Genomic DNA, 144,179 nt, shown 5'->3' with positions numbered 1-144,179 from the left:
TAATTCACTAAAACTCCTTGTCGGTAACTGTAACTAGCTTAATTAACACTTGCGTAGAATTAGAAGCAAGTAAAAGTTGGTTTTTGCCATGAGCAGTCTTCACAACAAAGGAAATGTAACCCATGCATGTTTAGCACAAGTTAAAGTGCTCATGCATAAGCAAAGCCTTTTATTTTCCATTGTTGTATGAAAACACTTAACAGAGTAGTCTCGCATCTCCAATTAAGAGGGAGAATGGTGTCGATAATCACTTGAGAGGTAGCAGATGACTTTCCCAAATTGTTACAAGAACACTTAGATCAAAGAAAGGTTGTGTGTACGTTATTGTGATTCCTGATCCACCCACGTTAAGGCAGCATTCTGTATGAATAAAAGGAAACGCAAGTCTTTAAGTTAAAAATCTCCATCAAAGAGTGGTCATGTATACCTAATTTTGTTTCTCTAATGAAACCTGACTCTTGTAACATCCAGAACAAATACTTTGTAGTTGCAATAGTTGCTGAAAGTCATGAGAATAATAAGCATTACCCAAGCCAGCAGATACTTTCTAATGTGAATACAGCCCTATTAAGACATAACCACTGATGTTTTGAAGTTGTTGAAGTTGTTACAAATCCAGTGTCCTCTGATACAATGGTGACAAGGTTATCCAAGGCTGGAAGAGTGGCAATACAGCTTTGGTGTAACTAATGGAATCATGAAGGAGGTGTTCATAAAGCTGGGGAAGGGAGCTGGGTGCTTGTTAAGCAAAGTGATAAACAACCTGTCAAGCTGAGACTGATGAAGCTGAAAGAGAGAAGCAGTATAGAAGCAAATACATATTCTAGTTGTAGCTGTAAGACAGACAGAAGATACAAGAGACTGCCCTTTCTTGTGACATAGAAGAGAGGTGTGCCTTGCCTACCAGTGGAGGTTGAAGGGTCTTGTCTAAATTGCCCAATGCATTCTTAAAGTATCAAATTGCAGCACAGCTAATGGAACTGTGGTTGTCTATATTGTCAGAGAACATTATATTGAATTTGGTTGAACCAGTAGTAAACTGTGAATCAAAGGAGCCTGCTTTTAACGTTCCATTAGCAGGAGGGAGTTGTCAAGAAGAAAGCAACCCCCGCAGAAGAAGCATCCTGGCAAGTCATATCAAAGATGCTGCAGAAGTTACAAAAAGGACAGTTGTTGAAGCAGAAGTGGTACTTTTGTTTTGAACTTTGTCAATTCTATCCTGGAAAGAGGTTATCCAGGATTACCATTAGTGATGTTTTCTTTGTGGAGATTGGAAAGGGAATTTTTACACAAACAGAGAAAAAGCTGTTACCAGTGAATTTTTGTTGCAGTGAACATTTGATTCTTTTCAAACTTTTCAATAACTGATTCAAGGCTTTACTTTTCTTTGGGGTAGATTGACTTTGGACATTCCTAGCAACGAGATCTACCCAGGACAAGTGGGAGTTATTCAAGTCACTGGTTATTTGGTAACCATTTATTTATGTTGTTCATGATTTACTTTGAATGTTGTGTTGTTTAGTGTGAGGGCCAGTTTTGTGCATGCCAGGAGATTTTCTCTTAGATCCTAGACTAGCTAGGGAACTCCCTGGTAGAGTAGGTTTAGTTAGGTTTTCTTTGCATTTTCATTTAATAGTAAAATGTCAAATACTGAGAAAACTACAAGCAGTTGTCCGCCTCACATTACTGACACCTCACAGCACCCTGAATCTATTAGCCACTTGCATTGGCAAGGAGATTTAATGAAGGGTCGGTACTATTTGCATTGCTATTTACTCAACCATGTGGGCAAGTATGGGCATGTTCGAAGCATTTATTTGACATTTACTGCAAACAAACTTTATTTGCAGTAAATGTGAAGGAAATCTATAAGCACCTAGTGTCCTATGTACCTCTTTAGAAGAACTACATCAAAGGATGTACAAGGAGTAATCTAGGAGCATCCAAGACCCAGGGTACCTCTTTGGAAGAGCTTCTGCAAAGGGTATCTGAGGAGGGAATCTAGGAAGACCCAAGGCCCATGGTAATTCTTTAGAAGAGCTTCAGCAAAGTGTACAAGAGGAGACAATCTATGAGCACCTAACGTTGCGATGGCCCAAAGGGACCTGGCTAGATTCGGTGCTCATAGAATGATGTGGGGCCACGTGATGCACAGGGCCCAGGGTACCCCTTCAGAAGAGCTTCTGCAAAGTTTTTAAGAAGAGGCAATATAGCAGCACCAAGGCACCCCTTCAGAAGTGTTTCTGCAAAGGGTATATGAGTAGTCAATCTATGAGCACCCAGGGTCTAGGGTATCTCTTTAGTAGAGCTTCTGCAAAGACTATAAAAAGAGTCAAAGAGCTTCGGAAAATGGTATCTGAGGAGACAATCTAGGGGCACCCAGGACGCCTCTTTAGTAGCCCTTCTTGAAAGGGTGCATAAAGAGGCAATCTAGGGGCACCCACAGGGGCCTTAGTACCTCTTTAGAAGAGCTTCTGCAAATGGTGTATGAGGTGGCAATTTAGGAGTACACAAAGCCTAGAGTACCTCTTTAGAAAATCACGTGTAAAGGGTGTAGTAGAATGAAATCTAGGGGTAACCAGGGCCCTTGGTATGTATTTAGAAGAGCTTCTACAATTTACATATGAGTGGTCAATCTAAGAGCACTCAAAGCAAAGGGTAACTTTTTAGAAGAGCCTCTGCAAAGGGACTTGAGGAGGCAGTATAGGAGAAAGCCAGGCCCAGGTTGCATCCATGGAGGTGCTCTGTGAAAGACATCTGGACCGGTGAATGATGGCTGCACTGCCTGTTCTCACGCTATAGCTAAGACTGTAATGAAGGCCTGTTCACAGAAATATCTCAGCATGCTCTCTCCTGTATGTGCTGCAAATCATTTTAAACTTCATTATTTGCAGGTCAGCTGAGATGTGGTTTGACTGCCTGTGAACCATAAACACAAGGAAAAGGGTCCCGATGCTGAGACTCGGGGGTCCTACGGGGCTGCCTACAATATGTAAACAATGTACTTCTGTCGGCTTACAGTAACATTCTTTTCAATTTGTAATTGCACAATTCAAAATAGCCAGGTGCATATCCTGACTATATTTCCTTGAATTACCCTTGAACTTGCTCAAACACAATGTAGATAATCAGATATATACATAAAATATATAAATGACTATAATCAAATCTCACCTCTAAAACTACAATCTCTTAATCACATCAACCATTGTATGGCACCTCCATTTATCACATCAGTATAATAAATCAAATAGAAACAAAATCGGCAATAGTCTTCCATTAAGAAGCATTTTGCATTTTTTCATTAGAATAAGTTTGTAACCCTGACATGTTTCAGTACTGCAGATTAGTCATTCTTTGGGGGATTCTCTTAAGGGAGTGGCAAGTGAAAACATGCGACATTCAGGTATACTGGACAAACCTGTATACCTTCTCCTGTAATGTCAAATAGGAAAAACATGTTGTTGCGACTAGACTGGGGAGCACCATTTTTCCTTTTTTTTTTTAAGGTTGCACTGTATACATATTCCACCTGAAGAAGGTCATCAGGGACGTCATTTAGGGGTTGCCAGGGGTCGCAACTACGTCCCCTGTGGTCTCCCTTGCTACCACTAAAATAAATGGAAAAAAAGTGTCTTTTTTTTCTTTTCTTTTTTTTTTTTGTAATGCAAGCTCCTGGGCTGTGGCCAGCGCCATGTGGCTTCTGGAGTGACTGGCTTTCTTTTTCAGGCCTCTTAAAATAAAATAAAAAAAAGAACAGGGGTTGCACAAGTCTAACGCATTCAGCACTTACCCTAAATAAGAAAGAATATGAATACCAAATAATGCGTCTTTCTGGAATTCTATGCAATAATTGCTACACTCATTAAAGGTTTATTTCCGCCACACTTGAGGGGGTGAGTCACTGATTTAGCCTGTTCTTAAACACCTCAACTCAGCCTTTCATCCTTCTGAAGTCGATAAATGAGTACCAACACAGGTATCTGTCTTCTATATGAAGCGCTTAAGCCTAAGTGCTATATAATAATGCACCATTATTATTTGGCCATAGACGTCTGGTTACATTCACAGTAATTTGCTAATATGGGCCTATATACACTGATTTCAACGATACATATGGCGATCCATTCTTGTATGAAATGTACATCACATTATAGTGATATCGTAACCATATTTTTCTTAGAGTTCTTAGAAACAATGCTATCAGCTGCCACTCCTGTTTTATCAAAGATCGTGTTCCATTGCTTCCCGCGATATCACTTTGGGTTGGGGTCAAATGATATTGCTTCCTGTGATGTCATCAGAGGCCAAGCGTCATGTGATGTCACTTCCGCTACCACTGGCATTTTGGTGAAATGACATCCCTGAAGTTTACACCTACTGGATGGAAACCTGTTGAGGTTATGCCATTCTAATTAGTAAAAGAACAATAGGGGTTATTGGTGGGAGAACTTTTGGCAGATCACCCTTCTGTGACCTGTATTACCATCATGTTATCACTAGAGGTACCACACACCAACGATGCGAATGAGACTTATTACTTGTGTTTATATGTTTTAAATGTATTTCTGTGACTACACTCTATTTGAGCAGGTAAAATATAGTGCAAGAAAGTGGTAGTCAGTTTATGCATCTGACTATTTTGAAGTTTGCAAATAAAATTTCAAAATGAACACTATTCATCTGGATAAAGTAAGTGAATACAAATAAGGTGACGGGGATAGATTGTGGACTCTGCCCTTATCTGCCCACCTCAGTTTTACTTTTGAGTTCCAGAATCTCCTTGGATTGTCAGACTATTTATTTATGTATTTATTTATCTATTTATCTACCTATTCATTTATTTATCACTTTGTTTGTTGGCTAGTTTGATTGTTTGTTTGTTTAATATGCCACACCAACAGGTGACCTTACAGCACGGGTGCACAACATACGGCTTGTGGATCAAGTGTGGTCCGCCAGTGTCAAAGACTTTCCTAATGGAAGGCAGCCCATAAGCAGCAACGGCAACCGTCCATTAGGAAATTCTTTGTTTGCCTTGCTGCGTCAGGAGAAATAGTGACCCTTCATTGTTTCTGTACATGCACTATGTGGCCCTTATGAGTCAGTAGTGCGTTTGCTGCACCAATGGAGGGCCAGCACTGTGACTGGCGTGGATAAAGACTTGTTTCCAGAAAGCATTTCAGCCTTGCCACGCCAGTCGCAGTACAAGTTCAGAAGAGGCCTGCCTGCACGCCACCTCCCCAGCCGGCCTGTCCTCCAGTTCACTTGTCAGCCTGCCAACCTGCTCCCCAGGTAAGTGCATTCTAGTTGGGGGGGATGGAGGTTCATGGGGATGATATTTTGTTAGTGGTGGATAGGGATGGATTTTTGTTGAGGGTGGGGTTGTGGGGCATAGTGTTTGGTTGGGGGTGGAGGTCATTTGGCATAGTGGCTGGAGAGTGGGTTTCATGGGGCATAGTGTTTGGTTGTAGGTTGGGTCATCGGGCATAGTGTTTGCTTGGGGGGTGAGGGCCATGAGGCATAGTGTTTGGGTTGGGGTGGGGGTCATGAAGCATAGTGTTTGGTTGCAGGGTGGGGCTCATTGGGCATAGCATTTGTTTGGGGGTTGGGGTCATAGGGCATCGTGTGTGGTTGAAGTTGGGTTCATGGGACATACTGTTTGTTTGGGGTGTGGGGGCCATTGGGCATAGTGTTTGGGTTGGGGGTGTGGTTCATGGGGCAGAGTGCTTGGGGTCTGGGAGAAGGGGGCATAGAGTTTGGCTGGGGGTGGGGGCCATGGGGGATAGTGTTTGGATGGGGTTGGGGTCATGAGGCATAGTGTGTGTTTGCAGTGTGGGTGTCATGGGGCACACTGTTTGGTTGGGGGCGTGGGGGTCATGGGGCATAGTGTTTGAGTTGGGGGCGTGGTAATGGGACATGGTGTTTGGTTGGGGTGGGGGCATAGTGTTCTGTTAGGGGTGGGGGTCATGAAGCATAGTGTTTGGTTGGGGGTGGAGGTTATGGGGCAAAGTGTTTGGTTGGGGCTGGGGGTCAAGGGGCATAGTGTTTGGTTGGGGGGTCATGGGGCATAGTGTTTGGTTGGGGCGTGGGTCTCATGGGGCATAGTGTTTGGGGTGGGAGTCATGGAGCATAGTGTTTGGTTGGGGGTGGGAGTAATGTAGCATAGTGTTTGGTTGGGGTTGGGGGTCATGGGCAAGGTGTTTTGTTGGGGTAGGGAGTCATGGGGCATATTGTTTGGTTGATGTGGGCATGATAGGACAGTGTTTGGGTGGGGGTGGGGGTCATGGGGCATAGTGGTTGGGTGGGAGTCATGAGGCATAGTGTTTGGTTGGGGGTGGGGGTCATGTGGCATAGTGTTTGGTTGCGGGTGCAGGTCATGGGGTATAGTGTTTGGGGAAAAGTGTTTGGTTGGGGTGGGGATCATTGGGCATAGTGTTTCTCTGGGGGTGGAGTCATGGGGCATAATGTTTGATTGGGGATGGGTCATGGGGCATAGTTATTCTCTGGGGGTGTGGAGTCATGGGGCATAATGTTTGGTTGGGGATGGGTCATGGGGCATAGTGTGTGGATGGGATTGGGGTCATGGGGTATATTGTTTGGTTGGGCGTGGGGATCATGGTGCATAGTGTTTTGTTTGGGGTTGGTGGTCATGGGGATAGTGTTTGAGTTGGGGCTAGGGGTCATGAGGCATAGTGTTTGGTTGGGGGGTTCATGGGCATAGTGTTTGGTTGGGGGTGGGGGTCATGGGGCATAGTGTTTGTTTGTTGTGGTCATGATGGGACAGTATCTAGTTGGGCGTGGGGGTCATGGGGCATAGTAGTTGGGGTGGGAGCCATGGGGCAAATAAATAGTGTTTGGCTGGGAGTGGGGGTCATGGGGCACAGTGTTTGGTTGGGGTTGGGGGTCATGAGGAATAGTGTTTGGTTGGGGGCGGGGTCATGATGCATTGTGTTTGGTTGGAGGTGAAGGTCATGGGGCATAGTGTTTGTTTGGGGGAGTGTTTGGTGGGGTGGGGTCATGGGGTATAGTGTTTGATTGGGCTCGGTGTCAGGGTACATAGTGTTTGGTTGGGTTGGGTTTCATGGGGCATAGTGTTTCTCTGGGAAGTGTGGAGTCATGGGACATAATGTATGGTTGGGGATGGGGTCATGGGGCATAGTGTTTGGATGGGATTGGGGTCATGGGGCATAGTGTTTGGTTGGGGTGGAGGTCATGGGCATAGTGTTTGGTTGGGATGGGTGTCATTGGGCATAGTGTTTCTCTGGGGGGGTGGAGTCATGGGGCATAATGTTTGATTGGGGAATGGGTCATGGGGCATAGTGTTTGGATGCGATTGGGGTCATGGGGCATAGTGTTTGGTTTGGGGTTGGTGGTCATGGGGGATAGTGTTTGAGTTGGGGCTAGGGGTCATGAGGCATAGTGTTTGGTTGGGGGGTTCATGGGGCATAGTGTTTGGTTGGGGGTGGGGGTCATGGGACATAGTGTTTGTTTGTTGTGGTCATGATGGGACAGTATCTAGTTGGGCGTGGGGGTCATGGGGCATAGTGGTTGGGGTGGGAGCCATGGGGCAAATAAATAGTGTTTGGTTGGGAGTGGGGGTCATAGGGCATAGTGTTTGGTTGGGGTTGGGGGTCATGAGGAATAGTGTTTGGTTGGGGGTGGGGACATGATGCATTGTGTTTGGTTGGAGGTGAAGGTCATGGGGCATAGTGTTTCTTTGGGGGAGTGTTTGGTGGGGTGGGGTCATGGGGTATAGTGTTTGATTGGGCTAGGTGTCAGGGTGCATAGTGTTTGGTTGGGGTGGGTGTCATGGGGCATAGTGTTTCTCTGGGAAGTGTGGAGTCATGGGGCATAATGTTTGGTTGGGGATGGGGTCATGGGGTATAGTGTTTGGATGGGGTTGGGGTCATGGGGCATAGTGTTTGGTTGGGGGTGGAGGTCATGGGGCATAGTGTTTGGTTGGGATGGGTGTCATTGGGCATAGTGTTTCTCTGGGGGGGTGGAGTCATGGGGCATAATGTTTGGTTGGGGAATGGGTCATGGGGCATAGTCTTTGGATGGGATTGGGGTCATGGGGCATAGTGTTTGGTTGGTGGGTGGGGATCATGGTGCATAGTGTTTGGTTTGGAGTTGGTGGTCATGGGGCATAGTGTTTGAGTTGGGGCTGGGGGTCATGAGGCATAGGGTTTTGTTGGGAGGTTCATGGGGCATAGTGTTTGGTTGGGGATTGGGGTCAGAGGGCATAGTCTTTGTTTGGTGTGGTCATGATGGGACAGTATCTAGTTTGGGTTGGGTGTCATGGGGCATAGTGGTTGGTGTGGGAGCCATGGGGCATAGTGTTTGGTTGGGGGTGGGGGTCATGGGGTATAGTGTTTGGTTGGAGTTGGGGGTCATGAGGAATAGTGTTTGGTTTGGGGTGGGATCATGGGGCATTGTGTTTGGTTGGAGGTGAAGGTCATGGGGCATAGTGTTTGTTTGGGGGAGAGTGTTTGGTGGGCGTGGGGTCATGGGGTATAGTGTTTGATTGGGCTGGGTGTCATGGTACATAGAGTTTGGCTGAGGGTCATGGGCATCATGTTTGGTTGGGAGGTGGGGGTCATGTGGCATAGTATTTTGGTTGGGGGTGGGGATCATGGGGCATAGTGTTTCTGGTGGGGGTCATGGGGTATAGTGTTTGGTTGGAGTTGGGGGTCATGAGGAATAGTGTTTGGTTGGGGGTGGGGTCATGGGGCATTGTGTTTGGTTGGAGGTGAAGGTCATGGGGCATAGTGTTTGTTTGGGGGGGTGTTTGGAGGGCATGGGGTCATGGGGTATAGTGTTTGATTGGGCTGTGTGTCATGGTGCATAGAGTTTGGCTGAGGGTTATGGGCATAATGTTTGGTTGGGAGGTGGGGGTCATGTGGCATAGTATTTTGGTTGGGGGTGGGGATCATGGGGCATAGTGTTTCTGGTGGGGGTCATGGGGTATAGTGTTTGGTTGGAGTTGGGGGTCATGGGCCATTGTGTTTGGTTGGAGGTGAAGGTCATGGGGCATAGTGTTTGGGGGGGAGTGTTTGGTGGGCGTGGGGTCATGGGGTATAGTGTTTGATTGGGCTGGGTGTCATGGTGCATAGAGTTTGGCTGAGGGTCATGGGCATAGTGGTTCTGGTGGGGGTCATGGGGTATAGTGTTTGGTTGGAGTTGGGGGTCATGAGGAATAGTGTTTGGTTGGGGCTGGGGTCTTGGGGTATAGTGTTTGATTGGGCTGGGTGTCATGGTGCATAGAGTTTGGCTGAGGGTCATGGGCATAATGTTTGGTTGGGAGGTGGGGGTCATGTGGCATAGTATTTTGGTTGGGGGTGGGGATCATCGGGCATAGTGTTTCTGGTGGAGTTCATGGGGTATAGTGTTTGGTTGGAGTTGGGGGTCATGAGGAATAGTGTTTGGTTGGGGGTGGGGTCATGGGGCATTGTGTTTGGTTGGAGGTGAAGGTCATGGGGCATAGTGTTTGTTTGGGGGGAGTGTTTGGTGGGCGTGGGGTCATGGGGTATAGTGTTTGATTGGGCTGGGTGTCATGGTGCATAGAGTTTGGCTGAGGATCCTGGGCATAATGTTTAGTTGGGAGGTGGGGATCATGTGGCATATTATTTCAGGTGGGTGTCATGGGGCATAGTCTTTGGTTGGGGTGGGGATCATGGGCCTTAGTTTTTGGTTGGGGTGGCGATCTTTGGGGGGTGGTCCAGGGCCATGTCATTTGTGGTGTGTGGGGGGGAATATAGGGGACCAGGAACATGCAGTTTGCTGGGTGTGCATGGATGGGGAACTCTGTGAAAGATATACATACAGTAGGGGAGGCAATGGAAAAGTGTTTCCATTTTCAATCAGTAGATGAGGAGACTATCCACTCACTATTGCTCCAATTGAAACCTACAAATCATTTGTCTTGTGCGATGCCAGTCTGCACAGCTAAACGCTTGGCTGCTAACTTTATTAACACCATTTATGACACTTTTTGTAAATAAATCTTTACAGAAGGGTCAGGTCCCTAAAGCCCTGAAAAACGTGCCAGTAAGACCATTGTTAAAAAAGTCCAATTTGGACCCAAAAACGCTTAAAAATTATCAGTCAGTTGCTAATTTAATCTGGCCAACTAAGATATTGGGAAAAGTAGTCTGCACAAAGCCCCCACCTGGACTACTGCAATAGTCTGTTGGCAGGAGTTCCAGCCAAGCAGCTAGCCAGACTACAGAGAGCCCAAATTGCAGCAGTTGGGTTAGTCAGACAGCTGATTAGAAAGGGATCATGCATCTGCTTTCCAGAGATCCCTACACTGGCTTAAGGTAGAGGAAGAATGAAATTTAAAATGGCATTGCCAATATATAAATGTTTGAATGGACTTGCCCCGGGACACCTTGCCAATAAGATCATTTGCTACTGTTCCATTAGAGATCTCCGGTTTAGAGATCAGCTCTTGATGTCGGGGCCAAAGTCTAACCTGATCTCAGGAGGAGACAGAAGATTCAGTGTTTGGTCCGAAATTGTGGAACCAACTACCATTAGAGATTAGATCTTCTGAATCCCTAATACTTTTTTAGGAAGAGCCTGAAAACGTTTATTTTCAGATAGGCTGCTTTCATTATACAAAGTGCATATTGAACTGATACTCTGAAAGTCCACCCAATAGTTTACATCAGCGCCCGTATATAGTTGATTCTGTTTCGTGCGCATTAGAAATCCTCAAAGAAAAAAGAAAAGAAAAGGGGAATAGGGTGGGGACCAGAGCCATGCCATTGGTTGGGGGTTGGTGTCTTGGGGGGGCCATGGCCATGCTATTGTGGGGGGAAGTAGGGTGGGGACGAGAGCCATGTCATGGGCAGGGGTGGGTATCTTGGGGGGTCCAGCCCCATGTCATTGGTGGGGGGAATAAGGTGGGGACCAGGCCAATGCCATTTGGGGGGTATTGGGTGGGTTCCAGGGCCATGTCATTGGCATGGGAAATAGGGTGAGGCCCAGGGCTATGCCATTGTTGGGAGTGGGAGGGAAATGGGGGTCCATGACCATGCAGTTTGGTGAGGGGACACTGAGATTCTGTTTAGTGGTGGGTGGGGGGTACATGCAGTTTAGTGGGGTGGGCTTAAGGGTCATGGGATATATCATTTGGTGGGGGGGTTAGAGAAAGACCATGGCCATGCAGTTTGGTGGGGGAAATAGGGGAAATAAGGGCCATGCCATTGATGGGGAATGGGAGGCGGCCAGGGCCATGCGTTGAATATAAATTGGGGTTGAAAAAGTCTCATGTGCTATAACTATCGCCCCAACCCAAACGCATTTAATTTTTCAGCCCACTCTAGGCAGCATGTAGGACATATTCGGCCCTCTGCCGAAATAATGTGTGCACCCATGCCTTACAGCAATGGAGTTTCCCATGATAAGACAGGCTAGTCAGTAGCCTCCAGCTGGAGACATGCACAAAGCTTATTTCTGCATTGGGTAGCTGCCCCCACATTGTGGTTTTTATTTTTATTTATTTATTTAATATTTATATAGCGCACAAAACCCAGGGGTATCTATGCGCGTTTACTTAAGAAATTGCTTGCAGTGCTTCAGGTTACAGAAAGGAAGCACGAATGGTAGTTACATCATAGAAGGTCACGAGAAGTAATACAACACATGCAGCAGAGTGAGAAAGAGAGCTCAGGGTAAGTACATTCAAGTACACGCAAATTCAAGAGTCAATTCAGTGGGCCTAAACATGGAGCTTACCCCATGTTGCAGGGCGGCAGCACACACAAATGTCAGATTCAATTCAGTGGGCAAAAATATGTTGTAGCTCATTGTTGAAAATTAGGTGTGGGTTGAGCAACTGTTGATTGATCCTTGTAGCTTTGCCTGTTGTTTTTGCTAGTGAACGCCTCTCTGAATCAGGACACTTGCAACATAGATTGCCTCGCCTCGGCATGATCAGAGCTGGTGACTGCAATCTGGTGCTTTGTTGAAGTGGGAGGACCTGGCTGGAATTTGGTGTTCTTCATGATGCCTTGTGTCTGTTTTGGGAAGGGGCGTTGTGGTTTAAGCCGAGGTAGTTCAGCTTCGAGGTTGTTCATCGAGGTTGTTCAGCTTCGGTGTGAGCACAGGGTTCTTTCACGTGTCCTTTTCTCATAATGTTAGTGAGCTCTCGGCTTGGGCTCTGATGACCATGATCTCAGTGGAGAAGCCCTTGAAGTGCAGGTAGTTTGTCATCTTTCATCCATAAATACATGTGCTGCTACTAGGATGCTTGAGTCAGATCATGTTAGTATGTCACTATGACTCGCTGCATCATGTGCAGGGCAGGCATTGCTATTTACAGAGCAACTGCACCTGAAATAAACGGATGCCACTTGCTGAAAATGGTCGGGCTGTAAGGAATGAATATTATGTCAAGGCTGGAGGCAATCATTATTCTTCAACTTCTTTATTAACTATTCAACAGTAGTTTCAACAAAGGAAGAACTATTAAAAAAAGGCCCCTTACTACTCCCTTTTCTCGTTTTCCTTTATTAAACTACAACTCCCACTGTCTCTGTAGTTAGTCCCTGTTAGCATCCACCCAGTCCCCGTATCACTCACTACCTTTCTGTGGACTTCTCCTCTTCTTTTCCTGCTCTGCAGTAGATAAGTACCCTTTTTCCTCAATGCTGGAAAATTGTGTTATATTGAACTTAACTGTCAGCAGATCGTGGGAGAGAGAATTCACTCTAGGAAATGTGTGCGAGTAGCATGGGAGCGCTGACTGGCAACACCTGTCAACCCACGAAGGCCTGGAGGCACCCTGGCACCCCTGGCAATGTGCAGAAAGAACGGCATGCATTAAGGGACACAATTCGGTGGCGGCGGGAGATCAAAACTGCAGGCAGCAGGTTGTGAAACTTGAGGTCGCAGGCCGTCTCAAACACATATGAATAACAGAAAACGACGTCCGCGGCGATCCTTTCTGTGAGCAGTGGCTGGTTAGACAATGAAAGTCCCTGCTAAAGGCAATGAACACCGCATTCGTGTCGTAGAATTTAACATTCTGAAACAGCGAAGCATTACCGGAGCATCAGAAGTCTAGGCTGGCATGATAGTTGCCTGCGCCTCTTTGTGGCCAACATTTCCTGACTCACTCCCAAAGTGTTCACTCAGAGAGATAAGACGCACTGAGGATGTGGGAGGGTGGGCAGGTGATTAATGCTCACCAGAGAGAAGGGTGCAGGTTTCAACACTTCATTTCTCCATGCCAGGTCTTGAAAACAGCGCGGGTGGCTACCCCTATGGTTTCATGATTTTGGCCAGTACACGAGACGCTCGGGTGGAGGACGAGTGACTAACTCCACCGCAGACACAGATGCTTGGCTCACTATGTGGCTCACCTTGCAGATAGGGTCTAGGTATAAGGACGATACACTGCACTTTACCCCTCCTCAACTTTACCCCTCCTCCCCTTGCACTTTACCCTTCCTCAACTTTACCCCCCTCAACTTTACCCCTTCTCAGCTGGTTTTCGAGTGTTGGCACGTGCAACCACAATCAGAGGAAGAGTTGAGGGTCACATCCTCAGTGCGGGACCCCACAGCGTTCAGGCTGCCACAGTGGACGCTCCGGTGAGAGATCAGTGCGAGAGGCGCACGTCTCAAGGTGATATTGATTAAATGATTATCACTGCATTTATACACATTATGATTTTCATTAAAGGCCCTCCAAGGCCCTCATACCAGCGCGCATCATTTCCTCAGCTCGCCCAAGCGCAGAAACGAAGCTATGTTTGCAGATTGTGCTGCACTCATGCACTCACTCCTCTCTGAACAGAGCACATGGGAAGTGAACATGGTCTTTACGAGATATGAGCACCAGTCGAGGGTTTGAGCATCACTTGCTAAGGGGGTGCTGAGGGGGCTTTTGGTTGTAGCCCCGGGGTTACAACCAAAAAGGTTAGCTTGCCCCCAGTCCCGACAGTCCCACAATTAGCGTAGCCCCAGAACTAGCAACACCCCTGTGAGCGTGTAATACATGCTTTGAACTTTAAGCAAAGAAAGAGCTGACCAGGGTCCCCTCATTGTCACTTCTGCCCTTAACTCCTTGCCACGCTGGAAGGGATGGAGAGCAGGTGGCAGAATGTGGCACAAACATAACTGCTGAACCCATATGCATGCAAATTGTATGGGCCGAACCCTTACCCTCACCCGTAATAAGCAAGAGAACACATTTGTCAAGTGTTGGCAATAAAAGGGCGTAGGATTTTATTGTGCAGATATGGTTATGGAATAACAATAATCACATATCATAATAACATCGTACTTTTGGGCACCGGGTCCAGAGGTTACCCCCTCTGGCCCGTGCCACCTTATTGTCCCACGACTTGTAGTGGTCACCGTACAGTGTCCTTCTTCGTTTTTTCTTTGTTCTTCTCCCATCTTTTGTAGGGTGGGTGGGTTTTGTGGTAAAGAAACAAAGATTGGAGGACGCTGAGTGCACAGCGAACCTACTGTTTGTTTGGGTGCCCGTTCAGGGTCCACAAACAAGTAGTGTTTTCTTAGAGCATGCTGCTCTTATTTATAAGACCCAAGGGAGCCCTGGTTCTTTGATGTGCATAGGGGGGGAGCTGTAGTCCAGCCCACAGGCCGGTGTAGCCGACTGTCTATGTCCCCAGGAGGGGGGCAGGTCCTTGACCCTGCGCACTGTCTGATAGCTGCCTTCCTGGTGCTTAGCACCTAGTTGCTTGGTGGAAGGGTGAGGTGATTGTTCACACCTCACCCTTCCCTTGGTTTTGTATGCTGGAGACTCTGTGTCTCCATGTCCGTGGGGGGGAGAGGACAAGGATTGAGGGTGGGGGTTGCCCCTCTCCCAGGCCTGCCACATGGTAACATCAGTTGCCCCATAACTGCTGAACCCATATGCATGCAAATTGTATGGGCCAAACCCTTACCCTCACCAGTAATAAGCAAGAGCACACATTTGTCAAGTGTTGGCAATAAAAGGCCGTAGGATTTTATTGTGCAGATATGGTTATGGAATAGCAATAATCACATATCATAATAACATCATACTTTTGGGCAACGGGTCCAGAGGTTACCCCCTCTGGCCCGTGCCGCCACACATGGGCAGTTTGCCGGCTGACCATGTTCCCCCAAAAGTATCTCTACTGGCAACGCCTGGAGGCTAGGGTAGCTGTGATTTCTCGAAAGAATTGTTCCATGCCCTGGTTTGATATTTAGGTGCCGTCTTTAAGAAACAGATCTGGGTCACCTAACGTGGTGGCCGGGTGTTTTATGACACCCAGGCCTCGTGCTATACACAATTTTTCCAGCCCCCTGTTCAGTTTTCATCTAGAAATCTCTATTGATTTGTAACAATTGGCCCCCCGCCATTTCTTTCTGGGCAGGATGGCCGAGAAGTAGAGAAGTAGATTTCTGTGTCCCTCCAGTTATGTGAAATGCCAGCTAAGGAAGAGCAAATTTCTTCCAGTAGTTTTCTACTTCCTGCAGACACTAGGTCGTTGCCCCCTAGATGTACTATTAGGAATTCTGGTGGGTCTCTGTATGCGACCAGCTCTGCTAGTGTGTCGTGAATGTCAGCCCAGAGAAGACCTCTGTATCCCCACCAGGAAGCTATGGTGTTCCTAAAGGGTGGACCCTCTTTAGTTTCTTCTGCCCATCTGCCTGTTCTGAAGACGAATGAGTTGCCAACTATCCATGCTGATCAGAGTGGTGTCCTCTCCCCGGCAGTTGTTTCTGGAGGGGTGGAGAGAAAGAGAAAGGGGGGGGTAAGGGCTATATTAGCTGTGGTCTGATGTATCTTTTGTAGCAATCTGACTTCCATCCCCCTATGTTTTTTAGTTGTTCTGGTGCCAGGACTCCTTGCCATGCTGAGGTGGCGGCCCTGATTCTAAAGGAATGGGTGCCAAAATCTTTAAGGTCCCATCCTGCTTTGCTGCTTGCTTTCATCAGCACCCCTTTAAATTGGTACGGCTTAGTGCCGAGGCATCCCTGTGGATTAAGAACCCCCCCCCCACTCTTGGCCTTTGATCGTAGTAAAGGTTGGTGATACACACCAGGCAGTTTTCTGCATTGTTGATGCAGCAGATATTGATGGTTCTTTTGGCCCCTGTTTTGGACTGTTGGATGTCTATGCTGACGCTTTCTTGTCTGACCCTGGCCTCCATGATGCCTAACCCATTGTTGGCTTTTGTGCTGGAGGCGATGAGTTCCCCTACCCGGAAAGCCCAAAAGTATGCTAGAAAAAAAATGCTGTTTTAAATAGCATGGTCTCATAGGGGTGCCAGTTTATGGCCTCCAGTTGCTCCGCTATTTTTACTAGTTTGTTGAAATCTAAGGGGCGGCGGGTGTCTACCTAGGGTCCCTCTGTTCTGCCCCAGCCTTTCATGGCGTAGGAGATCAGAGCGTTCTGAGTGGGGTCTGAGTCTCCCCGTATTTTGGAAAAATATGAAATTGCTACCAGGAGTCTATTTGCCCAGTCCCTCTTGAAACCCTGGTTGTGAGCCCATTTTAAAAATATTTCTATGTCTTTAATTGTTATTAATTCTACATGGTTTAAACCTGTAGCTTTGAATAGTAGTCACTTACTGTAATGAGCTGCGGTAGTGCCTGCCAGTGCCTTCTCAGCCATCTCTGTTAGGAACCCCGTGTCAGTGTTCGTGTTCTTTGTGGATAGCATGATGTTGGCACCCGTTTTTGAGGTGCCTAGTTCTTGTGGGGCATCCCGGCCTGGGCTCTCTGGCGCTGGCGTATATGCCGTTTTTCTTAGTTTCCCATTATTGACCAGCATTCCGCTGGTATTGCCGTCATCTGTTTTCGGCGTGTTGTGCTAGTTCCCGGAACCTTGGCCACTGAAAGCGAGATAAAGCATCTGCAATATTGTTGTCTGCTCCAGCGATGTGTTTTGCTTTGACCATGATGTTTTCCTGCAGTGTGACTGCTGTAATGGCTCGTAGGACTTTCAGCACTAAATGGCATTTGGAAGATCTTATGTTTATGGAGCCTACTACTGCCATGTTATCACACCAGACCAAGAGTTCTGTGTTAGCTAGCTGTCTGCCCCAAATGTGTATGGTTGGCCAAATGGGAAATATTTCTAGGAGGGTGATGTTTTTTGTCCACCCTGCCGTTTGCCATGAATTGGTCCAGTGTCCTGCCACCCATTCTGCATCAAGTATGGCTCCAAACCCCCTGCTCCCGGCTGCATCAGTAAAAAGGACCCTTTTTGTCCATGTATTCAAAGGCGTGCGCCAAAGTGAGGTCCCGTTGAAGTTTCTGAGGAAATTCCCCCAAACTTCCAGATCTTGTTTTACTTCTTTGCCTAGCCGGATGTGTAAATGGGGTTTGGTGTATGATTCGATTTTTAGTTCCAGACTTCTGGAGAATATCTTCCCCTGGGGGAATATTCTGGCTGCAAACTTGAGGCATCCTGCTAGTGACTGGATTTCTTTTACTGTGGTCTTGTCTTTTGTTGTCAGGCCTTGTATTTTTTCCAGTAGTTCTGCTATCTTAGTTTTTGGAATTCTGCATAGGCCCCGTGCAGAATCTATTTCAATACCCAGAAATATTATGTTGGTGGCTGGTTTGGTTGTCTTTTCTGTTGCCAGGGGGATGCACCATTGTGCAGCCATTTCCTCTAACTTGGCCAGGGCTCTAATGCATTCTTCAGAATTTGCTCGTCCCATTACCATGAAGTCATGAAGGTAGTGAACTATTTTGGCTCCTGGTCTTGGTTTTTGTAATGCCCATTGGAAGAAAGATCTGAACTGTTCAAATAGGGCGCAGGATACTGTGCATCCCATGGGGAGGCATCTGTCTATGTAGAATTTGTTTTTGAAAGTGAACCCTGACAATTGCTGAGAGTCTGGGTGGACTGGGAGTAATTTGAAAGCAGATTCTATGTCCAATTTGGCCATAAAGGCATTCGTACCACACTCCTGTATGAGTCTCACTGCTTCTTGGAAGTGTGTGTAGGATACCGCAGATTCTGTGTGCAGGATGCCATCATTCAGTGATTGGCCTTTTGGGTAGGACAGGTGGTGGATTAGCCTAATTTTTCAGGGTTCTTTTTTGGGGACCAAGCCTAGTGGGGAGACTATGAACTCAGCGAAGAGCATGTAGTCCCAGGGGTCTGCAATCCTGCCTAGTAGTAGTTCCTTCAAAATGTTGGTCTCTACCATTTCTGGGTTGTCAATGGCTGATTTCAGGTTTTTGGGGATTTTTTGTGCCCCTGTCCCTTTGAAAGGGATGATGAAAACATTGGTGAAGCCTTGCAGGATAGCCCTGCTGGTTTCTTTGTCTGGGTAGTTCCTCAGCACATCTCTAAAGGTTTTAGGATTGATGGGGGATCTCCCTGGTTCTAAAAATGGGATTGGTGGGGGGGTGTTGCTGCTAGGCTTTTGCATTTTTGGCTGGGAGTTTGGTGCAATCGCTTGCTGCATGGTCACCGTTGCAGTTGGTGCATTTGTGTTTGTACCAGCATTCCTTCCCCCAGTTGCACTGATTTTTCCCAAAGTTCCTGCATGGGATATTGGCTTGGCTGGGTGGTTTTTGTTCTGTTTGTGGGCATTAGACTTAGCCGCCCATGGCTGGTTCTTCCGAAAGGGCTGCTCTCCCTTCTTGTATTTTTCATTTTCAGAATTTCTGGGGCCCTGTAAATTTCTGTTGTTTTTGGGTATGGCTTGCTTGGCCTCTTCCTCTGTTGGAGGCTCGGCGTTTAGCATGTATAGATCATTCTATACCCCATTCTATGGCCGGCCTCTCTGACATACTCCGCCTGAATCTCATATCATATACTGGTCAGGTTTTTCCCCTTTATGCAATTTTTACTTCTCTGATCTTGTCCATGTATGCCCATAGTTTTCTACCATCCCTGGGGAATTTTTCCTCATAGATGGTTGCTAGGATGGCGAAATATTGTAACCAGTTGTCCCAGTTCTGTTCTACCTGGGCTTTCCTAGCTATGGCTTTTTTCCTCTATCTTTTTGGGATCCCTGAAAGCATCTCTTCCTTTGCGTTGGGCTTCTATAAGTGAAAAGATTTCGATGAACTCTTCTGCCCATATGGCTTCTTTGATTGTAATGTCAATGTTCCATGCCAGGAATCTTTTGTATCTGGTCAGGATTTCTGTTTTGGAAGGATTTCAGCTTTAGGTCTAGTTGGGCACTACTGATCATTAACATGTCTGCTGGGTTGTTGCTGTTTCCCCCTGTCTGCCCGGGTGGGTTTGCACTGGGGTTTGCTCATGCTTTCAGTGCACCTGTCGGATCTGGTGATGCCACTGTTGGCGCAAGTAGACCTGTAGCGGCTGCTGTTGGTGTTGTCGTTGTGAGCGGCCGGGGCGCTGATAAAGGTGGTGACATAGGTGTTGTTAATATTGTTGTGGGCGGTGGGGGGTCTATAATGATGTTGGGTTCAAGTAGAGTGGCGGCGCTTGGGGAAACGGTCCCGCCTTGGGGAGGTGGCTGTTGACCCCTGATTTCAAGCAATAATTGTTGCATTTCACTCATGCTTACACATAATTGAAAAAGTTTTTTGTATTTGTTACCTTTTCCCATGCCTTCTGTCGGCTTTCTTTTCTTTGTTGGGGTTGGGTCGTTCTCCAGGCCTGGTGGCAAGCTTACCCCTTCTTTAGGTAGGCCGTATACGTTTTCTCTGACCCAGGCCCAGCCATAATGCTCGGCTGCTTCTATTGCCGCCAACAAGTGGGGTGATTTGGGTTTCTGTGGTGGTGTTGTGGGTTCTTGTGGTTTTCGCTTGGGAGCCATTATTCTTTTCCTGTTTAAGTAAAATAATTGCAAATACTTTATTCCCTTTTGAACTTTGTGCGGTTACCTAACTGTCTTTGGGAACACGTGACTAATCATTCACCATTCAATTTGTTTGTTTGTGTCACAAAATTCTGTATGCACGAAAATTGTCTATGCTGCTGCATGCTTTGGGTAGCTGGCTGTTGTTAGGCCTGTATCCTCCAACTTTGTGCACTTTATCTGCTATCCAGTTTCAGTATTATGGAAAACCCCCTTCAAGAAATATCAAAATGGCTTCTGTAACGTTCATTGGATTGTGAATAATATTGCCCAGGGGGTGTGGTGCTTATTTGTTGAGCTTGGAGGGATAAAATGGCTGAGTTAGACACTGGCAAGATTCGAACCTGCATCAACAGGCTCTGCACGGCTGTCGACGCTAGCGCTCTACTCACTGCGCCACTTGACCGGGTGTGGACAACTTGGGTCTGCAGATGGTTTTTGCAACTTTGCAGCTTTACCCACACACCCCTTTAGAGTATAAGCATTCACGTCCCCCTTTACACAAACAAATGTTGGCCTGCTGTTTCTATTTCGGCCGCCCCCCGTGCTCCTGTTAAATTTTCTGATTTGTTCTAATTTTGGACCAAAAAAGAGCAATATTGAGTGTCGTCCATAAAATCATATTTTGCTACCGACAGCGAGGCTCGAAAACCCTGTGGTCACGTTTGTAGGCGGGACGCTTCACCTCTGTACTATATAACCTGGTGGCTACAAATGTTATTTTCTGGCATTTACTAATCAGTCAACGTTATCGCGGACCATGTTGCTATGTGCTGCCTTGCTTCCAACTGGAAGCGAAATTAATGGAGCTCCTTATTGTGGCGTATGCGCCCCCTCTGTCTGGATAGGCAGCCGCATACTAGCAGGCCTGTTTGTTTTGTTGCCTTGCCTCCAAACGGAGGCTTAGTCTATTTCATTAAGCTGCTCGTCATGAGCGGCGGGCACCACTGCCTCTGCCCAGCGCCATGGCCGACTTACTTGAAATAATGTTGCGAAGTCGCTGCGGTTCCTTCCTTCGCGCTTCTTCAGACAGCTCCTGCTGCAGCTTCACGACTCCCTGGATCACTCAGCTGGGCCTCTCACGTTTGTTTTGTTTATCCACGCTAACGGCGAAGCGGGGGAGCTGCAAAGGATTTACTGAAACAATACAATGTTTCAAGAGAGAAAGTGACGCTGTGTGTACGGCGAACACCAGAAGTCAAGAAATACACGATGCTAGGTGCACGGCAAACGTGTTAAAGTAAAGAAACAAAGATTGGAGGATGCTGAGTGCACAGCGAACCTCCTGTTTGTTTGGGTCCCCGTTCAGGGTCCACAAACAAGTAGTGTTTTCTTAGAGCCCTGGGTCTTTGATATGCATAGTGGGAGAGCTGTAAACCAGCCCCCAGGCTGGTTTAGCTGACTGTCTATGCCCCCAGGAGGTGGGGGGGTCCTTGAACCTGCGCCCTGCCTGATAGCTACCTTCCTGGTGCTTAGCACCTAGTTGCTTGGTAGAAGGGTGAGGTGATTGTTCACACCTCACCCTTCCCTTGCTTTTGTATGCTGGAGACTGCGTGTCTCCATGTCCATTGGCGGGAGAGGAGCAGGCTTGGAGGTGGGGGCTGCCCCTCTCCCAACCCTGCCACATGGTAACATCAGTTACCCAGCCTCGCCTTGGGCGGCCCTGCGGCATTGCCCAGACTTCTTCTAGCATAGCAAATGGTAAAGTGTTTTATTTTCTTTGATTTTTGGCCCTAATTCAAAAACACGTGTTTCAGTGGGAATCGCCCATTGACAAACGCTTTGTGAATCTGGCCGATCTGCAAAAGTAATGTCCACATGTGGTCGACCCAATCCTTTGAATTATATCAGTCACAATTTCATCAACAGTAAAAATTAATCAGTATTAAGTAATATCTCTTTTACAATCTTATAAAATGCAATTGACAATTTTTCAGAGAAATCTGAAGACTACCAAGAAGCCAAGAAAAAATGTATGTGAGTGCAACTTGCCAGTATCATAAATAAAGCTACCAACATGCAATAAACTTTGCTCGTCAATTGCAGCACACTCAATAAAAAGCTAGTTTGAACTCTCAATCAGTTGGCCATCTTTAGACCATACCAACGTGAAGAATGTTGGGAAGGCCCCTGCTGCATGCACAAAATATCATTGGTGTCTAAATTATTAAAGCCTAATTCCATGAATAGGCAGCACACATGCCTGCTAGGAAACCGTTTTTTATAAACAGTTGATTAGTGCAATATCTAGGAAAATTTCCTATATGCAGCCATACGAGATGATTTTGCAAAATGGTTTTTGTTGTTCAAAAAATATTCCATAGGCACCCCTCTGCGAGAATGAACACGGCCCATTGACCTGTTCTTTGGGAAGGTACCCAATCAAGAGTTTGCAGCCACACTTTAGCTCACTGTACCCTTCACAGATGGGAAATACCGATTTGCATATCAGTCTTTGTACCGCACACGTGGGCAGTCCTGCACCGAAATGCTATGGCAATTCCCTTCTGAACAAGAGTACCAACAGCAACTCCATACACGTGTTTCAGCCTTTTTGGGCCTCATCAGTGCATTGACGTCTTTATGGGAGGGCACACAAAGCTGCTGTAGCTAAAGAAGTAACTTACATAGTTCACCAGTCGTAAAAGGCACCTTTATGGCATGCTGCTGAGACTCTAAGCGTATTTTGTATTTGTTGTGTACAGGTACATTCTGCTCTGCTTTCTGCCTTCACTGTGGCATTCATAGTTTGTGCAGTCACTGCAGCACAACTCCTGTAGCATTCCTCCTGTAGTGGAAGAAGTTCTCTATAGAAGGCACTGGACCAGACATCACAGGCCTCTGGCAAGCATAGTTTTCTTATTTGACACACAAAAACGGGTTGTCCTTTTGTACAATTCAAAGATTTTTATGCACGTCTATAAACAGTTTCACAAGCCTGTGTTTCAGGTGTATTTAAAGCTTTTAAATGCAAAATAGAAACCCGGATAACATCTATTAGGATCGCATCAATTAAAATAAATGAAGCTACAATAATTCCCATTTTGCATAATATGCTTCCGTAACTTTTTATTTTTAGAAATTGTCATGTTGGATTATGTGAATTGTGTACTTTGCAGGCCAGTTCTATCAAATGGGATTATTTTAGTTCATGGTACGAACTGGAAAAGAAAATGGTAAAGTGCAGACATTGCAGAGTGCGTACAAATCCCAGCCTCACCTCTTAACCAATGTGTGATCCTGGTCATGCCATTTAATCTTGTATTGCCTAACCTGTCCACATGACCTGTCCCTAAAACTTTGGAAATTGTCTCTCTTGAGAGGGATTTTGTTCTCAGTGTGTCATCTTCAAAAAAGCCTCACTCATGGTTTCATTGACTCTAGTGTTGCTTTTGCTTTAATAATAGAGCTTTGATGTATTGTACACCAGAGCTAGTTTACTCTATAATGGCAACAATTATTAATATCCATGTCCCTCTTCTATCTCACTATGCCAGAATGTGGACTTGTTCCTGTTAGCTTCTAATCTTCATCCACTAGCTATGCTATGGTATCTGTATCTTTGACCTTGCTTTCAATTGGTTTCCTGTATCCATGCATGAACACTTTTGCATTCTGTGGGGTAGTTAATCAGAGTCATTTGTCTATTCTGGATTGTGTGCACCTTTTTCATGCGATCTGTGTTCTGCGTTTAGAATATGACCGCTTTATCTTCCTCTTGCCTGGTAATGATAAAAAGTGTGCTCTACCTATGCTAAAACACAAGTACCCTTGTTGTTGACTTCTAGTGTTGGCCTGAAATGCTACTTGTTTATCATTCAGATTATAGCAATAATTAACAGGGTAGTGGGACAGAAACGGATTACCCATGATTATTTTGGCACATCAAGCTATGAGTTATGAGTATGATGAGGGTGGCACGACCAGACATTTGGCATATTTTAATTCCTTTGGTTCAGTGGAGGGGGGGGGGCAAAGTTGTCCATGCCCCAGGCACCAAAGGTTTTTAAGATGGCCCTGCATCAGTGAGGTGGAGTTGTGCCTCTCTGAGCACAGTGAGCGGGTCTACGTCTGGATGACCCTAGGAAACTTAGGGTGACTAAACCTAAGTCCCTTAAACAATCCAAAAATAATCCACAGGCGCCCCTCTGCAAGAACGAACACGGCCCACTCACCTGTTCTTTGGGAAGGTACCCACTCGAGAGTTCACAGCCACACTGTATCTCACTGTACCTTTCACAGATGGGAAATAACTATTTGCATATCAGTCTTTGTCCCGCCCTCATGGGCAGTCAAGCACCGAAATGCTATGGCAATTCCCTTCTGAACAAGAGTACCAACAGCAACCCCATACACGTGTTTCAGCCTTGTTAGGCCTCATCAGTGAGGTGGAGGTGGGCCTCTCTGAGAACAGTGAGCAAAGTGTCCACGTCTTGATGACCGAGGAACCTTAGGCTGACTAAACCTAAGTCCTTTAAAAAATCAAAAAATAGTCCCTGCAAGTACTTATGTACTCCCCTAGTAAACTGCTACATCATAATATTCAGGAGGTACTGTAAACTGCCATGTTTAAACCTCTGTTTCTTGCTTGTGCGTGGTGAGGATTTAGGCTTTATTGTGCATATATTTTCAATGAAGGCTCTTCATCTAGTGTGAAGCTCTGTTCGCTTCCACGTCTCTCGCTTCTGACGTGGATCCCTTTTGGCATATGTAAGTGTGTCTCAGGTTCCCACTTTCTATGAAAAAGTGGCTTTATTAGACGTAAGTCATCATACTGTAAGCGTGCTGCCTGCCTCAGACCGTGTGTGAATCTTTAAGGAGTATATTCAGCTTCACTAAATATTTCACTCTATGCTTTTCTTCCTGGTAGCACTGTCTTAAATGTAAGGATGCAGCTTGTTTCAAAGACTTGGATAGGGGGCTTTGTTTCCTGTTTGTTACATTGCTTCAGTATGATTCCTTGGTCTGTCCGGACCGCCCCTTCCATTGAAATATATGTGTTCCTTTGGGTACAAGAGAAGAGTGTTTGGTTTGAGAGAGGTTCCCACTTGCGTCAAAGTCTCATACTTTGGTTGGTTCGTTTGATTTGTTTTGCTTGCTTTTTTACTAATAACATGTTCACCAATCCACCAGAATAGTCTGTGGTCATTTTATTCCACGACAGCATGCTGGGGTCAGCTAATTAAAGTGATCTCCTGAGATGGGCCATGTCAAATTCAGCTCCAATCATATTGGTTGAATACGCAGATACTTGAGCAAGCCCAAAACAGATATTCAGATTCAACGTTCTAATCTGTTCAGCGATAAAGACACTAATATTCGGTCAATGTCAATGCCACACAGTATTATGGGGGACATGTTCTGATTGTATGCTCAGAAAAGGACCTTGAAAGAAAATCTGCCATATTTATTATCTAATTGTCTGATCTTAACCACAAAATGAAGAATTTTCATCATTGTTTCCTTGTTAATACCTGTGTCACGTTACATTAAACCCCAAAAATGTAAAGTTTTATGCAGCTAATCCTCCAACAGAAGCAGAACTATATTTTTTGCCCAAAATATTATTTTAGTGTTTGCAATATATATTGAGATGGAGTTTACTCCTAAATAGCTCCACACTGTATTGAGGGGGTGTTGCAGGCCAATCTGTGTGACTTCAAAGAATATGATACCTTCCGCATAAGCCAGTTTAGCACTGTGTCTGCCAGTTTAGCACTGTGTCTGCCACTTTAGGCAGGAAGTGAAAAACGTTACTCAATGCCTCATTTATGTCTGAGAAGTATGGGTTGAACAAACCGGGGGCAGAATGCACCCTGTTTCAGGCATCTGTGAGTATCTGTATCTTTGGTGAAACTGCCCTTTTGATTTAATCTAATGTCTAAGAACTCTGAAACTATTAGGTTGTGATTTTACACAATATAAAAGCATATTACCGTAACATATGTGCACAGACCCATTGATATGCTCCAAAATGGCAAGTTGTAAAATATGTTTAAGTGCCAACTATTGCAGCCAAAATATATTAAAAATATAGGTGATTAGGCTTGCTCTAATGTCTAGTACTTTAAGAGGTTAAATATGATCCCATTGCTTGCTGTTCCCAGGCCGCCCTGAAAGCCATTTGGAAAGAGTAGCAATGTAAACTGTTCATTGACCTGATCTGTTGTTTTATTTAAAAGAAAAGAAAGAAATATTACACTCGAGTCGTCCAGTATGGCTATCGGTCTGTAGGAACCAGGATATTCCCTAGTCCCTTTTTCATATATAGGAAGAGTTAATGTGTCATGCCTGCGCCATGGGCGCATCCATTTGCGCTCAATATGGACTATTTGTTTATCATTTATTTACAACAGACTCTTGGATCAATCTATATTTACTTTGGGGACTTTATTTCCCATTTGCGAGACTTTGGTGCTTTATTATTTTTCCAACAAACTACGCATACCACAATGGACTTGGCTATAAGCATCGATTCCTGGCTGTTCCTATTGGTCATCAAATGAACTACACCCCCCAGAAGCCCTAGGGATTGGCTCTGCTTCCACCAACTCAGGAACAGAGAGGGAGGTGGCCGATTGTCTGCAGGTGTGCTTAGCCAGGTGCAACCAATTAGCCTGCCTCTGTGCTGGGCTAGGCAGTATAAAAGGCTGCTGCCTGCAGTGGCTCAGCCTCTTGCATTGAGAGACCTTCCTCCACCTTTCGTGTCTTTCTACGGATCTTTGTATGCTGTTTACCATCACTCCTGCTTGGACCCTGCCTTGCAGCTTGCTACACCCTGCTGCCTACAGCCCTAGCCTTCTGGGCTCCCTGCCTCAGTCCAGCTCCTCTGGGCTTCCTGCCTTGCAGCCTGTTACTCTTCGCTGCCTACAGCCATAGCCTTCCAGGCTCTCTTCCTCACAGCCCTGCTCCTCCGGGCTCTCCACATTGCAGCCGTTCACGCTCTGCTGCCTTCCAGCCTCCGCCCTTGCCCTACCAGGCTTTCTACATTGCAGCTGATCACGCTCTGCTGCCTTTCAGCCTCCGCCCTTGCCCTACCGGGCTTTCTACATTGCAGCTGATCAAGCTCTGCTGCTGTCCAGTCTCAGCCCTTGTCCTCTGGGCTCCCTGCTCTGCAGCCTGCCTCACTCCGGCTGCCTACAGCCCTTGTCCTCTGGGCTTCCTACTTTGCAGCTGATCACGCTCCGCTGCTTACTACCTACCTTTTTCCGCTGGGTTCTCGGCCTAGCAGCCCTCTACAGTCCTCTGCAACCTTCTACGGTCAGCGGCCCTGCCCCTCAGGGCTCACTCCTTGCTGCCCGGCCCTTCTGGGTTCCTTGCCGTGCAGCTTGCTTTACTCTGCTGCCCTAAGCCCTTTCCCTCTGGGCTTTCTACCTTACAGCCCTACTCCTGTGGGCTTGCTCATTGCTTTCCTGCTCCTCTGAGCTCTCAACCTTGTTCCTTACTGTCCTCTGCTATCCTATCCTGTTACATGACTTTCCCTTCATTTCCTTCTGCTAGTTTGCTATCAACCTCCTTTTCCTGGATTTGTCTGTAAGTATCTTCTCTTGTCCTGTTTGTAGACCCTTTTGTACAGAGCTTGTCTGTTGGTTCCCATCAGTCAACCTCTGCCCCTTCCCTTGTCTCGTTTCTACATTACAGACACCCATAGCTGCTGTTCCAAGTCATGAGCAAACAGTGTGGGCCTCTGTTGTAGCAAACTGTGCAGAAGGCTTGAGTATTTCCTAAGGTTCGTGGAATACTCTTTTCCTATATCTGCATACACCCCAAGAGGGAATTCATTCTGTACCTTTCCTTGCTACTCTTGCCTACTCTTTGTTCTCTTTCCTTTCAGCTGTGTGTGTGCTTCTCTGTCCACTTTATTTAGGCACAACCACCCAAATCCTTTTTGGGTGTCCTGTGCCACTCTTAATAGAGTGCCATCCCTGACAGAATGCAAGAGCCAAAAATTTCTTGTTCCATAGGCCGGAAAAGGCACACACAGACCAAAGATGCTTTCCTTTCGGGTTAAGAAACCTTTGCATAAACCTATGGTTTCCCTAAAGACAGCAAACAAGGACCTTAGTCTAAAGGACAGTCTCGCCTTAGTAAACAAAGATTTACAAGCACGGTACTATACTCACTGGCTAGCTGACCCTTCTTCCATGTACAATTATTATGACATTTGCGACTATGACCCGCAGTCCTTATCTGTTGCAGAGCTACAGCAAGATAATGAATTCTTACAGATCTTGTTAAACCAAACAGTGAAAAACACTCCTGCGTCTTCTGACAAGCCTTCTAACACCGCAACAGCCAAGGATATAGCACTCATTGTGGGAGACTCTAAACCAGAATACGCTGTTGCCAGAGTGATATGCACAAGGTCAGCTTGGCAAGCTCCCCAGAATGCTGGAAACCCTTATTTGACAGGACAAGGCAGTCATTATCCTGAGGTTTGTGCATCTGGTCCTGGGTACAAAAGACCTATACTAACCATCGGTTTTCTTAATGCTTCCACAGTATCTACTAACCACAATAACCCTAAGGTCAGTCTTCCCATTGCTACAACCAAATTTTCTGCCACACCAGCTTCAGAAGCTTTAGATCAAACTAATGATACTTACCTGCTACACGAACAACTCCTACGCCTTAAAAGAAAGACCGAAGACCTCTATGATGACTTTGTTTATTTGCATTACAAGAATCTTATGAAGGGACACAAGTCACCAGACCATCTGACACTATGTCCAACACCTGACATCTTATCTTTAGAGATCGACATGATAAGGCCTGGAATTGCCACGCAGAAAAGTATACAGACTTATACCAAGCAGATGGAAGACCTAAATATAGCATATGTATCCCTTCTAAAGACTGACACAGCTCTTTCACCTTCCAGCCACAGAAACTCAGGTTGTTGTACTGACAGAAAAGAATTAACTCCTCCGGTGGGTCAAATCACTCACACAGCCATTACACCACAAAACAAGGGTGGTCTTCTGATTGGAAATCCCTCTGAGTCAAAGGATGGTTCTGCCCTCACCCTTGCCTTTTGTCCAGTACTCACACTTACAACCTCTTCTGGAATGACAACGTCAGCTGAGGAGACTGGCGCAGTTCACACCGAGTATGCTGAGTTGGCAAGCGGGGCTTGCCAAAGTGTGGCTGTGCTATTAGACAACACTCCTGAGCAATCAACATCTCCAGTTTCTTCGATACCCCCTGAATCGCCAGTGGTTGTGGTACCCGATCTACCAGTGGTTGCAACACCTGAACTGTCTGTAGCTGCTACAGCACCTGTACTTCCAACTGCAATTCATGATCTTCCTGATGTTGTGGCTCCTAAACTCCCTGCCACATTTGAGTCTCATGAGATGCCTGCTGCAAATCTTGAGGTTGCTTTAGCTACTGTGATTCCTGAAGCTACTGCTAATTCTGATGCTCCCGATGCCCAGATTTCTACTTCCTTCGCAGCTGTGCTAGCTGCAGCAGAATCCTCTGCTACACAACCTGATCCCGCAGCACCTTCTCTTCCTGATCCTACATCCACCATGCTAACTGTTGCAAAGTCAGCGAAGGGTTTCCCTGTTATGACTACTGCTCCAGTTGTTCCTGCTGGTGTATCTATAGCACTAAGACTGCCAGACTCTACTCTACCAGTCTCAGGTGCGTTCCAGCCCGCTGGTTCTCTCATGGCACTCACACACCCAGTTGCTACAGCCTCGATACTCTCTACAGCCATTCAAGATCTCACTGCTGCTGTAACCTCTGAACTGTCTACTAATCATGGGGAAACCGCCGCTGTGACTCCTGAACTCTCTGCGGCTAACCCTAACGTTGTCATGGCTGCTCCGGATGTCTTGGAAAACCTTCCTAAAGCTACCAACTCTGCTGTACCTATGTCTCCACCTTCCAGCATCATACTGTTGCCCGTCAAAGCACAATCTATCATGGAGCCTGCAGCAGTTTTTCGCAGTTCCTCTCTTCATGCACACACAGTTGGGGTTGTGTTCCAAAGACTTCGTCTTTTCTGATTTCTACATCTAAAGTTCAGAACATTTGTACTGTCTCCGTCATTCAAGACTCTCACCTTGCAACCTTAAACCGTTTCTGGTGCTTCATGATGTGCCTTTTTGGATTAAGACTCTTGTACGGTGTGACAGACATTCTTCTTGTAGGTCGGTCTTCAGGGAGCCTGGAGAGGGGCCTGGAGAGGGGCATACTGTCATGCCTGCGCCATGGGCGCATCCATTTGCGCTCAATATGGACTATTTGTTTATCATTTATTTACAACAGACTCTTGGATCAATCTAAATTTACTTTGGGGACTTTATTTCCCATTTGCGAGACTTTGGTGCTTTATTATTTTTTCCAACAAACTACGCATACCACAATGCACTTGGCTTTAAGCATCGATTCCTGGCTGTTCCTATTGGTCATCAAAGGAACTACACCCCCCAGAAGCCCTAGGGATTGGCTTTGCTTCTACCAACTCAGGAACAGAGAAGGAGGTGGCCGATTGTCTGCAGGTGTGCTTAGCCAGGTGCAACCAATTAGCCTGACTCTGTGCTGGGCTAGGCAGTATAAAAGGCTGCTGCCTGCAGTGGCTCAGCCTCTTGCATTGAGAGACCTTCCTCCACCTTTCGTGTCTTTCTACGGATCTTTGTATGCTGTTTACCATCACTCCTGCTTGGACCCTGCCTTGCAGCTTGCTACACCCTGCTGCCTACAGCCCTAGCCTTCTGGGCTCCCTGCCTCAGTCCAGCTCCTCTGGGCTCCCTGCCTTGCAGCCTGTTACTCTTCGCTGCCTACAGCCATAGCCTTCCAGGCTCTCTTCCTCACAGCCCTGCTCCTCCGGGCTCTCCACATTGCAGCCGTTCACACTCTGCTGCCTTCCAGCCTCCGCCCTTACCCTACCGGGCTTTCTACATTGCAGCTGATCACGCTCTGCTGCCTTCCAGCCTCCGCCCTTGGCCTGCCGGGCTCTCCACATTGCAGCCGATCACGCTCTGCTGCCTTCCAGCCTCCGCCCTTGCCCTGCCGGGCTCTCCACATTGCAGCCGATCACGCTCTGCTGCCTTCCAGCCTCCGCCCTTGCCCTACCGGGCTTTCTACATTGCAGCTGATCACGCTCTGCTGCTTTCCAGTCTCAGCCCTTGTCCTCTGGGCTCCCTGCTCTGCAGCCTGCCTCACTCCGGCTGCCTACTGCCCTTGTCCTCTGGGCTTCCTACTTTGCAGCTGATCACGCTCCGCTGCTTACTACCTACCTTTTTCCGCTGGGTTCTCAGCCTAGCAGCCCTCTACAGTCCTCTGCAACCTTCTACGGTCAGCGGCCCTGCCCCTCAGGGCTCACTCCTTGCTGCCCGGCCCTTCTGGGTTCCTTGCCATGCAGCTTGCTTTACTCTGCTGCCCTAAGCCCTTTCCCTCTGGGCTTTCTACCTTACAGCCCTACTCCTGTGGGCTTGCTCATTGCTTTCCTGCTCCTCTGAGCTCTCAACCTTGTTCCTTACTGTCCTCTGCTATCCTATCCTGTTACACGACTTTCCCTTCATTTCCTTCTGCTAGTTTGCTATCAACCTCCTTTTCCTGGATTTGTCTGTAAGTATCTTCTCTTGTCCTGTTTGTAGACCCTTTTGTACAGAGCTTGTCTGTTGGTTCCCATCAGTCAACCTCTGCCCCTTCCCTTGTCTCGTTTCTACATTACAGACACCCATAGCTGCTGTTCCAAGTCATGAGCAAACAGCGTGGGCCTCTGTTATAGCAAACTGTGCAGAAGGCTTGAGTATTTCCTAAGGTTTGTGGAATACTCTTTTCCTATATCTGCATACACCCCAAGAGGGAATTCATTCTGTACCTTTCCTTGCTACTCTTGCCTACTCTTCGTTCTCTTTCCTTTCAGCTGTGTGTGTGCTTCTCTGTCCACTTTATTTAGGCACAACCACCCAAACCCTTTTTGGGTGTCCTGTGTCACTCTTAATTGAGTGCCATCCCTGACATAATGCTTGATTCCAGGAGGAGGGAAAAGTAAATATGTTCATGATTTTGTCAAATAGTACCGTCAAACAATCTACGCACACAATTGGGTTCGCTTTTAGCCCTCCTGGCCAGAGGCACTGGAGTTTTTGAAATTTTGAAACAACTTCAATGATGTCAAACTCAGAGAAAGAGCCCGACCAATTTGGAAGGTTCGAAGCCTGTATAGATCTCCAGGCTTACTAGTGGGCACAAATCATTTCCCAAAGAAGATTTTCCAGACAGTGCCCGAAATTGGATGTAATAGTGAATTTGTGTGCCTATCGATAGTTTAACATAACGGTGTCTTCTTTTAATGCAAAATGCCCAACAACTGCGGCCATTTGCCATGGATTTGATTGTAAGTTCTTTTTAGATCCCAAACCGCGCATACGTTTATGGCGACTCTTAAGGGCATAAAGCATTTCTCTTTTTCTTTCCCAGTTCAAAGTTTCAAAATTGTTGGCAGGTTGCCCTTTATATCTAACACCTATCTTAACCTGCTTTGCCCCAGAGTGCTCAGTGTACTTTCTAATCACCCCACAGAAAATGGTCAGCTCAGTCCAGAAATTTCCCTCATAATTTTTAAAAGTATAATCTCTCCTTCTTTAAGAAATTAACCCATTTATTTTACCACATTTGCATCGGACAATTACATCCACACAGCATTTACATCCACAATACCAACGCACAGCAAAACAGTGCCTTTACCACTCACATCGTCAAGTATTAAGATACAAATGTGTGATCGCTTGCTTCACTTGTTGTAATTTTCGGCTTCAATGCTACATTAAATATCCTTCAGGTGGCAAAGATATCGTCTGTGTTCGGGAAAGTTTTCCAATTTCACCACGACCATGGGATATTCCCCCATTGTTCTGCCATTTAGCATAGCAAGACCCCAATCATGGAATCATTCTGCCCATAATGTGCTCAATTTATTAAATCATTTTTGTTTAGTTATTTCCCTGGGAATTATGTCAGATTGGCCCATTTGCATGTGTTCATCAATGTTATGGTTGCGGGAGCATCTTGAATTAAAATCACCAACAATGAGAATTATGCCTGAGGCATGTTTAACAGTCAAAACAACCTAAACTACCTATTGCTAGGCAGTAAGCCCAAATGCACTCCTACCGAATCTTCGTTCGGGAGTTAAATGTTGACTCTTAGTTGATCAATTGATACTCTCATGTGGAAAGAGTGTTAATTGAGTCTTGACTTTAACAAATTACAAAATAGAAAATACATAACATCAATAAAGGGTAAATCGGGCATGTAAGATCACTTATGTAACCAATTATACAGATCTGGTGCTGACCAATACTTTTTGATACTTTTTAATAGACCTCTCAAGGTCTGTTTTTTCAAACAAATGAACAATGTACAAAAGAATTATTCAGACAATGGTGAAGCATCCAGGAATTCTCATTCCAATTAACAAACAGAGTATATCCTGGTTTGTAAAGGTACATAAATGCAACAAAAGCAGAAAGCAAGTAGCTCAAAGCCTAGCATTATTATTCACATCCTGTAAATGTTCAAAGGGACATGTATACATTTCATTAACCAATTGTAAACCAGCGATATAAATTTAACAAACAGCAATAAGTTCACTCTTGGGGTTTTGTATTGTGAAGTAACACCATTCAGGGAAGCCCCTTTTAATAGGTGACATAGGTAACCAACGCGTTTCGGATCGAATGATCCATCTTCAGGGTGGGGACTTCACTGTTCCTGTATGTAGTAGGGTAGTGATTGTTAAATGCGTTCTAAAAGCCTTTCCTGCGGGGAATTCAAAAGAATAAACATTACCATTTAAGCTAATCAGTGAGGTTAACTGATATAATTTTGAACCGAAATAAGTAGAGAGGTAATGGGTACTAACCTCAATCTGAGGCTGATAAAGTTCCAATTCAGACCCAGTCAACAGCTGTAATGCGCCGGAGGCCGGGAAGTGACAGAATGCGGCCGGGACACCCTATAAGGAATAGTAACAGAGTAATGATCAGACCAAACAGTCGTGAGTCATCTAGATGGTCATAACAAAGTTTTCTCAACGAGCTATGTCTAAGCTATCCACCGAGGGGATAGAAACAGATATTAAATGTATATAGGAGCGCCAGCCTGGTATCTCGCTACGAGATACATGAAGTTCAATGCATCACGCCAAGTGTAAAAAGGCGGGTGCAAAAAAGTGCAGACGCAGGTGCGCCGTCCAAACGGAGTCTAAAGACCTACCTAGGTTGCAGATAAACACCGAGTGAGCCGACCGCTGTAAGCGTAGCGGCTCCACTACGGTAGGCATTAGTTGTTGTCCCGGTAACCCCACGCATGCGCGTTGGGCCAGCCGGGAAATCCGCCATATTGGTGTGGGCCACTCATCGCAGAGAGAGGAGCTCCATAGAGTAATAGGTAAGAGCACCTTGGAATCAATGTAACCCATGTAGCGGGGTCTCTATATTAAATATGTAGAGGAAAGCACTCAAACAGAAATTGATTACTCTGGGATGCGAGTGGGGGCACCACCGCGAAACCAAAAGGATTCGCGGGGTGCCCCCATCTCGCATCAATATAAATGACAATTCCATGGGGGGGTATCTCAGGTGGCCGCATCTCTGTACTAAAAAGAGGTATTGAACTGGCGAGTCAAGCCAATATAGCTATGTGCATTCCTAATCTACTAATCACCAAGTGACAAAGTCATAGAGTAAATGTATCGACAAGTCCATGGTGACGAATCGAGTGGACAAAGAGGGGAATATGTGATATCACACAATCTAGTTGTTAAGGACACAGGCTCTAGGCATGTTTAACAGTCACCCACTCAAGTTTTAACATTAGATGATTAGTTATATTATAATCAGGTACTTTCCCCGCAGGAGGATGAATAATAATCAATAGTCCAATTCAATATTATAGCCATCTAATAATTACACTTGCATTCTCACACAATTATTTCAGCTTGCGGAGGTTGTATTCTGCTATTGGCAAACCACCCTTAGTGCAGCCTCCCAGTCCTTTAATTGCTAGCTTAAGAATACAGGTGTAACCGCCTAAATAGGGTGTTTCTCTCACCAGACCCCCTGCAGCATCTTAATATTGTGATCGATCACAATGTCCTCGGCTATTCCGTTAGCTAAAAAACTGTTATAGCCTCTAGTGTTCCAGGAAAGCAAGCAAAAATATGCCTGACTATGGTGTATGGATGGCACAATTGTAGATGTATGAGGAAGCCGTGCCCAAACTTCTAGGTTCTCCTTATTTGTGGATACCCTAAATCGTTCATGTTCCACCTCCTGCTAATTCAAAAGGTCATTGCCCAATGTAATCTGTAGGTTTATGGTTGGATGAAGAGATCTAACCCATCTCTTTGTGCAGACAAATTGTGATTTGTATTAATATTCCCATTAAGAAGGGAAGACAAGGGCCTTGCCTATTGAAGAGGCAGTCATAAAGCCATCAAACGGAAAGAGTTCAGATATGACAAAATACATTGCATAACTAAAGGCGATTTTAGCTGTAAGCTTGCCCTGCAACACCATGTTTTGATTTGGAAATGTTCGCCAATTCAATGTTCATAGACGCCAGAATTCCCATACTGGGTAGTTTGTGGAAGAGTTGTTAATCACGGCTGTGGTTTAAAGTTCGAAAGTTGGAATCCTTACATCTCACCTCTATACCCAAAACAATAAAGTCGCCAGCCTTGCACACCAGAAGAGAGCAGCGTTCCAGCAAAGGAGGTGATCTTGGTTCGACCTTATGGATGTTACACTGTCCCTTCGAATTCCCACGAATTACTGCAATGGCAGATGCTTCGGTTATTCCCAGATAAAATAATAACACTAAACCAGAAGCACCTGTGTCTAACCCATGAAAATCCAGTGATTTGTGTGACACATATAATCTGCATGCATGTTCTCAAATGTGCTTGTATACGTTGTTTCTATACCTAATATTCTTTGGAGCCTCTTGAATTAAATTGTGGCACAAGAGCAGGCGATCCCATAGAGGCTATTCTTACTCGTCAGCTGTTGATTGGATGGCATATAAGAAAAGCTCTTTCAAGTGTCCTGTTGCAGAGATGACCATGTGTTGGATGTTGTTCTAGCACGAGGTGCTGTGTATTGGAGTTACATGCATAAATAAGCAACACCTATGCTTCTCGCCTATTACAGAGTGCTTAATGGGATTGCCACATTAGGTGAGTCCCTTAACTGGCAAAAGTCCCTTTGCTGGAATATCTAGTTGAGGAATGCTAACCAGATTATGCTCCGGTGTGATTGATTGATTGAATTATTTATAATGTGCATACTAAGCAGAAAGAACTGCATCTAGGCACAGATGGAGGCTAACACATGGGCATGAAAAATGTTACAAGTGAACACGTACTGCCTACTATCACCCCTCTTGAATTGGTTGCTTAGAGAGAAAGATTTTCAAAACTTTGCAAAATTGAAAAAGGGTGTCCTTCCTCTTGAGATCTCCAGGCGACTGTTCCAGAGTTTGGGACCATGAACCGCAAACAGTCTATCTCCCTGAGAAACACATTTGGATGGTGAAGCCATCAACAATAGTTTGTCTGCTAAGCGCAGCATTCGGGCTGGTTGGTACGGCAGTAGTTTGTCAGTAAGGTATTTTGGAGCCAGATTATTCAAACATTTGTAAATTAAGCACAAGAGCTTGAAATCGGTTCTATCACCTACCACCAAACAGTACAAATAGCAACGCTTCATAGAGATTGGCGAAGATTTTGGAAGTTTGTAAATCAACCTGACAGCAGCGTTTGTGTGCCCTCTGTATTTCTGTGGAATGCCTGCTAACATACCATTCCCATAGTCCATTTGAGAATTGACCAGTGTTACTACTACGACAGCATGGTCTGCAGCTGGAATATGTGGGAGGGCAAGCTGTAACAAATGCAAGGAATAGAAAACCGATTGGATGTTTGCTCCAACCTGATTATCAGAGGGGTGGGGGATGAGTTCCCCCATTACATTTTGTCAATTTCCAGGATTTTCAGAATCTAGCATATCAACCAAACTAGAGCTCGGGAAATAGAATATAAATAACCAAACAGGGGATATCTTGGATTTCCAGAATCAATAAGACCATGGAGTGCCGAATCTAGTTGGCCAATCAGGCTAGATCCATGGGTCCCTGTGACCAAACAAGACACAGCAAGTGTCCGTGATATTGATTCTTAGTGTTGAACAAGGGCAAACCCAACATAGAGCTCAATCAGTGGAAGCCGGCAGTCCAGAACCTCAGTCACCAATAGAGGTAGGCCCAGGAAGTCCAAACCTCACCCAGGAGTCCGGGATCTCAGTGACAGAGTAGAGGGAGAAAGTGGAGGACTTTCTGTGGCTGGGACAGAAGAAAAGAGAAGAGATGGGGAGCAGACACGGCATCTGTGATGCATCAGAAAGTGTTCACTGTGATGCTCAAAAGTGCTAATTTACAGACCGGACACGGATCCCATTCCAGCAGATTCTGTGGGTTTACCTCCATTCTCCCTTTACTGGGATTTATGTGTCAAGAATGCACTTCTGCTGGGGCACAATGTCGAATAAGCAAACGTATAATGATACTGATATCCCAGGCAATCAGTTTTGCGAAATGGCCTCACCTCAGCTCACTTCTTTGCCCATGCCCTAGCCCCATCTCCTCACATCGGCCATGATCTGCTTCTGCTCAGACCTGAAGGACCAAGGGCCTGAAACCCTGCCCAGACGGCAGGTAAGCATGCACCAACATGTGTTTACTCACTCTTGTTGCAACAGGCCATCCCCACCTCTAGTCCCTTGTGATGTTCCGTCGTGCGTCCCCCTCTTCTCACATACAGGAGTTGCCGATTTTGCTTGATACTTCTACCCTGCTCCCCCCACCCCCCACACCCCCGTCCAATACTCTGCAGGAGTCTATGCTGATACATTCTGGTTTCACCATTGCCTTTTGCTAATGCTTGGATTTGACTTATATGGACTTCATTGACCCCCAGTGCATCACCCTCTCTCAACTCTCATGCTGGACTTCCCCTGCATCTTGTACTCATGGTGGCCCTGAATCATGCTGTTCCCATTTTCATCTTGAATCCTGGCTTGTATTTGCTGTTCTCTTGCAACATTATGTGTTACTACTGACTTCTGCAATTGTATTCGCTCTCCCCTCTTCTCCACTTTTTCACTGCTCACTCTGTTCTCGCCTCCTCTCCCTTTCTCCCTTTTCCTATCTCCTCCCCTTACTTTCTTCTATGCACTTACTCTATCAGAATTGTCCTTCACCTAGTATGATAGCAACCTTGTTTTCTCTTCCCCCCAGCACTATCTGAAATGTTGTCAGGCCTAGTACGTTAGTCGCTTGTTTTGTTCCTCTCCTCACTTTCTGCACCCTCACCTTTTGTTAATCTCCGGCTCTACCAGAAATGTTGTCAGGCTAGTACAGTAGTCGCCTGTCTGTTTCCATTTCCTTCCCACTGCCCCCCTCTCTTCCTTATCTATGTCTTAGCTCTTGCACTATCTGAAATGTCGCCAGGCCGAGTACGATAGCTAATTTCACATTCTTATTGTTCATGGCCTGTAAGAATGTCATTGTATTTTCCCTTGTTCCCACCCTTGCCTTGAAGTGCTTTGAAACACACTGTGTATGGGCGTTATATAAATAAAATATCATATCATATCAAATTATCTGGCAGGTGTGGTGCCAGCGACTTTCAGGTTTGTCCCACATGCCACAGGTATGCTTTTCTTCCCACTGCTGCCCATTCTCCCTGTGGCACTACTATCAAAATGGCTACATGGCTCTCCTGAGAGGGATTTCCTGGCCTTCTCCATTTTCTGAGGTTTTCCTGGCAGCCCAACAGATGCTGAAAACATAAGTCCCCCCTAGCCCCAGCAGGGGGCAATGTCAGAGATTAGCTAACCTGCCGCTTCGCTAACCACACTCGCTTCACTCAGGCTTTAAATAACCTGGGCACTTGTCAATACATATACCAACATTATTGCTCTTTTTCCATTTGCTACCCTTACTTTCCCCTTTTTGGAAAAAGGGCTGATGGAGACATTTGTTCTTTTGTTGGCATAAACGGCAGCAGGTTTATTATCACAACATTACTAAACACTGCATGTTTGTCATCACTGCAAAACCAAACTTTGTGCAATTGTTCTCCATGTGCTGCAACCAGCCGACTGCTCCATCTCCAAAACATTGCTTCCACCATTTTCCAACCAAGTTCACTCTAGGCCAAAGTTCCCCCAACGATTATTGACTGCACCCTGTCTGCCCTTGCAGGTGATCCTGGGCTGGAGAAGTGCCGTTCTTGCCGGGGGAAGCCGAACCCTCTTCTATGCCTCCAGCGCCCTTGCCGCTAGGCCTCAGAGGAGCGCTGATTGCGAGAGGCGCAAAAACACCTCCCGCTTTCCCACGTCTCGTTTGTAGTACCTACATTGTCACTGGTCGCTAAAACACTGCATCGCCGATCTGCGACTGCAACGGTGAAGACTTGCTGTTCCCTTGCTGTAATAATTCTCATGTAGTGTGGGTTGGAAGAAAAACAGATCCCGTACTCGTTCCTCCAGCGACGGTGGGGCAAAGATGCTGCTGGCTGAGCCTCTCTTATGCCCCTGGGCTTGCCCCTTTCCTTTGTTGCCCTTTTGTGTGCTCCCTTTCTTGTTTGGCAAACTTCCCACCCACTTTCCTTCTTCCCGGGCTGCAGCCTCGCTTTTGCCCAACCCCTCCCCCTTATCCAGGGGGGAGGAAGAAGGACATTGCCCGGTTATGTGGATGCTTCCTCTTGGGTTTCCCCAGTCGTCACCCACATTACCTGGGTATTTGTCCATAGATATACCACCAATATTGCTCTTTCCATTCACTACCTTTAACTCCCCCTTTTTGGAAAAAGGGCAGATCGAGACATTTGTTCTTTTGTTGGTATAAAAGGCTGCAGGTTTATTATCACAACACTACTAAACACTACATGTTTGTCATCACTGCAAAACCAAACTTTGTGAAATTGTTCTCCAGTTCCTGCAACCAGCCAACTGCTCCATCTCCAAAACATTGCTGCCCCCATTTTCCAACCAAATCCACTCTAGGCCACAGCTCCCCCAACCATTATTGTCTGCACCCCATCTGCCCTTGCAGGTGATCCTGGGCTGGAGGAGTGCTGTTCTTGCCGGAGGAAGCTGAGCCATCTTTGATACCTCCAGCGCCCTTGCCGCTAGGCCTCAGAGGAGCGTTGATCGCGAGAGGAGCGAAAACACCTCCCGCTTTCCCATGGCTCGTTTGTATTACCTACAGTGTCACTTGTTGCTAAAACACTGTCACGCCACGTATAGGTCCACGCCCATCCGTGGCTCCCCCATCGTTGCTCATAACTTCGGCAACTTTGGGCACAAGCTCCAAAAAAACAAATCCATGCCTGCCGTACACAAGTGCACTCCGTCCTTCACATAATTCTCCGCCGACTTTAGGTTGATCAAACCGTTCCTGACCGGAGTGAATCCTCTGCCCCTGCAGAACTTCGCCATTGCACCATTTAACTTTCTCCTTTATTTGGCCATGGCCGAATGATATTCGGCTCCTCTCCACTTTTGCCTTGGTTTAATCTCGGACCAGATGATTTCAGTATCTCCAAACCGGGAGGTCAATGTTTGCAGGGTGTCCACAATTTCACTTTTAGTACCCCTCTGTCCAGGTTTGTAAGGTTGTTTCCACCCAGATTAATCATTAGTACGTCAGGCCTAGGATGTCCACTCAACAGCCTTTGCACGTGCCCTTCCAGCTGCTCCCATCTCATCCCGGGCACCCCATGCCACCCGATCTGGAACTCGCTAGCCATAATCCTCTCCCTCTCTTGTGTTCATTTCTCCTTGGCACTTGTCATGAAGAAATGACCCACCACCCAAATGGACCGCGTCCTCCTTTGAGCTGCTGTTTTTTGAGAGGAGATGGGAATGTGGCATATTACCATCAAATTTTGTCCAGCCTTATATGCCTCTTGAAACAGCTAGACTTCCATCCCCCTATTTTCATAATTGATTCTGGCCTCACGCCCAGCCCTGCTGCTGATGTGGCTGCCCCAACTCTGAATGAATGGGTCCCCAAAAAAACTTCTGTCCCTCCCAGGTACTTTAACACCATACCCATCATGCTCTTGAACTGATACCTTCTCAGGGCCATCCCGTCCCTGTGCAAAAATAAAGGTCAGCTACCGGACAGACTGGGCTTTCCTTAATACCGTAGAGTGTGATTGTTCTCCCATTCCCCTTTTGATCCGTCTTAGACTTTTTCATGTGTATCTGAGCCCAATCCCCTGCCATCATAACATCCTCCAGCCTCAAAAACCTGTACCCCGGCCCTCCTTATTCTCTGGAACCAACTTGCATACTCTGAAAGCCCCAAAGAATGCCAAGGTGAATGCTGCCGCAAACTACTGTACCACCTCCAATCGCTCTGGCATGCCTTTGGCAGTATTCCTATCAACCTGTGAAGTTTAAAAATATGTATGGGGTGGCTGGGATCAGCTTTCTTCTCCATGCATTTAGCCCAACTCTCCATAGCCATCGTGACGTAATGCTCCTTATTGGGATCAGGCATCCCTCCCAGTTTGTGGTAGTGAGCTATTGCTGCTAGGTGGTAAACTACTCAGGTTCTCGCTTGCTGAGTCTGCCAGCCCCACCCGATACTGGCGCACACTGGAGATCCCCCTTGATGCTCTGCCAGGAATTCCTCTTTGAAAGTCAGAAATCGCTCCCAATACGCTTTGTATTGCATTCCTGTGCCTGGCGCCTATGCTGTATTGATCAGTGTGCTCCAATTTTCCCAATCATGCTCCACCACTGCCCCTTGAATGGGGTCATCCTCTTGTTTGCCTTTGGTCTGCTCTCCCGAAACCTTCCACACTATAAACAAGAGAGAGAGAGTCAGCTGTTGAGTTACTTAACCCCGGGATATGTCTCGGTTTTCTTCAGAGTTTAACGTGAGTACCCTCGTTGCCAGCTCCCTGAGCAACCTCAGGACTCTTAAATTGCTAGATGTCTCCTCCCATCGCCTGAATGCCACTACGATGGGAAACAACTCCAGCAGTGTGATATCTCGGGTTACACCCTCTTCATGCCATGCTGCCAGCCAAGCATGCCCACACCATTCATTCTCCATTATTGCACCAAACCAATGGGCACCTGATGCGTCTGTAAAAAGCCTCATATTTTCACTACTTGCCCACTGCTCCCTCCATAGTAGGGCCCCATTGAACTTATACAGGAAACCATCCCACATCTTCAGGTCCTCCTTTACTTCCGCACCGAGGTGCACATGTTGGGATGCATGTTGAAGCCCCAATGTCTTTAGCTCAATGCTCCTGGCGAACACCCTGACTGCTGGGATCACCCTATCAGCAAAATTCAATTTCCCTGTGAAAGACTGTAGCTCCCTCAATGTGGGTTTGTTTCTGCCCCTCAATTCCTTGTCTTTTAGGTTCTCCACTTTGTCTCTTGGTAGCCTTGTTATTCCTTCCTCAGAATCAATCTCAATTCCCAAGAATTTTAGCCTTGCGAGTGGGCCAATTGTCTTTCCGTTTACTGGGGGAACCCCCATATCATGTGTCAATGCCTTAAACCCGTCCATTAACGCACCAAATTCGTCTTTTCCTTTCCTGCCGATGAACAGGAAGTTATCCAAATAATGCATCTCTTACACGTACGCATCGCTCTGCTTCAGAGCGTATTCCAAAAATGTGCTACATTTTTTTCGAAGTATGCACAGCAAATAGAGAACCCCATGGGCAAGCATTTGTCATAATAATACAGCCCATTGACGTTGAAGCCCAGCAAGTTATAACTCACTTTGTTGATTGGTAATAACCTGAAGGCTGATTCAATGTCTGCTTTCCCCATTAGTGCCACTCTCCCCATTGCCTTCACCAACTCCACTGCATCTTCAAAGGAGGTGTAATTCACCCTACAGTTTTCCTCTGCTATGCCATCGTTCACTAATTGTCCCTCTGGGAAGGATAGGCGTACACTGCCCTACCTCTTTCTTGGGCACCAAACTCAAGGGTGATACCCTAAAGTCTTGAAAGGAGGGGTAGTGAAAGGACCGGCCATACTTCCTAGACTAACTTCCTTTGCATTTCTGTTTCACTACTTCTGTCATTTTTAGCGCTGACTTCAAGTTGTCAGCCTCCATGCTCGCTACTGGGGCAGTGTAAGGGATTACAACCCCGCCCTAAATCCCTCCCAAATTACTTTTGAATATGCACTGTTATGGTAAGAGTTTAGGTATGGCATCATTTTAGCAAGGAGTATGGATGTAGGCAGTGAGGTGTCAATTTTGTTTTGAATTCTCCTTTGGCTTTGTGCTTGCGCTCTTTTTTCCCCCATCACATGATGTCATTCTATGATTCCATGAACATTTGGTGCATGCATGCTTGAATTTACAAATGTTTCCGAAGGTGCAATAGCCTTGCTCAAATTTCCAGCATGTCGCTTGCTCTACCAGCTGATAGCTGGGTCTACTATTCCAGGAGGAGTGCCTGCGAAGGCATTCCCTCCTCCTGTCCCCATATGACCATTTCTCTTTCTTAAACAGTGGCCTCTTCACCTGGATCCTTTCCCCCACTTTCTTTGCTGCTACCAATTTTTCAATGTAACCTGTCACATCCACTTCATCCATTGACAAAGCTGGCCAAATCTGCATTTTTAAACGGAAACCCCTATCATATTTTAACCACACCTCCCCACCATAAGTTAAGTAAGCGGTATGGATTTATTGCTCATCGGGAAATAGCATCCCTGCATCCTCTGAGAATGTTTCTAACATAATGGTTTTCAGCATTCTGAAACCTGCTAACCAATTGTGAATGGTCTCCTCCTTCTTAACCTTCTCCTCCCTTTCCTTTTCTGAAATTTGGTGCATGCAAAGACCTGTTTGTTCCATATCGAGCAAGGTGAAAATATCAATAATACATTTTGTCATATCCTTTCTTTGAATGCTGTTGGGATATACTACACTAACGCATTCCCCTTTGCCCGCACTGGTGCAAACTCTGGCATCCCTCTCCTGTAATTGATACCATTCCCTGACACCTCCCCTTGCACCTGGCTGTTGGACGCCATTGTGGTCACCTGCAGTAGCTGCGTGGCTACCCCTTGCAGTAATACCCCGGCTACGTTACCCACTGGTCTCGTTGTGCCAGCCCCGTACCATTGACCATACCTCTCTGAGCATCCCTATGCTGGTGAACACATTCTGCATTTCCCCCTACTTGATTAAAGGCATTAACATTCACACACAGCTTTTGCCCATTGCTCCCATTTCTCCATGCTTACAAACACTGCATCACTATGCCTTTCACTTTTTCCAAGAATGCAGGTCGGTCCCTCTGGTGCCTCCGCCACTGTGATAGCTGCATGTGTGCTGGGTCCGCGGCTGCTATCCCTTGGAGCTTCAATGGAAGGGGTTGCCGGGTTGGCAAGAGGCCCCTGCCTCTTCCCTCTTTTTCTATATGCCATCACTGTTTTTTCAGCTTCTTTTCTTGGCAGCTTCCATTTGCTGCCTAATCACCTTTGCTTTTGCTGTCAATGTCCTCCTCCTCTTGGCCCCTGGACCCTCCTTACCAATCGCGATCAGCTCCTGCATAGCCTGCTCATCAGTAGAAGCAGGAAATAACAGTCGGGACTGCGATCTGTCCCTCAAAGGTCTTGCTACTCTGCCTTCCAAATTCAGTAGCCACTTGTTTTAACCAGTTGGCCCTGTGTCTGGCTGCTGCCATTCTTGCCATTTGCAGTCATTGTTACAGGTCTTTTTCTGCACTGCTCCCTCCTGGTGTGCCAGCCCCTTGTCTTGACATCTTTTGCTTGTGATGAGGGCATCAAATCAATAATGACAACTCAATGGTTTGGCAAAGGCATTCCGTTTAATGACAAGTACAAAAAACGTGGAGTTCAAGAATATCAGCAATCACTCAATCTTTTTTCTCGCTTCAACTCGAATTCATTTCAGAAAAAGCATAGTATTTATAACAAAAACTCATCAGACGTGTAACTCTTAAAATTTTAGCATGCAACTCTATTGGTTCTAGGAAGTTAACTTTAATATAGGCACTATATCTGTATATGGTAACGGGTAGTTGGAAATGGATAAACACTTTCAGGTGGGGCATATGAGCACTTCCTTCAAAATGGCTACTGTAAACGTCAATAAAAGTATGACGTCTCATTGTTTCTACTAAATATAGGACCCTAGATTACTTGGTCCACTATGATTGGGTTGCCATCAACCCCATTCATACTTTTTCACTTGCTTAGCAGCGTGAAGAATAGCCGGCCAGTTGCAGGGAGTTTGTCTGCACCCCCAGCTTCCCTCCAATTATTGTTACAATCAATCATCACTTCAGTGGCCATCTGTCAATTATTTCTATGTGGTTGCCTGGAGACTACTTCTTGGTCTGGAAAAGTTAAGGTGTCTGTGCATGGCACGGATCCATGCGTAGGTGTGAAAGTTTCATCCTTGCCTGCTTGTCTGGTCATGTTATTTCAACACCGTGAAATCGTCTTATTCTTCATGCAATTTCGTGTATTTGGTTTAATTCTGCCAGCCATCTGCCATATGTGTCTTATCTTGAACTTTCTGAACAGGATACTCTGTTCTTCTCTTCATTAATTGTATGAGCTGTTGGTCTATTTCAGCCGATACGACCTTGGCTTCTTGGCATGATTTACTTTTGTCTGAGTTTCTCTATGTCTTTAATTCTCGATTTGTTTGCGGCAGAGCTCTCCTCTTGAGACCTTTAGTAACCTTTGGTTGATTCTGCTCTTGTGCATAGTGGAAGTATACTTATATAAAGTGCTCCTTTTGAGGTAGATATGTATAGGTGGCGCTTGCCCGAATCTATCTTACGACTAAGAATAAGCAAGCCTCCTGATTTCTGTGCTTCTTGTGGTTCCTTGCATATGTACACGTTTAAACTAACTGAATATCTTCATTGTGCATGTGACATAATATCTGATATTGTGACATCACTTTAGGCTCAGGATGTCATTTGTCCACTGTGTTTCGTCTTTTTTCATCATTCACAGGTCATCATATCTTCTATATGTGAGTCAGTCTGGGTTCTTGTGATGTCACCATTCCTCTTCCTTCAGTATCTTTTTAGCTTCTTTGGGGATTGCATTCTGACAATTGTCATTCTGTCTCACTTGTCGATATGGTTTTCTTAATGGGTACCTCACTGTCCAGGTTTTCTTAGATGTCGGTACTTCAACAGGTGCTGTTATTCTTATAGGTACTGGACAGAGCCCCACTGCGGCTCTCTGCTGGTTTATTTGTTCAGCATAAGTGACATATTTCGGCGTGAACATTCCTGGAACTTCAAAATGGCCGGTTGGAGTGTGAATTGAGCTTGACACCTCTTCTACACTCCCCTATGTGCGATCCATCAACCACTTTCAATTCTTCCTTTGCATCCACTTTTACTTCATCCTCTGGATCCACACATAGAGGTTTGAGGAAATATGTCTTTGGGGTCCATATCTTTATGACTCCCTTCAAGCTTCATGCTGTTCTCACATGCTCATCTTTGTTCCAAGTCATTAGTTGACATTATCCACTTGGACTACAATATATCCATTTTCCCACATAATTTCTATGTTTCCTTGGATATCGAAACTTTGTTCCTTCTGGTGCATAAATGCTGGCTTTCACAAAGTGTCTTATTTCTTCATCAGTCAGTTTCTTTGGGCTTCCAGTCTGACTCGACATCAATAATGATCTTCATCCCTATGGCTTTTTTGCAGTTTTCTGGCACTGAGAGATTATTATCTTGATAACACAGAATCCAAGCAATATCATCACTAGCAAGGCTCATAGGAATTTTAATGCATCTGCCATCCATTGTGGAACCCATGAAAATAGTGATATAAACCAACTGTTGTCGTCCACTTCATCAGTTTCATCAATCATTTGATTCTGTAGTTTCGTCAGCATAACTATGGCCTCTGTTAAGTTCCATTTTCATCATCGTGAAATGGTATAAATGTGCAACATGATTCTCTGATTTGTGCACAAACACCTCCATCCACAGCTGTGATCATGTCAAGGACATACCTGTTCTTGAGAGTCATTAGTCGAATCACCCTTAACTCTTCTTTGATTGCATTGAATCCTTTTATGGTTGTGTTGATGGTCTGCAGTAACTCCCATCTGGTTATCTGCAACCATTTAGTATTTGAGCCAACCTGAACTCTCGGCATCAGATTTGTCGTGAACACTCATGAGGTGAGGCTGATCAGCTTGTGTTTATACGGGATCGCATGAAAAGTTTCTTCCGATTTGGCAGAAAAGTAATTCTCTCTGTTCATTTGGTTCATCAGTCCCACAGATCTCTTCTTTCTCAGGTGAGCATCTTCTTTCGGGAAACTGTCAATATTCAGATAACCTTTTGGGATCACCAATGCTGGAACGTGGACATTCACAAGTGTGAATATGCCTCCCCAATTCTTCAGCAGTCTGATATATGCTTTGGATCCACATTCCCAATAATGATCCATGATCACTGCAGTGCCATGTACCATTCCTGGAGCATCAAAAACTCATCCACAGTTCTGATTCTCTGCTGTTTTTCTTGTGCCATTATTCCTGAAGCAGAATTTTGGACTCTCGAAATGTTACTATCTGCAAGGGGCCTCCTCTGTCTTTGACCCATGTCAATAGTTTAGCAGGTTTTGGCCATAATGGCTTGCATCCATTCTGTACTATGGCAATGGTATCCTGATAATGACCTGTGACCATCCATGCTCTGCAGATCACTACTCCTTTTTCCCATCCATATGGTGAAAGCACTGTTCCCCAGATTTGCATTTGGCCTCTGTCCTGCAAACTTCGAGTCTCTTCTGGAGTTGTTCCTTGAATGTTCAGTTTTTGGTTTGTCTCTCTTCTGATCTCCGCTCCTTTAACTCCAGGCTTCTCGTATCTAATCACAATGTTCTTTGTTTTTCCATTGTTTCTTGTCTTTATGTCCTGGACATAATCATCTTCATTTGGATCCATTGCTTCAGTTGCTCACTTCAGTGAAGCATCATTTCTCATGAACTGGCCTAAAGTCTTGCACATTGCTATGTGTGATAGACAGTGTGCCATCTGCACATCAATATCTACAGCTACGAAGATCTTTGACTTCCCCATGCTGTAAGGTAGGAGTGCACAAACAAAGCATTCTTCCTTGGAATATCGTCTTCCAACTTCTTTCATATGTTGGTACCAGATGATATTTCCCAAGTGTGCTGTGCTGTCCAGGTAGTCGTTTAGTTTGTTGTTTTCTTCGTGTGTGCTCCTTCTGATTCTCAGGGTCTTCATGTAGTTTGCTATCACTACATCCTTAAATGCATCCATATAGCTTCTTCTTGCTGGAGGATTCTCGGGTATCTCCATCCATGGTCCAGGCATTTTCATCTGTACCATTTTAGTAGGAGAAAGTGTGGTAATTCTTTCCTTGTCCTCTTGTCTTTTCCTTGCTCTGGATATGGATAGCCATATTGATTATGCTATCATCTCTGCACGTGATAGTTTTGCTGGACTTGTACTTGCCCCTATCATCGCTGGATCAGGGGTTCTTATCAATGCTGTCTCTGTTGGTTTTTTCTCCAACTCCTCTTGTCTCTTTGGTAGTTAATCTGTCTCCATGTGTTTTTTCACTTCACTTGGCATGGAACTTCTAATCGTAGTTTGTCCAAACTTCTCCCATTCTTCGGATTTTGGTTCTGCAGTTATTGACTCTAGACCTGGTGTAGGTTCACTCATCGTTTGCCTGTGCAGGTTTTTCATTAACCTTTTCTCATGCTTGCTCTGCCGACCCTGTCTTCAGCTTTTCAATTTGTTTGTTACCACAAGTGTGTGTTTATTATTGCTAATCACATCCATTTCAATTTCACTCATTCCACTATCAGACCTTCCAGGGACTGGAATGACTATGTAAGGTCTGGGTGCCTTTGTGGGTCTCGGGCGTTCATCATTAGGTGGGTGCACTGGAATTGGAACACTTTGTGCACCAATAAAAAGTGAAGTTCGAATCGTCAGTGACAGTAAAACAATGATGAATAGGTACATGCGTCCTCTATTGGTTAACATAAAACAATTAGTTCCGGGACAATGAGAGTGCCTCTCCTCCTGAGGGATGACAACATTACTACTTTGGTTGCCCATCTCTAAGGAAAGAAAACTAACTCTTTAATGCATTCTAGGTAATGTTATATCTGGAATCTGCTTGTCTCTGCTTGCAGGTCACAGAAACTGGAACTATTGTCCTTCTTTGCCTGAATAATAGATTGGCCCTCATTACGACCCTGGCGGAAATCGAAAAACGATGGCGGAAATGCAATACCGCCATCGAATAGCGCTCGGTGCGACTATGACCCGTCACCGCAAAGTACGATGCCATTAGCGACACCGTAGTGAACGCCAACGCTAACTGCACCAAGTACGCGCGCGCGCGCCATGCCAAACCGTAAATACCACCATGGCGCAAGGGTACGCGAATTCCGACCCTAGCGGACATGTACCTAACGCCATCAAGCACGGCGGAAAGTACCATTCCGCCATGGTGAGAAGTACGGCATCGCGAATCAACCGTAAATGGCCCCACTGAGTGCCTGTACACCGCTCCCTGCCCACAAAGTACAACTCCCCGTAGGTGCAATGAAGTCACAATGCAACCAGTGAAATGTACAAGTCACCCATGCATGCCAACGAACAAAAGAATCACAAGAGGGGCCAATGGGAGCTGCAGGGCACAGATGGCATGAATACAGAAGCCATTCCAATGGACATGACCACAGTCCCCCACCAAGAAACGCACGCAAACACAGGCACCTGTGACCAGCAATATTCCGAAAATCACATCATTCCACCAGTCCACCTGGCTGACCGGCATCTGTTACACAAAACCTAATCCCCCGCCCCTGAGCATGACATCATTCAAACAGTCATATTGGCAGCCCCCATCCCTGACCTCACTGGGCTTCGTAGGCAAACGCGCCCAGCACAGTACCACGCAACTAAACTCCGAAGCTGGAACCCAATGCAGATCTCCTCACAATACATCGCTCCCCAAATAGGAATATGCCACATCACTTGCAAAGAAGAACGCTACACGGCCCATATCAGAATAGAAATTTAATGCACAACAAAATCACCAAGCCCATACAGCCATTAGGCCATGAACTCCAAAACACATTTCACCATTGTGGGCTGCATCCGCAAGAAATGACCAGCTACTACTTGTGTGACGCCCTGTTCCATCATGGTACACAGAGCCACATTCACGTACGAAAAGGCAACATGGAAGCGCACAGAACCGCAGGTCCGTCCCAATGGGGAGGCACTAGTCCAGCTGAAAGGCCGAAATGTTGCTCCGAGCCACTAGTACTGCGTAAGGGCATGTGGCCCATTGGCGATCGTCCCATAAGATCGTAATGCTGCTCCACTGATTAACACGAAGCAGCAGGTGTCGGGAGTAAAAGCCATCTGCAGGAGTGGCATACAGATGGCAGTGGCAAAAGGGGAGGAGATACCTGTCAACCAAAAGAAAAGAAAAAGAACAGAATGGCCATCAGAACTACATTCGAACAACTCACTTCAATGATCACACTAAATCCACAGCCATATGCATGCTAGCCCACTCCAAAGGATCATCACCACCCCAAAACCACTTGCGACTCATAACTATCTATATCGAGGTGTAAACACCATCACAAACGAGTGTACCTGTGCATGCGTCTGTGAAAACAGAATCCATCTGATGGGAATGTTAACGTGCATGGACACAAGTGTCTGAAGGCGCGTCGAGACAGGGAGGGCTCAACAAGGCCAGATAGACGATGGTCCCACTATGGCAGCCCTGCATCACATAGCGCAGGGGAGGCGGACAGATTCCAAGAAGCCCTGTACATGGCAAACTCTGTATCAAATCATCTGCCCATGCATCCATTCATCATTCCCTCATCCCGGTATAAAAACGCCTGAATATTTACTCACATAACATTAGAAATATCCATTGAGTCTGTGCGTTATGCAGCCTGCAAAATCCACAGTGCCCCAGCCCGTAATTCCAGTGTTGTGAAGTAACATGTATTTGGGAACGTCCGGCCTCATCGCCCACGTCGCTATTGCGCATCCCAAACTATTCATATCAATCATTGCATCCTCGCCATGGCCCCTGTCTCAAGGACATTGAACAATAGAACGTTATATTTGCAGTCAGACCTGTGGGCATCTCCTCGCCGCTAGCTGATAACCGAAAGCGCCGCCCTTCGAATTCCTCATTTGCAACATCACGTCGAAAAGGCATCTGTGGCCGCTTGAAATCACAAATTAATCCATCTAGTGCGGCTGTGTGTGAAAATGGCAACTGCCTTCACCCACAAATGGGACGCCCCGCCCGTCGGTGCAACTCGGTACAGTGATGCATGAGGGCCCACCGTTACTCGAGTACTACGTTCCACTGACCCTTCACAAGTCTGTTCGCGACTGCAAAGATTGTATGTGAAACAATGGGACCATAGCCGAATGAACATATCAACCAATGTTACACGGCCATCGGGTACAAATACATGATTGCAATAGCAAGATGCCATTACTCGAATTGCAGCGTTGTGTGCGGGACGTGCTCGGCCAAAGGGGAGAGCAGCTTGCACAGGTGGAATGAATCACCACAGGTGGAGGCCATACAGCCTGAAAACACATAAATTGCACACCCAGTCTCCTCCCACAACCACACCCACTCCGAAATGCTACCGGCAGGACTCGCAATGTTGGCCCTGGGGGACCTGATAGCACTGCAAGTACTCCAACTCCAAGAAGAAGACGAACACCAACTACAACCGGCCGCACGGAGGAGACGCAGGAGGAGGAGGAGGCCAAGGCAGGGCCAGCAAGGGCCGCCAGCACAGCCACTACCACCACGCAGGCAGCCCGCAATCCCACGCCTCCGAGCACATCCGTTCAACCTCACTGATGAGCAGATCCACACCCTCTACCGTTTGGACCGGGACACCATAGCCGCCATTGTGGACATGACACAGGCTGACCTTGTCAGCATGATAGATAGCCCAACCGCCATCCCACCCCTACTGAAGGTGGTGTCTGTACTCCACTTCCTGGCCACAGGCACCTACCAGCACACAGTCGGACAGTTGCATGGCATTTCTCAGCCACTGTTCTCACGGACACTATTGCAAGTGCTCGATGCCCTCCTGCAGCACGCAGATGACTACATCTCTCTACCACGCTCGGAGCAGGAAATTACCAACACAAAAGTGGGATTCCATGCACTTGCCGGCATACCGGGTTGCCTTGGTGCCATCGACTGCACCCATGTGGAATTGGTCGTCCCACATGCCATGGAGGCCCAGTACCGCAACCGAAAACAATTTCATTCCCTGAATGTACAAATGGTGTGTGACTCCAACAGGATCATTACACATTGTTGTGCCCGATTCCCTGGATCAACCCATGATTCTATGGTCTTGAGGAACTCTACAATACCACGCTACATGGAGCGACACGCAGGGAACAGATCCTGGCTACTCGGTGAGTCTCATTTCATGCATGATGATGTGGGGTATGTGATTCGGCAATGACCTGGCAGGAAGGGGGGGGGGTGTGTGCGTACGTAGCAATGGCATTCCACATCATACGTTTATCGTCCACATACAGGTGATGCTGGATATCCACTGAAGAGATGGCTCCTCACACCAGTCCGGAACCCACGGGACCAGCATGAGGAGGACTACAACCATGCCCACTCACGTACCCGTGTAGTCATTGAACAGGCATTCGGCCTACTGAAGACTCGTTTCCGCTGCCTCAGCAGGTCTGGCGGGGCACTCCTGTACCGCCATGAGAAGGTTGCAAAGATGGTCATGGCATGTGTCATGCTCCATAACATGTGCGTACGTAGAAATGTGCCCATGCCCCCTGACGCAGAACTGCAAGCACCTGAAGATGGTCATGATGAGGGTGGGGATGTGGCAGCACCTCAAGGAGTCTGCGAGGCACCGGAGGGCCGTGACATTCGTCAGCATCTCATTGATGCATGCTTCTAGCACTCACGCCTGGTGGCTGATACATGGACACGGTACTCGTGGCACTGTGTGTGTCTGGTACATGCACAATATGGACTATGATGGCCTAGTACACAAAGATCATTTTCCACACATCTCATTGGTTGATTGTGCATTGTTTATGGCATATGTGATATCATGTTGAACACCCTATCGACCCGCCACCCAAGTGAGCCCAACACACCCCCTCCACCCTCCTACCTCCCCCCCGAACACCAGTGTCCAAAGATGCTCATTGTCAGTGGGCAGTCGCTATTGCAAGCCCCCTCTGCGGATATCAGGGGCACCCCTGCCTGTGGAGCGCAGGTTCCTCCCAGATCTACGTTGGGGGCTGCCCTGGACGGAACTTGCAACGGATGATGTCTCTGCCTGCTCACGTCCATGCATGTCCCTAAGGGTTTGTGAGAGCTCAGTGAGCACACGGCGCACTGCGGCAAGTTCGGCACATACGTCTTTGGACGTCGCATGCAGTTCCCCCCTCAGGCTCTCGGTGCTTCTCTCCATTTGGACTCTCAGGCTCTCGGTGCTACTCTCCATTTGGAATCTCAGGCACTCGGTGCTACTCTCCATTTGTGCCCTTAGTGTCTCTGTACTTCTCTCCATTTCTGCCCTAAGTGTCTCAGTTGATGTTTCTATGTCTGCCTTAGTGCCCCCACATTCATCGGCATGGTCCTTGAGGAGCGTGGCCAGTTGCTGCTGTTGCACGATTAACTGGTCGAGGGACTGTTGCCTCTGCTGGGCCATGGCCATTTGCGGTGGTGTCACAGAGGGGCTGGTGACCTCATGTTGCCTTGCCACAGGGCTTGTGGGGGATGGCCAGTCGTCGTCTTGTGGGTGCCCCTGCGTGGTATCCTCATGTTGTACGGGATGGGACAGACAGGGGGATTGGGACAGGTCATGGATGGATCTGACTTCGACATCCCCGTCTTCTGTGTCGGAGCATGCTGCCATCAATGGGGTGTCACCTATGGTGCTGCTGCCACCAGAGGCAGTGCCTTCTGTGGCATCCATTGGGGGGACCTGTGGTGCTGCTGTTGTGGGCATGCTGGCTGCTGGGGTGCCTGTTGATGTTCCCTCCTCTGTGCTGCCACCTGATTTGTGCTGCTGCCGTGTCTTGATGCGTGCAGCTGAGGTGGAGGGTCTTTGGCCGTTGGTCTTGGCCCTCTTTGCAGGTGTGCTGGTAGGGGTGTCCTGATGCTCGTCGTTTGGATCGGACCCTGTGGTGGAGTAAAGGAGGGCGAGGGTTATTAATGGGTCTGTGGGAATTGGAATGGCATTGTATCACATGCATTGGGGTGGTACCTGAGGGTGATTTGGGTCGGGGCCTTGGAGGTGCTTTCATTTGTGTGTGGAGTGAGGGTGCAGTTGTTTGGCAGCCTGCAGTTAGGGTGTGCCTGCTGCACGTGTAGTGGGTGTTTTAGGGGTTTTTAATTATTTATGTATTTATTGTGAGTTTTAAAGTGCGCTATCAGGCCAATGTGTGTGGACGTTCTCCTGGACATGTGTTTCTGTTGCACTATGTGGACACATGGTACTTCACATGATTGGACATTGTGGATTTAGCTTTGTTTCATTTGGGCCACCTACCTGATTCTTCGGATGTCTGCACTCCTTTCTCCATCCCTCCGACTCCCTCTATGCTCTCCATTCCAATGGTGGAGGCACAGATTTCTTCCCAGGGGGTCAACTTGATGGGTGATTCCGATCCTCCCCCGGTGGCTGTGGCAATGTTGCGGTTGGCAGAAAGTATGCTACGGACGCGTATCCGCAGGTCGTCCCATCGCTTTCTGCATTGCTGTGGGTTGCGGGGTGCGGTCCCCACCGCACTTACCCGCTGTGCCACCAGAGCCCATATGGCCTTCTTGTTCGCAAGTGCCGTCCTGGTCATTTGCGTCGAGAAGACGACGGCAGCATTCTCCTGGAGGGTCTCTGTTAGCACGGTGAGTTCCTCACGGGAGAAGTGGACCTGCCGCTTGCGGTCGCACGCTTTCTTCGCTACTTTTCCCATTTTTCTTGGTTTCGCTAGGGTGGATGACGGGTTGGGGTGTGTTTCAGGGTAGTGTTTTTAGTGGTTGTGTGGATTTTGTGGTTTTATAGGTGTACGGCGGGATGTTTCCCGTTCCGGGCCCATATTTTTACTTCCGTTTCCGTATATTTACGGTCACCGTACTTTCCGGTTGGCGCTCACTGCGGTGTCCGCTAAGATGGGTGGCGGTATTGCACCTAGGGCGCCGTACGGCGGCGGTGTGGGCCGTTTTGGGGTCATTTCCGCCATCGCGGACTTTGCACTTCCGCCATGCCGTGGTGCTCGTGCCCGATGGGTCGGAATGGGCCGCACTTTGCTCCATCGTGCAATGGCGGAAACGCTATTTACGCTGTGGCGGTCCGGTCAGTCACTTTCCGCCAGGGTCGTAATGAGGGCCATTGTCTTTTGTCTATGGAAACAGTTCTCTTTTCCATATACGAAAATATCAAAATAAGGTAATGAGTTCAGCAACTCTCTAGTTTGCATGTTCAAAATAAACCAGTAAATGCCTCTTATCTGTTTCACTCCAGATGACATGTTGTGTCCTTGTCAGCATAAACAAGAGTCAACTCTCTAGCAACTCTTTCTTGATCTGTCCCTCGGCGGAAAGTTTACAATCTTCTCCGGAAATGTTGATGATGATTAGAAAGTTCAACCTGCATTACAATACCATGCAGGAGCATGCTCATCTGTGTGGAGTTTGCGGTGTCTCTGATGAAAGTGAGGAGGTCAACACTGGCAGGCCTCCCCACAAGCTCTGGAAAATCCTCAATTAGGCGAAATAAGACTGCTATCTTCTGGTGACAGGGACATTTGTCTTGTCATCCCTGTATTCCGGAAGCAGAAGAAACTGCTTGGCAATCACAGTGAGCAGCCTCCTTATTGTCTTTTCATTTTCAGGATCTTGAAGAAATTCAGTGATGTTAGTGAGCCTCCCCACTAACGATGGGTACGACCTCAATACTAATTTGAAGTAGTTTAAGACGTCTTTAGTGATGTCACTATTGTGGGACACCATAAGTGAGGCCAAATAAGGCTTCTGTGTAAAAAGAGTCTGGATCCTGTATTTTCTTCCAATTTATGTGTCCTCGATCAAAATGTGGCATATCCTTTTCTTATCAAGGCTTCAATGTGCCTCAGTCCAAAGTTAAAAGTCAACAAAATATGTTGTAGCTCATTCATTTTCTTCTTCACCCTGCAACTAGGATGCACAGAGGTTCCGATTTTATGTCCTTATCCCCTTTTTTGTTCAGAGAAAATGTCCAGAATTAAGCCACAACTTGCACAAAAGTTCTTTGCCTTTGCTTTGCTGGGCATGTGTCCATCTTCCATGTCATGGTTCTCGTCTGCACATGCTGTGGTTCTTTCCCGTCGTCGGTAGTCTCTACACATTGGGGTGCGGGCAGAGGGCCTTCTCCGTCGTATGGCTTGATTTCACCCAGGAATAACCAAGCTCTTCTTCCTTGCAACTTGACTGCAGAGGGAGTGATGTCCTCCACTCTAAAAGGTCAGTTGAACCTTGGCTCGTCCCACTTTTTCCTTGTGTGGTTTCACACCAGTACCTTGACCCCAGGGAACACCGGTGGAACACGTAGACGTTGAATTGGGTCTGTTGTAGTATCTCCTTCTGTGTTCTGTACTGCCCTGCACCTTTTTTGTCGTCGCTGCAGCTGTCCTGAAATTAAGTAAGACAAGATGTCATGCAATTCAAGTAACTCTGCATTTCTGATCCTAAAACTTCCCCTGTCGGCTGAGCATCACATCTAGCTCTATCTCGGGGTGTCAATGGTGTGTGCATCTTTCTGCCTGTCGTGATTTCATGCGGCGTAAGATGGTGGTCAGAACCAGGCTGGTTACTGAGCGCATACAGTACCAGTGGAAGGCAGTACAGCCACCCCTTCTGTAGAGTAAGCTTCAACTTGGCTATCCTTTCTTTTAACAAGCCGTTGAGCTTCTCGCATATCCAATTACCTTCAGGATGATACGCCAAAGAGAAGTTGTGCTTTATACCAAGCAGCAAGCAAATCTGTTCAAATACTGCATTAACAAAGGTAGGACCAAGATCTGACCTCATGACCTCATATACACCCCATCTGGGAAATACCTCCATCACCAGAAATGTGGCCGCACAGGTAGAGTCTGGATGTGTACATGGACCTGCTTCTATCCATCTAGAGAATGAACACACCACAACAATTTGATACCTGTGCCCGTTACATACATACTCTACCCCTACCTTCTCCTCATTCCGCACCTCCCTTAAATCTCTCCTTCTCCATTCTCCTCCTTGAAACACCTTCCCTTTCCTGTATCCCCTCCCTCCTTTATCTTTCCCCTTGAATAACTCCCTCCCTCCCCTACCTCCCCAATCTCACCTTTCCCCTTTCCTCCTCTTTCTCCTCCTCACCCCTCTCCCTCCCACACAGTCCTACTCCACTACTCTCCCTATTCCCTTCAGTTAATTGCTCTTCTTACTGTTTTGTTGACTGATTCATATTGTAATTTGCTTCTACCGTTATATTGTTTATGTTTCATGTATTAAGTTGTTTAATTGTGCAGCGCTTTGCTGTAAAGCGCTATATAAACAAATAAATACAAATACAAAATACTTGAATCATATTGACATAATCAACATGCAAGTGCTGAAAAGGTCCAATAGGCCTTTGGATGACTCCTCTAATTAGTCGTAGTGTATGCCCAGCCGTGAACTGTTGGCAGATTATACAGTTCACAATAAAAATTTGCAACTTGCTCTGCTAAGTTCGGTATAAACTAGTCTTCAGCAAGTGTTGCTGTTACATTTTCTTTTGTCATGTGTGCTGGATAATGCAGCTGTTCCAATGCAATTTTCAATGGGGCTATAGTCATCACCGGTTTACCAGTGCTGTCTTGTCGCCACAAACTCTCAGAGGGGTTTATAGAACACTCTCCCCATTTCCAAAGATTTTTTTAATTCCTGTGGTGCCTCCCCTTAGGGTTCTATTAACTGGGTTTGCCCCCATGTTACTATAACCTTCAGGTTCACTTTGTGCAACAATCATTCTCTCATGTACATCAGTTATTTCCACATTCATTATTATTTTGTCCCTGGTCGCCATACACTTGGCTTCCGTGTCTGCTGCTTGATTTCCACGTGAGATAAAATCTGTCCCTTTCGTGTGGGTGGCACATTTCACGACCACTATGCCCAGTGGGAGCTGTAGTGCCTTAATGAGCCTGTCCAATACGGCTGCGTGCTGCGCTGGTATGCCATCCACTCGGAGGTAGCCCCTCCTTTTCCAGCGTGTTAGGCCTGCGTGCACTGTCGATATCACATATGCGGAGTCACTGTACACCGTCACTTCCTGGTCTGCGTGATTCTCAATAGCGAGGATCAACGCCAATAATTCTGCAGCTTGCGCTGAATAATGTGATGGTAATCGTGCACTAATGACTACTCGAAATTCTCCATTTCCCATGTGCTTCATCACAGCGGTTCCTGTATATCTTTGCCTGTCATTTTGATCGATTCGCAAAGAACTGTCAACATAGAACTCTTCATAGTTCGTGCAGTCATGGATTGGCTCTCCGTCAGTGACTGGCTCTGCTATAAACATAGCTGGGTTCACTATCTTACATCAAATTATCGTAATCAATGGATTTGATATGATAACTTCATAAGCAGAAGCTCTCTGAGATGTCAATGTGCCTTTCGGTTTCTCTAGAATGGCAAATAATGCGTGCTCGATGAATAACGTCATTGAGCATCCCATCACAATGATTGTAGCCTTCTCTATGGTGAACGCTGTGGCAGCTGAACTTTGTTCGCATTAGAAGTGACCCCTCATTACTGGGTCTAAATTCCGATTGTAGTATGCCAGGGGCTTGTACCCCAACGTGGTTCTCTGTGTGAGTACTGCCATCATAACACTGCCATTCGTGTGTGAAAACAATTAGAATTCCTCTGTATAATTGGAAATCCCTAAAACTGGTGTTGTGCAAATGGCCTTCTTGAGTTCAACAAACCCTTCTTCCATTGTCTCGTTCCACACAATTTTTTCTTTCATCACCTGTGCCTTCTTTAGGGCTTGTAACAAGGGCTTGGTATAAGAGCTGTAGTCAAAGACCCGTGCCCTGACATTATTGCATAATCCTAGAAAACTCTGGATCTGTTTTATCGTGTGTGGCTTGGCTGTGTTCAATATGGCTTCAGCCCTTTCAGGGGTAAGCCTTTTCCTCACATGTGAGATTAGCTGGCCTATGTACGGTACTTCTTGCTGACAATATTGTAACTTCTCCTTGTCAACTTTATATCCTTTCTCAGCCAATATAGTCAATAGGTTAATAGAATTGTGTCTGCATGTTTCCTCTGCTGTGCTGCAAATTAAGATGTCGTCCACTTAATGCAAGACAACACTTTCTAATACAATATTGCTTAAGTCCATCTGTAGGACTCTGATGAAAATCGAAGGAGACTCACGGTACAGTTGGGGTAACATTGTACTTTTCAGATGCATTTGTCTGAACGTGAATGATGTCAAGTCTTGTGAGTCTCTGTGCAATCGGATTGAGAAAAATGCATTTTTCAAGTCAATCACCGTGAAATACTTTGCCTCAACGGGTATATTACATAAGATTGTGGACGGGTTATGGACTAGAGGGAACTCGGCCTCTACAATATCATTTATAGGCCTTAGATCTTGGATTATACACCCAGACCCTCCCCTTGATTCCTTGATAGGGTAAACTGCGGTATTGCATGACAACTCTGACGTCACTAAAATGCCCTGCTCCATTCTGGCGGAAATTGTCTTAAAGATCCCTTCATCTGCTTCCCTAGACAGGGGATACTGTTGTGCTTTTGGTAAGATTGCTTCTGGTTTTATTTAATCTGTAGCTCTCCGACTCCTTTCTACAGCCCTAGGTCATAAGGGCCTGTAGTCCATACTGAGACAGGCACTTTTGCCATGTCATCATCAAAATATTCAGATGTTTTAGCGCCTTGATCATTCTCTGCGGCACGTCTCTTTTGATCATTTTCACCCAATAAACGAGATTAACCTCAACTGGTGTTTCATCTATACCTGTTTGCTCTTCAAACAGATCATCATCAGTGACGTCAGTCAATCTGTATCCTTCTTCAATGGCGATCACTGTGCACCATTGTCTGCCTTCGTCATCACGACCATCGATCAGTGCCACTTTTCCTCGCACTATAGCTGTGTGTATTGTCAAGGTAACCACTCGTCCCTTTTCCTCATGCATAGGTATTCTTGGCCTGAATAGAAATTTATCAGGGGTCCTCATGGTTTTGTCTGCAAGGCCTGGTAGCCCTGCCCTTAATATATGCACTCCATATGCCAATATTTCTGGTTCCAATGGAACAGCATTCAAAGCCATTTGTCCTGCGTATGCTCTAATCATTTTGCATATGTTCAAATAATGCATTCCTGGAGTTGAGCATACTATGCCCTTCTCCGTGAACGAGATTGTCATGTTTAACTTTGTCATTAAGTCTTGTCCCAATATGTTTATTGGGTTTTGCCTTGAATATAGAAGTGACACATTCATGTCACACTCTCCTATAGAAACTGGAAGTTTGTTTGTAAAAGGAACATGACTTGTTGCTCCTGTGAAGCCCTGAGTATGTATGGCATCGCCGAACAAGGAAAACTTGCCTTCACACACACGAGTGTGTTGCACCTGTGTCAACTAAGAAGGAATATTCTTTATCCCCTATAACAACATCTACTCTTGGTTCATCGTGAGGGTCTGGTTTCACTGCTGGGATAGAACATATTAGGTTAACCAGTGAGCTGTTCTAGTCCATTTATAACTTTGTCCCACGCTGAGTAAATGGACTTCCTCCATCACTAGTGTTATTTCTCATTCCAGAATTCAGTACATGTCCTGGATCTGTTTTCTGTAATAGTTACATCGGTGACTGTTGAGACTGTCCTTGCAGAAATGTTGTCATTTTCTGAGGTTGCACGTTTTGCTGTGCTCCTGGCACTTGCTGTTGCACCGTGTGATTTTGTGCAACTCCATTTCCGCCCTGCTGTAAAAACACAGATGGATTTGCCATTCCTACTCTTGTTCCTTGGTCGTTTTGCACCATGCTTTGACTACTGGATGTGCGTGCTAGAAGCTCTGTCATCCCACAAGTCCAACATATTGGCTGTGGTCTGATTATTTGTCCATTTGACATATCCTGATTGCCAATTTGCATGTTTTGGAAACCTCCCTGATTACTCTGAAAACCTCCCTGATTACTCTGCCATCCCCTTCCTCGAAAGCCTCTTCCCCTTGGGCAAAACCTGTTATTGCCTTGATCACCCTGCCCTTGATTATTTGCCTGCTGCATGTTTGATCAGTCTGTGTTAGTTATCATTGCCCCTTCAATGGCATATTTTGATCATTTCTTCTGCACTAATTTTGCCTCTTCAGCTTTTCGTGCAGCCTCTTTTGTACGATTTTTCTCTTGCAGCCACCTGAAATAGTGTGCTATGGTCAACCGTATTTCAGACCACGGTTTGGTTTCTATTCCTACCAATTTCTTGAGCTGCTTCTGTACCTGATCTGACAGCCCTTGGCATAATATGTGGGAAAACACAGGTATGGATTTCCCCCATGATTCACGAGTTTCAAGCACCCACTTGTCTTGGAAATTCTGAATGTAAAGCAAAGTATCCTTTGACTCCTTCATTTTACATGTCATTATAGCTCCCATGTCTGAAGTGTCCGGGTATAACAATCGTAATGCTTTCCATGCCGCGGCTCTACAATTGTTAAACGGAACTCCATCATGTGCGGTATTAACTGTAGTCATGCCAGGGTAGCCTACACGTGTCCACACATCATCAGCTCTATAACCAAGTATAGCAATTAAAAGACACTTAATATCCCCTATAGCTAACGTGTTCCCTCCCGTCATTTTTTCGAACTCATGTATCCATTTTCCGGCTCCCGGTGTTAATATTGGACGCTTATTTTTCAGATTTTCTCTGTCCATGTGTGGCCAGGGTATATATGGTGGCCTTGTTCCTCCCTTTTTGAGTAACGGGAATTGTAACACATGACACTCCTTATCCTCTCTCATCATTTTTCTATCCACTTCAGGGGTAATATTCCTGCATCACCGTCTGCCTGGCAATGTCCTTAGTCTGCTTACATAGGGTGGTGGAAACACCCCCATCTGACCGTTAGATACTTCTTTGAGTTGGTCTGACTGTGTGGCTGACTCTGATGCCTTAGGTGCAGATCCACTAGAATCTGACCATCTTATTCCTTTTCCTCCAGATAAGCGTTTTTCACATATTCTATCATCTTCTCTTTCCTCACATTCCTCTCTTTCTGCGTTTGACATTGTCTGTGCCCAACTCATGCAACTTCTCTCATCGTCCTCATTCTTATTTAGTGTCAACCTATCTAGGGACAGCTCTTTATTTCTGCTACTTCGAAAGGTGTCCTCAGTGTCGTACAACTGAGTGCTCTCCAGACGCTCGTCATCTCTTTACTCTTGGGGTATGTGTTCTAGCCCCATTTCATCATATATTCTAACAATCATCTCTCCGATGCTTTGTGTGTCGAAGTCATCTTCCACATTTGCCCTAGATGTGCCTGGTACTGCATCGTACTCAGGAAAGGATTTTTCTATGTCTTCCCAGTCTACTACCGGATCAGGTTTTTTAACCTCTCTTTCCAGATATTCAAGATCTCGTGCTCTCTGTCTTTGATTGCGTTCTATGTCGTCATCGAACTCTCTACGCTTCCTTGCTTCCTCTCTGACCCTATCTTCTTCTTGTTTCCTCACATCTCTATATTCATTTGCCCTTTGTATTTCCTCATCCCTTCGTCTTTTTATTCTCTTCTCCCGTAACTTTTGTTCTTCTTCTTCTTCTATTCTTTGTTGTTCTTGCCTGTCCTGATCATTAGCTGTTCTTGGCTTATGAGTGTGTTTCCTTTCTTGCTCTTCACGATACAACTGTTCTCTTCTCTATCTTTATTCTTGATTCTTTCATCTCTCAATCCTTTTTCCTTTTCCTTCTCTTTCCTTTTTGAATCATCTGGCTCTCCCTTTTGTCTCATGTCCTCAATGCCTTTACCATTGAGTTTTAATAAAATCTGACCTCCCATCCATTTGTTCTGTGTGAATGCTATCTCATCAGTTCTGTCCTCATCTCCTTTCCATCTCTTTCCCTCTCTTCCTGTATCTAGAGATGTACTTGCTTGTGCCTGGTCTCCTTTTTCCTTTTTGCAACTCTCCTTGTCCCTCGGGACGTTGGAGGTGGTATCTCTGCCTCTGTCCTTGTCTGGGCTTTCGTCACTACTTAGCGTAGGTGACTCATATGACGGGTTGCTATATCCCGTGGCTGCTTTAAGTTCCCTCAATGGGTATAATCCTCTGTCTTTACTGGCTTCGCTTTTTGTTTCAGACGGGCCGGGTTGCGCAGAAGGCGTTTCACCCCCCTCTGTGCATATGTTAAGTATCCAATCTAACAGCGGCTCCTCCTCCTGTTCCTGCTGATACATCTTCCAAAGCTCTAAATTCGCTAGGCGTTTATCTAACTTGTTGCCAGTATATGTGTGTGCAAATATGTCGTCATGTGCTGCAGGACCACTTTAGATAGCGATCCGCCCTGGGGCCATGGCATAAGCATTTTATTTGCGGTTCCTCTAACCCATTCTGCACTGTACTTTTTGGGCTTAGGGGCATGTTTTGGCAATTGTTTGCACAAGTGTACTAACGGTGTAACATCTTCCATGCTAAAATCTGTTTATCTTTTCCTCATGTAACACTTTGGTATGCTTTATATTTCTTAAACAAAATCAACAGTATGCGCGAGCACCAATCGTTGCAAGCTCCAATCCCGTTTTTTCACAAAAATTCCACTTTCTTTTTTTCAAACAACAATCATCAATTCATATCATACAACATTCTGGCTATACAATCGTACTATTTTCACGCTATTTCCCCCAAAAATGTTCTTAACTCGTGATGTCAGAGAAAAAAAAACATAAGACAGACACGACAGGCTAGACAGACTCTGGCCGGATACATGAATCTCATGCCCTCTATTGTTATTCCGACATGGAATGTAAGCCCATTCCTTTAAAAAATGCCTTTAATCGTTTTGGTTTCCTATAGCATCCTATTTTTTCCAGGACTTTGAATGCAGGCTTCTTCTAGCACTATATTAAAGCGCAGGCATCTGGGCGTATCCCCTAGCTCGGGTATCCTCCTGGTATCCTCTCTCTTGCTTGGGTATCCTCCCGGTATCCTTTCTCTGTTGCTCGGCCACCCTCGACTGAATATTTCTTTTCCCCTTATATATACATTATACTCTTACTCTAACGTTATTTTTGTCCCACATCCCTCCGTTACCTTCCCTTACTTGTTCTAAGGCATGCAACTTTTTGCCAAAGTATTTTGTCTTTTTTCACTCACCATTCGCATTTTTTTCCTCTCTGGATGCTCGGGATCACCGCCTTCGTTACCGCCTCTCTCTGCTGTTCGTCCGGTCAGCTGCTTGTAGAAGTGGGAAGGGGTTTGTGGGGAAAGCACAGGTTCCTTCAGACCTCAACCTGCAGGGTTTTCACTTAGACTATCCACTATCTACGGGGAGCTTTTGGTCTGCTTAGCAAAGGACTTGTGATATTGCCGAGGTCCGAGAGTTACATATGTCGACGGCCACTGGGTGTCTTATCTAATGGATAATCGATAACCATCAATCTCTGCTACCACGTGTGTAGTAGGACCCCAGCCGGCACATAGAGATAGGGGTCTCCCAACAGCACTTTAAGATGGGAAGCAGCACGCTCGAGATGGATGGAGATGCAGATTAATACTCTCGCATCAAATCAATAATGCCAACTCACTTGTTTGGCAAAGGGAGTCCGTTTAATGACTGACAAGTACAAAAAACGGGGAGTTCATGAATATCAGCAATCGCTCGATCTTCCTTCTCGCTTCAACTCCATTTAATTTGAGAATTTTGTCTGCACCCCCAGCTTCCCTCCATGAGGATAAGGATCCATGCATAGGTGTGAAAGTTTCATCCTTGCCTGCTCATCTGGTCACGTGATTTCGACACCTTGAAATTGTCTTATTCTTCATGCAATTTCATGTATTTGGTTTAATTCTGCCAGCCATCTGCCATATGTGTCTTATCTTGACCTTTCTGAACAGGATACTCTGTTCTTCTCTTCATTAATTGTATCAACTGTTGGTCTATTTCAGCCGATATGACCTTGGATTCTTGGCACAATTTACCTTTGTCTGAGTTTCTCTACGTCTTTAATTCTCTATTTGTTTGCTGCAGAGCTCTCCTCTTGAGACCTTTAGTAACCTTTCGATGATTCTGCTCGTGTGCATAGTGGAAGTATAGGTAGATATTTATAGGTGGCACATGCCGCAATCTATCTTACTACTAAGCGTAAGCAAGCCTCACGATTTCTGTGCTTCTTGCGGTTCCTTACATATGTACACGTTTAAACTAATTGAATATCTTCATTGCGCATGTGACATAATATCTGATATTGTGACATCAATTATTTCACTTTAGGCTCAAGATGTCATTTGTCCATGGTGTTTCGTCTCTTTTCATCATTCACTGGTCGTCATATGTACTATATGTGAGTCTGTCCGGGCTCTTGTGACGTCACCATTCGCCTTCCTTTAGTATCTTTTTAGCTTCTTCGGGGATTGCATTCTGACAATCGTCATTCTGTCTCACTTGTTGATATGCTTTTCTTAATGGGTACCTCACTGTCCAGGTTTTCTTAGGTGTCGGTACTTCAACGGGTGCTGATATTCTGATAGGTTCTGGACAGAGCCCCACTGCGGCTCTCTGCTGGTTTATTTGTTCACCATGTGTCACATATTTCAGCGTGAATGTTCCTGGAACTTCAAAATGGCGGTTGGAGTTTGCTTGGCACCTCCTCTACACTCCCCCTTCTGGGTGATTCATGGACCACTTTCACTTCTTCCTTTGTATTCACTTTTACTTCATCTTCTGGATCCACACATAGAGGTTTGAAGAAATGTATCTTTGGGGTCCATATCTTTATGACTCCCTTCAAGCTTCCTGCTGTTCTCACGTGCTCATCTTTGTTCCAAGTCATTAGTTGACATTGTCCACTTGGACTACAATAGATCCATTTTCCCACATAATTTCTATGTCTCCTTGGATATCAAAACTTTGTTCCTTCTGGTGCATAAATGCTGACTTTCACAAAGTCTCTTATTTCTTCATCAGTCAGGTCCTTGGGCTTCCAGTCTGACTCAACATCAATCATGATCTTCATCTCTATGGCTTTTTTCGCAGTTTTCTGGCACTGAGAGATTATTATCTTGATAACACAGAATCCAAGCAATGTCATCCCTAGCAGGGCTCCTAGGAATTTGAATGCATCTGCCATCCATTGTGAAACCCATGAAAATAGTGATCCAAACCAACTGTCGTCGTCCACTTTGTCAGTTTCATCAATCATTTGATTCTGTAGTTTTGTCAGCATACCTATGGCCTCTGTTAAGGTTCCATTTTCGTCATCGCGAGATGATATAAATGTGCAACATGATTCTCCGAGTTTTGCACAAACACCTCCATCCATAGCTGTGATCATATCAAGAACATATCTGTTCTTGAGAGTCATTAGTTGAATCGCCCTTAACTCTTCTTTGATTGCAATGAATCCTTTTATGCCCATGTTGATGGTCTGCAGTAACTCCCATATGGTTATCTGCAACCATTTAGTATTTGCTCCAACCTGAACTCTCGGCATCAGAATTGGCGTAAACACTGATGAGGTGAGGCTGAACAGCCTGTGTTCATACGGGATCACATGAAAAGCTTCTTCTGATTTGGCAGAAAAGTAATTCTCTCTCTTCATTCGGTTCATCAGTTCCACAGATTTCTTCTTCATTAATTGTATCAACTGCTGGTCTATTTCAGCTGATACGGCCTTGGCTTCTTGGCACAATTTACCTTTGTCTGAGTTTCTCTCCGTCTTTAATTCTCGATTTGTTTGCTGCGTAGCTCTCCTATTGAGACCTTTAGTAACCTTTGGTTGATTCTGCTCTTATGCATAGTGGAGGTATACTTATACTTATATAAAGGGCTCCTTTCTAGGTAGATATGTATAGGTGTTGCTTGTCCCAATCTATCTTACTACTAAGCATAAACAAGTCTCACAATTTCTGTGCTTCTTGCGGTTCCTTGCATATGTACACGTTTAAACTAACTAACATTGTGCATGTAACATAATATCTGAAATTGTGACATCGATTATTTCACTTTAGGCTCAGGATGTCATTTGTCCATGGTGTTTGGTCACTTTTCATCATTCGAGGTCATCATATCTTCTTTATGTGAGTCAGTCCGGGTTTTTGTGACGTCACCATTCGTCTTCGTTCAGTATCTTTTTAGCTTCTTTGGGGATTTCATTCTGACAATCGTCATTCTGTCTCACTTGTTGATATAGTTTTCTTAATGGGTACCTTACTGGCAGAGCCCCACTGCGGCTCTCTGCTTGTTTATTTGTTCACCATACATCACATATTTCGGCGTGTACGTTCCTGGAACTTCAAAATGGGCGGTTGGAGTGTGAATCGAGCTTGGCACTTCCTCTACACAGCGGCCCGACCGGCAACTGCACTGCTTTTCCATTCCACCCATACGTAACTCCCCTGGGCGGCTTCTTCCAGGCCAGCAGCCTTTGTAGGCACATGCACTGCCTTAACTGCTTTCCGCATCCTCCTGCCCTCTCAACTTTGTAAAATCTTCCAGTGCAAGTCGGCTCTTCGGAGGTTCCTCCTCTTGACCACGAGTATTTCAGAGTTTTTTATTTTAGTCCTCCGGCGTTGCTCCTGCTTGACGCCGGCACCTGCTAACACCATGCTGCTGCAGAGAACTTCCTGACTCCTTCAAGCGTTGACATGAAAAATAACTCCTGTACTCGTTCCACGCTGGTGAAAGGCGTACGCACAGTATTTTGAGAGGGCAACCGTCTCCCCCCTGTGTGTATAAGTCATTTCAAGAAAAGATAACAACGTGGGGATGTCATTTAGGGGTCACCAGAGGTCGCAGCTGTGACCTCTGAGGTCTCCCTTGCGACCTCTAAAAATAAAAACCAAAAAAAAAGTGTTTTTGTAATGCAAGCTCCTGGGCTGTGGCCAGCACCATGTGGCTCTTTACTTCTCGAGTGGCAGGCTTTCTTGTTCAGGCCCCTTAAAAAAAGAAGAAAAATAAGAACAGGAGTCCCACAAGTCTAACACTTTCAGCACTGACCGTAAATAAAAAAGAATAGGAATACCAAATAATGTGTCTTTCTGGAATTCTATACAATAATTGCTAGACTCATGAAAGGTTTATTTCAGGCATACTTCAAGGGGTGAGTCACTGATTTAGTCTGTTCTTAAACACCTAAACTCAGCCTTTCATCCTTCTGAGGTCGATCAATGAGTACCAACACAGGTTGGATGATATTGGGTCTATAATTTTTCTATATAAAGCGCTTAAGCATACGTGCTAGATAATAACACACCATTACCATTTGGTCATGGACGTCTGCTTGCATTCACAGTAATTTGGTAATATGGCCCTATACACACTGATCTTAATGATACATATGGCGATCCATTCTTGTATGAAATGTACATCACATTATAGTGATATTGTAGCCATATTTTTCGTAGTGTACAATGCTATGTGATGCCACTTCCTGATATGTCAACGGGTGAAAGGTTGTGTTCCATCGCTTCCCGCGATATCACTTGGGGGTGGGGTCATATGACATCACTTCCTGTGATGTCATCAGGGGGTCAAGGGTCGTGTGATGTCACTTCCAGTGCCACTGGCATTTTGGTGAAATGACGTCACTGTAACGACTCCCTGCACTCTGAAACGGCCAGTGCCACCGCCTTGGAATCCGCGTTTTAGGACTACAAGGCGAGCAACGTTTCCACCAGACCAGAGGAAGAGCACACCACTGCGAAGTAAAATGTCTGTTATTGACATTCTGTTATACAGGCTAGACTGTGTTCGTGATTCTTAGATCTAAAAGGCGCTTACGATGTATAATTATCCAGCAACACAATAGAAACATATGTTCTATTGCAAATGTGTATTTATCCTGTTCGCTTTCAGCTGTAAAAGACAAGGTGGGTGAAATGTGCATATTTAACTTGAGGAAATGTTCACGTCCTGTGACGTCACTGCTCGTCAGAGCCCTGCACTCGAGCCCTGACTGCAAGTAACCATGCCATGGGCTGATAGCGCAGGGTTAAACTCAGTACGCTGTTAAATGATGCTCCTAATGCCGCATAGAGCTGGTCAGGACAAAGGACGCTTGCAGTCACGTGGGCCTCATCTGAAAAGGTAATGCAGCTGAAGAAGTGTTACCCATGAGAGAACGATGAACACCCTGATGTTGGAGCGCAGCCCATGAGGTTGCTCGGATAGTGGGCATTGCCTACTGCCGCACACCTACATTCTCAGCAGCCTGCCATCTACACATCTATCACCCCGGTCGTGTCTGCTTCATTATGGCCTTATTGGCAGTTGGATGATAGGTAGGTTGGGGGGAAGTCAGGCGAGCCTCAGAAAAGCCTATCGGTCTTAAAAGGGGTCAGACACATGCCAGATAAGCCTGGAAGGCGGGAAGATCAGGGACAGAGACTGTAGGCCTGGGTGGCATTCAGACGTATTTCGCCTGAATCTCTGAAAGGCCAGAAGGCTGTGGCGGAGCAGCTCACATAACGGGCAAGTATGTGGGTAGACAACCCTACATCAATACTCAAACATCACATGCCCAAAAAACACAACCCAATCGAAAAGCCTCTGCAGTGGAGCAAAGCGCGTTTAAACAATTACATAATGACGACTTGGTAATTAAATCATGAAGACTTGGGACAGGCCCAGGGGAGCAGCGGATTGAGCTGGTGTAAAGCTGGAGACCAGGCAGGGCATTTGTGCTGAGATGAGGCATGGAATGGGCAGGTTGGGTTGAGCCACGCAGTCCACAACTGCCACCATATTCTGTTTCTAAGTTAAATCCTATTAGAGTCCCGCTGCGCTCAAACATTCCTACCCACAATCCCTTTTAGTGCCAACATAAATATCAGAAAATAGACCCTCAAATCTCCCGTCGCTGGCTCGTTGTAATAAGGGTCTGCTGCCAGAATCCTGACGGAACAGGGACACATTTGTTTTCGCTTTAGTATACATTATATATCGGGCACAGCTTCTGGTGCTTCATGAAAAGGACGTGGCTGGCACAGTTCTGCACCCCGAAAGAACGAGTTGGTTTCACCCAGAGGGCAGTGGGGGAGTCAGAGTCTGTACATACTCCAGATTTCACCATCTGAGGTCAGGATTAGGGTAACAGGATCCTGGTGGCGCAGGCCCAGCAAGCGACTACCCTACCTTATTAATATGGTGATGTAAATCTCTCAGCCCAGGCACATTCGCCGGCTGTGTTTGTTGTGTCGAAGGCTCTATGGCAATGGTAGCCAATACGCTGCGGGAAAGACCTTTCTGTTCTTAGGACATTCCCAGTCCAAATTAGCCATTTCATGTTGAGAGACATGCACCGATAGCTGAGCCTCAGCAGAGCAAGTATAACCCACACTGCAAGTGGCCCCTAGAATGGACAGGAAACAGGGGGCTTCCTATCCTAACTGGTATAATCAAACATCTTTCTGCAAAACTCTGCGGTCTAAAGACCTGCCATACGTTGCAACATGTGTGAGGTTGCTTGTGCTCCCATGCAGAAGGCACGTGGCCTAGCATTTTGTGCTGGAATGGCCCCCTCCGGAGTAGGGGGTCAATATTGATTTGGTCTAGTTGTCCTAATATGTAATGTCTTGGAGAAACTAGAATACTACCCAGAGCAGTTCCCAGTGCTTGAGAAGGGTTGGCCAAAGTATTGCAATCCATCGCTGTTGGGCTTCCCCAACGAATCTCCCTGTGTGGGCTGGGTATGCCCACACATGTGACCTGAGATCCCTGCCCATAAGTTGCACCTCACTGAGGAGGCCCAACCAGGCTGAAACATGCCCAAAGTCCCCCGTGTGTCCAGGATGATGGGATGTAGTCTAGCAGTTCAGACTGGAATAGTGTATTTAAAGGCAGGGGAGAGAAACATGAATGGTTGCCTTTTTGGACCTGCACAGGCAAGATAAAAGGGCGATGGAATGGAACACTACAGTGAGGGCCTGGTGGCGATTAAGAGGCATTTGGCTGTAGCATGTTCATCCGTCATTTTTGGTTTCCTCGTGAAGTCAGTTCGAAGCAGAGGCATAATCCACATCAGAATCCCAAATAGAGCATAAAGGGTGCTAGCATGATTAAAAGGGTTAATGCACCTGCTACAGAGCAGTGTGCCCAGCGTGCGAGTCACGGGTTCCAACACTAGTAGGCCTACTCAGCCATTCTTCGTGTAGAGTTTGAGACAAGTAGTGTACAATGTAACAAACAATTAAAACACAAAATGTGTATATATTCATTAGTAAACTTTCATTTCCAGCAATTGGAAGATGTGTGCGGAGGAGACTGGTGGGGCTGAACGGTCGATAGGGATGGAGGAAAGTCAGTTCCATGTCAGGCAAAGGTGCTTGAACTGCCTTAAGACCTGTGACAGAGTGCATACCTGCTGGTAGTGGTGGGGATGAGTCTGCCAGAACAGTGTCTCGGAAAGTCCTGTAGGGCGGCGATAGACCCTGACATGTGCCTGCATTGGTGGGGATGAGTCTGCCAGAACAGTGCCTTGGAAAGTCCTGCAGGGCTGTGAAAGATCCTGACATGTGGCTGCAGTGCTGGGGATGAGTCTGCCAGAACAGTGTTCTGGAACGTCCTGTAGGGCAGTGATAGGCCTTGACATGTGTCTGCTGTGTTGGGGATGAGTCTGCCAGATCAGTGCCTTGGAAAGTCCTGCAGGGCTGTGATAGACACTGACATGTGTCTGCGGTGGTGGGGATGAGTCTGCCAGAACAGTGCCTTGGAAAGTCCTGCAGGGCTGTGAAAGATCCTGACATGTGTCTGCAGTGCTGGGGATGAGTCTGCCAGAACAGTGTTCTGGAAAGTCCTGTAGGGCAGTGATAGGCCTTGACATGTGTCTGCTGTGGTGGGGATGAGTCTGCCAGATCAGTGCCTTGGAAAGTCCTGAAGGGCTGTGATAGACACTGACATGTGTCTGCCGTGGTGGGGATGAGTCTGCCAGAACAGTGCCTTGGAAAGTCCTGCAGGGCTGTGATAGACCCTGACATGTGTCTGCCGTGGTGGGGATGAGTCTGCCAGAACAGTGCCTTGGAAAGTCCTGCAGGGCTGTGAAAGACCCTGACATGTGTCTGCAGTGGTGGGGATGAGGCTGCCAGAACAGTGTTCTGGAAAGTCCTGTAGGGCAGTGATAGGCCTTGACATGTGTCTGCTGTGGTGGGGATGAGTCTGCCAGAACAGTGCCTTGGAAAGTCCTGCAGGGCTGTGATAGACCCTGACATGTGTCTGCTGTGGTGGGGATGAGTCTGCCAGAACACTGCCTTGGAAAGTCCTGCGGGGCTGTGATAGACCCTGACATGTGTCTGCTGTGGTGGGGATGAGTCTGCCAGAACAGTGCTTTGGAAAGTCCTGTAAGGCTGTGATAGACCTTGCCATGTGTCTGCAGTGGTGGGGATGAGACTGTCAGAACAGTGTCTTGGAGAGTCCTCTGGGGCTGTGATAGACCCTGACATGTGTCTGCTGTGGTGGGGATGAGTCTGCCAGAGCAGTGCTTTGGAAAGTCCTGTAAGGCTGTGATAGACCCTGACATAAGTCTGCATTGGTGGGGTTGAGTCTGTCAGAACAGTGTCTTGGAGAGTCCTCTAGGGCTGTGATAGACCTCGACATGTGTCTGCAGTGGTGGGGATGGGTCTGCCGGAACAGTGCCTTGGAAAGTGCCGTAGGACGGAGTTGGGCCCCGACATGTGTCTGCATTGGTGGGGATGAGTCTGCCAGAACAGTGCCTTGGAAAGTCCTGCAGGGCTGTAATAGACCCTGACATGTGTCTGCGTAGAAAAGGTTTCAAAAGAGGCTGCATCCTACAGATAACTGTTAGGGTTGAGGAAAAGTGGGTTACACTAGTTGACAGCAGAACATGTTATTTGAAGAGTGCTTTATAAAAAAAAATCATAACTAAGGACGCTCACCCCCAAATTACGGGTCTTTATATTGGTTTAGGTTGCAGAGAGATTGTTTTCAAATCAGGGTTTTCACGCCATTATTGGGAGAGCCGTCCACACGTCTCCCCGGGAGACCACAGGAACTCTTTGGGTGAAATCGATTCATCCCCTTGGTGTTCCTGAAGGCAGGGAAGGCGTTGGTTCCCATTGGAACACGTCACATGTCTGCTGTAGTGCTTTTCCTCTCTGGGGGTCTTGAAGGTGGCCTTGATGGCTTTGCGCTTTACTATTTCTCCTATGCTTAATCATATGTGCAAATTGCATTTTTCAATTTCTGTTCAGGAAGTGAATTGCTAACAAAAGAACAGTCTAATGCATAATTATAGGCCCGTGTATTACATACCTAGGTATCAATAAGAATGTAAAATAGACCGCACACATCTATATATTTTCACAAAAATAAAGAGAAATGAACATTGCTGTATGCACCATCTTGTGCTATTAAACTGTTAAACTATTAAAAACTTCCAATATAACGTGTAAATGTATGTTCTGCGCTCCTCTACAAAAAAATAATCTCCCCTTCGGCCCAGGATGTCCAAAATGTGCAAAATGTGTAAAGTTAGAGAATAAAGAATGTAGCAGAGCCAAAAATGTAGTGGCAGCTGTTCTTAAATTGAGGGTGCCATGTGTACTCGATCGGGTTTAGAATGCTGTTAGCACTCAGACCTCATGTGACTATGATACCCAAAAGATGTCATCCTGTAAGCGACCCACCCTTCATAAATCTCACATAACCCTCTATGTGATCCTATTTGCACTCACTGTGACCCTATCTGTCCTCACTTTGACCTCACAAGACTTCAGAAGGAAGCCATCTTCCCTCACTAGACCCCGCCTGCCCTTACTGTGACCCTATCTGTCCCCACTGTGACCTCCCAAGTCTTCAGAGGGAAGCCATCTTCCCTCACTAGACCCCGCCTGCCCTCACTGTGACCCTATCTGTCCCCACTGTGATCTCCCAAGTCTTCAGAGGGAAGCCATCTTCCCTCACGAGACTCCGCCTGCCCTTACTGTGACCCTATCTGTCCCCACTGTGACCTCCCAAGTCTTCAGAGGGAAGCCATCTTCCCTCACTAGACCCCGCCTGCCCTTACTGTGACCCTATCTGTCCCCACTGTGACCTCCCAAGTCTTCAGAGGGAAGCCATCTTCCCTCACTAGACCCCACCTGCCCTCACTGTGACCCTATCTGTCCCCACTGTGATCTCCCAATACTTCAGAGGGAAGCCATCTTCCATCACTAGACCCCGCCTGCCCTTACTGTGACCCTATCTGTCCCCACTGTGACCTCCCAAGTCTTCAGAGGGAAGCCATCTTCCCTCACTAGACCCCGCCTGCCCTCACTGTGACCCTATCTGTCCCCACTGTGATCTCCCAATACTTCAGAGGGAAGCCATCTTCCATCACTAGACCCCGCCTGCCCTTACTGTGACCCTATCTGTCCCCACTGTGACCTCCCAAGTCTTCAGAGGGAAGCCATCTTCCCTCACTAGACCCCGCCTGCCCTCACTGTGACCCTATCTGTCCCCACTGTGATCTCCCAATACTTCAGAGGGAAGCCATCTTCCATCACTAGACCCCGCCTGCCCTTATTGTGACCCTATCTGTCCCCACTGTGACCTCCCAAGTCTTCAGAGGGAAGCCATCTTCCCTCACTAGACCCCGCCTGCCCTCACTGTGACCCTATCTGTCCCCACTGTGATCTCCCAATACTTCAGAGGGAAGCCATCTTCCGTCACGAGACTCCGCCTGCCCTTACTAGCAGCCTGTCTGCCATCATGACACATTTGCTTCTTTCACTGCGACTCTATCTGCCGTGACTGGGACCTGCTCTGCAGTCATAGGGACCCTTCCTACCATCACTGTCATTGTATTTCTTCACACTGTGATTTGATGTTTCTCAACTTGGTGTGCTTTGTTTTAATGCATTGCCTGTCCTCGCTGTCACTCAATCGTTCCTGATTGTGGTTCTTTCAGCTCCCACTGTGGCCTTATTGATGACATTCTGAATCTACCAACCATCACTGCTTCTCTTTTCATCCTCACTGTGATTCTGCATGCTTGCACTATGGTATTGTTGCTGCTTTTTCAGTGACCATATCTGTTGCTCAGTCTGTCCTCACTGCGGTTCCTTCCGCTCTCACTGTAACCCTAGAGGCCCTCAATATGGCCTTCTCGGGCATCACTCTGGGCCTGGATGCTGTCACTGCTGCCCTACCTGCCCACACTGTGATTCCACCTGCCTTCACTATTATCGGGTTTTTCCTTCCTTTGGCAAAAATTGCCCTCACGGCTACTCAGTCTGCCCTCATTGTGGCTATATTACATCTCATTGTGACGCTACGTGCCCCCATTGCAACCTTTTCTGTCATTACTCTAAACCTGCCATCATTGAGACCCTATCTGTCCACAACGTAATTCCACATGCCCGCATTGTGATCGTGTCTGTGCCCTCTTGATCACTACTTCCCTCATTGTTACTCATTGGTTCGTTATTGTGGTTCTATTAGCTCTCACTCAACGACTATATGCCATCATTTTGACTTCCCCTGTCATCACTCTGACCCTATCTGTTACCACTGTAATGCCCTCACGTTTATTGCGTTTTTACTTACTGCGACCATTTCTGCCCTCACTGTTACTCAGTCTGCCCTCGCTCTGGCTGTATTTACCCTTGCTGGCCCTAACTACAGTAACAGGCTCCCGAGCAGCCTCGGTTGGCAGTCTTCCTGTTCTTCCTGTGATCCCAGGCACCTTCTATTTCATCATGAGGGCCCTCACTGTGACCCTCTTGGCTATATTTGTGCCCATTCTGCCCTCAATATAACTGTACCTCCCCTCGTTGTAATCCCTCTCTCTTGCCCTCATCTGCTATCCTACTTGCCCTGAGTATAGGATGTCACAGGCGTGCGCTCTCGCAGCTTACTCCCTGGTACTCATGTTTCAGACTGTGGAAAGATGAAAAGCGGCATTGTACCACGAGATTTAAACATATGACTTACATCAAGAGCTTAACCCTCTGAGTTGTCATTTCCCAAATGAGTAACAGTGAAGCCTGCCAAAGTGTTTGATGACTCCTTTGAGACATGGATTTTCATGTTGAGCCCTCCATCCCTTGAGGAAATGTAAAGTTGGCGGGCCCTACCAAATGCTAGAACTTCTTACATTGTCTATGAAAATCACACCATTTCGAGCTGTGAAACCTTTAATTGGACTGAGAGTATTATACCTTGATAGGAAATAGATAAGCTTTTAAAAGACATCACATGGTAAAAGACTTCTGTGTGATTTCCCCCCAGGGCAGGGGGGAGGTGGGCAGACATTGTCCATGGGGGACGTACTTCCCTCTAAAAAGAGACGTGTGTGGTTCCTTTCTAATAGAACATATACAAAATGTTTCTTGAGATGTTAGTCCAGGCTTAATAAAACATCACAAGCAGTCAAGCTGCGAGTCCTTTTATTGGACTGAGATTATCATGCAAGTCTTTGCGACTTTGGACACGTGGTACATTTTCAATCTGAGCACCCATTTTAGGCCAATCAGAATGTGATGGTATTTTTAAGCCCGAGGTGCTGACACGGCGACACACTTTTTTTGTATATGTTCTATTAAAAGGAATCCTACTCCTCCCATTTAATGGAAACTTGCATCCTTGACACCCTCTGGGCTACGAGAGCGGAATAGGGGTGTCTAGTTTGAAGAACACTGCTCTGAGGTCCAGCTCCTAAATCAGCTCACAAGCCGTAATAGCAGCCACTCCCACTCCCGTGCCAACGCTCCCAGCCTACTTAACATCTGCAAACAGCTGACTCCTAAAACACATGAACGAGCAACCAGGACATCCACATTATTCAGAATTACCCCAGCATCTTGAAGGGCCATTTCGCTCTCGCCAGCATTGGTGGCCCCCGTATAGCACGTACGTCTCACTCAGAGCAAGCACCGAGAAACTCATAGAGAAATAAGGTGTGTCATTCACGCACTTAATCTGAATCGCACTCATGGCCACCACCGATGTCCTCAGAAACCTCAATTATTTGCCAATCTGAGAGTTCCACTGAGTCTCACTCCTGGAAGCAACAGTTGTTTCATAGGCTGCAAGTGAGCTTCGGTATTGTACAAAATTACCTACTCCCAAAAGTTCGACCCCCAAAAGACCGACCCCCAATTTTCTGTATATATATATATATATATATATATATATATATATATATATATATATATATTCAGGGAGGTAAAGTGAATAAAACATGTATAGGGGTAATGTGGGGGGTTGTGGGGGTCTCCCCCCACATATATATTTGCGGAAAATTGAGAAAAAAAAACAAACAAAAAAACGGACTTTTGGGAGTCGAACTTTTTGGTTTGGTAAAATCACATAGATCCATGAGCTTCACCCGTCTGTCTAACTCTGAGCCCGCACAGGTTGCCTCAGAAACTTATATTAACTGTGCATTGATAAGAGCCATCACCCATAGACTCATATTCTTGATGTCAACCTCCTCAAAATACTTCAATTGAGTCCCACCTATAGCCAGAACAAAAATAATGCAAAACATGTACATATGTGTATAAAACAATCAACTGGTTTAAAAGTGACAGAAAACAAACACACAAAAAATACATTGTTCTTAAAAGCAACTCAGCAGCGTATGTTATTTCACAAAAAATGCTATGCAGAAGTATTAATAGCGCTTGGGATAGACTCCAGGACATTAATATTAAATGATTAACATGCAAACAGATGCTAGTTTTGACACAGTGCTTCCTCGTGTAATGGATGCGTCTTCATCAGGACAAACATAATGACAGAAAAGTATACCCAATCTTTTTTTGGAAAAAAACAACTATAGAATGCAATTTCAGGAAATGTTGAATAAAAAAAAACATGAACTGCTTTTTCGAACCCTTCACTGGTAAATACAGTATTTACAACAATAATATAATCCAATATGGACATCTTGAAAAAATGGTAACGGGAAGCAGAGGAGTGGCTGTTCTTGACCATGTAATATCAGTGAGTTAGAGAGAAAGACCACGGTTCAAAGCAGCACTGTCCAATTCTGTGTCTTTAGCACTCAGTTCTATATTCTCCTCAGGTTCTCGCTTCCGAAGAGTTATGTGACTCTCTGTGACACTATTTTGTTCATAAATTCTCCCTTATTAGAGCAAACATTCCAACCTTCATTACCGAGATTCAACAGCCTAGTCTTCTCTCTGTGTTTCCTCAGTATGCTTCCTTCTCCTCCTTTGAGGAGGTCTTGGAGGAGCATGTCTTGGAAGTCATTTGCAGCCTTAAATCTTGATTCCCGCTTCAACCCATTCCCCTTCACGTGCTTAATGAGATTAAGACTGAGCTTGCTTCTAGTATTACTGCGACAAATCAACTTCCGGGCACCAGTGGCCCAGGGATGAATATCGGTCAATCAGCACCACACCTCTAGTACACCAGAAGGGATCCAAACAGATTGGAAACAGAAGCAAATTATAAACCTCCATGTCCAATTTTGGTAACATGGACGGAGAGGCAGGCTTATCTCTGCAAGGTCGTGGACCGTTTGTCAGTTGCAACACAGCGTCAAGGTTGTATAAAAATATCAACTTCATTATTATCACAACACACGGTTCTAGCACACTTGAAAATACAACCCACCCTGTAAAGGAATGCAGAGGACAGACAGTTTCAAAGAAGGAAAAGGGATTCACTCTGGATACTGACAGGAGGGTAGTCAGTAAAGTAATTAATCTCAATAGTTCAAGAGTACTTGGCTTCAACACAAAGGGAGCAATGGGTTGTAAAATGACACTAGGAGCTTTCGGAGAAGGACCAGGGGGACAGAACCAAAGGTACTTTGTGCATGTCGAAGTTCTTGGTGCAGTGTTGAGTCGGTTTCAGGGAGATTTGCAGCTTCTGTGACAGAGTGCAAAATGGGAGCCAGCTGCGGGTATTAGCCGGCAGACAGTTCGGTGAGCGAGGCTGGATGGATGACTACAGAGTGGTGATGACTACTGTAAATACACAGTCCCAGACATGACATGTACACTGCCCTTGATACTGAAAGGCGGGAGCTCTCTTTGGGTTGACACAGTGCATATCAAAGGTTGTTTGGGATTTCCTGTCCTTTGTTAGTCCTGCGACCAGGCCTCCCGTGGACCTGTTTGAATGAACTCTGATTAGTATGCAATGCTGCCACCACCAGCAGCTAACCAAAGAATAGGGCAGATCCATGGAGCCTTTGTTGGTTAATTCGGCTGGTCATGGCAGGAGGAATGTTTTGCCTTCCCCCTTATGAGATTCCTTGATGTACTCTTGGCTGTCATATTCCAACTTAATATGGCAGGGAGGATGGCGCTGGTAGGCTATGTCCACACAGATTACACAGGTCCATGTGTATGTTGTGCAGTGAGCATAGGAAAATGTGTGCAGATAAGCTCCACACATTTTCCAGAAGTTTGTCTACTATCATTCAATTTCATTTAAAATTTCAAATTACTCACAATTACCTCCCTCTGTTAAGACCATGTTTTGGCCCATTTCCCGCTCAAAGTTTCTTATGAATGTCTTTGAGGCCATTGTTACTCCTCAACTGAAAGACTTTTTAGAGGAAAACTCAAATCTCGACAAATGTCAATCTGGTTTCACCCTTTGATGGGGACTGAGTCTGCACTAGTCTCAGTTCTAAATGACATCACTCTGATCAGAGACCAGGATGAAACGGCTCTCATGATTATGCTCGACTTATCAGCTACGTTCAACACGATTGACCATCCCACTCTGTGTCAATGCCTTTAGGATGTCGGCATCACAGGAACTGTACGCCAATTGTTCACTTCATTCCTATCTCACTGCTCACAGTCCCCCCCCCTTTCAGGTCTGAGCCATCCACTGTGTCTTGCGGGGTCCCTCAGGCTCCACAGTCTCACCTCTCTTATGTAACATGTATTTTATGCCCCTGGCAAAACTGATCCACTCCCACAGCTGTTGATTTTACTCCTACGCGGATGAAACCCAACTTATTTTGAGAGTGGACCACAAACCATTAGATTCTGCTAGGCGTTTGAGATCTTGCCTTACAGCAATAGGCAGCCGGATGAGTGCAAACTGATTCAAGCTCAATGGCGAGAAATCCAAAGTCATGATCGTTGGCCCTGTGGCTCAGAGTCAGGCGTGGACTTTGGATTTCGGGCCTCCTAGCTTATGAAAACATGCCAGTGCCTGTAGACTCTCTGAAAAATCTTATGTGAAAATGTCCTCTACTCTCACGCCCGAGCTACAGATATGTTCCATTTCTGATTCTGGCTTTTTTTAAGCTTAAAACACTTTAAAAAAAAAGTGACTCCCTTCTTAATAGTGCATTTGCTTGGTCTTGGGTTTGCTACAGCAATGTCTGGAGGTCTCGACTACTGCAATGCGGTCCTTTTCACCCAGCCTAAATACCATACTCCAAGGCTACAGATCCTGCAGAATTCAGCTGCACATCTCTTTATCAGTTTGCCACAATTCTCTCACTGCTCTCCCATCTTACCTCAGCTCCGCTGGCTGCCTGTTGGGAGCAGAATCAAGTTTAAGGTGCTCTGCCGGACTCCCTGTGCACTCCACGGGCAAGGCACGGTGTTTCTCCATGAGAAATCCTCTGCCTTCACCCCTGCTATGGCTCTTCACTCTGCCAAACGTGGTCTTCTGGTGGTTCCCAGATTTAGAAAGGCCACCTTTGGCAGTCGGGCCTTCTCTGTAGCTACCCCTTGTCTGTGGAACTCACTTGCCCTTTCTCTCAGGTTAATTGAGGATTTTTCTCAATTTGGGAAACTACCCAAAACGTTCCTATTCCACAAATGATGCTCCTTAGCTTCCCTGTGCCTTTTCAAGGTTTTCTCCATATGTAGGGCCAGGATACCTTCGGGTGATAGCGCGCTATATATATACTTTTACCATAACATAAAACCTTGTACTAGCCTCTCCCATGACGCAGTGGAGTCTCACTCATAGCCAGCATGATCCCAGAGTCCTTGATAGAGTCTCACTCATAGCCAACAACAATTCACCTATATATCTGTATTAAATCAAACTCAATCCCACAATTGATTACCCATAAGGCTTTGATGGTGTGTCACTTACTCAACAACAAGTTCCCCATATTCGCATGGACTACAATACAACCGCTTGCATAGACTGCCACATGCATGAAGGGAGAGGCCTCCAATAGAGACTTGCTCATAACCAGAATCAAGTGACTAATAGACTTTAGCTAAACAGAACTTAAAGCCAGAATCTCTGACCCCCAAAGACTTGAATGGAGTCTTACTCAAAGTCATCAGCAGTGTCTCGAAATACACCAGGAGTCATATTCACAGCTGGCATCCGTGTGCCACAACAAACCAATGGGGACTTACTCTGGGGGTTGCATCAGTGTCCCGAAATACTTCAATAGAGACGCATTCAAATCTGCCCCTAAAAACGTTAATGGGGTATTTCTCAAAGAGGCATTGGGTGCCCCCATACTTCAATTGAGTCTTCCTGAAAGACAATGTAAGTAAAAGCATTACTCATAGCCGGCATCTGTTTAGTGTCCACAATACTTTACTCATTCAAATACTGCAGTATTCCTAAATACTTCAATGAACTCTTACTCAAAGCCGGCATCGGTGTACCCCAGCGAATTATAAAGTCAAAACCAATGATCGCGACGATAGTCCGCCTGATTGACATTACAGCGTGCCATGCAGTCACACTCCCACACAGTCCCAAGGGCTGCTAGAGGCTGTTGGCCAGAAAGAAAAAAAAGGGTTTGTGTGAGGTCTATGTCTGATACATTGTATGCTGTTTTCTGCCATGCGTCTGGTGCCTGCTTTTTTGTCTGGAGGTGGGGGGGTGGAGAGAGTGAGAGCGAGAGAGAGAAAGAGAGAGAGTGTGTGTGTGAGGGAGAGAGAGAGAGAGAGAGAGAGAGAGGGAGAGAGAGAGAGAGAGAGAGGGAGAGTGTGTTTGTGTGTGTGTTTGATATGTGTTCCGGTTTCTGTCTGTGTTGGTAAGTCTGATGGGTGTTCGCGCGTGTTTGCGTGTTTTGCCTGCATTTGATATATGTGCGCGGTTTCTGCATGTGATGCATGCGTGAGTTGTGTGTGCTGTTCCTTGTGCTTGATGTTTCCGCGTCTGAGGTGAACGTGTGGCGGCTGTGTATGTATGTATGGCGTGCGTTATACCTGAATTTGAGTTGTCTAAGTGCCTGTCTGCGAGTGTGCCGTGCTTAATTGGAGTGTATAATGTGTTCTGTGTGTGCGTGCACGCGAGTGTGTTTATTACGCCTGCGTTTGATGTGGTGGTGTGGCGTCTGCCTTTGCTATGTAGATGTGCATGTTGTAGCTTTTAGTGGCCACCGTTTGGTGTGGCGAACCCTCCTGTTAGCCACAATTGACTTGGATCCCGCCTGGACCCTCCCACCCCGTGCTACATGTCTATACAGTTCAAAGCGAAGTTCGCGTGGGAGCCAGTCTCAGGGGCACGGCACCCTCATACGTGATAGGTCGGCAAAGTTGTACGTGTTTTGTGTGTGCTGTGGGGAACCTCTCCTCTGACACCGACAGTCCTCTGCTGATGTCAGAGCGAGGGCGGTATAAGGGGCTGGCACGCTCCCGGTGCCCGTAGGCGGGGGCTCGAGGACTCATATAAAGGCAACTGCTGGTTGAAGCGCTTTCATAATACTCCTGACAGAGTCGAGGCTAACAGACCCCCAGCCGAGGCTACCGACCTCCCGACTGCGGCGTGAGCCGGACAGACGCTCCCCGAACCTCCAGCGGAACTCCCTGCCGCTCTCCTTGCAGCTCTCCCCGCAGCTCTCGGAAGCCCCCCGTGCTGTCCTTTCTCTGGGGTCTGGTCCCGGCAACTGCTTCCGAGTTCTCAGGGGAGCAGCCGACAGCCCAGGAGCACTCCCGTTGCCATGGCTGTGCGGACCCTGCTCCTGGCGCCCTGCATGCTGCTGCTCCTGCGCCTTCTGCCGGTGAGTGGCCGCGGTGTACGTGTGTCATAGTTCTCCTGCCACACACGTGCACTGTGTTTTGTTTAGATTGTAGTAACTCTCGTGGTCGTGTTAGTGTGTGTATACTTTGGGAATGCTGGAGAAATGGTGCGCGGAGGACCCGGAACTCACCCGTATATATCGAGGCGCTTTTGTTTAGCTATACTTTTAAGTAGAGCGCATTTATTTGTGAGACCATATTAATGTGCTTGGAGAAGGGTGACCACTCGGAGACTCCACGCGTGTGGCCGGGAGGCAGTGTGGAGGCTGAACTTTGGAAGAGGTCGTTAATGTGCACCGAAGCAGTGGCACTGCTGTAGTGTGATATTCAAGTAGTGTGCACTGGGACACATGACTCTGGCCAGCTGTGAGACTCCACTACCATGTATGCAAAAACGGATACGCGCAAAAGCCTTGCCAGGCGCACCAAAGGTACCCATTGAGACAGGTGGCAAGTGATCTTGTGAGGCTGCAGGGGCGCACACAGGGTTGGTGCGGCAAACGCTCAGGTGCGTGAGGTGCAGGGGGCGCTGTTCCGCTGTCGGAAATGGCACCCCTTCTTCTGCTATTCCCTGTTTAAGCGTTTACTGGCAGTGTGGTGGGACTGGGGCATACCATTGTCTCAGGCACCAATGAAAAAGTGGCCCACAGTTGCAAACGGCAATTCATTCCTTTTGTGACAGAATGTTTGAATAGTGCCTAAGGGGGAGTTTTTGATAACGTGTGATGCAAATTGTGCAATTTAAAGAATATTTATTCATCAACACTGGTCAAAAGTAGTAGCCGCATAGTGAAGGAACTCATCAAACTAGCCCACATTAGCCAAACAAGTGTCCCACCCTGACCATAACAACTGGCCCACCGTAGCCTTTTGTGTTTTTGGTGACATTGGCCTAAAGGCCAGTCCTCGCATGGTGGTGACTATCTCTAAAGACTCACAGATTTACCAAACAAGTGGCATAAAGGGTGAGAGCGTAGTTATTCGCCCAGGATCACACGGCCCTTCTCAAATGGAGAAGAGGGGACGGGAGCTCGGATCTCCTGCTTTCACAATCTACGACATTCAACATTTCCGCAACTCCGACCTTCCGTTCTGAGGGCCAGCAACAGGCGAGGGTGTTTTCAGTGCTCCCGCTGGTAGGCGACCGAGCTTAGTCTGTTTTTGCAGATAGGGTTAATAGAGCGAAGCTCCTGTGTCCGTGTGCTCCTGTGCTTGCATGCGTCTCTCCTGTGGCAATAAAGGGGCCGTTCATTTTAAACGTGCCTTGCCCTCTTGTCCTGGCTGTGAGTGAGACCTGCGTGCTTTGCAATGTACCGTGCTGTGGGGGAAGAACAAGTCGCTGAGAAGGTGAGGTTTGATGTCAGCGAGTTGGGATGGATGGGATGTCCCAGCAATCCCTTGCCGCGTTGCTCTGTCCACTTACCTGTGCAGGAATGGGAGCCGATTTGAAGTGGAACACCCTGCATAAAGCGCTTCAGTAATCACCGGCCGTTGTATACATTGGGCAGTGTGTGGTGTCCTGGGGGAATGCCAGATCCTCCTTCAGGGTGTGCATTGGGCAGCACGTGCTGTCATGGGGGAATGCCAGATCCTTCTTGCATTGGGCAGCGTATGTTGTCCTGGGGAATGCCAGATCCTCCTTGCATTAGGCAGTGTGTGCTGTCCTGGGGGAATGCCAGATCCTCCTTGAGTGTGTGAATTGGGCAGTGTGTGCTGTCCTGGGGGAATGCCAGTGCGTGCATTGGCAGCGTGTGTTGTCCTGGGGGAATGCCAGATCCTCCTTGCATTGGGCAGTGCGTGCTGTCCTCGGGGAATGCCAGATCCTCCTTGAGTGCATGCATTGGGCAGCGTGTGCTGTCCTGGGGGAATGCCAGATCCTCCTTGCATTGGGCAGTGTGTGCTGTCCTGGGCGAATGCCAGATCCTCCTTGCATTGAGCAGCGTGTGTTGTCCTGGCGGAATGCCAGATCCTCCTTGCATTGGGCAGCGTGTGTTGTACTGGGGGAATGCCAGATCCTCCTTGCATTGAGCAGTGTGTGCTGTCCTAGGGGAATGCCAGATCCTCCTTGAGTGTGTACATTGGGCAGTGTGTGCTGTCCAGGGGGAATGCCTCCTTGAGGGTAGGGATCGAGTGTTCAAGAGGTTGTGAAGTGACATATAAACGATGCACCCATCTGTCAGCACTGCTGTTCTGACTGTTCTGGAAATAGTGTGTGTGGGTTTGTGTGTGTGCTCGGCAATACCTGCAGGCTAGAGAGCCCAGCTGTGCTCCTCACACAAGGGCAGGGGCAACCTCTAGCTCGCCAGATGCTTTGATCAACAATTTCCATCGCCATCATATTCAACGGTGAGGGAGGGTCATGGGACACGCCACGTAGTCCAAAACTCATGGAGAGCCGCAGGTTGCAGAACCCTGCTTATAGGGTATACGCGCCATATAAACAGCCCGGCCATGCCACCTCACGCATATGCTCAGTAACACCGCCGACCCTCTGCCGGGCGCACTGCCACTCGAGTGCATACCTGAGGCACCGAGAGCATTGCTGCACTCGCTCACAAAAGTATGCGCACCTAAAGCACAGGGGCGCCCTTGATATTAGTCGTCATACGTGTGGCACATGCAGTGGCAGCCCTGCAGAGACTGCCCAGGCGAGCCCCTGACGCTGGAGGGCATACCTGCCCCACTTAGCCCCTGAGCCTAGACGACGCTTCTGCCGCAAAACTGCGGCAGCGATCCCCGTATGCAAGAGGGGATAGCTTCATTTTAGATTGCCATGCTGAGCTCCTGACATGAGGCTGCATAACTGCAGCACATACTGCCCCAAGGAGTCCCTGAGATTAGGTGGAATACCTGCTGCACAGACTGCCACACTGAGTCCCTAACACTAGGGGAATACATGCTGCGCCTAGTGTCTAGCTGGGCCCCTGAGACTGGGGAGATTACCTGCAGACCAGACTGTCACACTGAGCTGCGGTGACTAGGGGGATACCTGCAGCCCAGACTGCTTCACTGAGCCCCTGAAACTAGGGGATACCTGCTGCGCAGACTGCCTTGCTGAGCCCCAGAGACTAGGGGAATACCTGCAGCCTAGGCTGCTTCACTGAGCCCCTGAGACTAGGGGAATATCTGCTGCCCAGACTGCCACACTGAGCCCCCGAGACTAGGGGGGAATACCTGCAGCCTAGGCTGCTTCACTGAGCCCCTGAGACTAGGGGAATGCCTGCGGCTTAGGCTGCTTCACTGAGCCCCTGAGACTAGGGGAATGCCTGCAGCCTAGGCTGCTTCACTGAGCCCCTGAGACCAGGGGAATACCCGCTGGCCAGACTGCCACACAGAGCCCCCGAGACTAGGGGGGAATACCTGCAGCCTAGGCTGCTTCACTGAGCCCCAGAGACTAGGGGAATACCTGCAGCCTAGGCTGCTTCACTGAGCCCCTGAAACTAGGGGATACCTGCTGCGCAGACTGACTTGCTTAGCCCCAGAGACTAGGGGAATACCTGCAGCCTAGGCTTCTTCACTGAGCCCCTGAGATATGGGAATATCCGCTGCCCAGACTGCCACAGTGAGCCCCAGAGACTAGGGGGGATACCTGCAGCCTAGGCTTCTTCACTGAGCCCCTGAGATATGGGAATATCCGCTGCCCAGACTGCCACACTGAGCCCCCGAGACTAGGGGGGGATACCTGCAGCCTAGGCTGCTTCACTGAGCCCCTGAGACTAGGGGAATACCCGCTGCCCAGACTGCCACACTGAGCCCCCGAGACTAGGGGGGGATACCTGCAGCCTAGGCTGCTTCACTGAGCCCCTGAGACTAGGGGAATGCCTGCAGCCTAGGCTGCTTCACTGAGCCCCTGAGACTAGGGGAATACCCGCTGGCCAGACTGCCACACGGAGCCCCTAACTGTAGGGGGGCATACCTGCAGTTTAGACTGCTTCCCTGAGCCCCCGAGAGTAGAGCGCAGCCCAGATTGATCTGCTGAGCCCCGGACACCTGGGGTAATGTCTGCATCTCGGACTGTCCTGCTGCGTTCCTGACACTAGAGGGCCTAACTTCCGCATGTGCCGTCGAGGAGAAGTACACATCCCTCTGCCCTCATTCTCCCATCAAAGCCAAGCTCGTTACAAAGTGCATCGATGCTCTTTATAACACAGTCCGCAGTGTTATGAAATAAGCAGCGTCCGTGCGACAGCCCGGGTGATCCTGCATTCTCTCTGAAGAGGGGGTCGAGGACGGAGCAACCCCCCCCCCCCCAGTGTTACAGTGTTACTGTGTACCTGTGAATGTTCATTGGGTCCGAATCTCCTAGGCGCTCTCCTGCTGCCGAGCGTATGTGAAGGGTCGGTCCACGGACCTTTGCGAGCAATGGTAACAGTCCACCGGCTCGCGGGAGAGCGTTGAATGAAACCTTCCTGTCAGTCTGTCAGTGTGCATTAGTGATTAGTTATATCTAATGGCAGAGCCCTTGGGGGTGGAGCGTGGGGGGGGGGGGGGGGGGGTCGGGGGGTCGAGGGTCTCGACGTTTTCTGTACAAGAGCCCGCCGTGGATATGTTTCAAGTTGTTGGGATTAAATGTGGCATTCAGCCTTACTCGACACCCTTCGTGGGCTGCTGAGGATCATAAGATGTTGGACTGAGGATGCTATTTGGCTATGTGGAATTCTGTCTTTTGAGCGAACACCTCTAGGCTCGTATCCCTCGGCCGGGAAGTCTTGTCACCAAACAATTGCCCGACTTAAGCACGAGCCCTAATCCTCTCCAAGCTTAACTATTGCAGGCTGCTCCTCGTGGACAGCTCGGCCACAAACGTGCCACAAACGAAAGCCACAAACGAAAGCCTGATTTGCATATGGTTTTTTCCCTTCTGTAATGGCTTGGCAGGCTGAAAAACGATGGTCTGGAGGGTTGCCCAGAGCTTTGCCCGTGGTTATGATTAATTCAAAACCTTCCAGCCATCACCTTTCTGTTTTACTAAAGTCACCCCGAGTGGGACGGGTATGCCCAGACGTGGGTCCCGAGTCTGCCGGGCCTAGAGACCCAAGCTACTCCTCACTGATGACGCCCAACAAGGCTGAAACATGTCTGGGGATGCTTGTGGTCTCATGCAGAAGGGATGTGACCTAGCAGTTCGGGCTGGACTGCCCCTTTTGGGGTAGGACCAAGCCTGATTTGCATATGATTTTTTTCCCTTCTGTAATGGCTTGGCAGGCTGAAAAACGATGGTCTGGAGGGTTGCCCAGAGCTTTGCCCGTGGTTATGATTAATTCAAAACCTTCCAGCCATCACCTTTCTGTTTTACTAAAGTCACCCCGAGTGGGACGGGTATGCCCAGACGTGGGTCCCGAGTCTGCCGGGCCTAGAGACCCAAGCTACTCCTCACTGATGACGCCCAACAAGGCTGAAACATGTCTGGGGATGCTTGTGGTCTCGTGCAGAAGGGATGTGACCTAGCAGTTCGGGCTGGACTGCCCCTTTTGGGGTAGGACCAAGCCTGATTTGCATATGGTTTTTTCCCTTCTGTAATGGCTTGGCAGGCTGAAAAACGATGGTCTGGAGGGTTGCCCAGAGCTTTGCCCGTGGTTATGATTAATTCAAAACCTTCCAGCCATCACCTTTCTGTTTTACTGCAGTGGACAGGTCGCCACTCTGAGGCGTGTGAGCACGCTGGCACATGTTGGTCTCTTGATGCGAGTTGGTACACTCTGTGCCCTTTCTATGTTTCTTATCTGAATTCTGCATCTGCGAATCCTCATTCACTGTGACTCCCATATAGCGTGCTGCAGAGGGTCACAATAATAGTAGTTGATTATGGCAGCTGCTCTTAGGAATCTTTTCTTTCTTTTATGTTGTTAAGCAATTTTTATTAAGCTTTGTAATGGATAAATACAGAATATAATAAACAGTTAACCATTTTACGACTTGCTAAACGATAATCCAAGATAAAAATGTGAGTTGAGTTAACAATTAAAAGGCACATCTATTTATGCTTGTTCAGAAATCTCAGGGTATACATTGAATCTTGACAAATCTGAAATCATCCCTCTTGATAGCTCCTTGATTTCAGACAACATGGAAGCTTTTGGGATGTCGTTATGCACCACAAGCATCAAATACCTTGGAATTATTGGAGCTGCCAATATTACACACTTGATTAAACTGAATGCAGATCCTGCAATATCAACTATTGAAAGTATTGTTACTAAATTGTCTCCTTTGTTCCTAACCTGGTCGGGCAGGATTGATGCTATTAAAATGATGATTCCCCTGTCATTTTATACGTGTTGTCTATGATTCCCATTTTCTTTCTTTTTTTTGTAATACTGACTGCCAATTGTGCTGTCTGACCTGTTCATTTTAGAGAAGGTACATTTTAAGAGTGGTGATGGGTTGTTCCTCGCCCAGTGACTTTACTCCGTCTAAATCATGCCACTGGGGAAGCATATATAATGTTTGCCCCACCCCCTTACCACACAGCTGTGAACAACAGTCCGAGACACCTGTAGGGCTCTTACATTATAATTAAGTTAAACAATTACAGCAAGGTGATTAATAGCTGCACATTATCTTGAGACCGGCACCCAGCAGGGAGCTGAAACACTAAAGGCCAGCTGAGAAACTGTTATTCACTGTTTCATAGCAGGGTGCTAATGTCTGGGAAATGGGAGTAAAAAGGCAACAAGGTGACAACAATGTTTATGGATACGGCAAGAGCATGTGACGGCCTGACGTCGCCAGCAAAGACAGCCTATAATGTGCAAGCTGGGCACGTTTAGTGCCCAGAATAAACTTCAGTTTCAAGAGGCGACCAACATGGGGTACCTACTCGGGGGCCCAGCAGTGCCCAGAGACCATTTCTACTGAGGCGGTTGAAAGGCCCTGACATTGTCTTTTCCAGCTCTCGTTGTGCGTGGGGATGGGAGAGCTCAGAGTGATGTAGAAGGGGCTGAGAGGACAGACCGCAAGTCAGACCAATTAGCATCCAATCTCCTCTCGTGCAGCCAAATCCTGGCTATTTGCACTAAAGCAAAGAGCATTTTGTGAACTTAAGACTGGCCATGGCTTCTTAAATTGGAAATATGTCCGTGATAGTAACTCGAGCAAAACCAAAAGATGAAGGCTGGCAGATTTTGAATTAATCATAACCTTGCACAGCTCTGGGCAACCCTCCAGACCATCGGTTTTTTCAGCCTGCCAAGCCATTACAGAAGGGGAAAGACCATATGCAAATTAGGCTTGGCCCCACCCCAAAAGGGGCAGTCCACACAGAACTGCTAGGTCACATCCCTTCTGCACGAGACCACGAGCATCCCCAGACATGTTCTGGGCTTGAAATGACTGAGCATGAAACCCTTTATCAAATAATGCAAACTCTTTTCATGTGCCATATGATAATACCCTAACAGAGGCATGTCTGTAAATTACAAGAGTCACATAAACAGTTGCACAGTCTGTCAATGGATGTGATGCTCTGGCTGTCTGTCAGAGGGGGTACATGAACCCCCTAGTTTTTCTTACGGGAGTCTCTAGAAGTACTCTTAATGGATAACAGAAGGAACCCCGGCTTGACAGCAGATTTGGGAGACTGCTGGGCAAGCTTCACCCTGTGAGGTTTGCACAGAACGGCACCCCAGCAAGACAAGCTTCGCCAGTCTTGGCCCATTCCCCCCCCCCAGACACAAACAGCCCATGTTTTTCTGTTTACAGGACTGAGGCTCCCGTGTAGTACACTCCACTCACACATTTGAGAAGATGGCCACACTTGTTTGCGGTTAGTCATTTGAAATAGAGGACTGTAGCACATTACAGACTATATATATTTTTAATGATTTCTTTTTACATTTATAGAAACACACTAAGCCCGTAGGCATCAAGGCACTGGTTAAGAACAAAGTCAGTAGGTGAGGGAGGGATCAGAGGATTTGTGGGGGGGATTTCATCAATTGAACAGCCAGGTTTCTAATTGTCTTCTGAACAGGCAGTATGAGGGTTCAGAGCGCAGGATGAGTGGTAGTGAGTTCCAGAGGCAAGTGGCTGTGACTGGGAAACTAGAGCCTACTGCTCTGGTGCGCTTGAGGCTCGGTGTGACCAGGCGGTGACTGTAGATCGCACGCACTGGCCTGTACGATATGGTCATGTTTAGTCTGTGGATAGGTAGCCAGGAGCAGAGTTCAAAAAGCATCTATGAGTGATTGAGAGAATTATGCATTTGATCCGCTCGCGCACGGGAAGCCAGTGTGCTTTTGGTGTAGCGTCTGTGATGTGGTCATGCTTGGAAAGGTCCGAGCCGGTGGGGGTGGGCTTATTTTGAATGACTTGTAGTTTGTTGAGGTTGCGTTCAGCGGTGCCAGCAAAAAGGGTTGCAGTAGTCAAGCCGAGAGCCAGTGATTGCTCTGGCTATGGTGAGGTGGTTGTGCAAGGAAAGGAAAGGACTGCAGGTGTTTAGGAGCTTGCTGGAGTGGTCTTCGAATGGCGTTGACCTGTTGAGACATATTGAGGGTGGAGTCGAGGTAGACATCCAGTGTCTTGATGGTGGAGGTGATGGGATGGTGACCGTGTCACTTGTGAAGGTGCGGTAGGCATGGTCCAGTTTTGGATAGATGCAAGGGGGACCCTATTAATTTATTGCAGTGCTACTGTTCAAACATGGGGTTCTGCACACTGAACAATATTGTGTGTGTGTGTGTGGAGTCAGGTTGAGATTGCATTTTTATGTATTGATTTAATTTATTTATTTATAACGCGCCAAGCCCGCAGACATCGGGGCGAACAAGAACACAATGGTTACAGACATATACAACGGGACACTGAAGAATAAGGAAGAAGGAACGGGTCAGCAGAATGTATACACAGAGTAAGGAATGAGCCAGAGTTGTGCTCCTGCAACGTCTGCACTGCACGGGCACTGTTCCGTGGAGGCCTAACCCCCACTAGCACAGCTTGCCCAGCAGTTTCCATCTGCACCTGAGCTTTCTCCCTGTCATCCACAAGCATGTTTCCGGTGACTGGCATAAGCAAGACTGACATATACAACCTCTGTGTAGAAGTAGCCCAAACCTCCCATGCCAAGAGAAGACTTGCCAATTGGGTTCATATGTTTGTCCATGTACAGGGATTTTCTATAAGGGTGAGTATTGTTGCACATTAAAAGCGTAGACTGCCCAGTTTGCAGTAATGGCTCAGAAGGGTTTCATGCAGAGTCACTATCGGGTACATATTTCCAATATATCATTTTGTGGTTATCCTCATATTCCCAAAATGTTCTCTGCTTTTGTGCAAATCAGCAGGAGTTGGATCCTTGCAGAGATAGGACATTGCTTGGCTGGGCGGGACTCTGCCCCTGAGCCCCACCCAATTAACCCTCAAAAACCCACACGATGGAGGCGTGGGGTGTTTCCATTGTAAATTGTTCCAATTTCCAACACTGATTGCATAAACAACCTGGGACAACTCCTCACTCCGCCCCCATCACCAACTGTAGTGGTACAGCCCAGTATTAATACTCCAAAGAGGAACCCTCCTTAAACCTAACCTTTTCTTTCCATTAGCTAATCAAATGAGAGCTAAATCTCCTACCGTCATGCAGCGGCCGCCTCCGTCCCACTAACCAAACCTTCGTGTTCTTTTTTTTGCCAAATGAAACAAGGCCGCCTTGCACTTCATTATAATCCAGGGTGAGATATTGGGGCTTCTGATTGGGGCACATGGCAGTAATTTTAGGGGGGGGCAGGGATGTTTGTCCCCCCCCCCCCTAACTTTCATGGCACACCATTTTGTCCCCATTCATTTGGCTGCGGCTCCTTTTCTTCAGCTGTCATGTCCTCCCCCCCCCCGCGCACCCCCAAACATTTTCAGAAAAGTTACTCTACTGTTGGGGCAGCACATTTTACAATGTGCTAATTGGAGGCCCAGACAGAACCAGTGCTTGTTCCCCACATCCTATTTTCTTTTTTTGGTCAAGCGCCAAAGGCAAGTTTAGATCTCAGGTTTCCAAGTTGTAAGGTCAGGGACTTGAGTCACAGAGAGGCACTTCATTTCTCGCATTGCGCATGACTCGCAAGTGCAGGGTTTTGCCTTTGGTGGAGACTGCAGTGCTTGATAGCGAGCAGCCCAGGATACTCAAGGGTGCACATGGGCCAGGAAGGCCCACAGATAGAGGTGGTTGTATTCTGTGTGATGCCGAGAGCAATCTGAAGAAAGAAAAGCCAAGAATCGAGGGAAATGGTAAGAGAAAAGGAGTAAGGGTTTCTGGGGAGAAGCAAGATCGTGCGAGGTGCTGGAGTTGCTATGGTGATTGTGAAGGGGTACAGGGCTGCAGGTTCAGGCATCTCGCTTTTTTAGGGGTTGCCTTTAGCAGCACCAGGAGTGGAGCAGTTAACCAATTGTGTCGGATAGGGCATGAGTTCAGCCAGCATCAATGTTGCTGGCTGGTCGCATAGCAACGTGGTGGGGTTTATCCCTCAGGGCAAACGCGCCTCCTCAGTATCTACGTGGAGCTCAGGGCAAGGTCGGTGCATCAATATTTGGACGAGGAACTGTCAAGAGTTCTTCCTGTGAATGCACACTCTATTTTCAAACGAAGCTTTACTTCAGTTCTGGCCCTTTCTGCGTGCATGACATGGGGAGGCAGTGACTGTACCTGTATATTTACTACTGGAGCCAAGGCGGACTTAACGTTCAGATCATTCCTGTGCGTCTTAATGGGCGAGTAATTAAGTCAAGCTCTCCATTCACCGCAGCAGTGACGCGCGCCGCCTCAGGATATGACGGCTCCTTCTTGGCCCTAATCCTCTATCTGGCATTACACCAAGAAACGCTGGCCAAGAAAACCCTGCTAACGTGAGACTCCAGCCTATGCCTGGGCCCGAGAAGAGATCATTGGGACCAGTGGAGAACTTTAATGTCTCGTCCTTAAATCAAGGAGCCAGTGACCCCACATGGCACACAACACTGACGAGGATACCAGTCCAGCAGTACAACCCAACTATGTTGTGACTTCTCTTATCATTCCATTTCTTATATGGAGTACAGGGTAACATGTATCCCCTGAATGCGACCCTTCATCCACTCTCGCCATCTAATGAAGAGTACCCTTAAATCCTATCCTCTGTCTATCCATATTATTGTACCCTATTAGTTCACCCCATTGTTCGCCATGTCTTGACCGTTAACTTTGTGCTATATACAAACCAGCACATACATACACAATGCGGGCTGTTCCATTTGATCTGCTCTGCCCTTTCTGTGGGCCATTGTGGCGGGGCTACAGAGGTTTTCCTGACCGAGTGCCTGAGTTCGGTCCTGCCCTCCTGACCACCTATTCGGCGATTCCAGTACTGTGTGCGCACAAGCACCAGAATTGCACGTGCCTGGAGAATGTGTGCTGTGCCCCCACGTGTTTGTATACCTTGCCTGCTAGCTCCACCACTCAGAGTGTGAGGAAGGCAACACTGTGTATTTATTTATTTATTTAGCATTTATCGAACACGCCTAACCCATAGGTATCTGGGCACTGAAAATACAGGGTAAAGACATTCACAGGTGTCACCAGAGGCAGCATGCAGTACAAGCATTCAAAGACAGATGCTTCTTTGCAGAGTTTACGATATATACAAATGGAATATACAATTTGCAAGTTTACACATTGACTATTTACAATGTGGCGGCTCTAAGCCTTCGATTGTCGGTACAGCGTTGAGGCTAGGTATACATTAGGCAGTGAGGTGGAAGACAGGAGGAGGTGTGAGTACTAGGGGTTCAGTGAGAAGAACTATACTAAGAACCGAATGTTCAACCCATTGCACCAGCTCGGAGGGTTCACAGCCACTTGAAACCATCCTGAAGATTCAGATTGCCAGAACTCTTCCCTCCCCTGGCGTACTGGCGTACAGCTCTAGCACCCTTCACTTTAGCCCTTGCCGTCCCTCGTACCCACCACTGCAACCCTCAGAGGCTTTACTCGTCCTGGCAGTACGCTTGGCCCAGTATTTGTTTCACCACGACACATTCAGGGACGAACTGGCCTGTAGGGAACTCTGGAGATTTCCTGGTAGGCCTCTGCACCTTGGGCCTCTTTTGTGTGGTATTTCCAAATGTGGCCCTTAGGAAAAGGGTTGGGCATTCTGTAAATGTTTTATATGGGGCCACTTGAAAATTATTTCCAGGGCCTCTTTTAGCTCCCAGTCCACCCCTGGATGTATACACCACAGCCCCCATGTCCAGTGGCTCTGATTGTGGACAGATTGCCACTACAGAGCATTGTCTTTCTGGTGTTACCAGGCCAGGTCCCCTCTTAGCTGGTCATATCCGATTCACTTGTCATTAACTATTGTCTTTCTTGTCAAACACCCAGTTGGGGCCTGGATATGCTTGCTGTTGTGCTTAAGTAATTGTTTCTGATAAAGGAGCTTGCTTGTAAATGCTTACAGTTACTTCTGTCTATTTTAGGTTTCAATATTTGTGTTAAAGACTTGGGCCACTGATAGAAACAACAATATTCAGAGTACACAATAAGTACAACACTAAGTAAGTCACCCTCCAGGGAGTTACTGTCAAAATAATAATAAATGGCTGGTTCCTAATTTACTGCCATAGACCGACTGACTGGCAGTAAATTGCGGTATCTGTCAGTTTCACGCATTTGCAGCAGGGAGCTATGGGACAGGGCATAAAGCCCACTTCCGCCCCTCCAAGTAGCTGCATGCTGTAAATGCGCCTCTTTCCCCCCATACATCACATTTTCAAGGGACCTTGGGATCCCTGTGGATTCTGCTTGGCTCCTGAACCTGCAAAAAACTGGGTTGAATCCACAGGGATTCTTGTTAATGATAATGATGTGCTATTTATATAGCGCTTAAGCCTAAACGCTGTACATAGAACATGTGTACATACATCATTGTAATGCAGCCCCCTGATTGCTCTGATGTTACTGCCACCCACCAGGCACGCAATCTTAATGTTTATTTTCGGGGATTTTCAGGATTTTACCGCCAGTATTCCATGCTGAATTTACGCCAGTATTCCATGCTGAATTTACGCCAGTATTCCATGCTGAATTTCCTCCCTTTTCCAAATACAAATTAACAGAGCGAGATCACAGACATGTAAGTGTTAGCAGTCATGGGGCCTGATTTACAAAAGCCTTTTACAATGGTGCAATCACAAGCATAAACGTGTTGCAAATCAGACCCATGATGAGCCTCATTACGAGGTTGCCGGTACAGTAACAACGGTACCGGTAAGTTTGCCAGTACCATTGTTACCGTATCGGCAATCTACGAGTTCTGTTTGCGGGTGCACTTGCAGCCACCAGGTCTGATATGTACCGGCACCCGTGAGCAGAACATGACAGTAGCACCGGTACCGTCATTAACGGTACCGGTGCTACCATCTTCCCCATTGAGCCCTATGGTGCTCAATGGGAATGGGAATTATTTTTTTCTGGTGCCCAGAAAAGGGCAATTATCGTGTCCGGCAAGGGCGTAATGACCCGGTAATTGCCTTTTTCTGGGTGCTGGAAAAAAATGAATACCAGCGGCAGCCGTGCCTGTAATACAGGCATGGCTACCGCCAGCCTCGTAATGAGGCCCATCGTCTTCTAAATCACGTTGCACTGCAAAAATACACTTTGCGGAAACCGTCAGAGGTTGCAGGCATATGGCAACCCGAATGTCGGGCTCCGTAGCAGCCCCGGCCTATTCCTGGGTAGCCCATACCATTGCCCCTGTGGAGGTGGGGGCAGTTCCTGAGGTGGCTGGTGGTGTTTTGGCAGAGCTGGTGGTCTGTGGCCAAGTGGCCGGCAGAGTTGTCAGCTGTCCTGACATGAGGGACCACTTTGTTTGTAGGTAGAATTTAGGAGGCTCGGACGACATGCTGCGGGGCGAGATAGCACGCTTGGAGGGATTGCTGTTAGGAGATACAGTGCGTCGGGGAGGGATTGCTGAATAATTGTAGGCTAAGAAACAGGAGCTGGGGCTAGGGAAGATCGCACATAAGCTGGGGTACTTGAGGCAAAAGTTCTATGAGTCCAGGGATAAGGCAGGCTCTATGCTGGCGGTAAGGCTGCGGGTGCGGAGGGCTGACAGGTGGGTGCTGGAGGTTGAATGCCCAGGAGGGGGGCTCTCGGCAGACCCTAGGGAATTATTGTGGGGCTTCACATCTTTCTATGAGGCTCTTTATACATCTGAGGGCGAGGCAAGGGACAGAGGTGGCCACCTATTTATATGGGGTCGCCCTGACAGCCCTGACAGTGGAATCGTCAGCTGGGCTTTATATGCCGGTCATGCAGGAAGAAGTGCTGTTAGAGGATAGCATGGGCGGAGGCTCCAGGGAGGATGGTTTTGTTATAGGGTTTTATAAAAAATGTGCAGCCCAGCTCTGACCTTTACTGGCAAGATTGTACTCGGAGCTCCTACGCACTTCGGAATGTAGATGTCAAGATTGTTACAAGGGTGCTGTCTATGCAGAAGAAGGAGGTCTTGCAGACATTGATACACACCTACCAGGTGGGTTTAATCGTGGGGCACGGAGCAGACACGCTTCGTAGGACCCTCAACCTCATGGGGTGGGCCAAGGATAAGGGTGGCAAGCCATCTCAGCTGGCGCTGGAGGCCAAATAGGAATTAAATAGGGTAGCCTAGGACTTCCTGAATGCAACACTTTAGAAGTTTGGTTTTGGAGAGGGGATCAGGGACGTCATTTCACCAAAATGCCAGGGGTAGCGGAAGTGACATCACACAACCCTTGACCCCTGATGAGATTACAGGAAATGATGTCATTTGACCCCACCCTGAAGTGATAGCATGGGAAGCGATGGAACACAACCTTTCACCCGTTCACAAAACAGGAAGTGGCATCTCATAGCACTGTACACCACGAAAAATATGGTTACAATATCACTATAATGTGATGTACATTTCATACAAGAATGGATCGCCATATGTATCATTAAGATCAGTGTATATAGGCCCATATTACCAAATTGCTGTGAATGCAAGCAGACGTCCATGACCAAATGATGTGTTATCATATAGCACATACGCTCAGACGCTTTATATAGAAAAAAAATATACACCCAATGTCACCCAACCTGACGACCCCTAAATGACATCCCTGGAGGGGATCTTGAAAGGCATGTCAGCTCTTTATCAAGACCTGACCGCACAGGTTTTCTCTAATTGGGAAGATTTCAGACTCGTTGCATTTATCTTGTGGGGACTAGATGGGGCTGTCCCCTACCCCCAATGTCATTTGCCCTTTCCGTGGTGCCGTTGGCAAAGTTCTCAGGGGGGACCATCTGCTGGAGGGCATACAGGTGGGGAGTCGGATGTACAAACTGGGAATGTACACAGACAACATCTTGCTACACCTCAAGAACCCCCGGAGTTTGACGACCTCAGTCATAAATTGCTGTGCTACCTTGGTCAGGGAAAGAGCCGAAAAATAGCCTACCACACTCTGGTCCTGCCAAAAGAGTTGGCGGTTAACGGGCTGCCGGATCTGAGGAAAGGTACTATAGGGCGGCACAGCCGAGGGCGATTGTATCCCATCTCAGGATGGATCCTCAAAAGCAGTGGGTAGCTCTGGAGAACCATCTCCTGCATCCAGTTATGGTTGGAGAGTGGCTGTGGGCCCAAGGAGGTTATATCCCTTGCAAGGCCTGGTATCACAGTATGTTATCGGTACCGTGGGATGTATGGCAGTCCAGGGGTCCAATGAAGGGAGTCACAACATGGCCTCCCCACTCAGTAACCTGTGGGCCCCACAAGTGAGGGATGAAATCCTAGAACCGAAAAGATTTCAAGGTTGGTATGAGGCGGGGCTGGAGAGAGTGGGTCAGCTGTGGTACAAGGGAAAGTCACTCTCGCCACATGAGTTGGGGGCAGCTCTGGGGCTCAACATTTATTCGGTCTTCCTCTACCTACGGTTGCAGGGGGTTCTGATGGGCGTGAGATGGGCGTGAAAAAGGATACAAAGGTAACTGTCCCCACTGGAAGCAGTGTTTGATCGCAGAACGGATGGAGGGGGTGGGCCTTGGCCTGATATAAAGCTTTAGGGGCTGCAAGTGGGGGTAACACAGAGTCCCTTCGGCTTACATTGGAGAAGGATGTGCAGGAAGGTATAGGGGAAGACCCGTGGGATGCGATGTGCATAGCTGCACACAAGACCACGCTCTTGTGCCATTATAAGCTACACGGCATCAAGCTCTTGCACAGATGACAACTGGACCCTGCAAGGCTCTTTGGGTTAACCAGGGAGGGGGACGACTGGAGGCCACTTCTGCATTTGCCTCAGTTCTTGCTGCTCGCTGCTAGGGCGTGCCTGGACATTGGTTGGGAGTGGGAGAGGCTCCCCACGCAGGAATGGGCGAACAAAGCAAAGGAACTTTATATGATGGAGAACATCACTGCATCCCTGAAAGAAAGGGGGCACACAAGGGAGGGTGAAGGGTGAATGGTTGCCATTCTTACAGAAGTACAAATGACTGTGCCCGAGGTGCTGTGGACAGATGAAGGGGTGAATAAGGGTGGTGGGGCCGTGTAGAGCTCTTGGTGTGGGCATCCACGGAGCAGAGTGTACAACGGAGAAGGACGCAAGTTTTCACAAAGTGTATTTCCCTGTTTGGACTCCGCTGCTGGTCTGCCGGGGGGTGGGAGGGGTGGATGGTGGGAAGTTGGTTTTCTCGTTTCATACTCTGTTTTATTTCATGATGCGAAGTGTTGGTTTGTTGACATGTTCCATGTTCCAAAACAAAGATTATAAGAATTAAAAAAAATTCAAATACATTTTGCACCACTCTGTGAATCAGGGTGTTTGTTGGCAGTGCAAGGTCGCTTTGCGCCGCACTAAAAGTCCCCATGAATTAGGCCCTAAGTATCCATGTTGAAGACCTTTATTTTTTAATAGTGCGACATTAAATGAAAAAACCCCAGTGACCCTATGCATGTTTGCGGTTTCCCCCACTGTGTTGCCTCCTCCCATGCCCACACATGACCCTGGTCTGCAGAACGCCTTGCGACCCTTCCACAGCTGTCATCACGGCGGCAGCAATGCAGGCCTGGCGACAGCAGTGCCCTCAGGGCACGCTGCCACCTCTTCCATCCTCCGCGTGCACTTCTCCTCGGAGCTATTGCACAAGAGCAAGTGCCCTACTTTAACCTCCCAGTGCGTGGTCCGCAGCGAGACAGAGAGGAAACATCGCTGGCTCCACGGGCACCTGCTGTTCGGGGCAAGGAGGGGCGCCGCGCTCAAGTAAGTGGCGGCGATGGCACTGGACCTGTTGCGACACGCCGTGCTCGTACGAGCATTTGCCAAGCATGATCTGCTTTCCAATGTTGGCATCGAGCTGGCCCTGGGCGCCCTGGATTTTCCTGAACACAAACACATGGCAGAGAATCAAGAATGCTCCCCCAAGACCCTTCTCGCCAGGTGTGCAGGATTGGAAAACGTTTTTGGCTGCAGGGCTGATCTTTGAGGTTCCACTTGAATAAGAGGAAACACTAGAATGCTGGCTCCCTCGAAGGCGGGGGATGGGGCAGCACGTTCATGTTTCCCATTAAAATAGGAGGATCTGCCAGTGATCGACAGTGAAAAAGGCCCTTCTAATTCCGGTTAAATAACATATTGTGACCCTCTGCAACAGGACCTGTGCAACCACCCCCGCCCCCAACCCTCCCTGTGTATGGTGTTTAACTAGACTTTCTTTTTGTAATTGTATGTATTAAAACCAAGGATGTCATTTCTTACAGGAACTATATGTTGTACAGGGGACATATTGCAGAATGCGGGGGGTGGCCGTAGTAGGACTGGTGCCTTTGCAGGTTACAATGGTTGTGTAGGTGAAATAAGTCAGGTAGTGAAATGGGTCATGTAAAAGAACACCGCCCCGGGGGACAATGACTAGGGCACTTAACATAAATAATATACACGTTTAGGGGCAGGCGCTCAAAGAGTAGTGTAAGATTTTTTTTTTTTTTTTTAAAAGCACAGAGAAAGCCCTGTCTTGTGGCACTTAACGAAAGGCATAGATTACTTTTTTTTCGCCTGGAAAAAGTTTCCAGATAGGAGACTTTTTTTCCTGACCCCTTAAATACTTTACCCAAATATTGTAGGAGGGGTATCATTTTATATCATAAACTCCAATCGTCGAATATTTGTGGAGAGTGTTTGTGTTTACTGAGAGTGCATTTTATGGGAAATGTCGCCGCCTGGTGGCTATTTCCTAGGTGACTTTATCACTGGACACCCATATTTCTTGTGAGCTGTGCCTCAGGGTAAATGTTACGCCGTCCAGCCTCCTTGCAAACATTAGTTTTGGGAGAGAGCTCCCAACACTTATACATCTCAGTATCCCAAGTGTGTTTTACAATGCCAGGCTATTTAAGGGCCTGTCATCTTAAAATATATAGCAAAAAAAAACAAGTATTGGCAAACCCAACCTACCGTTTTGGTTTTTCTAAAGGCATGGGATATGCATAAGCATTTGCCAGGCACTGCATAATGGTACTACCTGGACATAGGCTAGCAACAGCTGACAAATGGTGTGAGTACCTAGGCATATAATGTCTCTGCCTGGGAAAGGGCTGGCTAATATCTAAACCCTCAAAATGTGGTCATAGGCACCCCTCTGCGAGAACGAACATGCCCCATTAACCTGTTCTTCGGAAAGGTACCCACTCGAGAGTCTGCAGCCACACTTTAGCTCACTGTACTTTTCACAGATGGGAAATAACCATTTGCATATCAGTCTTTGTCCTGCCCTGTAGCAGTCCAGCACCAAAATGCTATGACAATATCCTTCTGAACAGGAGTACCAACAGAAACCCCATACACGTGTGTACTGCACAAGCGTGGTAGTCTGGGCTGACTAGTGTCTGTCTCAACCCATGTTGCTGAGCTGTGGTGGGGGGGCTCAGCATGGCTCGCAGGAGGGCCCCGAAAATGTGTGCTACGCCACTGGGTGGCAGTGCTGTGATGAACTGAAAGATTTTAAGTTCACTTTCGATAAAGACACGAGAGTTGTGAGCAATGGGTGAGGAAGTGAGGGCAGGGAAAGGAGATTTTAGAAGAAAGAGGGTGGTTATCATTGGAGGCTGGGAGAAAGATGACTTCATGAAGCTTCGTATCAGGCTTCGCAGGTTTGTGAGACAAGTGATGTGTTCTCAGATAACTAAGGTGAAGCAGGGAAAGGATAAACTATCCGGGTATCACAAGCAAAGGGATGGTAGTGAAAGCCAAAGATAGACATTAGTTTACACAGGCATTTAGAGGAGGGGCCTCAGGACCAATTCTGAAGGCGTTCCCACTGGATGAGGTGTGTGGGAGAAGGTGTTTGAGTTCCCTGAGATGGCAAAGCAAAGGAGCAGTTAGAGCTAGGAGGTCACCCAAGTACAGCACACGGTGAAGGGTCATCTCTCCATAGTGTCAGCATCTGTGGAGTGATGAAGTAGAGGGAGGATGGTTGGTGAGATTGGTGGGCAGTGGTGTGAAAGTGGAAGGTGTGGATCAGAGCGCAGTCAGTGGAGTGTCTAGACCATAATCCATATTGAAAGTGGTCATATATTTCTTGTTCAACAAATTAGGTGGAGTGGTGGGGTAGGAAAGAGGGAGGTATATGGAATGAGGGATTTCTGTGGTCTGCACTGGGTTCCCTTAGTACAGCTATGCTTGCAGATATATTTTAACAGGATGGGATGGTATCTAATGGGATGGACTGAAAAAGGGCAGAGTGGTGAGAGGAGGTGACACATGTTTGGGGTGTGTTAGAGATTGTCAGGAAGGAAGGTTGGGATGGCAGATTTGTGAATGGGTCCGAGTTTGGTGGAAGAGGAGAGAGGGAAGTGGAATTATGAAGCACGGGCAGGCGTGATAGGAGGTGGAAAGAAGAGGAATGGGGTGTGTGAGATAGAAGGACAGCGTTGCCTAGTTTGGTGGGATTTTTAGAAGGTGAAGGCAAAGTCAAAGCACATGGGAGGATACAGAAAGGTTTTTAGGGGAGAAGAATGGTCTCACTGATCATGAATAGCTGTGAGCAGCGTGCAAGCGGAGATGGTATTATATTTATATCTAAAGGGGATTCAGCAGAGATAAGAGTGACAGTGAGGGAAAGGAGAGTCTTTGTAGACTAGAAAACATAGGTGTGGGATAATTGCACCAGTGGCAGAATCAGAGGGACATTGCTGTCCTCAACTGTTGGATGGATGTGAGATCCATGCTTGAGGTTGTGCCTGCGATGTGGTGAAGATCCGAGCAGGATAGTGAATGTCATCTGGGGTATCCAGTGCAGTGTTGAACTGAACTACAGTCAGTTCAATAGAGTGAGCAAGTGCAGGAAAGAGAACTTGGCAGGAGACCTTCACTTGGTCAAGCTAGGGGACCATGGAGTCAGGCTTAAACTTTCTTTTGGTGCTAGATGAGGGAGGGTGGAGTGAGAGCAGTGGGGTAACAGAGATGGATGAAGTGGATATGTGAGCAGTCAGCTGGAATGGGTTCACGAGAGAGAGCTGAGAAGTTAAGAGTGGAGTAGAGGAATATGAGATCCAATGAGTTACCTTGTTATGAGTAGAAACTAAGACAAAGTAGATTGACCAAAACGTGGTCAAAGAGAGTGCAGTCAACTGCAGCGTATGGGTCTGGGTGATATTGGAGAGATTAAGGTCACATATTACTATGGTGGGGACATGAGCTGGGTGCATTTCAAGTAGAAGGTCAAGAGATCAAAGAAGACAAGACTGAAAGTGCCAGGTGGGTGGTAAATGAGAATAGCAAGAGGGATCAGAGCAATAAGATAGAAGGGGAATTGCTCAAAGGAAGAGGGAGTAAAGTCATAGGAGAGGGGCTGATGGTGTGTCATTGATGAACATAAGACCAGCAACATCACCTTTGCAGTTTGAAAAGGAAAATGGAGAAGGTTGGGTCAGTCTGGAGGGCAGGCATGGTGGAAGTGATGTGATGGGATCCATTTTCTAATGGCAAACATTACAGAGAGTTTAGAGTGATGGGAGTCTAAGTGGTCAGTGAAAAAATAGGTTTTCTTACATAGGGTTTGGGCATTCTAGAGGCTGAGGGTAAATTCAGTTTAAGAGGCAGTGGGAGACGAGGAAGATGGCGGAGTAGCTGACGACAGAAGGTTAGGGTAAATGAGGTTGAAGAGGGTTGGTTGGGAGACAAAGTAGCTACCAGGGTGTTGGCTTGGGGGAGAAATGAGGCTATGGGTGCTAGGGAGTTCAGGCAAAGGGAGGCTGGATCCATACTGAGATATGTGCTGCCTTGAGTTCATTAAGTCTTAATACTTGCCAGAGGAGAGCCGTAAGGCTCAGTCATATATCTGAGAGATGCTTGAGTTCCAGGGTGCTAGAGTAGTGGGGTCTTCTGTTATAGGTGAGATGTGATGGGTTTAAAGTTGTAGGACAGTAAGTGTTAGCCCTGTCTAAGATCTGTGATGACATTTAACCTTGACCTTAGAGTTGTGAAATGCTGGAGTTAGAGGACTGTAAACGTATTTTATCCTAAAAATTGATGGTATGTAAAGACAGTCTGACATGTTCGGATCCCAAAAGCTCTGAAGTGCTGCACGTGAATAGCAGTACAGGCTTATGCTTATTTGATAGACATTGGCTGAAAGGCCTGTTCATATCCATGGGACCCTGGGTTACAAAAGGTGTATAGAAATATTGACTAATTCATGTTTGATATACTATGGCTGTAAGGCTCACTCACATCTCTGTGATGTTGGGGTTTCAGAGCTGGAGGTCAGTATGGACTTACTCCAAATTGATATACTATGGGGTAAGGCTTACTCATATCCCCGAGATGCTGGTTTACCAGGGTTGAATGGAATTAATTATTGGCTAACCCATATTTGAGATACCATGACTATACGCTTGCCCGTCGCCCTGTGATGTACTAGGACTCGGCTGAGCAGCTTGGTGTGACCTGCAAGTCCTGATTGAGTGGCCTGCTCACTTGAGGAGCTCCTTCATTGGTGCCCAGATAGCAGCATTTTGGGGAGGCGAGAATAGTACTCATCTATGATACTGACTGGAAAAAGCTTCTTCCCTTGGTTGGAGATATAAGAACCATGTTCATTAAACCCAACACCCATAGTTTAAATTAGATGAACTAAGTTTGAACGGACTCTCTTAATGTGACCAAGCACACCCATTTCCTTTGAGGTGCGGGATTAGGGATAAGAAAGTGAGAGGGGGTTTAGGCATGATAAAGTTAGTCCATTTCAAACCAAGAGAAAACGAAATAATGCGTTTTGCAGAGACTGAGAATATTCAGTGCTAGGGGGAGCGTGGCGAGACCCTGTCTCGATAGGGCCCTGCAGGCAGGAGAGGCCTTTACATGTGCATTCTGAATATTCAAAGCCATGCTGTTACATTATGATGCAGTTTTCTTGTAAAGCGCACATACCCCAAACTGGCTTAACATTGCTAAAGCATCAACACAACCTAGTTCTGCAGATGGATGCCGCTTAGTGTGATAGGGTGTCTGCAGAATTGAACAGTACATTTGTAAGTGCTTAGAACATGCCAGACGGTCTTGTGTGGCACACGACACATATGGTAAAGTGTTCCACAAAGTGGATGCCCGGACAGAGAAAGTTCTGATTCCCATCCTTTTATGTTTATGTGGTGTGGGTGTTAGAAGGAAAGCATGAGAAGAGAAAAGAGCCTGCAATGGATTGCAGTGTAAGAAGGTCCTACTGATACAGAGTACTTGTTTGTGTGCATTGCACCTTTGTCAAAACACTGGTCAACCATTGAAACATTAATGCCGATGCACGGGCAGCCAATCTAATGTGCACAGTGCCCGCTATCATCTTGCCATCTCAGCTGCACTTGCATATCAGCATCTAAGCAATACTTTTGCAGACTTTCAAGTCCTTGTAGGGTGTTGGCCGGGAAGGGCCGGCCTTAGGGCAGGGCAGGCCGGGCGACCACCTGGGTCGCCAATCCCCCCCAGGGCGCCATTAGCCCCCCACCACGCCAGCTCGAGGGAGTCTTTCATGGGCTTCACCGAGCTGACGTAGTGGGAGAAGGCGCGGCTGGTGCTCTATTGTTATTAAATGCACCCGCGGTGGCGGGCTCATTTAATAACAATAGGGTGCTGATGCAAAGCATCAGCACCCTATTCACATGAATACCTCCTCGCTCCGACATGGGGGCGAGGTATTTTGCATTGGAATAGGGCGCTCATGCATTGCATGATCGCCCTAGCCCTATTCCAGTGATTTAACCCCCTGCGAGGGGGTCGGCGCGAGGAGGTAAAAAAATATTTGGGCGCATCATGACCCGGGCCCCCCACTGCCCTGCCCCCTGCCCTGCTGCCTGTTGACCAGGGCAGGGGGACCAGGAAGGGGGGGCGCCAATTCTCCTAGGGAGCTGCTGTCGATAACACCGGCCCAGAGGCCGGGAGTTGCAAACAGATGTTATTGGCATAAGTGGTGTGCAGGGCTTTAAGTGAGCTGGAACAGCACCACCCCAACAGTCTACATAACCAGCTCCGGTGACGGGAATCCCTTTGTCCAGGCTTGGACTGGCCTATAGGCCAATGGCCGAACCAACAACACAACATGCTTGCGTGGCCCTGTTTTTTGTAGTTTTGACCAGTGTTACTGAATAAATATTCTTTAAAATGCACAATTTGCAGTACCGTTTATCAAAAACCTCCCCCTGGGGTACTACTCAAACAGTCCGTCACAAAATGAATGAATTGCCATTTGAACTGTGGGCCACTGTTTCATTGGTGCCCGAGACAATTTCATGCCCCAGTCTTACCCTGCCTTTCATTGTCTGTGCATTTCTCCAGTTTGCGATATCCAGAAGACGTGGGCTAGTTGAGAATTGCCAGAACCAGATATCCATTTACAAGCTGTGCTAGGAATACCTGCAGGGTATGAATAATGTTTACAGCCCATGTCTCACGAGGGGTGAATCTGTCCAAATGACAATATGTGGTTTGCAGTTTGCAATCATTTGTTGTTAGGGTGAGGGTTTTGATAGATGAAATTAGCAACATACCTAGTGTGCTTTATGTGCTCACACAGATTTCCTGCTTGAGTCACAGTCAGACATCATTTTGAACTATAAAGATCTTTGGTCATTAATTTGTTCCCAAATGCTGTTTCATTTTATGCAGAGTAGCCAGGAACACACATTGGTGCTATTTGTCCACCTCTGCTTTGACCTAATTTATTTACAGAAAAGGGTGTTTTAATCATTGATTAAATAGTTTATATACTGAGTGAGAATTATTTATTTATAAACAGATTTATTTACTAAGCAAGGAAGAGAGATTAATTTACAATATGTAGACTGGGTATAAACAAGACCATCTGCGACCATGCTGAGCCACCCGACATACATGTTTTCAAGGTCTCATGATGTTTGGAACAGGTGCCCTACTTTTAGGCCACAAACAGCACTTAGGGCAACCCCCCTTGTTAGAGCCATCCCTTGATTCCTCATCCTACTTAAAGCACTGGCAATGACTGATTTCACTGGTGCCAAACAAGCCTCAACTTGATAAGGAAAGGAGAGGATGGAGAACAAGCTGTTCAGCAGTTTAAGAAAGAAAATCTGCAAGATTAATGCCCGGTAAAAAAGCAAGTTCTTGTTCATAAGATCAGTGTTTTTGTGCTAAACACACTGTTTTCCTTCCTAAACATCGAACCCCAGGAATGAAGAATCCCAAAGAAGTCCCATGATGTGGTATCCCCTGCGTGCATTTACAGCTAAATAGGAATGATGCAAACAAAAGTTTGCATCCTGTTTAGGAACCAGAGCAATTTTGAGCCTAGTGCCCTAGATGAGGCCACTGAACCCATGCAGCCACTGGAGAGCATTAACATGTTCACTTCCATTGGTGCTCACGCTTGGTTAGTACGCTTCTCTTGGGATCATATCTGAGTAGTAGGGGCCAACAGAAAATCTCCTGATTGGTCTTTATGGCCTCAGTTGGAAACCCTGTCCGCTCACTCTCCCACTGGGAAAAGAAAGGATTCCTTGTTTTGGTTAACTCTGGGTGGAAGTCCTTCCTACCATCTGCATGGAAGAATGGTTGCCCTAGATGGGCCTAACGCAACTGTGCATGAGATAAGAGAGTGGGCAGTATATGGAGACCACAAAACCTTCAGGCATCAGACACTCATAAGAAAAGCCTGACTAAAGCTAGGATTTAAAGCCTCCATCTCCTCTCCTCTCCCATTGCCCCAAATCTGGTGCGGATCTGGAGACATTTCTTGAGTCAACAAACACATCTGCCTATCCTTCAAGCTCCAGTCTTATGTATAGTGGGGGAGGGCAGGTACTAGTAGTAAAACCTGTTTATTTCGAACAAAATCCATACAAAAATCACAAATCATACATGTGGGGAAGGTACACAGGGGTGCAATGAACTGGGAGAGCATTAAGCCTCTATGCAAATTTGTATGTTGGCATTCTAGTTTTTAGTAGTCCTCCCCAAGGTATTATATACAGATTAATCATGTTTCTAGAGGCAACCTTTTTCAAACAAGCATCACCAGGATGAGCCTATCCAAACAATCTCCTGATACCCTGATCTATAAACATATAGGACTTCTCCTGCTGAGCCTACTCAAACAATCTCCCGATACCCTGATCTATATACATGACTTACTCAAACAATCTCCTGATCTATAAACATATAGGACCTCTCCTGCTGAGCCTACTCAAACAATCTTCTGATACCCTGATCTATAAACATACAGGACTCCTCATGATGAGCCTACCCAAACAATCTCCTGATACCATGATCTATAAACAGATAGGACTTCTCCTGCTGAGCCTACTCAAACAATCTCCCGATACCCTGATCTATATACATGACTTACTCAAACAATCTCCTGATCTATAAACATATAGGACCTCTCCTGCTGAGCCTACTCAAACAATCTCCTGGTTTATAAACATACAGGACTCCTCATGATGAGCCTACTCAAACAATCTCCTAATCTATAAACTTAAATGAGTACTCTTGATGAGCCTACTCAAAAAATACCCTGATACCCTTATGTATGAACTTACAGGAGTACTCACGACGAGCCTACTCGTACAATCTCCTGATATATGTACTTAAAGGAATACTCATAATGAGCCTACTCAAACAACCTCCGCATACCCTGATATATGAACTTAAAGGACTCCTCGTGATTAGTTCCTGATAAACAATAGAGTCTGTTACTGGCTCCCACGCATATCCAGTGGGACCTCTGAGAAAAGACCAATTCAGAGGTTTGCTCAAGAGGGGAAAGGAGATCACGGTAGCTTCAACCACTTCACGGGCCATTTACTTCATACCAGACTTGCCATTTACCACCCCTTCATGCAGACCAAGTGATGCATCTTGCTGGACCACCTAGTTGGCACAGATAGGCAGGTGCTACTGAAATGAAACTCATGGGATGACCCACACCTTACCTGGTATACAATCTGAGCTGGGTTCCACAAGATACCAATCCAATTGTGCTGTCATCCCAGAAACATGATATGGGCCAAACCTGTAGTCTGTAAAACCAGATTACCAATGTGAATGTATACTCAGTGGCATGGAGAGGTGTCCTCCAAATGGGTGTTCATCATATGTGTACTAGAGATGCCTCATAGATTCTTCTGGAAGTGGATGAGCTCACTGCCAAATTGAGCCGAATAATGTAGGCCTTTAAGTGGGAACTGCTGGGTGTAGGAGAACTGACATCCCCAAGATCAGAAAAGTGCTGTCAAAGCTGATAGGTTTGGCTTTTGCTGTTGTTCATTGCATTTTACATTTTAAGTATGCTTTTTTGTTGTTGTTGCTCCCATAGAGAATTGGCAGAGGTCAAAGAACACGCAAGCTGCAGGTCCCGTCATCACATGAGTATTATTACATTATCTGTTAACCTCTGTTGGCTGATAACAGGGCACAGGAGAAAGATTATGAGTAAGGTGAAGGAGTAGTACACATGAGTAGAAGAAAGAACGGTGATAGGAAGGACCAAAAATCAACATTCTGTGATGCAGCCAAAGTATGCCAGTAACATTGACACTTGCAATAACCACCAAATATTCCACTATGCACCACTATCTCTCCTCCCCATAGCATTATTTCTGACGCGAAGTGGTGCTAAAACACAGCCTTATAACCCACAACCAAATATGAAAATGCTAAATTATTTTATGCTACTGATGGACAACTGTTTGACACAATTTGAGAGGAGTACTTTTGTGGGTCAAAGTGCATGGTAATTGCAGTATTGTATTAAGCTGTTAGACTTCCTAATAGATTTATTTGACATTATTCTGCCATCACCACTTTTATATTATCATAGTTTTATATAAAGCGCAAAGTATTGAATTCCTCCCACAATTGATGGCATAATAAAAGCTATTATAATTCCTAAATTCAGTTCATCTACTTTGGAAGAGTCATCTGCTGAATGTATAACTCCCTTGATTTATAATTCACGTGCATCATAACACAGCTATTCATCCTTCTAAGGCCCACACACTGAGTGCTTTTAGCTTGGGTGATGTTAACAACTTTTACTCCTAAACTTGGCTGTGGGCTGGAATCCAGCTGGAAGCGCTACATAAAAACCCATTATTATTAGCTGTGACGCTTCTGCTCTTCAAAAGAAACCGTCAACCTCCACAGAACTTGGAGCCTTCTTGCTGTACACATGGGAGGAGGCCTCCTTAAGGAGCAGGTGCATTCTTTAGGGCATATCTTGTTTTGCGGGGAACACTGTGAGAGGTGCATCTTGCTACCGCGGGCAGCTGATGGGCATGCAATGCTACTTCGAGAGGCTTCTGCTGGCCCACCTACCCTGGATCCTCGCGCATGCCTGGGGCTTGTACCCCAGAGGGGATCCGAGACTTCTGCTGCTCCCAGCCCAGCGAGACCGACAGTGCACGCCTTGAGTCGGCCTACTAGAGTGTAGCCTTTCTTCCCGCCCAGCTCTCCCATGAGGGCTTCCACATTCTGGAGGCTGAGCCCTTGCAAATAAGGAGTGCCTAGTCCAGGGTGTTCGACTGGTCCAGGCATCACTGGCAGGAGTCTCACATTGTCATAGAAGCAGATCTGTACAGGAGCCTAGGCATCCAGGATCCGGCCCGGGCTATATTGATACTATTGGACGGCTGATGTTGGGTTCCTTGTGATTGAGAGCCCAACACTTTGCAACAGAGTTTCGTGTACTGGAAAGCAGTACATGTATCGTGTGGATGGGGTATAATGGGGAGACGAGGGAATCGTCTAAAAATGCTGACGGAATTTCACGTTATTGCGGTATGATGGTTCATTCTCCTAAACCACCAATGGAAGCCAAGGTGCAAGGGCAAAACCAACAGCAGTTCTAGACGGAGCCTTGGCACGCTGCCTGGAAATGATTTAAAGCCCTTCTTTACATTCCTCGCAGTCATGAAGCTGTCACACTGTGCATAGGATGTATGCCACATGCCACATCTTGGACCTTTCAGGAGCCAGCCACGTTGGCCATCATTTTGATCTTCTTCGCACCGTCTCCTGCCAACATGATGCCCCTGCTGCCTGCCAGATGCCCACTCCCTTAACAATGGTAGTGGTAGAGATTCTGCCCATTTATGTCTAGGCTACCACAACAGGTGGCCTGACGTGCACCATCGGGTGGCCGTCGTCCTCACTTGATTTTCTGCGGGGGGGGGGTGTTGGCCCCTACCAGCGCACACGTGCTGTTGGACACTGCATCCCCCAATTCAGGTCTGAATGAATCAAAGATTTTGCAAACCTCCAGCAGCTGCACTGCAGGGCGGCTTTCTGGTAAAGCCCCTCCTCACATGCACCCACCAGGTGCTCACACGGGTGTGCGCCTACTGCACGGGTGTGGTTCACCACACTACTACTTTCAGCCAAGCACCTCTTGAATCGGGAGGGAGGACTGAAATGTCAATGACTTTTTGGTTGTGGCCCGTTTGCCTACGAGTGGCATTACTATCAGTTCTGAAGAGAACCCAGTCACCTCATGTTTCTGGGCGCTCCCACTCGGCTACTGCATCTGTATAAGCTGCCTAACCAAGCCCCGCATGGCACAAACCTTTATAACTTGTGCTCCCGTGATTTTGACAGAGCAGGGAGATAGCTCATGGGCAACGTGCTAGCGTTTGAAGCAAGATGACACGGAGCACCACAGGTTCGATTCTCGAGTCCGTGCCCAGCACCCCTCGGCTTTCACCCTCCTTTCTTTGTTCCTGTCTGAGGTGTGTTGTTGTACAGATAGTGAGGAGCGTCTCCATCACTGCATGACATCTATAACTGTTAACTATATAAAGGGTTCCAATTCAACCGCACCCCTTGCCCAGAGGTGTCCAGTTGCTGTAGGTTTTTGTTAATAAATAGTGTGTCTACACTTGAGTAACAGTAGTAAGGGGCTTGAGATCAATGTTCTCCACACTTGCCAGTTTTTCTTGCAATCTTGTTTCCTGCTGTTGTGTGATTTAATGTATTGTGGTGTAGCCAACGGGACACTCTCGAAATGTTTTGGCCTACAACTCCCATGATCCTTGAGTATTGATTATGCTGGCTGAGACTGATGTGAATTTTAGGGCAAAACATCTGGAGGATGACAAGTTGACCACCCCTGTATCAAGGGCTCATCTTTCAGTCTGGGTGTATTGTAGGTGTTCATGTTATCCTGCCTCCAGGGTTCTCTCTCGGGCATTGCTGAAATGATGCCCATTGAATATGTTTGCCCTTGTGTTGGGAAGGAGAGAGGGTCTTCCTTCCCCCTAGGCGATACTGAATGCGAAACAAACAGGCCGCACTTCGAGAGAGCAGGGGGAGAGGGGTTTGCACGCAGGATAGTGCGCGATTGCATAGTGCATGCATTAGGAGCTATATATTAAAGATGAGTGGAAATGCCATCCTAGTTATATGCAGCCATTTTGTAACATAGATCCAACCGTGGCAAAAACACCAAACCAGTTAGTATTAGGACTGCATACAAAGACTTAACCCACACCACCTTCAGGGAAGTTGCAAGCCATCCATTGTCTCATTGTCTGTAGGCCTTCGTGCCCTGGTAAGAATGTGCTCTGAAAGGCCACGAGAAGGGGCAGAGCGCCTCTTGCCAGTTACCATCCCACGATACAGATAGCATGGTCCCACAGCCCCAAAACCCCCTCATCAGAGCTACAGTGCTCATATGCTTTGCTACTAAGACCCCCACATACCATGGTGCCAGCCAGGCCCAGACCACTGACCATAAAGCTGTAAGACGCCGATCAATCAAGAAGTTCAGAAAGCAGGGCTTTCTTGCCCTCACATTTCGGTCACATGATTTGTAGTGTGAGGTGCCAGGGAGGGATGAAATTGTACTTCTAAGGCGAGGGTGGAGGACCTTGGGATGCTGCTGCTGCATCAGGAATGATTGAAGTATGTGAGTTGGTATGACCTCGGCTCTCCCCCTGGGCCCATATCTGTGTCTGCCATGTGCACCGTTACAGTGATAGAGTAGCACTGTTTTCAGAAGTAACTAATTGCTTATTAGGCCCTGCGCTACTGCGGATGCCAAGCCGAGCAGCACCCACGTGGATGGAGATGGACAAGAAGGCTGGGACCATTGGCCTAGCATCCCCTATGTAGTGGGTTGTCCATGTATAAGGTCAAACCAACCAGCATTGCAGGTTTATACTGTATGTAATGACTACATAGATGACGTCAAGCAACCTTTTAGCCTACTGCACACCCCTATTTTGGCAGAACGTTCTGCGGTCGCAGAGTTCTTTGCTGATGCACTTTTATTTTGTAGAAATAAATACTTGTTATCCTTGCAAGTGGTATCGTGTCCCTTTTTCCCATAGCGGGTTGTATTTCATTCTGGTCTGAGCATGCAAGGGCCTGCCTTCACTTGCAGTGCCTGCAACTGATACAGGACTCAATTTAACTATTGCATGTTGTCTAGTACACAGAGTGGCAGTCCATGATTTCTTTATATAACATTATTTATATAGAGCACATCACAAACTTCCTAGGTGCTCATAAACAGTACAAATGTAAGAAGTAGGAGAAGCCCAAGTAGTTGGAACGAGAATGTAAAAGATAAGCTTGTATGTACGCTTAGAAGAACTCCATCCCGGCGTAAACATTACACATGTATTTTTTAGTCCCAAGGCCTCAATACATGTTGGGATTAAGTTGTGTCATTTTTATTTTATGCCTCTCCCAACCAGTTGGCCTGTCTGTACTGCATCCCAGGCCTAGGGGTCATGTCGAGGGTACACGCAGGTGGACAGACTCCTTCCACTTTTTTCAGGAGTTACCACCCACACTTTTTTCAGAAGACACTTTGATATGCTAATTTCTGTGGAGCCACATTTAATTGGTATGTGAATGAGTGCCCCCACATTTTTAGGACTTGACCCCTGCCCAGACCTCATGCCTTGGCAAAGTCTATGCAACATACCGTGTGTTAATGTGTCTGCTAAAAGGTGGCCAAATATGTCAGGGTGTGCCTAACCATGCCTGCCAGATCTGAGATCAGCAGTCAAAGTGGGCAACTCTGGCTACAGGTACTGCCTTCCCCAACGTGGCCGTGTGGGTCATTTCTGAAGTCGTTTACGTGATAGCGGTTGAATTTTCTGATTCATGTCTGCATCTTACAGGTCTGCATATATTTCTAACCTATGAATACATCTGGATAAGTGACACCATAGGCTTTCCTTGACTTCTACAGCAGTAGCAATACAAGGTTGTTCCGTATCAAGAAAGGTGTTTTGATGTATAAGCAAATACACAATAAATAAATAAGCAGGATGGCTTCCTCTGGAAGTCCTGCCTGGATGTGCATGCACCTATGAGGAAGTATTGGACATGCACTCTCTGAGCAGGACCAGACAGGACAAGGAGCCCTAAAGCTACATTAGCCCCTGCTGCCTTTCATCTTTAAAAACTAAACCATTTTTCGATAGTGCTAGTTTCACATTCTTGCACGGTCACAACAATTCTTTACCAATTTGGTAAGCATACGAGGAATACAGCGGAAGCTTGATTATCTGACACCAGTGAGATTCCAACGGTGCCAGATAACCAAATATGCAGGATAAGCGAATGTTGGTTATCCAGATACCAGAGCCAAAATGTGGGCAAAAAGGCCATAAGGCACAGCTTCCTGCACAATTTACATGCACTCTAGATTGAAGAACCATGGTAATAATACTGCTTGAAAACGGTTGTAGGTCATTTGGTCGAAAACCAAATGATCGAATGCCATTTGATCGAGAGTCAAATGGTCGAAAAAATGGTCGATTGTTATATTTTTTTTATTTTTTTTTTATGGGGGGTTCCCCCCAAGCCCCCTTTTTCTATATTAATTTTTTTACCAAACAAAACTAAAAAAATATATAAATAAATAAATAAAAAAATTCGAACATTTTTTTTTCGACCATTTGACTTTCGATCAAATGGTCATTCGATCTTTTATTTTCGACCATTTGACCGGACACCCTTGAAAACGTTATCAGCCATTTCCTTAACCGCTACGCTATTATTACCAGCAAGAATAGGTGCTGGTTATGAGGTTGTCCGGGATACCATTTTACATAGGAACATTTCATTGGGGTTGGTGATGGCCAAGCACCCTCTCGTTGGAGAACAGTTTTGGGGTGTTTACACACTGCTTTTATTCAACCCACCATGCAGTGATGTGTACCAGAGGATGCATGTTCCTCCCTCGCCCACGTGGACTATATATACTCACAGGAAGTTGGCTGTTCAAGTTCCTCCATACCAGAGCCATCGGTTTCTGTGCCTGGCTACCGCTTCAGCTCTGTTGGCCAAATGCCACCTGGAAGCCTGCGTCTCTGACGTTGAGCATTTTTGTATAATTGCCTCTTGGAAAGGTGAATACAATGTGTGCCAGTACACTGCTAGTATAAATGGCCCTCAGCACGGTGTGTCCGTGTCCCACAAGCTCCCAACCCGTAAGCAAAGTGTATTTGGCTCATCGTAACAGAGTTTGTTTGAGTTGTGATCCATGTATTTACTAGCCAGAGCAGGGAAACCTAGGGATCTGGTACGGTGGACAATTCCAGGTAGGTACAACCTTTTATTTGCATTCCATAGTGGTTTTAGCAAGCCTTCTGCACCATGCAGTAAATCATTGAAGCCTAGACATGCAAGTTAAAATGTTTATTTCATATAGTGGTGAATTGCCTTAGACGCATGTGAATTCATGCCTGCGAACTGTGAGGCTCGGTTTGTAGCCTACATTTGGCAACAGAATGTTTTTGGGTAGTGATTTAGGATCTACGTTGTTTACCTCGACTTCATCGACGCATGGTTGCCCCAATCCGATTTTGGTGCTGTGGGGAAACATTTCAATGGCCCATTCCCCTGCTGTTCGGACACCCCCACAACCCGTGTTTCCTCCCCCCAAGCCCAGTCAGCTGCTCAGCGATTGACACCCCCGTCCGCCAACCCGCTTCTGACATACATACACACGTACCCCATACATGTACTTATACATACACATACACTCCTACCCAAACCCTCTCCTTACCTGACAGTCCGTGCTGCCGCCGCCATGATCATCCCTTTTCCTCCATGCGCAGTAAACGTATACGTAGTTCCCTGACAGGCTGCGTTGCGAGGAAATTGCTTCAAGGTAAGTGGGCATATCTGGGATTTAATATATAAAGTTCCATTGGATCTATTGTTGATCCTACAAAATAGAACTCCTGATCAGTATAGTCAATATCTTTCTAATCATACGATTCCCATCACCCACACTCAGAATTGTCCTTGTTCCTGTTAATCTGTTTGTTTCCCCTGATGGTTTGGAATAGCTTCAGTATTCTCAGAGATGGAAGTGCAGTATAAACCATTGGTACGCCGTATAACTAGTTCTTTTAATCTTTACAGCATGTACCTTTACTTCAAAGGTTCAACAAATGCATCCTTGACACTTTGGGGGTCATTACGAGATTGGAGGTAGCCATGGCGCTTTTTGCGCCATGGCTGCCTCCAATACCCGGTCCGGCATCGGTCTGGTTTAATGGGGACTTACCGTTGCATTCTGACCCTGGAGGGACCGGTAAGTCCTCATTAAACCAACCGTTCCCCATTCCCATTTCAGACCCCAACGGGCTCAATGGGAATGGGGAGGGCGCTAATAACGGGCTCGCGTATAGCAGGCCCGTTATTAGCGCCCTGGTCCCTTAGCGGGACCCGTAAAGGATGTGTGGTCAGACCACACGTCCTTTACGGTTCCTGCTAAGGGACCTCGTAATTGGGCGGTAAGGGATTGCTGGCACCGGTCTCCTTAACGGTGCCCGGTATCCCTTACCGCCCAACTCGGAATGACCCCCTTTGTCTTTCTCCTGAGCCGAATATAGAATCGGCTCAGGCCGAATATTCAAGTACTGCTTGTTTCCCAAGTCACAGGTAGGCAGACGCACACACAGCATCCTTGGCTCTGCAGGGCGTTAAGGTGCTCAGGGTGAAAACACATTTCTTTTTCAGTGGCACAGCCTTTCGTATGCATGATGGAACATTTCCAACTCAAAGACCTCATAAAACACCAGCTACATTGCAAATCTATGATAGTTAAAGTGAGCAACACTAAGAGCCAATTTAAAGATTTTTTTATATCCCAGATGTCTACTATCTGGATATGCAAAAAAATAAAGTTGCTTTAAGTCACTATCAAATGTTTTCAACATCATGAATAAGGTTCTGGAAGTTTGTGACAAAGAATCTGCATAAACCAACTTCCTTTATAACATGTCTTAAATCATTGAAAGTAAAGAAGGGTTAACTGGATTTTTCAGGTTGGCATTATCTTGCATTCTGGGACTTCTAGTTTACCATTCAGGATGTCAAAATTAAAGCAACAATTATATTCTTTTGGCTTAAAGTGTTGCTTTAAAGATTCTGTCCTGTGGCTTTATTATGCCATTTGTGTTTTTGTAAGCAAACTCTATAAGACATCATTACAGTAGAACTTGAAATCCAACTATTTGAACTAAAGTTTACCATCCTGGTCAATCCCCCACCACCCCTGCCCTCCCGGCCATCTGTCCAACCATACCATTCACCTCTTTTTGAATGCAGCCAAAGAACCACCAGTTCCTTTGTTCCACTTCCACCCCTCAGTATTAAGATTGATTGGTTTAAGACCTTGCTATTGCTGGTTTCCATTGCCTAATTTATAATAACAGTAACGGGATAGAAGCTCTCAAATCATAAACCATTGATGTATCTTTGCCCTCAGAGTCGTGAGGTGTAGGGTGGGCTGCAAAGTCTGCTTCAGTCAGAAAACCCCAAAAGAGCAGTGGATGGGGCCTTAGTGAGGTAGGCAGGGGGAGTTTGGGAACAATATCAGACGGGGCCGAAAGATGGCAGATGGGTAGGGCGCCGGCTGGCTTCTGTGCAATGCGGGTGGTCAACAGTGATGCGCGCCTATATTTCACGGCACCGGATTCGCTGGTGCCTCTCCCCAGGTGCTCATTGTCTAGTATATGTGAAGCAGTGGCTTCAATGCGGGTGGTCATCGGAGATGCGCGCCTATATTTCACGGCACCGGATTCGCTGGTGCCTCTCCCCAGGTGCTCATTGTCTAGTATATGTGAAGCAGTGGCTTCATTGCGGGTGGTCATCGGAGATGCGCGCCTATATTTCACGGCACCGGATTCGCTGGTGCCTCTCCCCAGGTGCTCATTGTCTAGTATATGTGAAGCAGTGGCTTCATTGCGGGTGGTCATCGGAGATGCGCGCCTATATTTCACGGCACCGGATTCGCTGGTGCCTCTCCCCAGGTGCTCATTGTCTAGTATATGTGAAGCAGTGGCTTCAATGCGGGTGGTCATCGGAGATGCGCGCCTATATTTCACGGCACCGGATTCGCTGGTGCCTCTCCCCAGGTGCTCATTGTCTAGTATATGTGAAGCAGTGGCTTCAATGCGGGTGGTCATCGGAGATGCGCGCCTATATTTCACGGCACCGGATTCGCTGGTGCCTCTCCCCAGGTGCTCATTGTCTAGTATATGTGAAGCAGTGGCTTCAATGCGGGTGGTCATCGGAGATGCGCGCCTATATTTCACGGCACCGGATTCGCTGGTGCCTCTCCCCAGGTGCTCATTGTCTAGTATATGTGAAGCAGTGGCTTCAATGCGGGTGGTCATCGGAGATGCGCGCCTATATTTCACGGCACCGGATTCGCTGGTGCCTCTCCCGAGGTGCTCATTGTCTAGTATATGTGAAGCAGTGGCTTCGAAGCAGTGGCTTCAATGCGGGTGGTCATCGGAGATGCGCGCCTATATTTCACGGCACCGGATTCGCTGGTGCCTCTCCCCAGGTGCTCATTGTCTAGTATATGTGAAGCAGTGGCTTCAATGCGGGTGGTCATCGGAGATGCGCGCCTATATTTCACGGCACCGGATTCGCTGGTGCCTCTCCCGAGGTGCTCATTGTCTAGTATATGTGAAGCAGTGGCTTCAATGCGGGTGGTCATCGGAGATGCGCGCCTATATTTCACGGCACCGGATTCGCTGGTGCCTCTCCCCAGGTGCTCATTGTCTAGTATATGTGAAGCAGTGGCTTCAATGCGGGTGGTCATCGGAGATGCGCGCCTATATTTCACGGCACCGGATTCGCTGGTGCCTCTCCCCAGGTGCTCATTGTCTAGTATATGTGAAGCAGTGGCTTCATTGCGGGTGGTCATCGGAGATGCGCGCCTATATTTCACGGCACCGGATTCGCTGGTGCCTCTCCCCAGGTGCTCATTGTCTAGTATATGTGAAGCAGTGGCTTCATTGCGGGTGGTCATCGGAGATGCGCGCCTATATTTCACGGCACCGGATTCGCTGGTGCCTCTCCCCAGGTGCTCATTGTCTAGTATATGTGAAGCAGTGGCTTCAATGCGGGTGGTCATCGGAGATGCGCGCCTATATTTCACGGCACCGGATTCGCTGGTGCCTCTCCCCAGGTGCTCATTGTCTAGTATATGTGAAGCAGTGGCTTCAAAGCGGGTGGTCATCGGAGATGCGCGCCTATATTTCACGGCACCGGATTCGCTGGTGCCTCTCCCGAGGTGCTCATTGTCTAGTATATGTGAAGCAGTGGCTTCGAAGCAGTGGCTTCAATGCGGGTGGTCATCGGAGATGCGCGCCTATATTTCACGGCACCGGATTCGCTGGTGCCTCTCCCCAGGTGCTCATTGTCTAGTATATGTGAAGCAGTGGCTTCATTGCGGGTGGTCATCGGAGATGCGCGCCTATATTTCACGGCACCGGATTCGCTGGTGCCTCTCCCCAGGTGCTCATTGTCTAGTATATGTGAAGCAGTGGCTTCAATGCGGGTGGTCATCGGAGATGCGCGCCTATATTTCACGGCACCGGATTCGCTGGTGCCTCTCCCCAGGTGCTCATTGTCTAGTATATGTGAAGCAGTGGCTTCAATGCGGGTGGTCATCGGAGATGCGCGCCTATATTTCACGGCACCGGATTCGCTGGTGCCTCTCCCCAGGTGCTCATTGTCTAGTATATGTGAAGCAGTGGCTTCAATGCGGGTGGTCATCGGAGATGCGCGCCTATATTTCACGGCACCGGATTCGCTGGTGCCTCTCCCCAGGTGCTCATTGTCTAGTATATGTGAAGCAGTGGCTTCAATGCGGGTGGTCATCGGAGATGCGCGCCTATATTTCACGGCACCGGATTCGCTGGTGCCTCTCCCCAGGTGCTCATTGTCCAGTATATGTGAAGCAGTGGCTTCATTGCGGGTGGTCATCGGAGATGCGCGCCTATATTTCACGGCACCGGATTCGCTGGTGCCTCTCCCCAGGTGCTCATTGTCTAGTATATGTGAAGCAGTGGCTTCAATGCGGGTGGTCATCGGAGATGCGCGCCTATATTTCACGGCACCGGATTCGCTGGTGCCTCTCCCCAGGTGCTCATTGTCTAGTATATGTGAAGCAGTGGCTTCATTGCGGGTGGTCATCGGAGATGCGCGCCTATATTTCACGGCACCGGATTCGCTGGTGCCTCTCCCCAGGTGCTCATTGTCTAGTATATGTGAAGCAGTGGCTTCATTGCGGGTGGTCATCGGAGATGCGCGCCTATATTTCACGGCACCGGATTCGCTGGTGCCTCTCCCCAGGTGCTCATTGTCTAGTATATGTGAAGCAGTGGCTTCATTGCGGGTGGTCATCGGAGATGCGCGCCTATATTTCACGGCACCGGATTCGCTGGTGCCTCTCCCCAGGTGCTCATTGTCTAGTATATGTGAAGCAGTGGCTTCATTGCGGGTGGTCATCGGAGATGCGCGCCTATATTTCACGGCACCGGATTCGCTGGTGCCTCTCCCCAGGTGCTCATTGTCTAGTATATGTGAAGCAGTGGCTTCGAAGCAGTGGCTTCAATGCGGGTGGTCATCGGAGATGCGCGCCTATATTTCACGGCACCGGATTCGCTGGTGCCTCTCCCCAGGTGCTCATTGTCTAGTATATGTGAAGCAGTGGCTTCATTGCGGGTGGTCATCGGAGATGCGCGCCTATATTTCACGGCACCGGATTCGCTGGTGCCTCTCCCCAGGTGCTCATTGTCTAGTATATGTGAAGCAGTGGCTTCATTGCGGGTGGTCATCGGAGATGCGCGCCTATATTTCACGGCACCGGATTCGCTGGTGCCTCTCCCCAGGTGCTCATTGTCTAGTATATGTGAAGCAGTGGCTTCAATGCGGGTGGTCATCGGAGATGCGCGCCTATATTTCACGGCACCGGATTCGCTGGTGCCTCTCCCCAGGTGCTCATTGTCTAGTATATGTGAAGCAGTGGCTTCATTGCGGGTGGTCATCGGAGATGCGCGCCTATATTTCACGGCACCGGATTCGCTGGTGCCTCTCCCCAGGTGCTCATTGTCTAGTATATGTGAAGCAGTGGCTTCATTGCGGGTGGTCATCGGAGATGCGCGCCTATATTTCACGGCACCGGATTCGCTGGTGCCTCTCCCCAGGTGCTCATTGTCTAGTATATGTGAAGCAGTGGCTTCATTGCGGGTGGTCATCGGAGATGCGCGCCTATATTTCACGGCACCGGATTCGCTGGTGCCTCTCCCCAGGTGCTCATTGTCTAGTATATGTGAAGCAGTGGCTTCATTGCGGGTGGTCATCGGAGATGCGCGCCTATATTTCACGGCACCGGATTCGCTGGTGCCTCTCCCCAGGTGCTCATTGTCTAGTATATGTGAAGCAGTGGCTTCATTGCGGGTGGTCATCGGAGATGCGCGCCTATATTTCACGGCACCGGATTCGCTGGTGCCTCTCCCCAGGTGCTCATTGTCTAGTATATGTGAAGCAGTGGCTTCATTGCGGGTGGTCATCGGAGATGCGCGCCTATATTTCACGGCACCGGATTCGCTGGTGCCTCTCCCCAGGTGCTCATTGTCTAGTATATGTGAAGCAGTGGCTTCAATGCGGGTGGTCATCGGAGATGCGCGCCTATATTTCACGGCACCGGATTCGCTGGTGCCTCTCCCCAGGTGCTCATTGTCTAGTATATGTGAAGCAGTGGCTTCAATGCGGGTGGTCATCGGAGATGCGCGCCTATATTTCACGGCACCGGATTCGCTGGTGCCTCTCCCCAGGTGCTCATTGTCTAGTATATGTGAAGCAGTGGCTTCAATGCGGGTGGTCATCGGAGATGCGCGCCTATATTTCACGGCACCGGATTCGCTGGTGCCTCTCCCGAGGTGCTCATTGTCTAGTATATGTATAGCAGTGGCCTCTTAGGTCTCAGGAATTCGGTTTGGTCTTGTGTAACCTTGCACATTTTCTTTATTAGATGAGTGTAGAAATGTGTAGTACAAATATGATTCATTAAAGAGTGAAAGAAAATGCATGGAAAATAATAATTATATACATTTTGAATAAGTCCTTTGATAAGTGCTAGCAGGGTATAATTATGAATATTAGAGAAATGGCAGAGAAGTGGTGTATATGTTTTGTTGCTTTTTGTAAACGTCCCAAAACTTGGTTTGCAAACAAAATGAAGCTTGAAACTTAAACAAGAGCTCAGTTTACGAAATTGGCCAAGTCATTTTGCTAGACTTAGCAGCCGCTTTCCGTTTGATGGATCACAGGTGCTTGCTGGACTGCCTAACCACCTATGGGGAGTGTGTTAGTGAGGCTGCAGATTGGATTTGCTCTTTTTTGGGCAATAGGAACCCATGTGTGTGTTGGGGAGAGGTTTCCTCAAGCCCCGAACAAATACACTTCGGGCTCCCACAAGGTGCCTGTCTCCAGCCTTGTTTAACCTATATCCCAAGCCTCTCTGTGACCTCCTCACCACCTCTGATGTCCGTTTATGTCTACGCTGATGTGGCGACTACGTATCTGACTGAACCCGGCTTACTAACATCAATGACCTTGCAAAAGATGGATGGCTCATAATTGGCTGTGTTTAAATCCAGCCAAGACCGAGCTTGTCATTGAAAACAACCGGACAACGATCCTGTGCAAAGGGAAACTGTTGGGAGTACATATCGACGCTTCACTAAGCTCTGAGCCACAGGTAGTTGGTATAATAGGGCAGGCATAGTATCACCTGAAATTGTTAAGGCATGTTAAACCTCTCCATCTCACAAAAAACATGCAGCCATAGGGCAATTATTATGCCTCGTATTGGCTATTGTAATGCTCTTCTGATTGGGGCAAGTAACAATAGTCTAAAGAGACTTCCAACATCACAAAATGATGCGGTTCGCATTGTCTGAGATTTTCCAAGAATGTGGCAGCAAGAATTCGATTCAAGGCAGTCTTGTTGGCCGACAACTGTGTCTATGGCAGTGCTCCCGGCTATCTCAAGGATAAAATAAAACTCTATGTCCTCAGCGCCACCTCCGCTCCGGTTCGAGTGGTCTGCTGTCTGTTCCCAGATCCAAAAGAGCCATAGGTCTAGGGTGCTCTTTTATTGTCCTAACCACTCAATTTTGGAACTCGCTACCTTTTGAACTATGCCTGGAAGCGTGCTACCTAACGTTTAGACAACATTTGAAAATCTAGTATTTTAATGATCACATCTAGCCTGTGCCAGTCACGGACTGACCCTCCTTTCTCAAATGCCCTACGTTATGTCCCGTCTCTTTTAAGTCCTTCTGTATGAGTAGCACACTGATGTCTGTGGGCTTTTGGCGCTTAAGAAATAAATAAATAAATAAATAAATACATTGTGGTAAACTAATGCGGCAAAAGAATGTCCTGACTGCACTGCAATATAAAACGGGTCATAGATCAGGAAAAATGTTTGTGGGTTTTCCACTTTGACAATCCACAGGCTTTGCCTTGGCTAACTATCTAGCGCCTCATGGTATTAGGAACTGGAGGCCTGTCAGAAGGTAGCTTTGATACAGCTCTCGTGAAGGATTCTCTGCAATGCAGCTTGGAGCTCTTTTCACATGTGTTTGCCAAGAGTGGGGGTCTGGAGTTGGCACAACTGGAAAGATGCCAAAATGTAGATGCCAATATTGCTTGCAAACTCCCTAAAGCACTATGTTCGTGCATGCAGTTCTGACTATATTTCCCGGCAGAGGAAGATGGCTGCCTCTTGCACTGTGTCTGACAGAATCAGCTCTTCATCAGTAATTTGTAAAAAGTGTTTCCATCTTTGCATATGAGGGGATGGAAGACCTACCAAAAGTCAATCACAATTGGTCACCGTTTATAGGGGCATGTAAAGGACCTGATTGGTAAACAGCGCAGGAATATTGGGATGAGGTAGAAAGCCAAGCGATGGAACGGTAGAGAACGCATCTACTGCAGTGGCCCAACAGGAGCACAAAGGCCAGCTCAAAGCCTTGTAGGTGCCATCCTTCATCTACTGTAGTGGCCCAACAGGAGCACAAAGGCCAGCTCAAAGCCTTGTAGTTGCCATCCTTTATCTACTGCAGTGGGCCAATAGGAGCACAAAGGCCAGCTCAATGCCTTGTGCTGCCATCCTTCATCTACTGCAGTGGCCCAACAGGAGCACAAAGGCCAGCTCAAAGCCTTGTAGCTGCCATCCTTCATCTACTGCAGTGGCCCAACAGGAGCACGAAGGCCAGCTCAATGCCTTGTAGCTGCCATCCTGCAGGATAACAATTTATCTTAATTCAAATTTTAAACAGAATAGTTAAAAGAGTGCCAAGAGAGTAATACTGTGTCCTGTGAACTTCAGAAGTTTTTCTTTGTTTCTTAGCAATTAGCCGATGAATGCACTTTCTTACAACCTTCTCTTTTTCTCTTCAGGTGGATTGTGACTGTCCTGCAAATTGCAACTGCCCTGATGAGCCTCCCGTGTGCCCACCAGGGATCAGCTTGGTCCTGGATGCCTGCTGCTGTAAAGTGTGTGCCGGGCAGTACAACGAGGACTGCTCTTTGGAGCAGCCCTGTGACTACATCAAGGGGCTGCACTGTGACTTCGGGGCAGACCCTACCGCCATGAGAGGAATATGTAGAGGTAGGAATACGAGCGCCACAAGGTCCATTTTCAACCATTCTACCCTAAGGAATACGCCAATCTGTGTTTATTTAAAAGGGGTAATACACGTCAAGGTATTTTAACCATTTTAAGAATAGGTAGATTTTTCTGAACCTGTTTGCAGAAGAGATCCTATGTGGTGGCCTGAACAGCCATTGGTTGGTATGCATTAAAGAGAGCAGCATTGCATATGTCACATGTCTAAATAGTGCTGGCTTAGTCCAGGTCCTATTGTTGCCTTCTATTATTGGGATGTATAAATTACTAAATTTAACCTGATGCATTCTGGATGATTGCAGCGTTTCCTTTGTTTCATTCACAGCAAAGTCTGAAGGCCGGCCGTGTGAGTTCTTCGGGCAGCTCTATCAGAATGGGGAGAACTTCCAGCCCAACTGCAAACATCAGTGCACCTGCATCGATGGGGTGGTGGGGTGCATGCCCCTCTGCCCCAAGGAGATGGCAATGCCCGGCGCTGACTGCATAAACCCTCGCCTCGTGAAGGTCCCCGGCCAGTGCTGCGAGGAGTGGATGTGTGACAGCAACTACATCCCGGAAGACTCGGGCGACACCACTGGTGACGCCGATGACCCCTTCAGGTCCTCTGAAGAAGCAAGGGAGCAGGACGACATTGAACCTGTATCCAGCAATGAACTGATCAGCCTGGTCCGCAACAGCTTCAAAGTGGGATCAGGTAAAGACCAGTGCTGGAAATGGGAAACAATTACTGGGGGAACTGTCACCTCTTTGGAGTGGCGGGGCTGTGGGAATTAGGGGAGGGGACCAACGGGTGTGGCCCCTAGCCAGGTTGTGCAACACAGTATCTCTTCATAGACCCAATCCTGGCGAGTTGCATAAAATCAGAGGGCATTATGGAAACCTCATAACATCCACAATTTTTAATGTTGGACACGTCTTTTAGTGATTCAGTAAGAAACCCTTTTAAGCGAATAACGGACTCTTCTCTTTTGATTGGTCACACTATTCATCCTAATAAAGAGATGCCTTTAAATTACAGGACATATAGACAAGTTTAGGCAGCTGCTACACAGTATGTGTGGCTTCGGCAGTTTCTGCATGCAGCCATCAGGGCTGAGTCTTCTGAAAAGCTCAATGAAGATTGGGCTACTCATGTGTGCAAAGACACCTGAGCTAGGCAGTGCTCCAGTGCTGAGGCTTCTGAAAGCAATCTGGGAGAGTCATGTGCTAGCCCCTGCCTCTGGGGGACAGAGTCACACTCCAGGAAGAATTGTATTTTTGCCTAGAGCGCTGCTCTGTCTTGTTCCGGCACATTACCTGCGCTCCAGTACTGAGTCTTCTGAAAACGGTCTGCTCGATCTGGTTGAGGCATGCGGTAGCCCTTCGGTCTGGGGTACAGAGAGGCACTTCAGATTTTTTTTTTTTGCCAGAGCGCCACTCCCTCTTGTCCCCACACATTCCCTGTGCTGGTGAGGACCGCCATTATACAGGTAGACCTTTGTCTGTACTCGAATCCTGGTGCACAGACTCAAGCTTTTCGGGAGTTTTGTCGCCAGAGTAAGGGTCTCCTATTGTTCTGGCATGTCTTCTGTTTGGGTTTTCACCTGCCAGGGACAACAAGGCTGGTTTTACCCCTGATACTAAATGGGGGTGCAAATGGAAGTTAATGGGAGTGCTACAACCTATGTGTTGAGATGCCACAGAATCCTGCATAACTCTCAGCCGTGTGGTGCCTCAATTCTAGATTTCACTGCAAATCCCTGGTTGGCATGGGGGTGGACCGAGCCATTGTGTACTAAGGAACTCTAGCCTATCACATGGAGCGGTTTTTACCACGTGATGCAGGTATATGAAGTGGAGGGCCCTGGTTTGATTACCAACAGGGTGGATAGTCTCAGTTGTTCATCCTACTGAGTATGAGGAGATATGTATTGTTGTATATAGAAGGAAATATTGTTACAAAGAGGACACTCAGTGTTTGTGTGTGTGTGTGTGTGTGTGTGTGTGTGTGTGTGTGTGTGTGTATGGCGTGAAGTCCTAGCAGCATGGTAGCCTTTCCTTCAGGCAAATGATGGTAACACTTTCAGTGCATCCTGGACAGTAAGCCAACAGGCATATGAGATCATGCTGCTCTTTGTTATTCAAAGAATAGCAATACATAGTATTATTTTCTGCCTTCCCTTTGTCATTAAACATATGATCTCCCCTCTTTTCTGTCTTAGGTTTGACACCTCACCCCCATCCCATCAAATCCAGGTGTGCAGTTCAGACAACTGAATGGTCGCCGTGCTCCAAGACCTGTGACATGGGCATCTCAACCCGCATTACCAATGACAACCCTCTGTGCAAGCTAATGAAAGAGACAAGGCTGTGCCAGTTGAGGCCCTGTGATGCCGCTGTACCCACTAAACCAAAGGTAGGATATGCTATTTAGGCACCATTTACAGACCAATGAATATGTATGAGTTGAGCATAGGGACACTGAAATGTCTGTGCTATGTTAGCATTCCTTTTTGTAACTCACAACAGCATCGATGGCACACAAGGGTGGCTATGCCCAGTGCCACCTAAAGTAATGTTAAATATTGTTATCTTGTGCCTTTATGCACTCAGGTCCCATAAGCATCTGTTGAAAGAATTTGACATCTCTTCCCACTGTGATATAATCTGTTCTATGAAATATCACTATATTTCTCCTCCTTTATCTGCCTCTATGATAATAATGGAGTCATCATCTTGTAACTCCTGTAATACTTGCCATTCTTCCACACTGGGGTTATCATATTTCTGATTCCCTACAGCCCTCTCAAAGCGATCCTTTTGTATATCTAGGACAACCGCCTTATGAAAGGTGTCAATAAGGCTATCTTGGCTTATAATTGGAACACATTTAGATTTCATTTAAGTTCAGGCATATCTAAATTCCTGGGAAATAAGTGAAGTTCATCTAGTATTTGTCTGTCGGTAGGTACTTGGCAATCTTCTAACAGCAGAAGCCGCAATTTGGTATTATGAATATCCATCATTGACATATTGCTCGAACTGGGCTCTTCCTCAGAACAGTCAACAGCGTTACGTCTGTGTAAGAAATATTTTTTCAATGTATGTTTTCTCACAAATGTCTGAATATCAAGAGATTGAAGAAATGCCAGCACCAGAAAGCACGAAGCAGAAATATTTTAATACCATGGATGCAATGCTCAAAATTCATCAGGATAAAGTCCAGCTGAGACAATCTAGAACATTATTTTGAAACAATAAGGATTATAGGGAAGATAGGGTCTATACATTACAGATCAAATATGATGGGCCTCATTCCAAGTTGGGCGTTAAGTGATACCGGCACCGGTAAGGAGATCGGTGCCGGTAATCCCTTACCGCCCTACTACAAGGTCCCTTAGCGGATCCCTCCTTTAACGCCTGGTCTGACCTGGCATTATGGACAAGACCCGTTAAGTGACCAGGGTGCAAATAACGGGTTTGACCAATGCAAGCCCGTTATTTGCGCCCTCCCCATTCCCATTGAGCCCTATGGGGGCTCAAATGGGAATGGGGAATGGCATTTGCAATGGGGACTTACCGGTCCCGCAAAGGTCGGACTACACCGGTAAGTCCCCATTGAACTAGACCGGTGCCGGATCCGTTATTGGTGGCAGTCATGGCGCAAATAGCGCCATGACTACCACCAATCTCGGAATGAGGCCCGATGTATCTATAAAATCTAATTCATGTGAAGGTCCACCAGGCTCATTACCTGGTAGCTCAGATGCAGATGGTGACACATCGAAATCAAGAAAGAGCAGATAGCAGAACTAACGATAATGGTAGAGCTGATGAGGACGTGTCAACAAGTAAGAAGGGTTTTTTAGACGAGATCTGGAGATCCAAGAAAGGGAATCAAAGGAACCTGATAAAACATGTGAGATTTCAGGAAACTATAGAAACAGATATGGGAAAAAGAAAACCAGAAAGAAAGGAAGTGGATCCAGACAGAGAAAAAAGGCATGAAATACAGAGAAGGGTTACAAGATCAGGTACAGAAATCCAACGGGGATAGATCAGACATTGAGCTTAGTACTCAACCTTTCGGCTAAGTACCATCGCCAATGGAAATTAGCGTAGTTAATAAGGGCCTTTCATTTGCCCCTACCGATGAGTGACCCAGTGGATACACACATTGATATTTATAAATTTGTAAGAAAATGTAAATTGAAAAAATATTTCTTACATAGACGTTACACTGTTGAGAGTTCTGAGGAAAAGCCCAGATCGAGTAATGTGACTATGAGGGATATTCATAATACCAAATTGCGGCTGTTGCTAGAAGATGAACAAATACAAATGCTAGATAAAATCCATAAATTCCGCATGAATTTAGATATGCCTGAACTTAAAAAGAATTCTAAATTGGTTCCAATTACAAGCCAATATATCTGTATTGGCACCTTTCCTATGGCAGTACATAACTTACAAGATGATGACTGCATTATTATCAATGAGGCAGATGAAAGAGGAAATATAGTGATACTTAATACAACAGATTATATCACAATGGGAACACACCATTTGCTGACAGCAGGTTGTTATGAAGAGCTTCCAGGGAATCCAGTCACAAGAAAAACTAGTCAGGCCAAAGGATTAATCAGTAAATGGTATAGGCAAGGACTTTTCACTGATGATGAGAAGGCATTTCTTACATTGGAGCATGTGTAAATCCCTTTCATATATTCTTTTTCTCAAGGTACACAAACCTTAAGAGAAACTTCCAGCAGTGAGGCCTATTGCAAGAGATATAGGCTGGATCACGGAGAATCTGTTTTAAATATATTGATACTGCTATCAAAAGTAAAATCCTCGAATTACCATCTTATCTAAAGGATTTGACACACACCTTACAGATACTAAGCAATCTGAAATGGAGAGAGGAATATATGCTAGTGGCACTTAAGCAATAAGCCCCGAGCCATTGGGGCATTACCTAGCGAGGTAATGGCCCGGGGACTTAACGAAGGCCCCGGGGCACTCGGTAGGCCCTTGCGGCGAGGGGCTTATTGCTATTAGTACCCCGGCCTGCAAGATCGGGATACTAATAGCATTTTATCTGCTCCAAAATGCTGCAGCATTTCGAAAAGAAAAAAAAGTTTAAAAAAATGGCCGCCGGGGAAGGGAAAACTGAGTCTGTTTTCCCTTTCCATGGCGGCCATCGGGAGCAGACATGCTGGGAACAGAAGTGTTCCCAGTGTGTTTTCTCCCAAAAAAGGAGAAATAAGAAGGTAAGTGGGGTTGGGAGGGTGGGGAGGGGATTGTTTGCCGGCGAGGGGGGGGGAAGAAAGAAAAAAGTACCCGAATAGCCAGTGGGGAAGGATGGCAGCCTCCAGCAGTGTTGAGGCTCGGAGCAGAGATTTCCCCGTTTGAGGCATCCTCAATGGCTGAGGGGCTACCACGCCGCCCACTGGGAACAAAGGCAAGGAATCCCAGCCAAGGGATTCCCGGTCGGGTAAAGCCCCGGCGAGGGCCAATCAGAATGTTTGTTACATTCTGATTGACCCTCGCTGGGTACTAATCAATGTTAAAGCACTCTATACATCAATAGCACATGACCTGGCTCTCAGTGCACTAGACCTTACATATGCAAACACATGTGCATCATATTGGATCCATTTAACCACGATCAAGGAAATGCTTGAAATCACTCTTGAGAATACTATCTTTATTTTATTAATTAACTTTTTAGTTGAATGTAGTAGGCGCACGCCCACTATTGGGCACATGAAGAAACCTGAATATAGGGAATGCTAGAGGGACACAAATAATAAGCATCTAAACACATACATAACAATTGACCTTGACAAAGACCACCAGGTTCGACACACGTTTTGGCTTCTTTCTATGTATCATGTTACATTGCCACATCATAATTAAATGCAGAGGACTAAGTACTATGGATATGTAAAGTTCTTTAAACAGCTGTTTATGGGACTCAAGCGCATAGAGGCACAAGATAGCACCATTTACCATTTGCAGAGCTGTCAACTTTCTCCTAATTATGTTTTTCTCATTCTGCAAATTTATTTAAAATGGCATTTTCCTTTACCTAGATGTGCCAATTTAGTTGTGGCTCATTGGTGGTGCTTTATTGCCGTTAAGGTGAAACAAACACACTATCATGAATTAGTGCTATATTTGACAGAGCACAGTCTTGCAACATTGTCATTTCATTTACATATACCCATGCACCTTTACTAACATTGCTGAGTTCTAATTACATTATTTAAAAAATGCATATTCACAGTACATTTTTCAGGCTGTTCTGTGTACAGTCAGCCCTATATTGCAACATACAACCCCCAAACAAGTCAGACTCATGGGCGGCAGGTGTTTATAACCAAAGTATCTGTTTCAGTGAGATGATGCAGGTATTGTATTAAGTTCATAGTTACTGCTGGAGGATTTGATAAGTCATTTATAACACACCTGTACACAAGTGTTACGTGACAAGACAAGGAAGGGAGGACAGAGGGAGGACAAAAACAACGATCTTACTAGGACTTGTGCCATTTAGATCGCGCAAGTGTGCGGGGAGGGAGGGGAGAGGGTATATATCCGCTTTAATAGTGTCTTTCTGCAATGTTTCAGAGGCCAAACTTTGCGTGATGTCACTTCCTCCATCCCAATGATTTTGCAGAATTGATGTCACTAACACAGACTCCCAACTGGGTGCCGTTATCAATACCAGATTGACAACGTGTTCCTGGCCACAAGCAGTAATCACCATGTCAGATTAGCAAAGGTTCATGTCAGAAAACTGCTATTGTAATGCTTAGAGACCACAGACTGTGACACCACATCCAGTAGAGAACGACGCTTGCTTTGCAACATCAACATGAATATTAAATACCCAATCCATTGTGTTTGGAAATGTATCTACTCCAGATCTTTTTATCCCTAGGTGACCAAACACAAACACCCTCGGCCCTTATAGCGGCCTCTAGTCCCCCATCCTTAACTGTGTCCAAGCCCCAGCTAAGGCCTTGGACAAGTCTAGCCCATGTCCTTCATTCCTTCTCTACTGACAGGGTTTCTACTGGCAGAAATCTTTGGAGTGAACTTCATCAGGGCTGCAAATAAATTAGACTTTTCATTGGGGATTTAACCACAGATCTTGTTGCAGTTTGGGTACCTGAACATTCTGCACTATACTAAAACGTACTGTGCAAGGGATGTAGTATCCAGGCAATCCTTGACAGTGTTCTCCTGCTCTTCTGTGGGCATGCCAATGTAGGAATGGCTTATAGCAGGTTTCTGCAAACTTTGACTTTTTTAGAGGTTTTGGAGTACTACTCCCATCCGCCTTAGTACGCAAAGTCAATGGTGCAGAACGATGGGAGCTGTAGTCCAAAACATCTGGAGAGCCACAGATTGCAGACCCTTGGCTAGCTAGGGTAGCTGTGTGCAAACCTCTTTCTTGTCTCTGACTCTAGAGCATGCTTGGAATGGGGGAGGGGAATATATGACTGTGTTTCATATACCGGGCATGCCATGAAAACATTGTCCTACCACCTCCTAAACACATGCCTCAAAATAAACCATTTCAATAAACATTTGCCATTTTGTTTTGCAGAATGGGAAGAAATGCACACGGACCCATAAAGCGAAGCAATCCATCAAGTTCACATTTGCTGGCTGTGAGAGCATCCGGAGCTACAAGCCCCACCACTGTGGCTCGTGTACGGACGGGCGCTGCTGCTTCCCTTCCAAGACCCGCACAGTGCGCGTCCGCTTCCGGTGTGAGGATGGCGAGACCTTCCGCAAGGACATGATGTGGGTGGAGAAGTGCCGATGCCAACACAGCTGTCCGTACTACAGCGAGCTGTCCTATCCACACTACCGGCTGCACAATGACATCCACAAGTTCACAGACTGAGGGGATCCTGCAGTTCTGGGCATACAAATGGTGCCATATGAAGTCTGGGGCCCGCCCCCAACAATCCCCAAACTAGATGCCCTGCAAAGGAGCTCAAGCCTCCAGCAGCCAGCGCTCGATCTGGCGTTGGACTGTACCTTGGGTGGGCCACACACACTATGCCATGCGAAAGCTGTGTGTAACAGGGCGTGCCATTGGCTGGTACCAGCACCTGGGCCCCTCCTGAATTGTAATGAAGGAATGTGTTGGGTCTCCAAGGAAGGGTGGGTCTATGCCTCACCCATTATGACAGAGGTATCCCCTTCAGAGGAGAGCATCCTTCACCATGAAGCCCATTGTAAACACCTGTGCCTTGATCGGTTTTATGCCGATTGATCTCTTCAATATTTTGGAGTCCAGAAAGAAGTATCTACTTCAGGAGGGCATTTGGTTGACCAGCTTCTTCTGCAACGGCTAGCTAACACTATGGACAATGTATTCTCTCCCAATGCGGTGGCCACAGGTTGCGCTTTGTTTGTGGGTTCTGGACTCCAGGCGTGTTTTAAAGATCTCCAGACATTTCCAGTCTTACAAGGTCATCAGATTAATCATGTGTCACTTGCTTGTTTGAGACCCTTGTGGCGCCCGCCCCTTTCATTGTCAGCATGATCACTTTGTCTTTCATAGGTTAACAAGAGTTTCTTACTTGCACAATGTTATCAGTGTTTTACAACTTGCTCCCTGTGAAAATGTTAGCATATGAGTCCATGGCACCAGTACCACATGGTTCCGCCATAGGTCTCATATAACGCACTGAAGCTTTATGGGAGTTGTAGTCAAGGGTACGCCCAAGCAGATCATGCCACTGGTTTGTAAAATGAAAGCCCAGGAATGTGCTCGCCGGGTGATGTGGAGCTATTTGATTATCCTAGTCAAAGACTACTGTTGCATTCTTGTGCGTGTTGGGTGGGGGCAGTGCTTGACTCACCAGCCTCAAAGCCTTTGTGTACGGTTTGCGGCCTCTGACCCTGTTCGATCACTATCTGTAGTGTTTGGTGTTTGGACAAGCATAAGAGGGATCCATTGAAATAAAAAAATGCTTTTATTTAATTAACAGATTGTGCATGTTACCATGACCCCAATAGTCTGCATCACTATTCCTAACAAGGGCTGCTCTCGTAGAGGTGCACACCCGTGAAGGCGCAGAAGATGTTTTATATCACTGCCATTTGAAACAACCACCACTCCTAGTGGAACACCCCTCCTGCTACCTGCTTTTATTAGTGAGACCAGCATCATATTCCAATCACTGAATGTGTCCCAGCTTCAGTTCTATTAAAATCTAGATGGGGCATGCTTCCTTGACAGCAAAGGTTTGTATGGGTCAGCATGTCAATGTGGGAAGCAGGCCTGGACTTGTTGGCCGCTCAAATACCAGTGTCATAAAAACCTGACTTGATGTTTCAATTTGCTGTGCGGAAGAGCACCATCATAGTGGGGGGGACCTCTTATAATCTAGACCTTGCATAATTTGGGCATGTAATGTGCGTGTGCACCCAGTCAGCTAAGGTTTGTCAATGGTCACATAAGATCATGCCTAGTTCTGAGAGTGCAAAGGAAGCTGGGGAATCATAAGATCATGCCTAGTTCTGAGAGTGCAAAAGAAGCTGGGGAATCATAAGATCATGCCTAGTTCTGAGAGTGCAAAAGAAGCTGGGGAATCATAAGATCATGCCTAGTTCTGAGTGCAAAAGAAGCTGGGGTATCTGAGTGTCAAGTTGTTTGGTTTCCTGAAGGGACAATACCTAAGTGGCATATCTTTGAAACACGTGTTTGCAGCTTATTGTCAATATTAAGTTTAGCAGATTTTATATTTAAAGTCTGCTTGTCCACTAGAACTGCGTTCCAACCTGTTGACGATGTGAGCCTATTTGCTTACTAGTGGAGTTGCGATTAACGCTACATACGATTAACGCTACATCGAAGGTCCTTTATGACAAAAGTGGCTCAAAACTCTTCTCAACCGTACCATGAGTCTCCACACCCAAACCCATTCCACGATTTCAGGATGTCCACACAAATGTGCATGGTTAGTGGTTAGTGGATATTCTGAAAAGCTTGTTTGGTTGAGGTCCTTGAGGATCACATTTGGCAATCCCTCCTGCAAACCATTAATCCAAGCATAACTTGGCGCAGCTTGAAGATACTTGTAATTCCACAGTGTGGTAACTTATTCACCAGGTGGAGGAGCCGGACATTTTAAACCCCTGGCAATGCCAGACAATGACAGGCAGATAGCCTTTAGATTGCAAAATCTGTGGTCATCTTCCAAGTAATTGAAAGATGAGCCTGTCCTATTGCAAGGCGATACTGAGTATGCCACCTGGAGCAGCCCCAGCAGGAGGGGCCATGGCAGGTTCATGCAGATCCTGAAAATGACGAATTTAGCTCTGTTGCAAGGGAGAGGGGGATCCAAAAAGGCTGTTGTCCAGTTAAGCCACAAATCATGTCATTGGGCCTGTCTGGAAGATACTGAGGGCGACAATGGCCATTTGTCCTAGTGATATCTCTCTGGAACATATGACACAGTCTTTTTATTGAAACCATTCTGTGCTAAAAGGAATCCTGAAAGACCATAATTGACTTTGTTATGAACACTCATTTTTGGAGATACCAGGTGCACACACAGCTGACACACTAGTCCTGATGCTTGCCTTTGATCCTGAAACCTGGGAGCCATTTCCAGTCTGTGAGAACCCAAATTCTCTACAAACTGATGTCCACTGCTCCCTACCTTCCAGCATTTAAACGTCTGTGTGGCCAAGGACTATGCCGCGATGCAACCTTTGCTTGCCAAGAGCGAAGCCAATAAAACCATTGCCCTACCACCTCCGCAACAGCGCTTGTATGAAGCTTTTCATCATCATGGCATGTAGAAAAATATTTCACATGATAACGATTGAGATAATGATGTGTACATCAAGGCAGGGATCATTTTGTTGCACTGGTGTGTGCTATAGAAACCCCTCCCCTAGCGTTCCTCTCAGAGAAGGTTTGGGTTGATTACATCAAATCTAATTGGTCGATCGTGTTTTTTTGACAGCTCGATTTTACTGCGTATATATGCAAGGGTAGACCCCCGTAGCCTCCCCCATTAACCCCTTTACAATAATTATTACACTACACCTCCCATCCCCCACACACTTTTACATGTGGCAAAATTCGAGCAAAACGTTTCCATCAATTGTCATCCGATCATTTCGACGGTGCAGTAATCTGCCAGTCCCTCAGAGGATAGAGAGAGTGCACCTGAGGGTGGTCCAGACGTTCCCGGCATGCAACGCTCCAATGATCAGCAGTGGCCAAAAAACCACAACATGGTAAGTCCACTTGTGCAAATCTTGCGACCTATATAGCGGTCTGCTTTCAAAGCAAAACTGCTTCCCAACTGGCCTCCACAAGCAGGGAGCAGCGCCTCTCTGGCCTTCTGCAGAACATTTAGCACCTAATGGTGCAAACTGCCAGATGGTGCACCAACTCTGCTCTGCACTCAGAATCAAAGCAAAGGAACTCGTAGCTTCATTTTGCTCTAAGCACCGACGCCCCAGCACGTCTTGTATATATTTGAGACTGGAGCATGGGCTGAGATTGTGGGCTCGTCACTGTTTATTTTTTCTTCTTCTTCTCTGAAATGGCTATAAATACATGTTGTGTATCGCTGCCTCCTCCTCCGGGCAGGCATTTGAATGTGTATGTACGTCTTGTCTGTGTGTTCAGCTGTGGAGAAGCACAGTGTAACCTGGGGTGTATAAAGAGATATATATGTTTGGGCGCACTCCGCCGACCTGCCCGTGGAAGCACAAACCTGCCTGTGTTATGACGCGAGGGCTGTGTAATGCACCTGTTTTATGTATAAACTTCACTGGCGTGGAGTGTTTCTCATTGAGCCTGCTTCGTTTTTGAGGCACGATTTTGTAAATTGTAGCCAAGCTGTAGAGTATGAAATATGTCTATTTAAGGCATCTGGTTATTTTGATTATATATATATTTCTGTAATGTCATATCAGTATTAAAGGAAAGTCTTTTATATGAAATAAGCGGTCTGTATCTTTCATTTGCTGTATGCCATGGTGCTGATACTCCTGCATCTTATCGCCTTGCTCTTTCTCAGAGGTGTCCTAAATTATATCACTTTATCCTTCCGTAGAGCAGCTGGGAGGCTGTTCCACCGATTAGATTCCACGACTGAAAGAAACTATTTGCAGGAATATGTGTCTAGAGCATAGGAATCTACGGAGTTTGGCAAGCAAGACACCAATCCCCGCTGGTTAAATGAATAACCTGATATGCTTTTCATGAATTGTAATGATTGAGCTGCACACCAGGTTAGCATTAATAATTCACACAATGGAGGTGGCTTATCAGTGAGACACCAAAGATACTTTCAAATTGTCTCTGCTGCACAGTGTTCCAAAAGGCTTCCAGGTGCTACACGTCGATGTCACAAGCAGGCTAAAGCGATAGGTACACCCCCATTTGCCTTTCATCACATGTTCAAAGACAAATCACTGGGGAATAGCTTTTAAGGCATGCCCGGGTGTCACAGGGCACTAGCTTTTAAGGCATGCCTGGGTGTCACAGGGCACTAGCTTTTAAGGCATGCCTGGGTGTACAGGGCACTAGCTTTTAAGGCATGCCCGGGTGTCACAGGGCACTAGCTTTTAAGGCATGACTAGGCATCACGCAGAGATCTTGTTGCATCCACTAGTGGCTGTTCATTTGAGTTTGTGCCCTGAATTACTGTGCAGCAAAATGCATCCCCATTAGTTACTTGCTTGCCCTGTGGCAAGGGGCCTGGTTACGTGTTTGCCTGTATCACTTTCCCATGACTGCTTGACGACCACCTAAAAACTGACTCCAGATCATATGGCCAGCTAGGTGTACCATATAGGTCGCAATAGCCACTCTTCCGCACTGCATCCTAATGGAAATCAGTGAACATTGGTGTTTGCTTGTGAAATTGCACCAGTGGAGGACTGACCAGCGAGATGGGCATACACATGAATATTGTTTTATTATAGTGCAGTCACTGCACTATAGTTAAGGTGAGTATCAAGTCCCATAGGAAACCCGAAAAATGAATTTCCAATAACTTTTGACGGATTTGGCAGAAATTCAAAAATTTTACAAACGAAATTGTACTTCCTGGCACCCCGCCCATCCTCCTTGCCCAGCACCCACCCACCCATCCTCCCTGCACCCCATTTCTACTCAAGTGCACAGCAAACACCGCTGGATGGAAATGGACCAGGTACGAAACAACTTGGGCACAAAGTGTTTTCCGGGTGGGGGCTTGGGGATTATTATATATAGTTTTTAAAATATTTGACAGAGAAAGGGGGTGCCCTTTTCTCATGAAATCATAAGGATATTTCCCATGGTGCAGTGCAGCAGAGAGGCTGACATGATTTGCAGAAATAAAATATCAGCATTATTTTCCCCAAAACTATTGCTAATAACATTTGACATGCTGGAGGATTTTGATGAAATATTCAAAACAATAAGTTTGTTGAGGGCCCCATCAGACTGAAAATTATGGGAACAATACATTATGAAATGACAAGGTTATTAAGAAAACAAAACAAGTTTCACAGTTTTCAGCCCATTCATTTTCACATAGAGGAAAAAGTGCAGTTTTTAACAGCCGTAATGCAAAAACTGCTGGGCAGATTTGGACGAAATAAGAAACAGGGGCACAATCATGAAGCTTTGACTTAAAATTCTTGACTGGTTTGGGGTAAATCCATCCAGTAGATTTTACATATTTGACAGAGAAAGGCTGCTCCTTTAATACCTTTACATTGGCCATGGAGCTTTTTACTGCAGAGAGGTTGAGCAAGGCTAATAACCTTTGAGTTTCTGGATGGATTTGGATGACATTTTCCAATAAAACAGTTTATCAAGAGCCCAACTAGACTGGACACTTTGGGAACAATTCATTAGAAAATAAACAAAAAAAATAAAAAACATAGAAAAGCTGTTTTCAGCCATCTCGCATTCATTTTCCCATAGAGAAAAATGCAGTATTTTGAACAGCCATAGCACAAAAACCACTTGGTAGATTTGGATCAAATAAGAAACAATTTGGGCACAAAGCATTGGCTTAATTTTCTTGACTGGTATGGAATAAATCTATCAGGTAGCTTTTAAAATGGAACGGCGTGCCCCCCTGTGCCCTTACACCTTTATATCAGTATTGATGCTTTGAAGCAGAGAGGCGGAGAGAGGATAATGACATTTGATTTGCTTAATGGACTTGGATGACATTTTCTAAAGCAGGGTTTTTTCAAGGGCACCCCCAAACTGGAAATGTTGAGAACAATTCATCAACAAATGAAAATGTTAAGAATGGTGTGAATCGTGGGTCCAAAAGAAACATAGTGGGGGAACATGCAGTCATGGCTAGTGGCCTTGTAGTGTTTTAAAATGTACAGTGGGCACTGCCAAAGGCCCTGGCTAGTGGGCCCATAGACATGTATAGTGGGTGTAAAAGAAACATACTGGGGGAACATATACAGTGGTCCTAACCAAAGGCCATGTCTAGTGGCCTGTAAAAAAAAAAAAAAACAATGGCATAACAAAATGCTTGAAATTCACTGAAAAAGCAGTTGTTGAAGTGTAGTTAAGTTGACCAGATTCATCGCAACAAAACCCTTGAAATTCAGCAGATGTGGGAACTCATGACCAGTTTAACATTCCCATTGCACAGCCCATGAGCACACACATATTAGACGAGATGGGATTCCCAATAACATACAAAATGGCATTATGTGGGACATCAACGGGAGCGCGCCAAGTTAAGCTGGTCATGACTTCACACATCTACTGAGTTTCAAGGCTTTTGTCGCGTTAAATCTGGTCAACTTGACTGCGGTTTAACTAAAGTTTTTTCAGTGAATACATACATGTATATATATATATTAGCCACCTGGGTTCAGTGAAGGCAGAGATTGCTTAAAACTGATAATATTGCCATCCACATTCCTAGTCTCCTCAGGCGCAATACCAGCCCTGGTGTGCCCTGCTCCAGCCAGAGCTCTCACATTTCTTATGTACCGAGTTGGGTTGAGTGGGAGTTCACATGTGATAATGACAAGGTTTACCCCCCTTATAGATTTGACGCACACCACATCACCTGTTCTCTACCTCACTTATCAACTCGATCAACCCAACTTTTCAACATCTGAATGGTACTATTTATGAGAGTAAAGAGTATGGATAACAAGAAACAACCTGAAACACAACTTAAAACTGAAATCCCCACCCACATGTAAAAAGCATCACCCCACACAATAATCCCATGTTTTAGAGGGATGGTGCTTGCCAGCAGGCATCCAAAATGGGCAGGAAACTGGAAATCCTGATGGACAGTGAACTAACCTTGCAACGACAAATCAAGACTATGTTTAAAAAAGGGTTTATTTCACCTATTCTTTAACAGATGGGCAATGCCCTTTCTCACCCTTCCTACCCATGTCATCACAGTTGCATCCCTGGTCCTATCTATAATAAAGCACATTCTGCGGCATCCCTGAAAATGCACTAAAGAGACTGCAAAGAATTCAGCACGCAGCTGCAAAAATGTTGCTAAGACTCGACCGAAGAGACCACCTCACACCAGCACTGCAAGTTCTCCACTGATAACTGGTCAGTGAAAGAATACACTTGAAAGTCTTGGCACCAAACAAAAAGCCTTTCAGGGCAATGGATCAGAATTCACACAAGGAAACATTATCACAGAACACCAAACAAGTGCGAGCAGCCATCCAGTCCACACTTTGGCATTGAATCGACTGAATCACCAAAGGCACCCCAACCTAACACACACCTGTCAATCCACCCATCATCTAATGTTGACACCACAGCAGTTCCAGATCGATGGTAGGATGTTATTTTGCCACATAATACATATTGTCCCAATTCTCCTCCCATTTCCACCACTGGAAGATTCATCATCGGTTTATGCTCAGATGGTGATTAGCTAAATCTTTGCCCTAAACATATTATCGCCATCCTTACCTCAGTGTCAGTGTAGGAATACTCTGTAAAGCCTAGCTGACCATCAAATCCTACCTCATTGCCATGTGCAGTGTGTGATGTCACTTTGAGATTCGCCCTGGTCTGTGTGTACCTACTTCCCTGTCTCTGTACCACATGAAGGAGCAGCCTCCTCGACTCCCTCCTCTCCCTTGTCCCCTCACTCTACTGCCATTCTTCGTACATGCCGAGCAGATCCCCATGCTGGGGAGAGCCCTGCCACTTCTACTGACCCTCTTCTTTCCTCGCCCGTGCTCTGGCACCAGTCTTAATGTTCCCTCACCTCCACACCACCATCGTAAGACGCAATTTCATACTTACTGGGCATGCACCTAGGGTGACCAGACGCCCTGGTTTTCCCGGGACAACCCCAGGAAATCGCCCTCTGTCCCGGGGTCCCGGGAGATTTTAATTTTGTTTAAACCTTGTCCCAGGTTTGGATGGGTGGGTGGTTAACGTCCCGGTTTTTGTGGGAACCGATTTCAAAATCCCGAAATGGGGCCGGTGCTGCGCATGGATGGGGGCGTGAAAAGCATTCACGCCCCCATCCACGTGCATTTCCTCCCCCTTCCCCTCCCTGGCCGCTCTCCTCCAATGAGAAGAGTGTGTCTGTGAACACACCCCTGCAACAGGCCAGAAACATAGAAGTTGGACTACGGAGGCCTATGTATGTTTACTGTGGTCCTACTTCTATATCAATGACCTGTCCCGTTTTCTTTTTTTTACTGGGTCACTCTACATGTACTAAAACATTCCATTTAACAATACATCGATAAATATGGGTTGACGATGAATACTTACCGTTGTAAAACACTGCTGTATATTGGCACATTGCTGAAACCAATGAACATGACTTGAATTGCTGGCAAAAATGATCGACTTGCGAATCACTGCCAAGGACATGGGCTTCTAGACCCTGAATTGCATTCTATGGCTCATTATGGTAGCTCGGCCACTGCGCTTGTCAACAAAGACATGTTTCGCTCCACGGCCGTGCCTTTAGAGTCATGTTTCTCTCCCTGTACTGTGTCTGGCTGCGCACTGCAGAATAGCTACCTGGACGGAGGCCGATTTGGTGCCACTATCACATGAAAGCAATGTTGTTTGTTGCCCTTTTCAGTGTTGTTGCTGAAGAATTGTTCCTCTCAATGGAGTACGCCTTGCACTGCTCCTCACTGAAGTGGAGCTAACTGGACAGAGGTCAAGTGTTGGTATAGTCTGGGCCTGCAGACATTGATGCGAGCCCCTGGATGGCTCCTTGTGCTGCACTGCTCCTCACTAAAGTGAAGCTAACTGGACAGAGGCCAAGCGTTGTTATACTGCAGGGCTGCAGACATTGACGTTAGCCCCTGGATGGCTCCTTGCACACAGTAGCTATTTAAATCACAAAGGTCGCCACCAGGGACAAAACCAATGACCCTTTGCTCCAGGACGAGGGTCTACGCTGAGCTATTCTGCTCCAAAGCCTGGTTAATCAGATCATTCCCAAGGTTTTTGCTCATAGTAGATTATTACTAATGAATGCAAATGAAAAGCGCTTTGGCGGAACGTGCTATATAAATCGCAATTAAATACAAATGACTCGATGTCTGCACTCTGTATTAACCTGCTCCACACTAATACCGGCTCTATTGCACCAACTCTACATGGTGACCTTATAACCATGTCCAATACTGAGATATTGATGTGTCAGCTGGGCAGTGATTTGTAGAAGTTCTCTCTTCACTGAAGGCTATCACCATAGCTGCATGCAATTACTTTCATTCCTGATTTTAGCCAATAATCTATATTACCAAACTGCCCATTAATACTTGCTACTGTGATTACACCACAAACCCAGTAACACCGGTCTTCAATAACTGCTCCTCTGAATACTCTGGGTGCAAAACGTCATAAGTCTACAGGCACATATGGACTGGAGAGCAGCAGTTTGACATTGGTGGGGTTGGGAGTGAGGTGGGAGCCTCTGTCATGCCATCCCCGGGTCTTCCATGTCTTACCGGGAATCCTGTTGTACTATTGTACCATTCGTGCCTTGCCCTACATGCCGGTCTTTGCTAGTTCATGCCTAGATATATGTTGGTGTCCCCTCTCTAACCCACTCAACATTCTACTTTCCAGCTTATACTTTCGCCATCGACAAAGTCACCGACGTGACATTGAACATCAGCCTTTGCCCCTTTGGAATACACAATAACACCAACAGATTGGTACACCTCTCCCAACAGCCTGTATAATAAAGACCAGTAAACGAAGAGATTGTGAACGGTCGGGAGCGGTGTTCCGCTAATTTTATTTTTTTCTGTTTACCATTCCTCAATGTTTTCCGACTATATTCACCATTCTATATAGAAGATTTGTCCATTTATGTCCGTGTGCAAGTGTAAAGTTGTAATAGGATCCTTAGTTACTAATCACTAAGACTATTGCAATGCCCCGGCCTTAACACTGTGTCACATGTTGCACCAGGCTTCCGCCTAACCTCTCCCCTGCCAAGACCACAGTTCCACTACTTCGTCCGGTACACTTCTCCTACCACTGACAAAGACCCAGTCAACCTATCCTGACTCTACTGGGA

The 144,179-nt window shown here is 46.8% G+C and overlaps 1 protein-coding gene and 1 long non-coding RNA gene across 2 annotated transcripts; one reads left to right on the top strand and one right to left on the bottom strand.

The window, feature by feature from the left end:
* Window positions 1-33,122: 33,122 nt before the first annotated feature.
* Window positions 33,123-33,864, bottom strand: LOC138473594 (uncharacterized). Its single transcript, XR_011268803.1, has 2 exons — window positions 33,687-33,864; window positions 33,123-33,583 (listed from the first exon to the last, which is right to left on the bottom strand). It is a non-coding gene; the product is annotated as an uncharacterized lncRNA (long non-coding RNA).
* Window positions 33,865-82,796: 48,932 nt separating this feature from the next.
* LOC138471945 (CCN family member 1-like) lies at window positions 82,797-137,601 on the top strand. Its single transcript, XM_069609825.1, has 5 exons — window positions 82,797-83,128; window positions 125,394-125,604; window positions 125,948-126,316; window positions 127,824-128,017; window positions 133,223-137,601. Exons 1-5 carry the CDS (start codon window positions 83,069-83,071, stop codon window positions 133,523-133,525), a joined length of 1,137 nt encoding a protein of 378 aa, XP_069465926.1. The 5' UTR covers window positions 82,797-83,068; the 3' UTR covers window positions 133,526-137,601.
* Window positions 137,602-144,179: the final 6,578 nt, after the last annotated feature.

Source organism: Ambystoma mexicanum, chromosome 8, assembly GCF_040938575.1.
Source record: "Ambystoma mexicanum isolate Mex_15411 chromosome 8, UKY_AmexF1_1, whole genome shotgun sequence".
NCBI classification, from domain to species: domain Eukaryota; kingdom Metazoa; phylum Chordata; class Amphibia; order Caudata; family Ambystomatidae; genus Ambystoma; species Ambystoma mexicanum.
Note: the sequence above shows the minus strand (reverse complement) of the source record. Positions and strands in the feature narration are given on the sequence as shown.

Bases quoted from the DNA above. Each gene is read 5' to 3' on its own strand.
- LOC138471945 (XM_069609825.1), top strand. From the start codon at position 83,069: ATGGCTGTGCGGACCCTGCTCCTGGCGCCCTGCATGCTGCTGCTCCTG. The intron at 83,129-125,393 runs GTGAGTGGCCGC...TTTTCTCTTCAG, and splicing joins TGCTCCTGCGCCTTCTGCCG to GTGGATTGTGACTGTCCTGC. The intron at 126,317-127,823 runs GTAAAGACCAGT...TTTCTGTCTTAG, and splicing joins CAGCTTCAAAGTGGGATCAG to GTTTGACACCTCACCCCCAT.